This window comes from Parambassis ranga, chromosome 20 (genome assembly GCF_900634625.1).
Source record: "Parambassis ranga chromosome 20, fParRan2.1, whole genome shotgun sequence".
NCBI classification, from domain to species: domain Eukaryota; kingdom Metazoa; phylum Chordata; class Actinopteri; family Ambassidae; genus Parambassis; species Parambassis ranga.
The window spans coordinates 164,790-308,968 of NC_041040.1; the positions used below are offsets into that span (position 1 = coordinate 164,790).

Sequence of the window (144,179 nt, forward strand, 5' to 3'; positions counted from 1 at the left end):
AAACTGCTTTTTGAAAGGAAAAAAAAAACGAAGGAAAGAGCGACACTGGACAAAAAAAACGCATGATGCATGCAAACACGCGTCCTACCGTGGCCTGAATGGAATCTCTATATTACGAGCCGCCACCTAGTGGTTTGGAGGACCGCAAACAAGCCGGATTAAGCCGGATTGAGTGCGGATACGCCTGTGCCAGATTTAAAAATAGGTCTGAACATATCCAGATACAATCCTACTCTAGCTGGATTAACTTTCTCCAATGTGAACGGGGCCATCTCCAATCATAAACCTAACCCTAGTCTGACATATTGAAGCACTGAAAAGCCTGCCCATTCAAATCCCAATTAAACTTTTACAGAGCAATGTAACTTGCATTTGGCTGTTCCCACACAGTGATTTAGATAAGAAGATGATCTTGATAACAACGTAGCGTGACACAATACATGGATGATTCATGATTGTAAAAGGATCCATGGGTGGAATTTACCTTTGAGGCAGCAGAGCATCAATCACTCTAAAAAGAGAATATCAGATTTCAGTGTGCCTTTCATTTGAACAACTGTGTGGAAGTATTAGAAATAAAAACACCTATTAAATCTGGCACAGCACACCCCGAGAGACAGGCTGGGATTAACCTGCACACATGTCTGCAGGTTTGTTTGGTAGTCTTACTCCTACTTTGATGATCTTTCACCACCTTTGTCGCTCTTGCTGTTCTGCCATCAGTCCTCTTTCACATGTTGGGATGGTAACAAGTGAAAAAATAAAAAAATACAAATAAAAACATTATTGTCTTCAGCACAAGTCAGAGCTCTTGGTTCGAACCCTGCTGCCATTTTCTCTTTTGCATCCTCCATCTGTGGGAGTTTTGGGCAGCCGTTGCTACTCGACACAGGGCCATCTGTGAGGGGTGAGCCTTTAAAACGGCACAGAGCTCGCTTTCATACATTTCCCATCACAGTCAAGCAGAAAATTGGCAAAATCGTGTCAAAGGAGAGAAAGCTTCCCATATTCTGGTCTTGAACTGTGTGGTTAAAAAGAGGAGAGGCGGTGTTGAGAAGTCGCACACATGAGGCCTGAATCGCTGCATCGCTCTGGAACGCCAAAAACACAAAGACGCCCAAAGGGGATTTTGGTGGCATACGAAAGTCTCTGTCTCTCTCTTCTTTCTTCTTGAAAATAAGCATGGCTCTCGTGTAATGGCATCAGATCAGATGACTGTCAGTGAAGTAAACATCTCACTATCTCATCCACTTCTTCAATCTTTGTGTTATTTGGCCAAAACTCCATGAACTCTATCGTCAATCTACATATTCTCGTTTAGTGCATCCATGCGGCTTCAGTCTTACCTTACCTAATTTAATGATCCACATTTTTCACTGACGCTTTAATGATAATTTGTAAATGACAGATAATGGACTGGAACAAAGCTCAAAAGCTCTGCTGTCCTACATTAACACTTGTTTCTGTTTTCTGGTGAGGCACATAAGTCATAATTGACCCCGAGACATATATCCTCAACTCAAGACACACAATCCCACTACAATAAGTCATCTGTTGAATTTCCAAATTGAGGCAGATGACACAGATGCCAAAGTATGCACTCTGAAAGGGAAGTGATGTCACTGCTGCCTACTAAAACTGTATCTGTTCAAATCAAATTAGATCTACGGCGCCCTGGCACATTCAATTACCCGAAATACCCCCGCACCCGAAATACCACCAAAGACGCCGTGAGTTGACATCTAGGATAAATGGAGTGCGAACAAAGTTTCCTACACTGAGCGCAAAAGTCCGGCAAGTAGACTTCCTGAGTGGCAGACTGTTTTCCTCCTCGGTGTCTGGGTCTGACACAACTGCACACATGCCATGGATATAATGACATCACTTTTAAAAAAGCAAAATGAAAAGGAATTTCTATAAAATGACGCCATGCATATTTTCACATCTATTGCAGGCACTAGAATAGGACTAGCTGTGCTTCATCCTTCACAGCTGTGATGGTCTGCAAAGGCCGTGCTTTCCAAAAATCACAAACGTCAGTCGTCAAAGAAAGCAGCCCCTGAACTAAAAGAGGGCTATTAACTTCTGTGTATTTCTCCTGAGCATTAAAATCTAGACAAAGCTTAGTTTTGTCTTTTTGGTCCATTAAAAACTTCACAAATGAAAAAACGAGTCAATGACACATCAGACAGACAAGTCAAATGGCTCCCTCCATCATCTTTGTGGGTTATTGTATTGATCACTTGTTGTCATTGTGAGCCAACTCGACTCCACAGCTGTGATGCTGCGTGTCTTGGACAGGGTTAAGGTGTGAGGGCTTCACAGCCTTATTAGTTTGCCATCTAGGGGAAAGTTAATATTTCTCAAGTTGAAGCAAAGCTTATTTGTTTCCTGGACAGGCTGTAATGGATAACCCAGAGAGGCCAGCGTGCATGGCGCACACACACACACACACACACACAGTAGCACACAGATGAAAACAAAAACACACATCCACACACTCCCCGGGAGGCCTACAGTCAGAGAGAGAGTGACACACAAATCTATCCCCATTCCCTACATGACAGACTAGGCCTGCTGGTTGAGCAGCTGCCTGATCAATAGTCATCAGTGACCTTGTCCACTTAAACCACAACTGGAAGAAACAAATTCAGCAAACTGCAAATTTCTATTACCTTTAAACGTGTCATATACATGGCTATATTTAAACATGCCATTTCAGTATCATTCTTACATGCAGTGAAACACAAAAATGCATTCTGCTTGTGCATGTTTGCACATCAGGAGTATTGCTAAATATGCATTTTTTTTCTACAGCAAAACTAACAGGGTGTAAGCACAATAATCAATCGTTTGCCCGGATCACTGATCAATTGTCACATATGCCAATCAAAATCTAATTATTCATATTTTACAGTTATTGCAGGGACAGTCAGGCATGCATGTGTTCTACCGACTGTTCACTCAACCAGAGACTCCACATGATATACTTAAGACTGTTTAAGGTTTTCTATAAAGTGATGTCGCCATCACTGTAAAAAAAGTCTAATCTAAAATTTGGTTTCCTGTTTCTGGTTTAATCATTATACATCTCCCATGGTGTACTGCATAAATTGTTTCAAAATGCTGCTACAGTTCCTATTTGTTTAGAAATTCTGTTAAAAAAAATAAAATATGTAGTTCATCTATGAAAAGCATCAAACAAGGGCTGTGGGAGCTGCAGCAATGCACCACAACAACAAACAAACAAATGTTTGCTAATAAATAAAACATATTCAATCAAAGCATGAATGCTAATGAAAAGAGAACCTGCAATCACACGAGCTGAACGTGTCAGCTCTGGCACACAAAGTGTGTGTGTGTGTGTGTGAGAGAGAGAGGTGTTAATTGCTGTGCTAATTAGGTCCTGATTGCATTGCTCTTGTTTTGCACTTGCAGGTGATTAAAATTTCAACAGAGCACATTATTTGGCACTGTTAACAGGTGCCAAGCTCAGCACTCAACACTAACACACATTTCTGCACACATAACTACACTAATACATGTCCACACACACACACGGAAGCTCACATTACATGTTTAAAGGGTGATTATAAGGTCTACTGCTTTTTCCTATTTGATGCCATTTAAAATATCTATTTATTTACTTTGTATTAAAACAGACAATGTTATTATTATAAAAAGAGGATTTCATAAAATTTCTGCATTTTCTGTCTACAAACACACATCCCATTTTATAATCCCCATTACTGGAGGACATATCGTCTTCTATCAGCCTTTAGTGAAATTGCTTGTAGCCTTTATTGCTTTTTTCTTGCTGAGTTTCAATGGATCTGGAAGAGGACAGGATGCTTTCGATGCTGACTCTTTTGAACTTTATATTATAATTAAGAAGTCTCGGATAAATATGCATAAATAATATAACTATAAACCCTCTGACGTTGTATGCACTTCAGGGCCCTGATCAATAATGCAAAAAGGAAACATAAAAACAATCAAACATAATCATATTACTGAGCTACTGTTTAGGTAAATGTGGGTAACAGAAGATTGACAAGCCTACTTGGGACAACTCTAGTGATGTGTTCTGTTCCAGAACAGTTGGATGGCTGCCCCTATTGAGGCAGGAGTGTGTGTGTGTGTGTGTGTGTATGTGCATTGATGCAGGGCCTGGGAAAATCTGCATCTGTTACTTGGGTGGGGTTGCAGAGAGATCTGAGCTGTCAAAGTGACATGCTAGTGTCTCGGTGTCTTCCTTATCCATCCATCCATCCATCTATCTGCTTATACACATGCAGGCTGCGATGCAGAGCGACAGATAAATATGACTTCATAAATGACATTTGTTTGTTCTAAAGGACTTGGCCTAAAGCAGTAACTTTCATCATTGGTGACAGAAGAGTTACTCACAGGAGAAACCTACCAGGAGGCACAAATCCCCCAACTTCAGAGAGGCATTTTGTTTTAGTCATCATATATCAGAGTGTGCAACGTCCTCCATAAGTCAACCTCAGGAATTAAACAATGTCAAAGCAACTTTAACAGAAAATCTCTACGGCTTCTGATGCGGTGCGGTTATTGCTGTTATGAATATTGATTATGGCATAAACATTAGACAAACATTCCATTTCCAGACATTGCAGAACAGGAATGAGGACATAAAACTTATGGATACAAGGCACAGAGTATTAAATATAGAGTATTAATAGGCAGTCCTAATTATTTAAAGATGCCTTTTATGGAGAAATCAATGAAGTGCTTAAATTAAAGCAGATAATTTATATGTTAACAGAAGAAGAAATTTGCCTTTTGTCATTAATATTATTAAACTTAGCTTGATCCGTGGCTAACGAGCAATGCTAGCCTTAGCACCAACACTGGGCTAATGAAGAACACATGCCATAATCTGCTTAACTTCCTCATGAAGCCACATGACTGCATGTCCATAACACTGTCACCACCCTCACCACGAGCTTTCATAGGTGCAGGTTGACTGGCCATCCTACAAGTCTGTGTCTGTTCCATCATCCTTTCTCTCAACCACCCATACACACGCACACACACACCCTAAGGTCTTGACCAGCTGCTTTGTCTTCCACAGTCATGGACTGGGACACCTGTCATTCTCCCACAACTAAGGGGGGGAGGGAGAGAAAGAGAAAGAGAGAGAGAGAGGGACAGAGTGTGTGCCAACAAAGCACCCAACACAAGCTTAAATACGTTCATGCACAGTAACACACTTTTGATTGTATACATATGTGTGTTCGATCCACAATCCTCAAAAACATCATGTCCAGGTTCTAACAGGTCTAACATTTAAAGGGTGTGTTTATGTTATAACAAATATCAAAGAGGTGTGAGTGATACTGCAGCTGCTGACACTCTCAAAGCAACATGTGGGCAGATAGAGTAAAGTTGTGTTGTGTTGTGTGGAGCGTTTCTACCCCTGCATGGTCATTAAACGTGTGTGCATCACTTGGTTGGCTCAAAGAATCGCAGAAGCAAACGTGAAATGGCTGCCCTATTTTTGCCTCAGAAACTTTTAACTGCTGATAAAGATCAATGGCACTGCTGATGATATAAATTCTCAGCTACCAGTTTGTATTGATCTAGCAGTAATGCTTTTGGCTCTCAGGATGGCAGATGGAGCCAGCAGAGAACTTCAGAAAAAAAAATAGAAAGATTAATGTTGTTGGACTACTCATCTATAGTTTTGATACAGAATTCTTCAAGCCAAATATACATGGCTGCAGGAGATATGGGCTTCAGAGGTGTCTGATCCTTTCTAGAGACGGAAATGATAAAAATGAAAAAATGAAAAAAAACAAACTGCCCTATCTGGGACCAGCATGATTTACAGCCATAAATAGACAGCAGAAGAGTGCATACTAATTAATGTGCCATTTAAATATATGAGCAATTATTTGCATCACCTTTGTACTCGTACATGATAAATTCTGGTTTAAAATACTGTAGTGAAAACAAACTCGAAAAACACCATCCCGGCTGGGTAAAAGTAGAAAAAGAGGACGTACTGAGCCACTGAGCCCTTCCCTGCTGTTTCCTCCTTCTTCATCTAACCTCTAGCGGACATTTAGGCAAGGTTAGGGGGTCACGGTGTCGGACAGAGGATAGGGTGTTATAGCTTGAAGGAGTTTTGGCCCCACATGGCTCAATAAGGACGAGCACACAGAACAAGAAAGACTCGACCATTCTCCAAAAGTCCTTCTACAAACTCTGTAGTTCAAACAATGCATAAAACTGCAACAGTTCATCTCTCCCTCCACCCATGTGTCAATATTGGTGTACTTGCACCTTTAAATTAGCAAGTAATAGGAACCTATCACCACCTAGAATGGTGCACCATAGCTTTGTCTGATTATGATTTCTTGGCAGGACACGGGGCTTTTATCTGCAATCGGATAAGTAAATTGGCAGCAATTACCCAACCATTTACTCACAATGCAGGTGTAGAAACAGTAGAAGAGTGTCTGCACCTGGATATGCTCAAAAGTTGAGGATGTCAACTTCCCATCACACACACACACACACACACACCTGAAAACACACCTGAACAGGCAGCAGTGAGGTAATAACCCCCCATCTCCACTAAGGTTTGAGTTCTAAAACTCATCCCGTCATTATCCAGCATCTGATATTCGCTCTCTGTTATTTGATGTAACAGGTTGAGTTTCCCCTAATTGGGGCTGAATAATACCAATGCGATTTACGACAGCTTTCTTCCCTCTGTGTCGCCGCTGCTGCGGTGCAGATTCTGGTTTCATCCCGCCAGTGGTTTTTGAAGGTATCATTTCTCTCGACTGGAAAAGGCCCCTGTTGAGTTGTCAGGCTCATTGCTCAAGGTGCGCGCAGGGTTTCAGGAGGGCCCGTGCTGACACATTCATAAATATGACACCTTGTTTTGTCCTTCTGGCGTCTTTTTGGTTGGCGATGGCCTTTGAATTGGAAACAGGTAAGCTAATAGGGCTGCGTCTGATGCATGGGAACCGTGGGCTTTGGAAGAAGGCAGGGTGGCCCTCGGGCGACACATGACAGGCAGATAATGACTGTATAGCTGTCAAGTCAAGGATACCTGTCTGCCGGTAAATACAGATTTGCCTTTTTGACATCATTTTTCCACCTCCTGGAAGATCAACTGAATGCAGTTTTCAGACTAGCTATCAGACACTTTCACACACACACATAGACTCAAATGTACTTGCATAATTTCACACATATGCACCAGCATGTGCACATATAAACATGCTGCAAAAAACACATTCACACACTCAGGAATTCAAGCAGGAGCAAAGGCATCTTAAATGTATGTGCTTATAATTGTAATTTTCTGCAACGTTCCCACATAATGCTATATGTTTGGGAATGGAGCGAGTTAATATGATTCTATTGTAGTCAGGCATGAAAGATAAAGAGAATGTGTGTGTGTGTGTGTTTCGGCGGATATATATATACGTGTGTGTGTGTGTCCATGCATGAGTGTGTGTGACTAGCAGGCCGGCTGAGGCCTGTGTTTTGCGCATCGCCCCAGGGAATGCAGGTGAAAGCAATCTTGGTCCGTGAAAGCCGACGAGATGCGCCTTTCTGCACCCAGAGAGCTGGCGAGCTGATTTCTTTTTGATAGACTCAAGCCCTGACACCAGCCCCCACCTCCACCTCCACCTCCAACCAACACCCCCCCCCCACCATCACGGTCAACACTGGTCATTCACATCTCAGTCATTTATTTCTTAATTTGTTTCACCGTCTTATGGCCTTTCTACACTGTGCGATTTTTAGCGATCTTATAAGACCATTGCATGACACACTATGAAGATCCCCCGGTCACAGCTTCAAACTGTTTGTTGCATGGCTGAAACGATGAAACAGCCTAAATTTACCTCATTTGTTTACTATTCACTTACATGGCCTGCATGCATAATGATTAGCAACCTATCATGTTGGGTTTTAATCAAAAGGTATTTATAGCTTAATGTGTGTGCTGGGTTGGGAGCGTGCATTATTCTCATAATAGACCAATTCTAATTCTAAAACTAATTCTGTCTGCAGATCCACCGGCTCTAATACAAAACAAGGGTGAGTCCTGTGAGGCTATCAGGCTAGGCTTTCTCCGATGGGATTTAACACTCAATGAATCAATGCTGATCCATAAGCAGAGCTTTGTATAAATGGGTATTGTGCTAATCTAGCTGGGGATATCTGGATGTGTGGTCCTGGCATACGCTGTGCCACATTTAGGCCAATATTTTGCATAATATGTAGTGTAGACTGTGAGTGTTTATTACACTGTGCTGATATTCAATATAAGCTATAGAATACCGTGCTCCTCAGACACACACACACACTTACTTCCCCACGGCTAAAACATTGGCCCTTTTGACAGTTTATACAGCGGCATGGCCAGTGAGCAAGGCTAAATCTTTAAATTCCACATGTTTAATGGGCAAAACTGAAGCACTACCAGGTATTCTAAAAACTTCTAATTAACGCTTTAATACAGTTCATAGAGAAGAGAAAACACCTGGCACTCTGCTGGCCATAGCAGTCAGTCACTCATCTTGCTGGCCAGCCAGTCATTTGATATCAGCCTCTCTATAGCTGGCCCGCTAGCTAAAATGGAAATGTAGTGTTAGTGCCAGCAGTTGGAGACTGTTGGGGGACTTAGCCTTCACAGTGTTGAGATAAAGTAGCAGGTCTAAGCCTCGCCTGGTGAAATGACACCCCCCCCCACCCCCACCACCTTCCTTTTTCTGTACAATCGCCATAATATTGTGTTTCTATGCTGGGCCTGTAACCTTTGATTAAATTAGTCCAGTATTGCCTGGGTCCTTTTCTAAACTGTAGGCACTGGAGAGCTACTTAACGGACCCTGTCCCTTGGAGGGAAGAAACAGCTTGAGCTTACAAGTGTACGGCCACAGAAATATCAAACCCCTCTCACTCAATTCTCCCTTTCTAACCCTCCCTCTCTCCTTCCTCCCTCTTTCTCTCTCCATTTACACCCCTTTGCCCTCTCTCCTCTCCTCTCCTCTCCTGAAGTTGTTCTCTCCCCCTCTCTCTCTCTCTCTTTCTGTGTGTGTGTTTGTATGTGTGTGCGTCTGCAAGTCGATCCATCACAGTCTGCCACTCTCCAGGTGAACCACGCATTATAAGATCTCAAAGAAAGAGCAGTAAAATGACATTTTGTTGCCGTTATATATATTAAATCCGTGAACTATAGGTGTAACACACTGAATGACAGCATAAATGAACAGATCAGAGCTGCATTTTGTTCAAGGTAGTGGGATTAATGCAGGGACACGGCAAAAGAGTCATGGCATTGGTCAGCCGTCAATCAGATCTTGGCCTTGGTTAAATGAAATGGCAATTCTCAGCCACTCTCACTGTGTTATTTACCATATACTAGTAACACGTTTTTAATCCCCCTAGGGCCCTGATACTTTGTTCTGATGTATATGATTCCATAAATGATACTGTATTTGTTTCATTTAAATCTTAGTTTTTGGAGCAGATTCTCAGATTATACAATGTTGCTGAGATGTCTGCTCTTGAGCATATTTACTGTACATATATATGGTGAATGTGAAAAGAGAGGCTGCCAGCATATACAGTAACTAAAATCAAATGTAGAAGGAAAATTGCCCCCGAGGACAGTGGTTGTCATATTCCTGTAGATGCCACTCTGCACGTGTGAACACCTCCTTCAAGCAGATTAAAACTTCTTGTCTATGGTGACCAATCCCAAATGTAGACTAACATATGCCGGACTATGATTACAGGATGATTCATTTCTGTGAGCTTTAACTATCTGGCCATTTGGAAAATTATGGACGCTAAAAGCATTCAAAACACAGCTTTCTGAAATGAATACCTGTACGTGACGGTGCTATGTGGGCCTGTTGCAGCAACAAAAGCCTCCATGTGTCAACTTCTGAAATATGTTTTTACATTTATGTCGAAAACTATTTTTGAATACCCCAAAACCTCCGCCTTTAAAACATCCCTGTGGTTTTCTGTCTGTTTGTGAATGCTTCACAAGATTGTCAATCTCACCAATACCCTATTCATAAACTGTAAGCCAATACTGACACACAAATCAAATGTCCTGAATATGACTTGCACTTATTATCCCTTACATAACTGAGGTTTTACTTTTCTTTTTCTGACCAGCAATGAAAGCTTCCTCATCACTGTCGCTGTGGTTACCTTCCCAGGGTTATCTTGCTGATTATTCCTATCCGGAGGCCTAGTTGATACAGGAAGGAATCACTTGTCAAAAACTCTCCGTGCTGTGTGTGTGTGTGTGTGTGTGAGAAAAGGGTGTGTGGTGTGAACAAAAACTATATTTGTGCATCTCTGATTAGGTGTGTTTATATGTGTCTGTGATTAAAGATTGTGTGTGTGTGTGTGAAATCTAAAACTCAAACAGGATGTGCAAATAAATGACTTGTAGACAGTGTTATGTTGTCTCCAAGTGAAAATGAATCATCCTGTCAAACTGTGGTGCGATATGGCTAATAATAACACATGGCTCTGAGTGGTGAGAGGATTCACTCATTTAAAGCGTGAGAAAGAGGAAAAGACATACAGAGACGAGTCGCGAGTTCATCAGACAAAGAAACGGCAATGAGTGTATCTCAGAGAGCAGTGGATTCTTCACCATCTGAAAAGCGTGACATCTGCTCTTGCGAAATGATTGATAGCACAAATATCTTTGGATGACATATTGAAAGATAATAATTTTATTATTTGTTATTGAAACGATTGCCTTCAACCTTGTTTTTTTTTTTAAATTTATTTTATTTTTACTCAGGTAACTCTGAGCATTAAGGGGAAGGAAACCCTGACTCCACTGTCACTCAATGAGTGTTACGCAGGTGTGTGCATGTGTATGCCGTACACGCTGGGGACCTGATATAGTGAGATGGAGCACCACCCGCCTACAGATCCCTAATGGGGAAGTCTGTGCACCTGGGTCCACGCAAACACACGTATACACACACGCGCACACACACACTTCTCTCATGTCATATTTCATGTCAGTGGGCATTTCGCTGCAGACATGGGATACCACAACATGACAGGGTGGAGCAGGCTTTTTCAACAAGGTGACATCACAGCACATAAAGAGCTCGGCTCTGTGTGTGTGTGTTTGTGTCCGTGTGCATCTGTTTCCATGCCCACACTTTTCACACATGTCAACACACAAAAGCCACATGGGAGGCCATTGAGAGCCGCAGCAGCTGTGGAATATGTTATTCAAATGGTGTGTGACTGTTTATGTGTGTGTGTGTGTATCATGGCATTAATATGTGTGTGTGTGTGTTATCATCTCTGCTTGTAAGGATAAACGGCACTGATGTGTCTCTGCAGGGAGCTTATAGAGAATCACTTACCTCTCTGCATTTACTGTAGCATAGCAATGAGTGACTCAGTTCTTTTATGTACATATAAGACTGGACGGGAGACGTTACATGGATTTGCGTAGCTCTTTAGAACTATAACAGTGGCGGTCAGATAGCAAACACGGTATAAACATGAAAAGTAGGAAATGCCAGCTCACAGTTATGTCCCTGCTGGCTACCATACATGTTTACTTTTATCATGAAGATAACTGTTTCGTTATGGTGTAAATTCAACTGATACAGTCTACATTGTGTACCCATGGCAACCCAATTAGATGAGATGCAACTTTGAAACACTGCATCGTCTCTTATAACAGCTTTGAATGGAAATTGTGGTCAAAATTTGCACTGGAAAAAAGTAAGGTGACTTCTTTGGGTTGACCATCAGTGTTGCAAGCATTAGTTTGCACCAGCCTTTATTTGTTTCTTGCTGTGTATGCGGGATGTGTGTATGCATGCAGTTCCCACCCCTAAGAGTGTGTGTGTGTGTGTGTAGGGTTTTGGCTCTCTAGCCTGTGTCTAGCCTTTGCGGCACAGTCCAGGGCTCTGCGGCTGCCCCGGGGCCACCATTGTCCCCGGTCTCCACAGCCCAGTGGCCACAGATGTTCCCCGTTTGATACCGTGCTCCTCACACATACTCCCCACTCCCCTAGATGTGTGGGTGGCCAAGCGGGGCGCCCTGTTGCGTGCCACGTTCGCACACCATTGGCCGCCTGGTGCCTGCACGTGACACCGAAAAGAGAGGGGGGGGGCATCGCATCTACAGTTTTAATCCCGCCACCATGCATAATGGAACAGAAGTAGCCCCAAGTGGAGAAGAAAGCTTTACATGAAGAGGTGTTCATAAAAGGATCATGGGAAAACTGGGTGGAAGAGGATACAGAAAGAGGGCACACGGAGATGTTGTTGAAAGCACCTCGAGGAAAAGTGGATGACTTTGGAAGACATGTGTGATTCTGTGTTGCGTGTGTGTGTGTGCGTGCACATTGCATGTAATGCGTGAGTTGGGATTGATTGTGAGGCCATTCAGACCATCAGGAGATGCTAACAACATTTTCATGTGTGCTCTTTACTTCTAAATACAAACATAAACACATAAAATACATTCTTCACTCTCTGTCCTGTCATGGGTGCATGCACACATTGTTTTAAGAAAGATTTACAAAGCACTCCATACGTACTTACTCTACATAACTCTGGCCATACGTAGTGAACATCAAGGAATTTCAGTATACACATAATTTTACAACTTCAATGAACATATTAGCTTTCAGTGGCATGAAAATATAAGTAGCATATTGCATTACTTTCAACTCTCCTGCTGAAGAAAGGTGAGATAAGACATGCATTGTTAATTACACAGTCCCTCCTGAGGCACTTATGTTGTTTCACCTTATCTTTAGAGCAATCTTAACCAGCCTGCCTGCTCACAAACCGAAGGGTTTGGTTTAGAGTTTCAGTTTTCCAGTTAAACAACTGTTATACTCTGATGTCTCATTGCTGTTGTACCATGTTCTTTTAAAACAAAAAAAAACAAAAAAAAAAAACCTGCAGCTTCTTTGAAGAAGAACTTTGATGCAGGCACTGCAGAATGACAGGTGACAAGACAGTGATCTTGGCACGCAATAAGCCCATCACTGGTCATTTCTTTGAATGTGACAGACAAGAAACATGCTATGCAGGTTCAGTTATGTAACAGTATCCATTAACCCGTCACTTCAAAATTAAAATGCATACCAAAAAAGATGTGATAAATAGGGTGTAAAGTAGGTCAGTGTATGAGCAGCATAGCACACACCTACGCTGTACACCATGTAGAGTCAGTAGTTTATGAGGTTGATGGGTGATGAATGGTTGAGTCTTATATGACGTCCATGTCTAATTAGTGAAGTGAAGAAGAAGGTAAAGAGAATGACAATATGAGAAGGTGTTTGTGAGTATATCTGCAAGCGCACCAACACAGAAAGTACAAGTTCAATAGAGAAGGAAAGTGCCGCCATTTTCCTCTGCTCCAAGACACAGCCCAGTCTTAATCAAAATCCCACACAGGAAGAACACTTGAGTAGCTTAATCAAAGATCAGCCTGCTCGGTATTAATAATAGAGCAGAGTACTGAAATGGAGTTTTACTTATTCAAGACTGCACTTACTCGGCTCATATACCTTTAGAGTATATTAAGCTCTGGGTGCAGCAGCAAAGAAACTGAAGTTAATAAAGCAGCTTGGGACGTTACCTGTGTACATGTTCACATCTGCTATACCTTAACCTTTTCCAAAATGAACACAGGGGAAAAAACATAAACAAGACTACAAGTTTATGTTTTTTCCCCTGTGTTCATTTTGGAAATGTATCCGTTAAAATGCAACTCAAATTTCTATCTAGTTTCATGCTGAGCGCCTGTATATTGCTGCTGCAATACCAACATTTTACAGCTTGGGTTGAATAAAGCAGTTCTATTCTAATATAAAATACTGTGACTTCTTCAGTGACTTAAAGTGTAGCATGCAATATTGTGACATCACACTGTAACCACACTCTTTCTAATATGCTGCTGTGCCATCTAGGAAGAAATAGGGCAGCCATATTTAAACAATAATTGGTGGCTAAGCTCACCTCAACCAATCAGAGTGTGGTGAGTGGTTGCTCACATTATACTGTGTAACAGCATACAGAATAACTTAGAGCATGCAGGTAGTGCAAAAACATCTGGCTCAAAAAGAGCCCGTATAAAGAGATATTATTGTTTAAGGTAACTGCTGAGTGATTATTTTGTATTATATCCATATTTGCATATAGATCATAGATCAAAATCTCAATTGAGCTAATGCCAAGGGCAACATTTTATGATGCTGTCTATATTTTTCCCTAACAATGGCAAATTTTAGATAATTATATTCTTGTAGTGGGATTAAAACGCATCCTGTTTATTCTGGTTTAACCACTCTGCAGACACCTGGCCTGGCTTGGTCTCTTGGTAAAACAAAAAAAAAAAAAAGGCTTTCACAATGATTGACAGGGTTTGTCAGCCTTTTCTTTTGTATCTGTGGCGGCTAACAGCAGCTGTTTCTAGACACTTATACAATTAAATGTATAAGACATGTTGTCAGATTTATCTGTATATCTCACCCTAACACACCCTTATTCCACTTTTAACTCCTTACACCCTCCTCTCAACTGCTCCTGGAGAGAACAGAGGACACCTCGCAACATCACACCTGCCTTCCCCAAGGGCAACATGGCTTGGGAAAATATCTGAGGTTGGCTTGACTTTCTCTCCCCTCCACTCTCTCTCTCTTTTTTCCACAGCTTACTCCAGGAGAGGTGGTATGTGTTTTTGGAATGCAGCTCAGGAGGTCGACCCCATGTTGGAAACTACAGTGTTTTACACAATCTCACCACTAATTTTCCCAGCCAATAGTCTGACGCAAAGTACTGGATGTTGGAAATAACAGACTTGCCCTCCAAATTGTTGCTATTTTTAATAGGCTGACCTACATCCTGTCTGGGTCAAATAGAAACACTGTGTATATACTGTATAGCTCTTTCAAATGCGTTTTAAGATAATCTTTCAGACATGGCTTTAAGATATGCAGCAGTCTTATTTAAATCTGCATTTTCCTGAAGGTTATTTTCAATAAGTTGAGTTGTGAACATGAGGCTTTATCTCTTAAGGCCTATAATTCCGCTGAGACAAAAGGAAAAAACGGGGGAATTTAGAGGAAATCAAGTATCGTCTACAAAGCCATGTCTGGTCATGTCACTTCAGGACTCGGATCTCTCAACCAAAAAGACAAAACATGCAGGCGTTACATAGGATTATTGAAGGGAACCTGGGTAAACAATAGCCTATGCCAATACAGTGGGACAGAGATCCGTGCAGTTACAGCAACAATGGACATGTGTGGTGTGTAGATAGGCAGGCATCGGTTAATTAGCTCAGTGGGAACACCCTATTGTTTAGGGTTCGGGACAAGTGCACTTGAACGGCACCTCACTTGTAGATCGGCAGGCTGCAGACCGGGTTCGACGTGGCTGGGCTATTGTTGAGCTAAATGCTATTAACTTTTAAGCCGAGCGACACATAAAAGTGAAGCTGGTGTAAATTACAATTCCCCTGCACATAATCCACTTGCTGATGGAAGACATTACAGCGGCCTTGTGTCTTGACAACAGATTACGACGGCGGCTTTAACCCTACCCCGCTCGCAAACAGGAGAAAGCACAGGATTTCTGTTTTTATCCGCCCCATCCCTTCTTCATCTTCTCTCTCTCCCTCCCTCCCTCCCTCCCATAACTCCCTCCTTTTCTGTCCTCCCGTTCTCCCATTGATCTCACAGTGGTATTCAGTATGTGCCAATGGTTCATGCCTGCAGGGGGGCCACCAAATCCATTATCAGGTAGGACAACAGTTTCCACACTGTTTCACTCACACTGTATACTATACGGAGGGGAGGAAGGCAGGGAGAAAGGGAAGGGAGGAGAGATGGGGGAGGGCTGAGGCATGCAATAGCTTTTGAAACCAGATTATAAGCCAATGAAAATATAAATTAAACACCACAATCAACTGTTAAAAAAAGACGAGTATTTTCCACCATTCATTTATGCATTCTGCATAAAGCATGAAAACTCACAGGTATTTCTGTTCATACTCTTTCTATACCTGAGTCTCACCATATTTTCAACCTTTAGGCGATTACTGGTGTGTCAGCCTATATAGAGCAATATATTATGGAGACATGTCTGCACAAAAAGTGAAATAAGCTCAAAGGTGTGTAATTCATTTTGACACCTGTGCAATTCACCATGTTACCTGCATGGCTAGCAGCAGACACAGGATCAGATGGAGCATAAGCAAAGGGAATGTCACATGAGTGGCCCTTTTTTTTGAATTCCAATAGATATTTATAGCTAATGTTTACAGGGCGATTTGTTGTGTGAGGATGGAACATGTCAAAACACACAAGCAGTTATATTCTGTCCAGGTGTGTGGGTGTGTGTGTCTGGAAGACAAGCCACATCTCTGTTAATCTCAACTAACACCTCCTAACCCAGACAGGCCCAGGAAGCTGCATCATGATCTGATGCTGCTGTTTGGCTTGTTGAGACCAGACAGATACTGGAAACACGGAAACACCACTGGCAACTGGCAACATTTACTTGTTCTCTCACACACACACACACACTCACTCAGAGACACACTGTGGATGCACTAAGGGCCAATGTAGCTGTAGTGATGGCCAGTGTGCCAGTCTGAGCGTGAGTGTGTCTAATTCCCTACTAATGCTCGTCTACCCCCCAGGTCCACTGTCCTTGGCTGCCTGCCACTCTCTCAGTACTCACTGTGCGCCTTAAAAGCCTTTCAAGGAAAAGGGCAGGGGCATAAAAAGTGAGATAAAAAAGAAAAACAGACAGAAAGAGAAAGACACTGGTACACTCTTTAATTTTCCCCATAGATAAGGGATAAGGTATATTAACTCAGCAGTGGTTGATTGTGGAAAAGAAATATGGTGGCTGAATTGTTTCTGGAATTTAGAAAATGAAATATAGTCATGGTTATGGTGCAGTGAAGAGAATACAAGAAATCTATGAGAAGCAGGTGAATGACACACAGTGCAAGACCGGTTTCTTTGTTGGATGTAGATGATGCTATATCTGTTAAGCATGAGGTCTAACCTGAATTTTAGCCATCTCTGATTCCTGACCTTTGACCTCACCTCTACTTGCTCTCTCTCACGGCCTTCATCCAAACACTAACATACCACCTTCAGTTACTAAAGGATCTCGCAGTACTTCTCTCCACTCTGCACCTGTTTTGCACCTTTTGCCTCAAGTTGATGGGAGGTTTTATATTCATATATTAACACAAAGGTGTGTATACCACTCATTGGCTTCAGGGCCTGTGACTTAGTGACATTGTGCTGGAGGCTCTCCTTTATGAAACCTGACGCCGAGAGCGAAGCTTACAGATAATCGGGTTGGGTTGGCCGGGGGGACGTATTGTAAAGTTACAGCAAAGCAAACCAACCAGTCAGGCCTGTGCGGCTTGTTGTTGTTTTTAATGTGACTCCCGACTCTCCCTCCTCCGTGTCCACTCCTCTGTCCTGTATGTCCTGTACACCTGTACATTGACAGTACACAAACACACAATGCAGGACAATGTATTATTTTGGCTCTGTATACTGCTAACAAGGTGTGTCCAGGAGCACACGTATCAAAGTGTGTCATCTATGGCACCTAAGGCCTTTTTTGAATTCTCCACTCTCCTTCCTTTTCTCTGGCTTTGCTCTCTCGAGGAACCCAAAAATAAATATGCCCTCTGCACTACTTGCAACATATTGTCATCACATTCACCCCCAAGATATGCATTTCTAGCAAAGAACCACTGGCATTTTTTTAGGAGATGCCAAAACATAAATGCTGTGCTCCAGGTAATGGAATAAGACAGATATTTTTAGAGCAGAGAGATTCTCGGTGGATTTTCAACACTTGACTCATTCATTTTTTTTTGTTTCATCTTATTTGAATGTGTTTTATCTACTATTGAGATTCTAGATTGCCTGAAAACACAAAACATCTACTGACCACAGATGTTATGAGAGTGACAATATAACTGCAGTTTAAGGCTGACATATTATTATCTGAACTAAAACAACTCATACTCCAAGATTAACGTGTGTTGCATGTCACAGTCAAAATAGCTCATGTGATTATACCCGAAATAATAAGCCTAACAGGAGAATGACAAAGCAACAGTCACAGTTAAAGGTGTGGATACTGTCCATAACACAAAAGAAATTAAGGTGAATTTTGAAAAAGATATCAAAATCCATTCATAATTATTGCATCCCTGGGCATCAGTCATGTCTTGAAGATAAAGTACTAGAGTGGAACATTTAAAGGTTAATGACCATGGGTGTTCATGTGCATGCGCACTTGTGTATGTTTATATATATATGTGGATATGTGCAAATGTCTGCTCACATGTGCACACATCCGGGAAGACAGATGAGGATGACAGATGTGAGTGTATTCGTGCATGGGTGTGTGTGTGTGTGTGTGTGGGTAGTGGAAACGGATGGCAGGGTGGGGTGGAGGAGGAAAGGGGGGGGTATGTGCATGTGTGTGTGATAGAAAAATGTCGAATAGACATGGGAGCACAATGACGGCTCTTTGAGTTTCATCCGTCTCCCCATCACTGCCTTCATCCCCCCTCACCCCCCCACCCCCCACCCCACTTTCCTAAAGGCACAAACTCTGCCAGTTGTCACCTTAGAGTATTGCAGGCCTGCTGAAGCACTCCACTCCTCGGGAGGAGAATGTCAGCCCAGGCTCGGGGCAGTTTTGACAAACAGAGTATATATTGATACATGATAAAGTATGCTAGAAATCACCCGACTGCTGAGGGCTACTATAGTTTTAATATCATCATTTGAATTAACAAGCATTCTGTGGAGAAATAATGAGCTTTCATTATTCAGAACATCATCCTTACCCCGGCGGAGACTCGCAGGGCTATTAGTGCTTGAGAACTTAATGAAAAGAAGATAAAGAAGGTTTGAGATAAAAGTTTGAATGGCCACACTCGGTAACCAGAGTTAAAATTTAATGCGGCCCCAGTGGATGACAGATGAGCTTCTTATCTGGGGCCTGGGGAACGGGTAGACAGGGGATCCGCTGTTGAAGGTGCCATTCTGGGAGAAGGTGAAGAATGTATACCCCCCTCTCGCCTTTTTTTTTTTTTTTTTGACAGGCCCAGTGTGGCGTGCCAACCTGGTAGGACCCCCCACCCCACTTGCTCAGTGATACATTGCCAAACCATAGATAGCTGCATGTGTCACTATAAGAGTGCTTTTTAGATTTAGGACTTAAAACATTGTTGCTTTGGCAGAAAAAAGATATTCCATTAATTTAACTTGGATTTGATTGCAAAATATGTCTGACTATCATTGTGCCCAAAGTTAAATCTCCTTCATTTCCCCTCTATACACTACAGTATATTACATAATTAATGATTAGTTATCAACAAAAAAAGAAAATTAATGCCCACAGGAGTTGGTGGTTTAAGTGAAGACAGATCAGCAAAAGCTAGAAAAAAGTATCATATTACAAAAAAACCCCCTCATCTTTCTATTCCATCTATTCAATTTTTCACATCTACACACTCATACATGCAAGACAGCCTTAGGATAGATTCTCCTCATACAGTCAACCCTGTAGTGATGCCTCTCCTCCAAAAACCGCTGTAATAGTGTGCTTTGGCTCCAGTGTATTACATAACATTCACTGAGTTGTCAAGAGTTGAAAATATATATATTTTTAGCAGAGCTGAGAAGAGTGAGTAATTGTGAGGAAAATGTGGTATTGCCAGTATGACTTCTGTGTAGAGTATCATCTGTTGATAGGGAAAAACACAGGTACCACAGCACAATAACACAATACACACAGAGCAACACACACACACACAAAAAGGAAAAAAAAGACAGCAACAACCACTCATGGAGTCCCTCTGCTTGATGCTGTGTCTGTCCCAAGGGCCTTAAGGGAAGTATGTTTGCTTGCTGAACCATTGTGAAGTCTCCAACAGACATGTCTAGTTTGCTGCTGCGCTGGGCTGTGCTGTTCTCTGCTGGAGGAGATCTCTGTGAATGGGAGGGGAATGCATTGATTTGATGAATGAGTGCATATTTGTGGGAGTACTGGTGGCCAATGTGCAGTCTGGTGTGAGGAGTTATTTTTGTGGCTGGAACTTGACAACAAAGCCTTTAGCTCTAAGACAGCAAGACTCTGCTGCTACAGATGTTATTTTCTCACATTGTTCTTATGTTGAGGATTCATAGAGCGACTGCAGTGACATTTTTAGTATATGTTCTTTGTTATTATGCATGTTCATGCATTAACGATTAACATAGCGGCATCATCTGCATAGAAACAAACACGTTCTCACACATAATGGTAACAACTTTAAAAAAAAAAACAAATGTGAGTTTTTGGGCAAGTTAATAAAATCAGAGGCAAGATCACTTTATAAAGTTGCTCTTCTGTTGTCTGGTTAGATTTAGAAAAAGCTCATCATTTGGGTCACACAGACCCCTTTCGTCGCAAAAAACTGAAGCTTAAAGCAGAGACAGGCCTCGAACATGAAAAAGAAGGCAAAGCTGAATCCAGACAAAGATTTTACAGCATCTTCCCTTAAGCTCAGGTGACTGGACCTAAAGTATTTCAAGCTGTGTTAGCATTTACCAGCACGTTGCACCTCGTCCTATTCCCATACATGACGACGCATACATATGCTGCCAATGTGCTTTTCAGTTTATAAAACTCTTAAGTTGGCCAATATAATCTTTTTAAAATAACCAATTAATACTTCTACTAGGACAATAAAGTTTGACATCAAACCCAGGTGTTTTATGGTGAAAAGTAAATATCATTTGAATGCATTTTACTCTACGAGTTTTACTATTCATAGCTATAATGTGGTTCATACTTCAAAGAAACTGCTTAATTTTTTAAGCTCCCATAAAGGCGCCTTATCCATAATGGCAAGTCCATTTATAGTGGCTATATAACTTTAATTAAACAGACCCATGTGTTGGCTGGTACAACAACTTGACACGGAACAGCAACAATACGACCTGGTAAAAAAGACATGTGAAGGGGAAGAGGGAGGCTGGGACCTCTCCAGGGTTTCACAGGTTAGCTGGGATTCTGGGTCTCTCAAAAACAGCAGAGCAGAGAAAGTACTTAAAGGTTAATCACAGTCAAATTTGGAACCCAAACGTGTTTTTATGTGTTTTTCTGCTTCCCTAAACACCTGAGAGAAAAGATGAAAGTTTACAGGTCCATATGTAGATCGCATGGCACCAGACCTCCATGAAAGATTGTCAGTTTTTTGTGTTGTTCCCACAGCATTTAGTACAAAAAGTGTTCTGACAGCTGCATAACACAGCACACAACAGAGCCTCCTCCTGCTACAAAAACATCCAAGGAGGGGTTAAATGTGACACAAAACAACAGACTTGTTGTAAACTTTTTCTTTTTGCAATTTAAAGGAATTTATAAGGGGCACAATACTGCTACATTTACAGATTATCTCAGCCTTTTTAATTCAGTTCTATTGCATCATTTTATAGGATGAGGCAGGGATAGCTGGAGGGAAAGGCTGGGGGATGGAGACAAGCGTGGTCTAAGTCCCGTACAAGTATTCACATGCCCAGAAAGCAGGCAAGGCAAGCATCATAAAAAATGGCTCACTAATCATTTCAATACAGCACCGAGGCAGGCAGGAAAGGTGGCTTTATGCACACAAGCACACACACATGCACAGCAACAGGTGATATCCACGGAACCTGAAGGGACAACACGAGATGAAGGAAGCGAAACAGTCAGAAACAATAGGTTGGACAGTTTGTGTTATGATCCGCCAGAGAGGGAAAGCAGGGAGATGAAGTGATGTAACACATCAGAGACCGCGGAAGAAGAAGAAGAAGATGGTGTGTTTTTACAAGGTGAGTGCGCCTGAGACGCTGAGACACCTCATTTAGATAACTGGAGTAGTGAGCCACTGTCATCTCAAGGGGAATCTTGCTCCTAATTTCCCCTGGAATCACAAACAGCTGTTGTTTAAACTAGATCACATCACTGTCACATGGCTGCAGGGGCTCGGAGTATAGCACAGCTCTGCCGCTACTCCTGACTGTCACCACCCATTTTTAACGCTGATCCCTTACAGGTACTTTAATGTTCGTGCCGTCTCGTGAGACAGTAGGGGGGGTGGAAAACACTGTAAACGAGAAATCTGAGAATGAGAAAAATGTATTTCTTTAACAAGTGCTGACCTAAACCCAAAAGGGCACATAAGCCTGCGGTCCAAGTCCGGCTAATAAAGATGCAATCTGCTATGTTGTCTCTATCCTTCTCCTTTGTGACTCAGGATGTATGGCCCCCATCTCTCTCTCTCTCTCCCTCTCTCTCTCTCTCTCTCTACTTTCGTTCCCAGGATCCCATGCTCGTGCCATGTGTTGCTGCTGATCACAAACATATGGTTTAAATACTGCAGACAATGAGCAGACACAACAGCAAACACAGACAGGAAGATTACTTCCCCCATACTTTTAGCTTTCATAACTCTTTCATAACATGCGACCTAAAGTCACCTGAAACAACTTCTTTGCAAAAAACATAAAGGACAACACTGCTTCTACACACACACAACACACAGTACGTACAATACACACAATACCATTACCTACAATGAATAATTCAGAAAACCAACAAAGGCTCCCCCATGTTTATATTGGTTATACTGCATCTTAACCAAGAGCAATCAATGGTCTGACTTTAAATGACGACTCCAGATATCAGGCATTCTTACTCACCACTAAGGAATTTTATAAGAATTCCATTATACTAACATTGCCTTAGCTGAGGTTGGGTAATTGCAGTGAACACCTAAAACCACACAATTCACCCTCCTCTCTCTGCGCATGTTTAGACTGTTAAGCACCTTGAGCTACATTTGTGACCGTTTATATTTGGTCAGACAGATAAAAAGTATTTTTACTGACTTCAGTCATGTCTGGTTTCACAAATTAATTGATCAAAAGACTTTTTTATTAATGTACATTTTATAGTGTGTCATTACATATCATGATTTGTTATTTTGTTATCTATAAAAAAAAAGACACCGTCGCCTGGCTTTAAATCTGGTTTAAATCCATCCTCAGATATGAAAGTGGAAGGTTATTGTTCCTAAGATGATCACACTGTTCTGTTGACTTCAATCCACATTGAATACTCCCTGTAGAGATGTGTGTACCTCACCTCCGCCAAGAAACAGTAGCCATTCTAACAACTGCATCTTCTAAATCATATTTCACATAATTAGAGTGTACTCTAGCTAGCCTAGAGGCTTTACTGGAAGCATGGCTTGTATTTACACATCTGACAGTACAATAAAGTGTGTGTAAACGTGTGTGTGAGGGAGAGAGAGGGAGAGAGAGAGGGCAGAATGCAGGAGTGATCCTCTATAGACCACGCTTCAGGAGACAGACGTGAGTGTAAAGAAGCAGAAATGTAAATGAGAGCGTCCATCCATCCAAGGCCGCGCTCGGAGCTTTTGCACATGTGAACTTTAAATACCACCCACCCAGCTTCTGTCTGTCAGTGCCCGTCTTAAGAAAGGGCAGCGGACTGAACTTTTTTAGCCATTGATTATGTGATTATACTGGCTTTGTGTTTCCACAGCGCCATCGTGAACCATGCCTCGTGAGGAGCTATGTTCTTTTTTCAGGACTCTGTGTGGCTAAGTGTGCGTGGGAGTGTTGTCTCACGCGTGACTTCATGTTTGATTAACTACTATTCAAACCTCTACTGGTGCTAGCAATGCACTAGCTAGTAATTTTTAAAAACATATAAACCCATCGTTGACTTTCAGCTCCTGAAACTGAAAAACACTGCTGTTGTGTGCTTTGCTCGTCGTCCTTTTGTGTAGGATCTGCCTGCTGAGCTGATCACAAAGTAAGAGTCAAATCATCAGGTGAGTCAGAGGGAGCAGCATTCCTTCATCAACAGTTCCACTGGGAGCTTGAGAGTTACCACACAGTTTGAGCCACAGACATCACACACACACACACTCTCTGCAGGTGTGCCATAAATTAAGTGCATGAGTAACTGTCTAGAAGAAGGAAAGAAAAAAAGCAGTGCTAAGGAACATAAAATGCCAGCACACACTCATAAACAGATGTATGCAGGTCTCCCCCCCACACGCACACACACAATAACAGAAGTAAGCAGCAGTTGTATGTGTGTATGCATATGAGGCCAAATTTTACAACATGACTTTTTCTAAACAAACGATGACTGAACATAAAAGTGGTAAAAACCAACCACAATTAAAAAAAAAAAACTTTATAAACAATGAGCATGCAAATACAAAAAAATAAACAAATGTGTGAAAACCTGAATTTTGTGCATGCAAACACAGTCACCTGACCTTTAGTGTGATTTGCATATAAGGTGCATGTGCCTTCACGTTGCAGTGTTCTGGCTTTGTGAATGTCTGTCTACTCCAGTGACACAGTTATCATTTTAAAAAAAAATGGCTTCCTGGTTGCAGTCACTGCGGAATGTGGCAGAAGGCAGTGGCAACTTGACAATCCGGTTCTGGGTTGGTGTGTGACAAGCCAGACCAAAAGGTCAGAGACTTCAAAGCCTGGGAGCAGCTTCAAAACAGAGCTCCGCACCTCTTGACAGCTACATAATATTTGTATAAGCGTACACCTCAGTCTGAGTGAGCGTATGCATGTTTGTGACAAGAAAGTACTGAGGGGAAATGTAGTTTTATGTTGATAAGTCAACAGAGAATATAGTTGAATGTGTTACTGGAAGGGAGGTGGTTGAGAATGACTTGAGGACAAAACACTAACGTAAGAATGCTGTAGTATTAAACTATGTCCCTTCATTCTGTCAGTTTTTTGTTGCGGCCCTGGTTTCCACATTTAAATATATTTTGGAGAATAATTAAGAGCAGAGAACAGTAGGAGCTGACATTTGACATTTAGTGACCTGTTGCCAGTGCAACTTGATTGAATGACTCAAAGGAATAGCAAAGTGTGTGGGTTTGTAGATGTAAATACTCATAGCCGGAGCCAAGGAAGCAATTCTTTAGCCAGAAGTAATCGATACAGAGACATCAGCACCGACTCGCTTTGTCTCCAAACTCTGCAAAGTCACATTAAACTTGGGATCACACTTTATTTTTTGGAGGACTCTGAAAAATTAATTTGTAAGCCTGACACAAATAAACAGCTCATGCATAAATATGCCCGTAACTTTAAGACAAAAGGAGAACAGCTCTATCTTCATTGCAAGGAAGGGATTTCTCTCCTTATCAAAGCAACACAGGGCAAGATTAAAGAGTCAAAAATCCTCCCCACGTGTGTGTGTTTGCTCCTGCATGCCTGCCCCCGGATGTTCTCTCTCCTTCTCCTCCCTCCCTCCCTCTCGTTACTCTCCCTGTAGCATTAGGAGCTAGCTGCCAGGCTCTCCTCTTTAGCATCTATCCATCCCTCCATCCTCATCCCTGGAGGAGTCTGCATTAATCAGTCCTTTTTTTTTTTTTTTTTTCCGAAGGAGGTCCCGCTACAGTAGCTGCTGTGCTTCCACCCATTTTTACCATGCAGATGTGGCCTACAGTGAAGTAGCACGAATCCTTACACAGTGGAATTACATGACCAATCAATAACATTCAATAACAATAGCCCCATTGGTGTCCACTCTTGCACCACATGCACTGTACTGTAGTTTGTGTGTATACTCTGCATGAAGTGTGGAGAAACAACAAAATAGAAAGTTATTGACCTATTAACATGCGAGCAATGGCATTAATGTGATAATTTAAGAACTATAAATATTGCAGCAATGGAAAATAAGTTGATATAGGACATCCAACTGTTCTTACATCAGCTGCAACATCACATAAGAAAAGGCTCCTAATCATTTTTTAAATCATACAATTATGTTTTGAGTTTAAATCAGGACAAATAAGTTTGAACTCAAAATGTAAATAATAAAAATAAAACACAAAAATCCTCCTAATATTGCCCTCATTTGTAAATTTACAGTCTAGCCTGCTACTCTCTGCCACACTGGGTCCAAATCAAGCTGTCAGCAAGCGTGCCAACATGTCCAGAGGGCGTCACCACACATACTGTACTGAGCTACGAACAGACACCACTCCATGCAGTGGGTTTACAGTGGCTGCCAAAGGCCAGAGAGGAAAGTATAGCAGGGATGGGGATGTGCAGAGAACAAAATGTGGGACAGAAAGATGCAAAAAAAAAGGTGAGGAAAAGAGAAAAAGGAAACGTGAGAGGGAGAAAGAGAGAGGATGAAAGAGGAGGTGGAAGATGGCAGGAGGGCAGCATGCAGATTGCCCAGGACCTGACTGGCATATTCTTGGATGGCTAACAGACGGAGAAACAGAGAGAAGAGGGAGGGGTTGGGGAGCTGGGGAAAGTTTGGGCCCTTAGGATGTTCTGTCCCACTGCCAGCCCCAGAAGTGTGGCTGGGAGATAGCAGGCCCACGTGCAGTAGTGCACCATGCACACAAACATACATACACACATGCAGTGACACTGAGAATGAAGAGATGGGGCAATGTATGGATCAAGACAGAGAAATTATACTATAGAGTTACGGAATGTACTAGAAGAAAGAGAGAGAGAAAGCAGAGATGTTCGATGTTTTCTGAAATAAGTAAATGTAAAGAATATTTGCTTTAATTTGAGCTGTGGTACCTAAACATATTTTCACAGAGACCGACATGTAGCACATCTCTCAGTCACCTCAGCTCCCTTTTTCTGCTTTACTTTCTCCATCTGTATCCTCCACTCTCTCATTGGCAATGTAGAGTGAAGGAGCTCGAGGCCATGTGTGCAGGTTTGGGCCAATTATAGGGATTCTCATCAGTGCTGGGATGCCTTTTTGCTGCAGGCACAGAGCACACAGACCAGCCGAGGGTCCACAGGGGTCAAACCTGTACCCCTCACATCTCTACACAATGAGCATACCTGGGAGATTGGGAGATGCAGTATGCACTTCTGGTTTTGGTAGAACCGATATATATATAGATATAAATGTATGCTCCTTGGGCTTGAAAAATATTTTAAAACACATCTCATATTGTGTACCGATTCAACCAATGACAAAGACTGTGTAAACAAATGAAGTGGCCGATAGCATCTATGCAGCTTATTTATACTGAGACCTATCAGTGGCCCTGCATGTACATCATCATTTTAAACAAAACATTGTGGCTTGCAGGGATCTGTTGACATTGTGAAATTCAAATTAAAGATACAAAACACACACACACCTGCTGACAAACAACATGACAACACACGGTGTCAAAGCTGACAAAAAGCAAACTAAACCAAACTAAAGTAATCATGCAATTTCCCGAATAACCTGTGATACATAAATAAATAAATAAATGTATGTGCACACACACGTCTTTGCAGGTTTTTCTCGGCAAAATATAAATTACCCATAATGCACTGCAAAGCGAGCGCAATGCCACACAACTTAGAACACACTGTGTAGAGGTGATGACATAAAGTAGCCAAACATCTGACGTCCCTGAAGGCACCATGCCAGTTACAGGTATGACCGAGCTGCCTGCTGTTATGATCAAATCATATAATGATAAAAACATATTAACTAGTCATGAGTGCATGATTAACTCCTCAGTACAGTGCAGTGTGGCTAAAGAACATGCACTTTCACATTCATATCTACCAAGCATGCTCATGCTGGGTGTTCACTTCCACAATTTACCTGCAGGTAAACAGGGGGTTACACCCCTCGGTGCAGGATCTACAACAACAGCAATACTTCAAGTATACACTTTATTCAGTCGTAATTGCCAGCTTGGAGGGAAATTTGGGCTGGTAAAAGTGGATTAAGCATGACTGAATCTTCTTAAATGGGTAGAAAATCAAAGCGCACTGAATGTTTGCCCCATACACATTGGCTTCAGGATGAAAGGCTTGGCCGAGGTTCGTGAACTAGCTCCGACACCAGGAAGGTTGTTTTTTTTTTTTTTTTTTTTTTTGTCAAATTATCTGCTTTTATACTGCTAGAACTTTGCACAGTGCTGGTCTGTGCGTTTGCTGCTGCAACAGAATCTCAAACATGGCCTGGAACTGTGTGTCTTGGAGAGGGAACCAAACTTGTGGCCTGTTTGGCGTGGCTTGCAGTTGCACAGCCCTTAAAGTGGATTGTGCTGGTGCACAGGATTAGCAGAAAGCAGAAGCAGGCAGAGTGTGTATGTGTATGTGTGTGTATATATATATGAAAAGTATGTATGTGTGTGTGTGTGTCTGTGTTTTGGCGCTGGAGGCTAGTATGTGGTGAGGAGGAAAGATTCGCACCTCCATGCATGCTGCTGAAAACCTGCTAACCGTTGCATTTACAACTCAGTATGGTGAGGTAAACACATTTTTAGTGAAACGGCCCCCTCCTCTCAGGGAGGAAAAGAAGCAAAAACATATCCAAAATAGCAATGCTACAGAAGAGGGATTCTCTTTGCCCCTAAAACAAACATTCTGGATTGCCAAATGATGCTTGTCATCCAAATGCAAACATTCCCCAATACCATCATACGGACTTAAGCCTGTTGACTGAATGGAAAGCAAATCATGTGAGGTCACCATCCATCCACAAACTAGCGTTGACATAGAAATGTACCCACTGAGATCATGCTAATCCTTTAAAAACTAAACTAAGTGCTCTTGATTTTATTAAAAACCATAATATAAATAACCATGAGATTTTCTTTCTCTCCTAAAACAAGAAAAAAAGGAAACGTTAGACCCAGATTTTTTTTTTTTTTTTTTAATCCTACAATGCATTTGGGGTTGCAAGTTAAAGAGGAGGAAGCTTTAAATCCTTGTCAAAAAGAAAGACATTAGACCTGAGCAAGATATTCATTTAAGAAACCTGGTGCGAAGGCAGGTACGTCGGTGGTCCATTAATTACAATAATCACATCGTAGGTGTTAGAATAATTCATTAACTCAGATTTAGTTAAGGCTTCATTTAATCAGTCCTTGTTGGTCAGGAGAATAGGAGACAGGAGAGAGGGAGGTGGGAGAGAGAGAGAGAGAGAGAGAGAGAAAGGAAGTGAGGGGAAGCTCGAGAGAGAGAGAGAGAGAGAGAGAGAGAGAGAAAGATACAGGGTGCCTATTAAACCACAAGGCCTGGATTGTCAATTTGTGTTTGAGCGTTCCACTGGGGGAACTGTTCCATCCTTTTTAAGAGATATATCATTTTATAAAAGACCAAAGGGAGGGAAATGGAGACAAAACTGGGGGGGGGGGGTGTAAGGGTGGTGGTGATACAAGGGAGGGATGGAAGGAGGGAGTTATGGAGGAGGTGTGGTTGGTTAGGGAATCAGTTTTGCCTACTATATTTAACTGACCCATAAATCTGTTTTTAAATTCCCCTCCATTTAAAAAAGCCCAAGCGAACAGGAGAGGAGAAGGCAAGGCAAGGGAAGAAGGGAGGGTTTTTCTTTTTCGTACCGGCTGTTAAGTACCACAATCCATGCATAGCCAGTGCTACATTTATCCTAACAATGTAATTGGTCCAGCTCCCTTGGCTGGTGGCTCAGTTACTGGCCCTCCCTCAGGCCCCCCCAGTGTGTCTGTGCATGTGTGTGTATGCGTGTATGCATGTACAACCGAGGCCCTCCCTTCAGCCCTCAAATGAAGAGAAATCCCTGGCTTCTATTGAGACAGATACTCACTGGGGGGGGGGGGCATGGTGGCTAGGCTAACCCGGCTAATGCTAACATAAACTATACACACCTGCTTACAACCTCACTGAGGGCGATAAGATTAAGTGTGTGTGTGTGTGTACTAGGATTGTGGATTGCACCATAGGCAACAGATGAAAAGCAAAGGCGTGTACAAACACAAGTGCATATGCACATACACACAAATACTCAAACAACCCAGCACCCCCCACCCCCCACCAGCCTCCCATCTCTTTTTTGTCTTTCTCTTTGACACATGCATGTACAGTACACACACATTCGCATCATGCACATGCGCGCGCAAGCACACACACACACCGTACTGAACCTCGGTGCAATTACGAGGAGGAGGACAAAAGCTTCACAGACAGAAGCAACATAAGGGCTGGCTCACAGTTTCACCTGCAGCTAAATATCTGAAGCAGAGGGGAGTAAGAGAGATGAGGGAGGTGTGGGAGAGGAGGGAGGAAAGGGGGGAGAGAGAGAGAGATAGATGGATAGATGGGGGGTATAAAGGGGAAAGGGGTACAAGAGGGGAAGAGCAGGTGGTTAATCGCAACTATTGAACAGGAAATGTTCCTGTTTTGCGGATCATTTTCTCATCATTGCTTTAACTTGCTGAGGAGGAAACATTTCTAACATAGTACAGACAACTGTGAAGTGGAAACACTGCAGATTATACGATGAGCGAAAGAATGAAAAGGGGGAATAATGAGAAGCTGATGAAGGCGACTTGGGGGCAGCAGAGAGAGAGAGAGACAATCAGGGATAAATATGAGAGAGGGTGAGGTAAAACAGGGAGGTGAGAGCGTGGAAGGGGGGGGGGGGGTTGAGGGATGAGGGGAGAGGGAGCTACATAATGAAATGCTGGGCTAATTTGGAGCCAGAGGGCCTGAGCTTCCAGAACATCTGAAGCACCTTTATTCTGCACATACTCTCTCACACACACACACACACACACACACACAAAATACCACAACTCCTACATGCAACTGTTCAAATATACACATTGAGAATATTACACACTGGACCTGAACCTGTTTTGCAATCTAGCTTCATATAGAAATGCCAATACACTGTCAGTGTGTATGAGTATGCTCAGGCTGGGGACTGATGAAGTCAAAACATTTGGCTGATTCCATCGTATGTGTGTGTGTGAAAGGATTACAATGGCGTTATTAGAAGGAAGCATGCTAACACTAGGATTTGACTCATTTACATACAGTATCTGCGGCTGCACAGCTATGTGATAGCAGTTTCCATGCGACCTGTACATCATGCAGATTTAGGAAGTATAGGGACATAACACAATACCTATTCAAAACACTACTTGTGAATGGCTCATTGTCAGATGATTTGTCTAACGGAGATGGCCCCAAGCTTTGTCAAAATTTCCACAGAAAAACTGAGGGGGGGGATTTAAATACGATATGATCTAATTTTCCATATAAACAGATTTAAGAGATACCCTTATATTATAAAGAACTATTTGTTTTACTTCACTTCTACCATGTGTGCAAAACACTGTGCTGCAAATATGGAAGGATCCACTCCTTGAGTAAAGATGTGAGGTATACAGTGTTGGGAAGAATACTTTTAAAAAGTATCAGATTACATGCCCTAAAACATAATTTGTAATGTATTCCATTACGTTACTCAGTCTGAGTAACGTATTCTAAATAATAATAATAAAAAAAACCTAATGATGTCAGAATAATATATTTTTAAACAATGCAACCAAAAGTCATTTTACACACAGTTTGAATACGTACATCAAACAGACTCATGTATAAAACCAGCTGACTGCAAGCGACACTTAAATGATAATCAGCCTCAGTTTTGGACGGAGTTAGCTAGCAGCTAGCAGCTAACTAGTTCACTTATTCAAGTGACGCTAACAGTGTACCGGCATCATGACTGAGGAGCATTAAGCATGCAGCGCTCCAGACTCAGACTCTGATCCCCATCAGTCCGGCTGCTCTGTCCTCTCTGTCCCCTGCAGCTGCAGCTTTCTGTCCAGTTTGCTGACCAAAAACTTTAGCTTTGATCAAAGATGTTGTATTGACAGTAAGAGCTCTCACTTCAATGACTATTTACCGTCATACACGCGTACATGACCACACAATGAGACAAGCGATCAGGAGTCAGACATCTGCTGTGAACAAGATCTTTGTTGTAAGAAGAATAAGATTTTTTTTTCCTGACTTGTTTCATCCAGCAAAGTGAACAAACACGTGAAAGTACCATCGTGGAATCCACTGATTTTAATAATGTAACTGTATTCTGATTACCATCTCTTTAAAGTGTAACTGTAACAGAATACAGTTACTCATATTTTGTATTCTATATATATAGTTATGGCCCAAAGACATTGTAACTTATATATTCAACATTAATTTCCTTTCGGAGCAACAACACTGCTGTATATACTATCAACACAAATATCACAACATGAGACTATGTCAAAGGGAAATTCCCAGCACATATGTGTATTATTTACGTTTGTTTCTCTTTTGTTGCCTTTTGACCGCTGACACTGGGGTCCAGCGGCCATTTTCTCTGAATTAAAAAATCTGGCAGTTTATAGGGTTCACAGATATAATGTATAATTTTTTCCCGCATGTTAGTACACTTTCTATGATATTTTCCAGTCTAAACAAAAGAAAGGAGCAGCCTCCAGGGAAACTGAAGCTAGTTCTAAAATTCATGAATGATCTGGTGAGACTGGTTGCAAACCTACCTGTCTTTCTAAACATCACCTACCTTTAAGCTTCCTTCATGCAGCACTTCCTCTCACATGTTTGGATTGGAGTGCACCACTGGAATCAACTAGGGATGTCCCGATCAGGTTTTTTTGCCCTCGAGTCCGAGTCATTTGATTTTGAGTATCTGCCGATACCGAGTCCCGATCCGATACTTTCTATAAAGGCACTCATTGCGGCCAAACCCGTGTGTGTGTGTGTGTGTAGGCCTGTCACGATAACAGATTTTGCTGGGCGATTAATTGCCAAGAGAAATTATTGCGATAAGCGATAATATTGTCAAATCAATGTTCAACTCACATAATGATAATGACATATAATGCAAGTACACCCTTTCAAAGATCAATAAACTTTATTTTCTAAAGAACATTTAACATTGGAAAGGCCCCCAATTATCAACACTATTATTATTATTGTTATTATTAATGATATTAATATTGTTGTAACTTGATACCTCTGGCACAAGAATTTCCTTCGGGATTAATAAAGTTTTATCTTATCTTATCTTATCTTATTATTATTACTATTATGAGTAGTGGTAGGCCTATTACCACAGCTTATCTGAGCATAGTCAATGGAGTTAAGTCAAACCAACTAGCACGTCATGAGCAACAGAGCCAAACAACACGCACTCTACCTGCTGCTGGGAGTGGGCTCACCTGTGCGCACATGTGTTTGTGTGCGCACGCGTTTGCGTGTGTGTATGCGCATCAGTGAATTTTAAAAACGCCACCATGTAGACAGAAACACATAAAATAGCAGAGATGGCACAAGAGGACTGGGCAAGAGAACTAGACTAGGTGGCGCTGCCGCGAGTGCCGCCAGTAAGAAGGCAGAGAACTTCACTCGTACAACGCGGACTCTCTCTGATGGCACGTTGTATTCATAAGCATGTTTAGTCTTGTGGTGAATTGTGTCGAAGTGTTGAACCGGTGTTGTGCAGCTTCAACCAGCGTCCAAGCCCTGCAGCGCTGTGACGCAGCGTGGCGACGCAGACAGCGAGCTGACCGTGGTCTGCTCAGAACATCCCGTAAACGTCACGCAATGAGTTAAAAAAATAAGAACTACCTGTTGATTTGATACATTTTAAGACAGAAGCCGCGGGCCATATTAAATCTGACGGCCAGACTTTGCACACTTTATACGCTACGACGCACCGAATGACGCCTTTTGTCATCCAGCCTATTTGGGAGCGAGAGAGAGAGAGAGAGAGAGAAAGAGAGGAAAACAAACAAGCGTGCAAATGTAATTTATCGCGGCCGAAAAACTTATCGAGCCCATTTAAAGTTATCGTGCAATTAATTGATTTATTGTTTATCGCGACAGGCCTGTGTGTGTGTGTGCCGCCACACTGGGAGATTTCACACACGCAGCACATCGAGGTCTCGAACCAGGACCTGTCGCACCAAAAGCAGCTGTCACACCCCTGCACTACAAGACACAGAGCCACCCTGCACAGAAAGCGTTAACTTTGACAGCCCTAATAAGTATATATTTGAGTCCTGATCGGGAGGTAATGTCCGATTCCGATCGAGTCTGATCCCTAGAATCAACCACACAGAACTTCAAAACTCTTCTTCAGGAAACCTGTGGGTGACATCACACAGTTTATTTACAGTGTGAAACATTACATTCATACTTTCTGTTTTACACAAGTCAATATGTGTGTGGATTATTTTGCAACTATGTCTCAGGTAAGAGCTCTCATTCACACTCCAGTGAAGCTGCCACTGTTCAACATGTTGTCCTCCATATGAAGCAATGAGCAAAACACTGACTGGCTGAAACATTGTACAAGGACTCCTTTCCTCACAGTAAAGGCCTAAAACACAGCTGGATTAGAGCCTCACTGGTTTACAACCAATAAGGTTTCCCCATCTGCAAACAATGCCCAACTATATTTTGTGGCCCTCCTCCATTTGGTTAACCTCAAGCCTTTATGGTTACCTAGGGGTGGCTCGGGGTGATGGCATTTGACTTAAGACTACAGCCAGAGTGAAATGCTGACTAATCTTTAACATCTGGCAAGCTTTATGAGCAAGAGAGAGAGAGAAGAGAACGAGAAAATGATGCCAGGTTGGCAGGTGGAGGGCCGAGGAGCAGTCAACATTAAATTTATATAACCACACACACACAGGCGCACAAGGAGTGACTAAGCCTCCCATTGCCAGGGTGTGGTGGCTACCGATGCCAGGCAGCTTGTCCCAGAGTGATAACCAACACGCATTCATTCCCTCGTCTCCAATACCACATGCAAGCACACCAACAGACAGTTTTCATTGGACACAGCCTCTGTTGCATTCACACAAACACACACGTGTACCTCTGCCAACACACACACACACATTTGTGAGGCGTCATATAGTGAGAGCATGGCCCAGCCCATTTTTCAATCATCACCCAGGCCTTCACTCCCAAGGCACTGTGAGCCCCAGACCTGGGAGCTGTCAGCAACTCAAACACTCTAATAAATAATGTCTAGGCTTAGGTGTGAGCATGTGTGTGTGTGTGTGTGGTTGCTGCTCAGAGGAGGCCTTCAGCATAGGCCTGTTCAGTTGGAATCCCATTCAGTTCACCTCTGCAACAGGCTCATAGACGAATGAACAAAAAATATGATGAAATATTATCCAAACAAAAGGCTAATTGTTGCTAATGGACAAGAAATTACAAAAAAGCAGATTATGCACATGAATGGTATGTAAATGGTGACAAATTTAAAAATCAATTCATCACAAAATAATACAGTAAATGAATGTACCACGTGATGAGATGGAACACATTTTACATAATCCATCCAAAGTCTTATAAAGGTAGAACACAATTAAAGGTAGGGTAGGAGATTTCATTCTGATGCACTTTTTAAAATTAGTGTAACCTCTGTTTACAGTCCGATAGCAACCGATTAGTTCCACAGTTTTGCATTAAAATGAAGAATATGAATCATCTGTGGAAGCTATAAAACATAAAAACATCATCCAATCCTCCGGGTGGACCCTGCACGGACTATTGGCTGGTTGTCACTCTCTTCCTGCTCTGCGTGCACCAGAGAGGCACGTGCATGATGGCCGAAGTCACAGGCCACAGCTCGTCGTCATGTAATGCGCGTCCATGTGATTGGGAGGCGTGGCTTCGGGGTGAGCTCCGAGAGAAAGGGGCGTGTGTTTACGTTCAAGATCTGGCTGACTCTCACTGAGTTTTCAAAATCTCCTACCCTACCTTTAAGTCTGTGTATATTGTCCTGTGTTTAAAGATGGAGTCCACACACACACACACACAGCACAATCATGCACATGCACCACAGCAGAAACCTTCTGCCTTCCCCACACACTGAATTACTCTGATAATCACCAGAAAAATGAAACCGCTATGACACGCAACACAACATAAGAGGCAAAAAAACACATTCAACACACATGAACACAGAGTTTACTCCGTGTTCTAAGCTGCACCGCGTAGCAATCACACGTTCGGTGTGCACCAGGGTGAGAGGAACAGCAGTAAATTGGATTTCCCAAGGATGATGGTGTGATGAAAGATTGTGTGTTTTTCTCATCTACCACCAGTGCTGTTAGAGCAAGGCATGATTAAATAAAACCTTGCCCAAGTTTCAATAAATGCATTATAACAATTGCATTTCCTTGACAAAGATTTAGGGACTGGTGTGATGCGATTGGATTACTGGGGAACATTGAGCTTTTTTAATGCTGTTTTTGCCCTGCCTTAAGTTGAACGTACACCTTTAACTCGAGCAAGTTTAAGGGATTTCTCTCATCTCAACATGTGGTTAGGGACGCTGATGAAGATGATGGAGGTGGCTTTTGCTCATTTGTCTCTTTTCCAGAGTCGTATGCAGTGGGGAGAGTATATGGTCAAATCACAGGTGGATATGCCGTCATTTGCTTTCAGTGATAAGCCTGGTGGCTGAAGGGGTTTGTGGAAGAGGCGACGATCAAACTCATTTATTGATTTTGTATTGATAAAGTATGCAGTGTGTCTATCTAACCTCTCTATAGCAGACCCAAAAGCTCAAAATGAGTCTGATATCCTGATGACTAACACATAAAAGGTGACACTTTGTGTGTGTGTGTGTTTCTCATCATGCACCCTAGGAAAATTGCACAAATGCTGATTTTTGATATAAGGTCATCTGTCACTCTTTTCATTGCATGTCTGGAGACAAACACACTCACTCAGGTTCACTATGACCAACTGCTACACATCTGTGTTTCTGGCAGGTGGGGACAAGCCGGTTAATAACACCGCACCCACACACACACACACACACACCCACTGGTACATACAGTTCATGTGACTCTGTCCTGATGCTATAATCTGTCAATAACACGTCATAACGAGTTCATGATTGATTCTTCTGTAAAACTTTCCATATAATAAAATGCTGATAATACAAAGTAAATAAATAAAACAGTTTTCAACCTCTGTACATTATTTTAATAGATGACCAGCCACTAAATGACAACAGCTCAGTGCATCATAGCAAAATCGAGCAAAACAGTGGGACCCTGAAGAGTCCACACTCTTAGAAAACACAAAGAAATTCTACTTTTGAGGACTCAACATGATTATTTACTCCTCAGGGACATCTAAAGGACTTTAAACTACTGTCACGAAATTCTCAAACACCACCTTCTAAACTGACAGCAGCAACTGGACCAAGCACCTCGGAAAGCAGCCCAATATGTAGCTGTTATGTAACACACGATAAAGAATAATTACCAAGCACTTGTTGCTACAGCACATTTTATAGTAATTCTAATTTCGAAGAAGAGCAATCAAAGAGCAGATTAGAAGGCTAAAAGATGCTCTTTTCTGCTACACCATCCCCAGGGATTATCTTTCAATATTAATGTAAAAAATATGCCTGGTGCAGTCAATAATCTGTTTTAAAAATGGCAGTTTTCAGTCATAAAGTGCAACAATAAGTAGCTTTTATTATGATTATTTCAACAGGCAAATATGTGACATTATGGAATGTCATAAAAAAGTGACATTGAGTAATGACAAAAACATGCAACAATATGCAAGTGTGACAAAGGCTGCTATGTCAAATCATACCCAACTAAAGTGACACGCAGGATTCTCAATGCAAAATAAAAATAGAAAGCCGAAGAGTATTATAATGAGAAGAAATTGTTTTATTAATGTTTTTCCCCCTTTTCTTTTTTCTCACTCCGTTGGAGGCATCCTGCATTCTGCTCAGCATAGCTCACAGTTCCTTCCCTGCTTGCACTCTCTCCTTGGAGGGAAAGTCAAAAGGTTTTTCATTTATCTCAGACTGAAGACGAAGCACAAAACACGACTCCCCCGAGAGACCCACGAGGAAACTGCGAACACCTTGCCCCAAATATCTGATCTTGGAGGAGCAGAAAATAGCATGCACGCATTTGTTTGCCGGGACGAAGATTTCCCTCATTCCCCAGACGCTGTGTTGTCATTGAACATTTTGCCGCTGTGTGTTAGGCATATAAAAATACATTTCGATTTTTATTGGGGAAAGAAAACACATCCCAAGAACAAAAGATAATTGTATTGATTTGCTGAGCATGTGGAGCACTTCAAAGACTGTCTGTTGGTTTGAGCGCCGAGATTGTGTATTAGGCGTGCATGCATCTGTGTGTATTTGCATTGTGCGTGTGTGTGTTGTTGTATTGACTAGATTTTCACCAATGCTGGGTTTCAGATATGAAATGGATCATTGGGTTGTTAAACTTGAGTTTGAGAAGAAGCTTTAAGGAATAAAAAAATACGATGAAAGATAAAGAGAGAGGCAGACAAAAAAAAAGTTCTTAACTCCTCCAGTTAGTGCCTTCTGACTTTCAGCTGTACCTGCCAAGTAACTGCACAAACTGTACAGATCAATGTGACAAAAAGCTCGTGTAGGACATGACGTTTGGTGCATTTAGAGTCAATTCATCTTTTTTTTTTTTTTTTTTTAAATTCAGCTGCAGCTCTGTTCTGTTCAAGTGCACAGTGGGGGTTTCAATGACAATACATACTGAGTTGCATTCGGTCTTTTAATGTGAAATAAAATGGCATTTCATGGTCGCTTTCACTGCAGCATTTCATGGCTGCATCTCTACAACATTTATTCACTGTTATTCAATGAGACAAACTGGTAATGTCAGTTATGGCTGATGGCTCAAAGACATCCTCATCTATAGGAAACTCCCTCCCTCACTTACATACATTTGTGCTGCAAGCTATGCTGAATCTGATTTGCATATGGATAACTACCGGGCTGGAACAGCCTGAAAGGACATTTGTTTCTGTGTGTGCACTCTCATTCTCTCTGACACATTTTTTTTTTGTATAAACTGGAGCAGAAACATAGTGAGTTAGTTTCAGGTAAAGTTGATACAATGCAACAAGTGATTTTTCCAACAAATATCACAGCAGCTGTTGTCCCTGACACAAAGAACAGAACCACTCATGTTCTTTGGGAGGGGACCTTCAGGGAGGCCAGGCTTTGGGAGGGGGGCAGACTTTTAACCCTTTCACATTGAGGTTAACCTGCAAAGGGGAAAGCACACCTTCGAAGGCAGCCCAGTGGAAGAGATTCATCTAAGTACATTGATTACAATCCTGCTGCATTAGAACCCAGACAGACTCTCACCTATACACAAACAAAAAAAAGTCTTCCTCTTTCCTCTACAGACACACACACAAAGTTTCAGTGCGGTTATCAGCATTGGTCTCTTGGCTACAGGGCTTGTGGGATACCCCTGATTCTTGGCAGTCATTTCTAAGCAAGAAAAACAGGCTTTGGGTTTATGTGTGTGTGTGTGTGTGTGAGCGCCTCTGCTTCTGACTCATTCTGCGTGCGAGTGTGTGTTTTGTTTTTATGTGTGTGTGTGTGTGTGTGTCTGTGTGTGCCTGCACATCAGGCATGTGCATTTCATATGGGCTTTTGGTGATCAACTCGTGTTTACATGCATATTTGCATATGAGTGTAGATTGTAGGAGGCAGAAATGTATCTATAATTAGAAGATAGAGGGAAAAAAAACATAAATGTCAAATATGTAAGGAAAAGGAAGAACCTCTTCTGACAAGTGAATCAACCCTCTCCTGACTTTTTACACATGCAACAAAAGGATTTCAAAATGTTCTCATGCACTCACGCATTTTTGTCACTACTTAATTTTTAATCTAAGTGAAAATAAATTTCAGATTTATATGAAAATGTACGTATAAGTGACAGAATGAAAAAAAAAATCTAAATTTTAAAAGTGTTCATTCCTTTCATTTTATTTGTATTAATCGCCTCAGGGGCAAGGAGACCGTTAACATTTCATGCTGTGTTGCTGCAACACTGTCTTCACATTGTGCTGCAAGTTTTCATATTTGAATTATTCAAATTCTTCTTTCAATCTTTCAATATTAGTAGCTTTTCAGTATATTTAAGTGGAATCTTGGAATAATAAAAAAAGTGTTAGAACTGCACGCTCGAATGTGTGTCACACCAATCCAGTTTAACATGATTATGTTATTTGTGAGTTAGCAACACACACACACACACACACACACTCTACAGAAAGATATCCATTTACACCTTACTTACATGTTTTCCTAAGAACTCACACATGCACTTCTAACTGCTGCTTTTACTGCCTCCTGTCTGGGCTTTAAGGTCACCTCAGACTTTTAATTACCTCCATCCGTCCATCCGTCCGTCCCTGCTTCTCTCCATCCATTTATTCATTCTTCCTTTCTAAACCTTCTGGGTGTTTCTGTGGTTAACTTATTAATTGATCCAATCGCTGTAAGACGTTTGAAGGGTCTCTGGCATTAGTACAGGTCTATAAGCCACTGTTGGATTTACACAGGAACTCAAATAAGGACTACATTCTCAGAGTTATAAAATAGACGCCTCGCCTGTGACACATTTATAGCTTTGTATTGGTATTTAAGTCATCATCATAAATAATATGGTTAGAGTAGAGAAAGAATGCAGTGAAATATGGGCGAGTTGTCATCACAGGCCTGGGCAGGCTAACAATCTGAGGATCCTGACTCTGATTCTTTCATTTCTGTATGGGACCAAATTCTTGTTTTTTTTTAAAAAAAAAGCAAGGTCCTTTGTTGAATGCAGCTTTTACTTTTTCATCTTCTTCACACTAACATTTAGCTTCTGAGGAAACCAGATGAGTGACCTTAGGTTGCTTATCTGGTGAAACTATCATTCATATGTATGATGATAATGAGGCAGGCTGGTAAAGGTGTAGATGGTGAGGCAACTGTCCTGGTAGCCAATCAGCTTACAGTGCTGAGGGGTTAAAAAAAGGAGAGGAGCCTTTCCATGAGCTTGTGAGGAGATCTACAGCTACCTGCTGTCTTCAGCTTTTGCAAAACAAGAGAATAAAGCATGCACTGTGGACTAAGCAGCATGTCACCAATGGCAGATTTGAAGCTCTGTGGTGTGGCTCTAAACATCACTGTCTGTACCTCAGATAACTGGTAATACATTGATGAGCAGAGAGGTGGAGTGGGTTTGGGTTCTGTGGAACTGCCCCTACTGTTGTCATGACTAAGAGAATTTGAGTCAAAATTCCTGCACGGATAGCACGACATTAACTCTTTACATGGATGCATGTGTAGATCTATATTAGCACTGTTACAACATAAACTATCTATTGTATTTTCTGTGTAAACTTTGGTGTCAGAATGATAATAAAACAGCCATGTACTGCCGCCTCCCTCCCCTTTAATAGACCAGGTTAGTCTGAAAATCTCCTTGACTCAAGTTGTTTAATGACCATAGCTAATGCCGCTGTGCTCTCCCCTCTCTTTGTCTTGTCCATGTAGCCAGCCTAATCACTGCTGACAGTCAGCTTTGCTCTTTTATTAGCTCTGTGTCGCTTGCAATCAGTGACAGTGAAGTCAGGCAGCAGGAAGGGCTTGTGTGAACTCAACACCCACTCTGGCCCAACGTTCAGACTTGCACGTGCGCGCACACACACACACAAAGAAACTTGTCCCTAGTCCAGTCAGCAAACAAACATCTCACATGTACACATCAAAATGTACAGTGTGTGCACATTTCATCTGATGCATGCCTGTAAAATCATAAATGCATGCACAGACGTGCATGTAGGCACATGAACAATTTTTTTTTTCCATACACACGCTTTCAAAATAATAAAACAGCCCTGACTGACCAGGCACTGGCCTCTCTGTATGTAGGTCAGGCCCATGCAAAGCTGTATTGATTTTTTTGGCTGTGTGTCTGTGCCCCCATGTTCAAAAGGCTGACTGCTAATACGACAGCTAGCAAGCATCTAAACACACACACACAAATGAGAGGTTCCACAGTTTGCTAGCTTCTTCTTGTCAGCGCCCCACGTACTGACAGACAATGGACGTGTTTGATAAAGAGGAGGGCTGACATTCGACCGGGCAATTTGTGAGCGACAGGGCGGGAGAAAGAGAGAGAGAGAGATGGGGCGGCGAGGGGATGGGAGTGGGGGGGTGGGTAAGGAATTTGCTTCACTCTCTTTAAAGAATGTAGCGTCACCCATATGTCCGTCTGCCCTGGTGCATACTCGATGGAGTGGAAGAGCAGGGATGTGAGAGTGCTCTCTCTTTTTCTTTCTCTCTCCATTTCCAGTCTATTTTGCAGGACTGACAAGCCTTTCTCCCCACTCTGGTGCAGAGCAAAAGCTTAATGCTGTTTTGTCTATTGCATTAAACCATGCAGTGGCCATTTAGGCCACTATGTAGGCCACAGCAGAGACAGAGATGGCTTTAAAACTTGTGCCATCCACAGTTGAGTTCACAGCACTGCACAGCTTAGTCACAGTGAAATATTTGCACCATTGTAAAAGCTCAAAATGTCACTCATCCTGAATAGCCAGCGTCTCTTCTCTCCCATTTATGCACCTTTAAAGGAGTCCTTATTAAATCCCCTTAAGTGCAGGTTTACACCTCATATTTACCACAGCTGACCTTTTGACCCTAGCCACTGGCTAACATCTAATGTTGAAAATTGGCTAATTTGTGAAATGGCAGAATTTGGGGGTAAAGACCACTTAGAGCTAATGGCCGGCTCATCTGAATATAAGCACCGTGCTTAGAGGAGGGCACACGCAGGGCAGCAGTACTACCAGTGTTGGTGAGGTATTTGCAAGAATTACCCATCTCAAAGAAGCCAGATATTTCTCCCTCGCACATCAATCTGAATAGCTAAGACTTTCACTGCTTCCATTATCTCGCCATTCGTTATCCTTGTACGCTGTAGGCTTTTTCTCAATTACAGCCATTTATGGTTTCTGGAGTAATTACATCAAACTTGAGTCAGTTACCTGTAAGGTGTGTTCTACTGTAAATTAATTTGGAAGTTTCTGTCTTACTTCCTTTTCATTTGGTAGTAATGGGCTGTACTTGTTCTTATGCCAGACAACCAGAGGGCTGAATGAATTCTGAAGCAAGAAACTGACCTCATGAGTAAAGGCAGGATTCCAAGAGTTCAGAGCAATTTCCATTAAAGCTGGGAGACAGAACATGATAAGTGACAAATGATGCCATCCAACCATATTGTGTCAGGGCGGTAAATGAATAAAAAAAAAATGTCAGACTTTATCAGCGCTCTGTCATGTACAAGAAAATTCCACACATCATTATCATATTCTATTACTCACATTTTTAAATAACACAGGTGCACAGAGGCCAAAAATTAAAATAAAGTCACACAGACTTCACTATCTCAGCTGCTTCTTGTCACCCCAGACCAATCATGATAAGGCTGCTCTTACAAGACACTTCCCGGTTTCCACCTGTAGCCTGAACTAGGGCTGGGTAATTAACCGAAAATATATCGAAACCAACATTTATGCCCAGTAACTGTTGCATGCGGCTGTTTGTGCCGGCACAATAACCGATGATCAAGGACAAAGTGTCAATTAAAGGTAGGGTAGGAGATTTTGAAAACTCAGTGAGAGTCAGCCAGATTTTGAAAATAAACACACGCCCCTTTCTCTCGGAGCTCACCCCGAAGCCACGCCTCCCAACCAGTCTGTGACTTCGGCCATCATGCACATACCTCTCTGGTGCGCACAGAACAGGAAGCGAGTGACAACCAGCCAATACTCCGCGCAGGGTCCACCCGGAGGATTGGCTGATGTTTTTAGTGTTTTAAAGCTTCCACAGATGATTCATATTCTTCCTTTTTAATGCGAAACTGCCAAACTATTCGGTTGCTGTCGGATTGTAAAGAGAAGTTACACTAATTTATCAATTTACAATATCGCCTAGCCCTAGCCTGAACTGTCCTGACCAATCACAACGGTCCATGTGGCGAGCCAAAGAGGTGGAATGTTCCTTCATATCCTGTCAACACATAACTCAAACACAGGCAGTAGTTTTAAACTGTTAGACAAGTGTAATTTGTGCTGTCATTTGCACCATCATGAAGACAGGGGAGCTAGTTTATTGTCCTATGGAATGAATCAGTGACTGGTCAGACACTTTACTGATGGTTTTCTACTGTATGATACATGTGTGAAGCACCTAATCATCTCTAATCTAAAGTGGGCAAAACTTCTGCACGATGCCGTTTCCAAGAAACTTACAGAAAAAAAGTTCAAACTTCCTTGAAAGTGGTGAAAATAGTATATTTTCTATGAATTACAGACGAAATGTGCTTGATTACAGCAATACCTGAGAAAACTAATTTATTCCTAGCTGCCTCTCTACTCACTGTAAATTGTGTATTGGATGTTTCGCTATCTCTGTTACCTTCAGCATATTTAGCCAGCCCTTCATTTGCACTCGTCGTTTAGGCTAACAGCTTATTCAGCCTGTTTATGGATGGCCCCTCAGAGCTAAATTAATAGAAGAGGCTTTGGGGACCACAGAGGAAAGTCATAAGCAAGACTGTAATGCTCATTTGCAACGTAGAGGCTAATTACCAATTTGCCACTCTCCAATCTTGTTTCATAATACGTTCACGACTCAACTTCTTTTGTGTTTTGGTGCCTGCGAGCGATGTATGACTTTTATACAACAGAGGATGCTTTGCTTCTGTCTTCTGTATAACTTCATGTGCTGGAGATATTGAGCTCTTAGATTTTGCCCCACACAGGCCTGGAATCTAGCACTCGTGTTCGTGTGCGGAATGGGGCCACGATTGCCTTCAGCTTTCACAGTGTTCTCTTTTTTTGTCTCATGGAAGAAAAAAGAGAGAGAGAGAGAGAGAGAAGACAAAAACAAAGCATCTAAAGGAAATAGGCCAATCACTCATAACTCTAAGATATTCAGTGATTAAGCTGGAAAAGGAGTTTCCCATTTTTTTGAATGCAAAAATTCTACTTAGGTTAGCAGTTTTAGAAGCCAAACATTAGATCAAATCCTGTTTCATACACAGTGTGGACATACAAAAAGTAATCAGGGATTATTAGTTAAGTATTCCTTGTCTGTTTTTATGCAGAAATATTAACTGTCAAAGCAGCACGAGTGCTCTGAGACAGTTACATAACCTGTTTTTCTACAGTGCAGCTCTAATATGCCAGACTGAATCCAGCTCCACATGCAGGGTGTATATGTACTTATTTACTGCACAGTGCAAACTTAATGATAGTCCCTTGGTTCTTAGCAGAAAGGGATGTCAGATCTCTGAGCTGAAATGTGGTCTAACACGCAAGCAATTAAAGAATTATCAAGGCTGAGCTGCACTGACAACATGCATCAGCTGCATTCACATCCACTTCTGCCTTTTGTATGCTTTTCAGCTCTAGTTAAACAACTTTTGCACAGTAATCTCACAGTAAACCAACAAAGTCTGTGGATTACCAGGCTTTAGAGACGGCATTCTTAAAAAAAAACAACAACAACAACTATGAGATGAGGGTGTGAGCGTTCACAGCCTGTACTTCTAAGCGATCAGATTATGTGTCATGATTTCTGTGAAGGTAGATTATGAAACATTGTCAACATCCCAGAAGGATTTACTGAAAATGCCAACACACAATCCCTTCCACAACCCAAATGAATGAGCTGCTAATCAGCAACAACAACCACCACACCATCACACACGGCTAAATGATAGCCTCCACCCTCCACGTGACGCAGCACAGTTCAGTTCACAGTCTGAGCCTTTTCTCAGTCCCTGCAAGCAACGGAACATTCTGGTCGTAATGTTTTAAGAAGCATTTCAAGTGTTTTTCTTTTGCAAACAGAGTTAGCCTGACACTAGCATTGCAGAGGCCTGGACGACCATGCAGGCATGACACTAGCAATGCAGGCCTGCACGACCATGCAGGCCTACACTTACAAATAAAACATGTTTTAAGCTTATAAAACACATTTTGCCATACATACATGTACTTCAACATGTCTGTAATAACATACATCAACTTACTTCAGTTAGGTGACAGTGCTTGTGTGCAGGTGGAAAATGGAGAACAGGCCCATGTGCTCCTGTTCCCTCCATTTCCTGGTTTGAATGACAGGAAGTGATATGCAGAGGAACAGGACGTGGGGTACTTTTATCAATTTTCAAACTAACTTTAAAAGAAAAAAAACACATAAATTATACCAACAGAAAAAAATGTGCCGATGTTATAAAGAGAAATATTGTTTTTATAACTGGTCTCCTGAATTGTGTGTAATTTTACACTCACATTTTATTTCACAGTTTAAGATGCAGTAGTATCTTTCCACAGGGGGTGCAAATCTAAAAAAACATAGAAAAGAAGAGAAAAGTGTCAATTAAAACAGTGGAACAGACTGTGGTGCTGTGGTCAGTCATGTGTACGGTGGTGGGTGCCATCCTCAGTGGAAAGATGTGTTCTGAAACATGGAGAAAAATACAGTTTTACCGCTCAACGTTTACATCTAGATGTGTCCTTGCCTCGCTTCTGCGTTAATATGTCAGTGTGCACACGCACACAGTAGTAAACCGAGTGTTGAATCATTAACTGTAGGAAATAGATCATTAAAAGTTCAAAAGAGATCTAGGTTAAACTCACAGAGTGAACATTATACCCTTTAAAAAACTTAAAAGGCAGGAGGTAGAGGACACATCGTCTATGAATAGGCCAATGAGACTGCTACTGCCTCACGGGTCAGTGTTGCATGTCCACTGAGCGCTGAGTGCAGTTGGTCATTGGGCATTTACATTTCAAACTATTTGATATTTAGACAGATGTGTGGGTGAGTGAGTAACCTCAGAGACTGTGGCTGAAGTATTTCAAGGGTTTAAACTGGGCACATGTTTTCTGGTGTGTTATAAACAAAGCGTATAAACTTCCTGTACATAATGTAGTTTAGCAGATTTTTATAATTAAGCAAACAAAATCGCTTTGTATTAGTAACTTGTTACAGTTTATTCCTTCAAATACACAAAGCTAAAATGATACAATGAGAGAATTCTTTATGTAAATAAAAGATATGAAACATAGAGCTCCTTGTCAAGTCAAAGACACTTCACAGAGCTGGTAACTAATTGAATTAAAAGTTGTAATGCCAGATAAATAATACACATTGCTCACCCTCATAAAGAAAATTGGAAAATGAACATTTCTTTATTTTATTACAGAATATATACTTTGATGAAATTAACAAGCATTGAGCATTCCCGATATTGCAGCCCAGTCATAGATGTGTCAGCAAAGTGCAGTATCTCAAACTCATCTGCTCAGTGTTGTAACTTAACGTCTCATATCATATCCTATACATGCCCGTGGCCCTTTGAGCTACTGACACACTGCCGCCTGTGGCCTCTTGATCTTTAGCAGGGATCACAGGACCTTGGCTGTGACGTGACATCTCTAAAAGAATGGCAAAGAAAAAAAAAGAAAATATATTTATAGCACAAAGTTTCATTAGACAATTGTCTAATTTCCCCCGAGCGTTTTATGTGTGAACTTCCAGTCAGCGTGCTCATCAAAGGGTCAGATTCACTGCCCGTCAAGAGGCGCATAATAAATCTTTGTCAGACGGAGTCAGTTGCATGCGAGATGCTCCTTGTTGGTCAGCAAGATGTTTCTCAAACACTTCCCCCTTTGCTCTCAATTTCTCTGAGATCATGCCTTAATGATGACCTTAGGCTCACATTTAATCACAATTTGAATTGCCCTTTTAGGAATTATTCCACTCCTTTGCACAATTTTAACTGTAGAAGCATGAGATGGATTCCTGTGATTAACCCCCTCATAGACACAATCTTCTGGGGGCCATGTCAAGTTTTCTCATTTGAAGGAAATAATGTTGAAGTATTGCCTTCTACTTATACTCATGCTGTATCATGCAAAGCAAGTTTACTTCTACAGCAAGTTTGTCAGAAGCAAAGTCGAGGTTTTGCATTCAGTACAAGCCATTTAAAAAAAAAAAAAAGTCACTCACTCCCACTCTCATGAGGCCGAATGAACTCTGTGGTCAAAGAGAAACCAAAGTAAATCCAGAGAGAGCAAGGCTTGACAAGAAGTTTTCCAAGAGAATTTCACCTTAAATTTCAGTATCAGAGAAAAATATACACTCCATAACCGTCGTGTCCAGCTTTATTTGAGGTACATGTTCAGGAAGCAGAAAAAAAATTTTTACTTTTAATTTACATTCTGGAGCATTATATTCTGACAAAGTTGTTCACATGGCTAATTAAAATAAATGCTTCACCAATATTACTGTCCACATGCAGCAAGGGCAAGGGCAGCCTGTTTATATCCAAATCTTTGAAAATGTTTTTTTCTTGTCTCTCTTCTGCACAGAAATATAATGCTTCAGCTGACTATAAAGGTATTTTTATTATCTATGTGCACTATGCAGTGTAGTGTCACTTGTTATATTAACAAGTGACACTACGTCTTAAACTGCTGTTTAAAAAAATCCAAAGTCCAAAAAAGTCATACATTTTCACTAGAAAATACAATATCTGAAAAACATTTTAACACATTATCTGCTGCTTAAGGCCCATATTAAAGTCACAATCAAAACAACAGTGAAATATGAGGGTTTCCGTAAAGCTGAACGATGTCTAAATACCGACAGCTTGTACAACCGTGGTGCAGTTTATGCACCTTTGCTGATAAATATGTTTTGCATGATGTGCAAAAGACGATTTAACCTTTACCCTTCTTAAATTTGATTTAAGAACACAGTAGTAAACTGAGTGTTGAATCATTAACTGTAGGAAATAGATCATTAAAAGTTCAAAAGAGATCTAGGTTAAACTCACAGAGTGAACATTATACTCTTTAAAATAAACTTAAAAGGCAGGAGGCAGGGGACACATAGTCTATGAATAGACTGTGTATAATGGGCATAATTGCCAATTTTTTCATGTGCAGATGATAATTTGACCTTTTTAAATTTGAACATGAAGTATGATATTTTTTTGTGATGTAAGATTTTTTGCATTCAGACCTATGAAATAGGCTTTTAGTGCAGCAGAGCCACATTCATGTTTGAGTAATCTACATGTGAATAATAAAGTAGCCTTCAAGGTTTATGTAGTTTCCCTTCAGAAGCGGCATTATTAATGGCCTCATCTTTCTTAGCGCCTTAAATACAGGATGAAATATTTTGACACGTCCTTAGCGGAGAGAGAAACAGAGAGAGCGAGGCAGACCAAATAAACATTTGTTTTAATTAATCATTCTATTGTGAATTAGAGGGGAGCTTTTATCCACTAGCCGGCCTCTCTCTCTCTGAGGCTCTGACATCACCTTGAGTCAGAAAGACCGCAACTGCTCCTGTAAGTCACATCTGTGTCTATTTAGAGAAAAAAATCTTTACAGAGATAAATTATTTTTGAGCAATGAAGGATGAATCTCTTGTGTTTTCTTTGACCTCGCGAGCAAACTACAAAAAGTGGAGCAATCGATTGCTACCCTCTGAAGATACCACAATATTGTATTTTGGAATGAACAGTGAGTGAAAAAAAAAAAAAAAAGAAGTCAAGCCAGATGAACAGCTGTATTGAGATAAACCGTCCCCCCATATGCTGAGGGAAAACAATCTCTGCACATTATGGAGACAGAAGATGAAAAAAAATACGTTTAATCAACTAACATTGATATTACTTCTGGCAATTAGGAGCATGCTGGTAATGATATGAGTTTTCAGCTGTAAATAATTATGCTGCCTGCAGGCCATGCTTTAATTCTCGGCTGTATCTATAAACAATAATCAAACCAACAGCAGCAGGCTAAAAGTTGGAGATTTGTGGTTTGCAGAGCAGCGGCTGAGGAGCAGCTTATTGGAGCCCCGTGGTGATGCCAGTAGTCAGGGTCACCTTCAGGTGCTCTCTCATCTGTACACAAGTGTGCTGATCCACAGCTATTGATCACACACACACACATGCACAACATATGCAGGTGCATACAAAACACACATATACAGCTCTATATGAGCTCACACATAAAAAGGTTATGCATAAACATGGGGTTACATTGCATTCTCTGGACACACATGTAATGTATTCAGACTTTCTGCCCATTCAATGCACAGAGATGAGTAAGAGCCTCTGACAATGTAATGATAAACCATGGCTAATTCTTGGAGACAATGTATAGAAAATGTGCTCCAACTATGTACTGTGATGTGAGCTGTGTTGGGGAATGTGTTATCTTTACATTTACCTTGACCTTAACCCCCAAATTTCCTATATGTCCTATAGTACAGGGTCAGTGGAGGGCCTCGGCCTATCCCAGCTGTCAATGGATGGACAGTTTGACAGTCTATCACAGGGACAAACACCCACTCAGTCAATTTAAGTCCCCAATTAACATGCACAGAGAGAGAGGCCCGAGCCAGATTTGTATCTTGAACCTTCTTCATGCGAGGCCCCCGCTGTTGTCCCCGACATGTTCTGAAGGATCGGCCTTGCTGCTTTCTTCACTACTGCAGAACTGAAGGTGCATTTTCCAGCCAGACTTCAAAACTTCAAAATGCAGCCTCTGATTTGACACCCCAGCAGAATCGACTAATTGTTCACTTCACTTGCTGCCACAATCTATATACTTCAATGGAACAAAAGAGGCAAAAAAAAACTTATAATGCAAGAATGAGACTTGACAGCTAACTTTTATTCACTGTCAAACAGTAAGCGGCAACCTGCTGATGTGTAAGGACTAAGATGAAGTGCATAATTAAAGAAACATATGAAAGCCAGCACTGGGCCTGAGATTAATTAGTTGCGTGTCGATACCCTCATCAATATCCGATTAAGTAATGACACATGGCCCAATGAGGGCTATTGATCTTCTCCAAGTATGCTACGTTAATAGGTTGAAGCCGACACTCAATTGGAAAGCTGACGAAGAACTGTGTGAGAGGAGCATGCCAGACGTGGGGGCCCTAAACACTGCAGCAAAGTCGGAAATGTCCCCTCAGTCACACTCAGACAAATCACATCACGTGATGTGGCCTCATGGGATTCCAGTGATTGCTGTGACCACAACTCAACTTATTCAGCTCCACTAGAATTCCCATCCTTTTAGTGATAATTAAAAATGACCCCAAAGGATCCCCCCCTCCCCAAAAAGAAAAAAAAAAGACTCAATCTAGATTAATGGTGGTGGAATGGCCAACATCATAAGTTAGCCCCTTTATGATAATGATTGTAATGATAATAATGAACACTTGGATGAAGGATGAACAATCCCCTGTCCTGGAGTTGAATCCCTATACAGGTTAATTAGGTAAGATAACATCATTAGCCACTCTCATGCCTGCACGGAGAATTAATTGGATAAGATGGAGATTTAGGTCTATATTTAATCGCATAAACGATCAACGACGGCTTAGCCAGAAAATGGGAGGTCCAAATCAGTGGGCATCTTATTTAGATTCCATTTAACCAGCTTAATGAGCAAAAAAAATATATATATGGTTTGTAACATATAGGTGATGCGAGGACCCCCCTTTGCATGCGCTGTATATTGATTGAAATGTGATGTAATCATTGTGCCTTGTTAACTTCTGATTGTTTCCATCTATGTAATAAGGGCAATGAACAGAAAGTGTTGACAGCAGCTATCATAAAAAAATGTGGATATAACTAAGCACTGGTTGCACAGTTGTAAAACAAATGAGGGATATTCATTACTGATACATATGAGCAATCTCTCTTCCTCAGTTGAAAAGGCCACCAGTGGCCCAGTAGCTTTGCAAGTCATAAATAAAGCACGGACTCACTGTTTGTTCTTGGGGAAGCATTAGCTGTAGCTCATGATCTGTTCCAAGGGGACGTTGGTGTTAATATACCACATGCCAAACATGAATGGGCCATTTTTTTTACCTATTCTTCCAGCAGCTGTAAAGCTTGTTTGGTTGTCTTTTGCTGTGAAATATGTTTGTCTGCAGTTGCCTCTAAATAATGCATGGAGGGGAACTTTTGTGTGAATTGTCATATGCTACATAATGGTGAGACTTAACTTAACTAAGCACAGGTGGAGTTGATTGTAATCCTCTCATGGAGATGACAGAGTAGGCCGTTTTAATATCTTCTGATCTGGCGTGACAATAAGTGAACGTCCTTTTGAAGAAGCGCTGTGCCACACTCCCACATTAATAATGCAACAGTGTTGAATCGTTTCAAAAAACACAAACAGTAAGGCCATCTGCTAGATGAAACTTTATCTTGGCAACATAGCTGTTAATGTTTTTTGAAGAAAATTTTCCACAAACTGTGGCAGACAGGCCTGAAACAAGATAAAACAGTCTTTTTTTTATCTAACAGACCTTAATGATGTATTTTATACATGTGTGATTCAGACATTTGCACATTTGGCCAGTGAAAGTGAACAGGAGGAGGGTGGGGGGGTCACCTGACACCATGTGTTCATGTGTGTTGTGAGGCACTGCGTCACTATCACCTTGACGACCGAGGTGTAGCTGACCATGAAGGGGGAGAATTCGGGCTTCACAAGGTAACACACCTCTTAATCCTATGATTATTAACATACAGTATACATGTATACAATATTATGTGCGTGTTAGTTGCAGTAGATTTGTTGTATCACATGTCATGCAAAACAAAAGCTTGAAATGAACCTGAGCAACGACAATTTCATCCAACTTTAACACCCCTAAAATTCTCGTGATAGACTTCACTAAACTCTACTCCACTGCTGTTCACCTTACTGCTTACTCTAAGTGCACTTTAAAGCACAAACAGTACATTTAGAGTAAACATGCATGCAAAATGTCTCCATTGCCCAGCCAAACAGAAAGACTCTGCCCTTTTTCTACCGTTGTTGTCAGCTGTGTGAACTCTGTGTCTTGAGGGGAGACTGCCTGTTGTCAAACAATAAGAAAAAAGGGGCCTCTGTCCACAAGCAAATAAAATATTCTTCTGTGCACGATGCCCGGTCCCCATGTGACTATTGAATTACACCCCTGATCCGTGCTTGTGGAACAGAAAAAGAATGTCAAGCGAAGATTTCAGGTCGCACTATGCCATAGAAAAAGGGGAAGTGGCCTGCGACACAGATCCCACTGTCATTCTGGATTAAAGGCTGATTGAGCTTAGCTGACTAGATGACAGAGGAGATGGTCATTCTCAGGGCCACAACACAGAGGTCAATGTCAAATAGTAGTATGTCATGTTAGATAGGGGTGCACAGGTCCGGTTTAGACTTCCTTATTCGTTAAAGTTCTTGTTTTATTTATCCACAGTGTACAAGGTTTAAAACTGAAAAGGTTTGCATTTTAGGAACACACATTAGAAGAAGTCACAAGGAGACATCTTTATTAGTTGAACTATTTTCGGCTCCAAAATTCAGGAAATCGACAGCTATGACCACATCTGCTTATTCCAGGCATGTTGCTGTGATTGATTCTAATCTTAATTCCAGAAAGTACATTGTGCTCTGTAGGGGTTTGTTGTAATATATTTGCATATGGCTTTTGACAGAAAGCATGAACCTCAAGCTACAAAAAAAAAGTGACTCAGTCATTTATGTGGTTAACAATAGTGTTGGCAATTCCATTTGGATTGGATAGGGAGTCAGTATTTGGCAGGAGGTGTGCAGTTTTAACAACTAATGGACTTATTTTTCTCACAACATCACAGTTTTACAGGCTGTGTAAAACATTCACACACAAACACACACACATCGCTTTTAGTAACCTCAAAAAATAGTTCAGCAAATTAAAAACAGGAATGTTAGGGCGTCTTTAATTCAATAAAATACACATGTAAAGGAAATGCTACAAAGCACCTCTTTATCTAAAAGTATTATCCTTCTTCTGGTGATAAGCACCATTGGACACACATAGACACAGCTGGAAATGTAGCAAAAGAGTTTTACTCTGACACAGTTGTTTACACAATCAAGTTTTTTTTTTTTTTTGCGGGCCGTGATAAGGTGCATGGATATCCTGTGGTCTTTTGCCTAGTTAATGTGTACGGACCGCACACTGGCTCTGCTTTCACTGAGTTATTACATGGAGTGTAATTTGAAACAATTACAAAAACATTGGCCCACTTGTTACAACACTCATTTTCCCCTCACATATACAAACCACAGATTCAATAGCTTTACATGTTTTTCAATCACACCCAGTGGAGCAGTGTTCAGTGTGAAAAAGTATAGCATTTCATCCTAGCTCGCATGGTATGGGATAATCTTTCACATTTTGCCTGGGGTTTGTTTTGCTATTTCAGCAGAAACTTGTGCAAGCCATGTGAATTACCATAGGAAAAAAAAAGAGGATAAAAATACCAAACGATATTGTATCAGATGTAAATGAATAAACAATTTGAATAATCAGGGCAAATAATTTGTTATCTGTGATAATAAGTGCTGTTTATTGCCCTGTATTCTCTGAGATGCATTGGAGAGATAAGAGTTTTTTAAACACACAAGCAGGAGAGAGATAGTGTAACACCTCTCGCAGTGGAGGATTTGGTTGATTTGAAGTTCTAATGATGTCAACAAACCTTGAATTAAACGGCAAATTAAACGTTTTCGATTGAAGCAATGACTTGTGTGTGATCCAGATGTTTGGGAGCTTGCATTTATTGTATTTGTTTTGACCACATTCCCCAGGCCTCGCCATTGTTCAGGGATCAGGGGTCAGCCTGTGATGATCTTTTGCAGTTTGTAGAGATGGACACCTTTGGCAGTGTGAGTACAGTTTCACTTCTGGGCCTCATAACAGCATAGCTGAGGACAGGGAGGTCAGGCCTCGTACCTCCAACTCTCTCTCTGTCTGTCTCTCTCTGTCTCTCTCTCTCTCTCTCTGAAGGTGCTGGTGCAGTCTGACCATTGACATTTAGCATTCCGCTGCACTGCCTCTGGGTTCTCAATGGGGGATTGAGGGGTGCAGAGGCCAGCGCCTGGTTCTCAAGGGTAAAAACAAAAAGGCTCTTGAAAATCCCAAGGAGTTCCCATGATCCTAGAAAAGACCTTGATCCGACCTGTGTTAGATTTCCATTCCACGGATTAAGGACACACAAAAGTACATATTTAGCAGATTTATTTTGTCTCTTGCCCTAGATTTCGGACATTGAATTGCAATGTTTCACTGTTTCACAACGTCTTTTTTTTTTTTTTTTTTGCATGGTGATTTGGCAATAATAAGAATTTGCAGATGCTTGGCAGTTTATGTTTTCATAGCCATTCAACATTCATGGCCTTCACTGACATTTCTAAGCCAGTACCAAAAGCTTGCAGTGACATTTTATGGTGGAAAGTTTTCAAAGTCATTTTTCAAGGTTTTTTTCCCAGTAACATACATAATCTGTTAGCATCAAAGGAGCACACATGCATAAATAATTGACTAATTCACTTAAAGGGGGCCAGAGTAGATTAATTAAGCTTGAATACTAATTATGTTTTCTGTCTACACCAACTGACGCGGTTGTTGTTTAGAAGAAACTGTTTGGTGGGTCACATATAAAGCTGCTCTATAAATTACGATGGCTTCACATTTTAAGGGTAGAATTGGCTTTGTGTGCCTTTGAAACTAAATGCTAACCTTATCTTTAGTCATTTAAATGAAGATGCTTTGTAGATGTTTTCATTATTCTTATGACATTTTATTGACTGAGTCATTTTTTATTATGTTTATAGATAAAAAGAAACTTGAAACTTTCATGTTTTTATTGATTCATCTTTCTCATGCCTTTGCATCATTTTTTGTCATGTCCCATTATAGTGTAGTATATTCATATTCATATTTTAACAGGATGATTTTACCCACTTGTCAGTATCATTCCTTCCCAGAATAAGCAGGAAACAGACACAAACAAGGATTTATTGAGAGCAAATCAGAGTGCAGGAGGGAGATGCAACATATGCAGGGATCTCTGCGGAAACCTCTTAAATCTCATGTCACTTTCAGAAACACCCTTGTTCCTGACTCTTATGGCTTGTGCGCAGGGTGCTTGTCTGGAAATGGTAGCTTCAAGTCGCTGGGTAAAGACGAGGCTTTGCTGTCTCCTCTCCCCTGGCAAGCAGCAGCGCACACACGGACAGAGGAAGACAGCTCAAAGCTGGGGCCTTGTTTACAGCTGTGTGGGGAAGAAAACAGGCAGACGTAAATGAGGGTTGACGGTTTCATGAAGCACAATTGGTTGATGGCAGATTCAATGTGACTGGGCTGAACTGGGCGATGATCCGTACAGTATGCAAAATTCACTTTCTAGCTGGTCTGTGCCCACCAGCCCCTAGCAGCAAGCGGTCTTCCCCAAGCCCTTCTAGCTATGCCTTTGAATGCAACAAGAACTGAACAAGGCATTGTTGTGCTCAATTCCTTTTGACAACAATCACATTTAAAAAAGAAAGAAAGGGGGGAAAAGTCAGGATTTCTTTTTTTTGTCACCAGTTCTAAGTGATTTTTTTTGCCATGTTGACTGCAGAGTAAGCATTTTGTGTGTGAAATGAGGAAGAGTGGGTGGATTTAAGTGAACATGTGTAGATGCCTTCAGATGACAAAGGAGTGAAATTGAGGACTATTGCATTGTACTGCTATGTGTGCAGCATGTTGTGTGCTAAAATGTTGTAATCGACCCAAAGGTCTTGGCTCTAGATTTTGGTGCAACAGCATACATATTTATGTGCAACCTTATGGGCAAATTACAAGACAATTTAGCCAACGTAGGGCAAGTTTACCCTGTTGCTGTCACAGCTCTTGAGTATTTTTAGCCTTCTGAACATCCCGTTACTTTCCATGACACTCAGGATTAAATTGCTGTTATCATTTTAGAAGTGCAGCATCTGCATGTTCTGTCCAGTTATGGCACATTAAACAACAGTCCTTGTATGGATTGAGGATGCTGTCAGGGTCTCGTTGAGCGAGATGAGAACCATGCTCTTTCTTTTTTCTCTCCTCTTGACAGTGAGGCTGCGTGGATTAGATTTTTAGTGACAATGACCCAAAGCGTTGAGCCTGGGGTCTATGTACTGTGCTCCCTCTTTCTATTGTGTGTTTGCTATTTTCTTTACTGGCAAAAACACAGTTAGAGTAATCAGAGGACTTATTGACATTTGCTGGACATGGAGCTATGACTGTATACTATGCATAATAACAAAACATGGACACTTTTAGAATGAGTCCAATGCTAAGAGGAGAATATGTTATGATATAAACTGCACAAAAATAACAAAACTGCATAAAACTTGAAGAAAAATATACACTCTGAGGTCTACACTGTGTGTATTAGTCAGATATAGGATAGATTTTGAGGAAGATGATGACATTGTGCAGAAATTAGGATAGATTCTCAAAGTACAGATTCTCAAAGTATAATATTATATAAATGCCTGCAAACGTCATGCAGCACCTGCATGGCCATGTGTTTTTATTTGTATCTACACCTGTATGTTGCAGTCTTGCAGAAAACTGTATAAAATGTTTAAAAATAAAATGAGAAATAACAGGGAGGTAATCGCCACCAATGCCAAAATCTGTCTCTCATCTACATACTATGTACAGAGAAGTCAGAGAAAATGATTGGTACCCATGCAGTCGAACAGAAAATGGTTTTTAAATAAGTCACAATTAGATAAGCATTAATCTCAGTGGTATAAATGAATGTCTTGCTGTAGGGCTTGTTGAATGTAAAAACAGATTTACAAAAAAACTCCTCTTACCAGATTGGTCTGGAAGTAGTCCTCTGCTATTTTAATTGCTCTGTCATTTAGAGTCGAAATAAGCTTGGTGCCCCCCTCCCTCTCCCATTCTGCCCCCTTGATTTTGCCTTTGAAATTAAATATTGTATACAAATACATGCTGTTCATGGGCATGAGCACAGTTCATCACTGAAAATCTGCATAAAATGATGCTTGAAAGACTCCATACGCTTTGAGCAACGGAGCTCTTTTATATGGTGCATCCGTATGTAAACATATCAATAACAAAAACAACTACTTATGCCTTTTTTTACTTCAGCTTTCTTATTGTTCGGCTTGTCCGCAGAAATGAGAGAAATGTGGGAGTGCAGCGTTTGTTCCACATACTCTTGATTTCAAAGAAAACCAGACTCTTGCATCCCTTCTTCATTTTTTCTTTCATGTCAGTGAAGACCACCTACAACACTGGGCAAAATACTGTTGACTTAGCATCTCTATATAATATATATATATATATATATATATATATATATATATATATATATATATATATATATATATATATATATATATATATATAATATAATGTAGAGTATGTATACTTATAGCTTTTTAAATGTGCTACTTTGCAGTTTAGAATAAATAAATCCTGTAGCTTTAGAAAAATCCCTGAACCTGGCACAGTGTTATTTAAATACTGTTCATCTCTCTCCTTCGAGACATTTTGGGTTGAGTTCATGTGAATGGAAGTAATGAGAAGTGTGCCTGTATACTCATTTGCACACCGAGTCTGTGCACTCTCATGCAGCTTGTGTTAAAAAAAAAAATGCATAATTTTCCAGGATGTTGTTGCCTATTCATTTTAGAAACAAGGAGGAAGTATTTTAATGTGACCTTCATTACACATTCATGTCAACTTTTCTTATCTATTTATGATTAAATTCTTTTCCACTCCTGTTGTTCAATTAGTGCTTGACCCCTTTAGCGGCGATGTAAATTAAATGACATTTCAGTGTCGTCCCATATTTAAAATACTGCGTTAGTTGCGGATCATAAATGATGATCTTCATTCTGCAGCTAATTTATTCATTTAACAATTTCCCTCCAGAAGTTACAGCAGAAGGCTCTGCAGCAACCTAAGCAGAAGAAATCCAAGTCGGCTGAATTTCTGATGGGTGAGTCCTGCTTGATGAGTTATTGCTCATAATTTGTGTAAGGATTAATTAACTAATTACAGACAAATGGCTTTGGGCTAAATTTTGCTCTTGCTTGTCAGGGCGCAATTTGTAATTATTTTAATCATTTCTTCTTCTTCTCTTTTTTTTCTCCTCCTCCTGCAAGATTCTGATTTAATTTTAACCTAATTGTGTTTTAGTATCATTTGAGGAGGATGCGCTTGAATATTTTGAAGCACACAAATTGTCAATGGGATTTTTTGTTGTTGTTGTTGTTAATATATATGTTTTGTATTTGACCCTTATTGTTGTAACAGCCCTTCATGTTTATTTATTTTTAATTCATGTTTCTCTTTTTTATTTTTGTCAGGGAGAGAAGAGCGAGCTACTGTGGTGGGCATAGAAAACCCAGCCTTTGATGGAGGAGGAAGCTCTGAGCCTTCCATTCCTCCCATTTGGCTGGGGAGAGAAATTCGAGGTGACAGGCCAGATAGCACCCTTGCAGCTCACCAAAAAAAAATGGAGCTGCAAGCCCCTGCCAAAGAAAGAGGTGAAGCTTCATTCTTCATTAGCCTCAAATTTGTTGACAGTAGATGTGTTCCTGATCTAACCTTTCTCTCACTCCCTCTTTCTTTCCTCTCTTCCTCTCTCTTTCCATTTGGGGGGCCCCCCTGGTCCCTGCATTCCAAAGCGAGCTTGTCCTAACAAGCAACCCTCGTATAACTTCTTCCTCTTTGCCTTGAAAAACGCTACAGTATAGTGGGTGTTCTATCTCTATCTAGAAGTACCCTCGACACAATCAGCCTTGACTCCCACTCTCGGCTACATGCCTTGTGGTGGGCTGGAGTCATAGGAGAGTGCATTTACATACGCTACTACGCTACCAAGCCGATCCGCTGTCTGTGTGGTGTACTCACAACGCCCCCGAAACACGGCTTAAGGCCAATCAGGCATACGAATATGCCCCCTTATAATTCAGTATGTCAGGGAGAACTCTTGAGGAATGGGATGGTAAATTAGGATGCGTTCAAGGTTGTGAGCGTGCCAGTTTTCTCAGGGATGAGTCACATGTTAGATTTTTGATTTAATGTGGTTTATTTAGCTTTTCCTGTGCATGGCTAATAATTATTATCAATATTATCATGACTTTTTTAAACGCACAAGAGGTAAAAATCACACAAATAATGTTAAATCCAACAATCATCTGTCTTGTCTTTCATGTCACATATCATTCAGTAGGGCAGATTGTAGATTCCTCTGCAGTCACTTTACTTTGGAAAGACATTTAAAACGTGACTTTGCTGCAGTACAATGCAACGACTGACTTTTACTGTACTCAAGTGCAGTTATGAGTGCTCGTTTTTCCATGTTTTTTTTTATAATTGTTCACATTTTACAGACACTTTCTATTCCACAAAACATATTTAAAACTTTATGTATTAGTTATTTTGCAGATTTAGCTTATTAAATAGACTCTACTAATATGTTATATAAAATTTATTTATTGTCCAAGGTGCTACATTGAAGAGATCACTCATTATTTTCAGTATCCAAGTTCCAAGTATACATTTTGATGCAGACTTTATTCAAGTAATAAGATAAATAATTAAGTAAAATACTTTTTCCACTACTGAAACCGTGCAGGTCACCAACATATATGTCAACATATGGACATTGAATTTAAAGAGAATGCATGATTGCAGTTATTTTTTTTTACTATAAGGATAAAAATATGTAATAAATGTAAGCATATTGCTTTAAAGTGCATCATTATGTTGTTTATGATTAAGCTTTAGAAATCCATTTTATGCAACATATGGCTGTTGTTTTGCTCATTTTATGCAACTGCTCTACACCTTATGTTGTGTCCTAATAAATAAAAACATAAAATAAAAATCTGTACAACAATAAAATCTATTGGTGTGCCGATGGGCTAAGGTAATATATTATAAGGCTAATATCTTATAATGTTGCTGAAATCCAGCATGGTTTACATAAAAGTGCACTGATTACAGGACTGACATGTAGCACTGTGTACATCTCTTCAGCTGTGATCAGTTCACTGACTTCATTGGAAAATCCAAAAGCAGGTTTTTCCATGTTTGTGACACTTTAGCCTTTCCTAGAATCTTTTATCATGTCTCAGTCTCTGTTCTGAGAGAACATATCTCTGGCTGGCGAGCAGCTCTAGTTACTGATACTGTGCATGTAAGAACAGATAATTGAAATTTTCATTAGAGAGATGAATTGGAGGGCAGCCAGACTATTTAGGTAAATCACAGCTATGATTCAAAAGGCGATTCACCAAGCTAGCACCATTATGCAAATTTGTATTTGAAAAAAGGGTTTCATAACCTCAGAGCTATTTGTGGAGAAATTGTTCAAACTCTCTGTTAACAATGTGGAGGGATTTAACATGTGAATTTCACAGTCAGTTTATGGTGCCATCGAAGAGTCATGCGGCTGCTCCTCGTTTAATAAGTATTTCAGTCTGACTGTTTAAATCCGAGCATTGCGCGGGGTGTGAAAACCTCATGCAGATTTTTCATACGGACACGAAGGGATCCCAGTGAACTTTTTTTTTTTTTGGGTGTAGTGGCCTAGTGAGCCAGTGGTGTTCCTATGCAAACACACTTACTCACATTTTTATGCACCTAAGCGCTGATTCCCTCAGACGTCTATAAAGGCAGTCCTTGTGTGGAATATATAACATGATTTAATGCACCGTGCATTTTTTTTGCCCCACAACCTGAGAAATACAAGTAAAGCAATTTAGATTGGAGTGAAATATTCAAGGCTGTAATGAGAATGATTTGGGGTTAAGAAAGCTGCTTGGTGGGGTGTACCCTTAATAGAAAGAGCCCCGGAGCCATTCGATTCCCATAAACTCTGCGGAGCAGACTTGATACCCATAGGTCAGTGATTGCTAATAAGAAGTCAATGAGACATGGGCTCAGGTTATTTTCCTTTGGATCTGCTCCTCCAAACCTGCCTGGTCCTCTAGGCCGCTGACCTCAGAGTATTTAGAAGGTATTGTCTTTGAAATTCCAGGTACTTTTGGGCTTGTAGACTTTCTCATTAGTTCCTTTTGAACACGGCAAACATATGGCAGTCGTATTTAAGAGATTGCCTGCCGTGACCTTTTGCGGCATGCTAATTAGGCCCCAGAGCACCGCAGGCCGTGGAGAGGTGCACTGAGAAGCCCAGCAGTCTCCTTCCCAGTTCTCTCTCTCTCTCTCTCTGCCTCTGAACTCCTGTCTCATCTTGGCTCTGCCTTATCTGGTAGCAGCCGCTGCCACTGCCCTTCGACAGTGTGGGTTTCAAAATTAACATTTTGCTTCATGTGCTTCTAATAACCACTAACCCGAACCTGTACATTTCCCTTCTTCCCTTCCCCAGCCAACCTAACCTCCCCCCCACCAACTCCCAACCCCTCATTCTCTCATTCATTCTCCTCTCGCACTTTCCACAGGAAATGAACGTGCCCAAAATTACTTTGACCCGTCGTCGGCAGAGCAGACAGACCCAAGGCATAGCAGGACGGCTGGGGTCAGCGCTGAAGATGAGCTGGAATTAAGTATGCTATTCTCTGTCATAATGGTTCTCCTCGGTTCATTAAAGAGGGGTGAGAGAGATCACTGGTAGCAGGCTGCCGTTTGTGATGGCAGGACAATCTATGTAAATACACCAAAGCGATGGCATCACTAGATTGGCTACCCAACTCGTTGTCATTGATGAAGGTCACGTATCATTGGTCAGTTTTCATTCCACCGTGGCGTTTTCTCTCCCTTGTCAAATGACACACGCAGAGCCACATCAATAGTTTGCGGCCCCCCTTCTCAAGGTAGGCCTATTAAAAGCGAGCTCCTGGGAGCCAAGTAATATGCATGTTATAATGAAACCTGGCTATTAATGGAGAAGCCATTTCACCTGTATCTTTTGGATATCACTGCCGTGTAATATCAAAGGATTCACCAAATCAAATCTCATCACATGATGACAGGCCAGCTAACAGGCACGTTAATGCTCCTATTTCATTACTTCCCTACATACACTTGATTTTCACCCTTTTCCAGCCACGGCTAATATCTCTGGTCTGCGTGTTCGGATGTGGTTTAGATTGGCTCGTCTGATAAGTAGAAAGTAATTTTGTAGCACTGTATTCATTTTATAATTGTTTTTGCTTCACAGCAGTATGGAGCACTGATGAAAACAGACTATATGAAAGAATGGCTGCCATGCTGGAGGAGGATGACACCTTTATAGACATACCTGGTATGTATCCCTGCATTACTGGAGTTCTAATAATCAAAAAATAGCAGACTTTTGAAACTTTTGCATTACACTAAATATATTTTTCAATGACATCTTATCATTATGTGATTTTATTTCCCTCTACACTGCAATAAATAGTGTGATTTCTCACACTAGACACATCTAGATGGACAAATAGCACTAAATGTAATATTTTAGTAGAGATATAGTAGCACTGATTCTCCAGTCTCTGGTTTTAATTAGCAACTTAACAAAAAAACATTTTAAAACTCACTAAAGTTATCAAAGTTCTCACTAAACACTACAGTCTCAATCCTCAGATATAATAAACAGAGACAAAAATAAGATGCAACTTCTTTTCTCACTGAAAGCAGCAATTTAACATGGAACAAAGAATAAACTAGAACTGGTACCCCACCAGTAGTCAGTGCTTTCCAAGCACAGCCATTGTCTCACAGTAGGCGTGCCTTTTCTCATTAGCTCAGTTTCATTTAAATATGTAGCCGTCCAAGGGAAACACTCAGATGGTTTAAGCTTAGCATTGTTCCAAGTGAAGACAGTCGTTCCAGATCCTGTTGACACGACGCACATCTTTCTTGTAATTCCAGCGCACAAGTGATGGGCTTAGGCCCGCTTCAGCACGGTAGAATTTATCTGGCTGGTATTATTTTGTCATTGTTCTGGATTTAGCTGTACCACCGAGATTAGCAGCCCCTTCCATTGTCTTGGAATGTTCATGAAATCCCACAGAGAAAGTAAAGAGGATCTTGGATTAACAGTTGCTCCATGCAAAAGGCTGAGAGACAGAAAAAAAATGGAGAAAGAGAGAGAAAGAGAGAAAGAGAGGGAGCTTGTACTTCTGTGCTGGAGTCCAACTGTAGTGACTTAGCTACAATAGACTTCAAGACAATCACCTTATGCAGTTGTATGGATGCCTCCCACCGGTGTAGGCTGCACGTCTTCTTTGCAGCTGCAGTACCGGCTGGGTGTACATCAGTTCTGATCCTGACACTCTGTGACTGCTTCTCGGGGCTTTTGTTTTTGCTTTTACAGCCAGCCACAAAGCACCATACACATTTCACAAGAAAGAGCATGTATTAATGAAATGGACAGTGGCCAGTGTTGTAGATATTTCTTCTAAGAAAAAAATTATTCCTGCAGAAATCCAGTCTGTCTGTCTGTCTGTGTAAGATCTTCACTTCCTCCTTTTTATCTCGATAAATTCCTTTTGCTTCAGCTTGCAGATGAAAAACCACAAAACTGGCATTCAATTCATTCTGGTTTTCTGTAAGGCGTTAAGCATTGATATCAGCTTCCCAGTGAAAGGCATTAGGCAGTGATAACAGCTTTGGCTGTTGCACATGTTGGACTGCACACGTTGAATGCGCACAACATTCTCAAAGAATGGCCCGTGCTTTCTACCAACGAGGATGCCTGGCAAAACTGAAAAGACACACAACAACAAGCTGCTGTGGATGACGCTTCTTTGCATTCGGGGACAGATTCTAAGCTACCAACCTGAAACTACTTCACATGTTGCAAAACTTCTTTCAGCGTACGGTTGTGTTCACTTCTGCAATACCAGTTCACCATTCACTCTGCATGTTTATGTCATTAACAAAAGTCTTAGATGAGATGTTTTCAGTTAAAAATAAACCCGCAGACTTCACTTGAATAAACAACGGCGGTCCTTCCTAATGTCATCCTTCTTTGAACTGCAGCGCTGTCTTAGTGTCTTCCATAATGTCAGTATGAACATAAACATCTCCATGAGTGTGTGTCTGTTCCTGGATGTGCTAAGTATACCCATCCATCAGTATGTGGATACATGTGCCAATGTTTATGAGTGCAGATTCAGTTGTGTGTGTGTCGTGTGCAAGTGTGTGTGTGTGTGAGTATTCATGCCCACTGATGCGTATCTCTCCAGGTACGCTGCTAGCCTCCAGGGATGAGGAGGTGTTGAAGGTGAAGGCGGGTGATCTGGTGCTTCAGCGGCGACTGCTGCTCCACAGTGGTGGCGATGCCTCGGGCTCCGGGCCCTCCCAGGCCCACACCATTGCCAAAACCCAGGCTGGGCTGGGAGGAGAGGATGGACTGGAAGCAGGGCGGACAGTAATGGGCAGAGAAAGCACTGTAAAAAGTAATGTTGTACTTTCATTTGTTTTGATGTATGATGTGTAGCAGCAGTTTGTTCTAATACACCATGTTAGTTTAAAACAGTAAAGAGTAGAAAATATATTTTTTTGTGCATAAATAATGTATAATAGAGGTTAAAGCAACAAAATAATAATTTGAGGATGTTTTGCATTTTTTAAATTCTCAACAATTTTTAATTTATTTTAACATATTTGTGGTGAAATGACCACAGTCATACACATAACACGGCATGATCCATAATGCTGTAGCGCTATGGTAAATGTTAACTATTTGTTAGCTGTTAAATACATTAGCGGTATGTTATTTCTTGCAGTGAAGACAGCTGAGGAGGTGATCCCCCACTACGCCCAGCAGCTGAGGGAGCGCGTGCGGCCTGACATGATCACGCTTGGCAGCCTTTCACTGCAGCAGGTCAGGGCTACAAAGAGGAATATCTGTGTCATCATCCCATATTCACCAGCACATCAGCCATGTCCATTATGCTGTGTATCAGTCGCTTGGCTAATGGACACAGAGTGTGCGCATGTACATTTAGCTGTTTCTGTCTGTTCACATGCATGTTTGTATGTCAGCTTCTTCTACCTTTATTCAAATGATTTTATATAATGTATGTAAATATGCATTCGAGGTGTTTCAGAGGTCAGATTAGTCACTCATCCGCAACTAAAATTATCTAGATCAATAGCTACAATTCCATATCCTAGGCGACATACTGTATAATAGGCACACACAATTAATTTATTTATGGGGGTGGCTCTGTTCTGTCTTTCATCTCTGTTGTGTATTATTATGCATATCTTGTTTCTGATAGAAGCTGAATTTCATTGCTTCTCTGCATGTTCTTTCAGAAATAAATAGAGCATGACTACATGTTATTTAACTATAGGGAGAAGGGATTTTGTGGACTAGATCTGAAGCTTTTTTTTTTTTTTTTCAAAACAAGTGTTTGTATTCCATCAGTCAGAAGAAGAGAAATGGGAGTGGATACAAGGACCATTGTGCCGGCAAATCAGGATAGAAAGAAACACAAACATTAGCTCAAATGTAAGCAGAACTTCTATCCACTTTATTTTTAGTTCTAATCTCACTTGAAAAGAGAGTAGGAGTATCTAATTACGTGAATAGAAAGTAAATGTAATTGCAAAAAAAAAATGGTTCAACAATGTCTCACTGTCTATTGGAAGTCACAGCAACAGTTGACTCATCTTCCCTTTACTGGATAATCAGTGGCGTCTGCTGTGTACTGTATCAGTATTGGGATCGGTGTTATCTTATTCTACCATAATATGTATGCACTCTCCTACTGTTTCCACACCCACCCTCCCATTGAAAGCACATTATCCACCAGAGATTTCACATCTATTTTAAAAATAATAGCGTTTTTCTTCTTTCTCTATTCTGCTGCACAAAGCCTCTACAGGGCGAGACGCTGTCACTTAGCAGTGTCAATGTGTCTGAATGGAGGAGTGTGAATGTGCTGACTGAATGTAAAAAAACCGGCAGAAATACTCATCAAACGCTACATGTCTTTAGGGTCTGGCTCAGTATCGATTGCCTGCAGATTGCATTACAGTTGCTCCTTGTGCTTAATTCTGCCATTATGGTGCACTGCACTGTTTCATAAAAGCTGCATCCAAAGAAATTGTGCATGTGTGTATATTTACACATATTTTTAGCAAGTGCCTCAGAAGGGACCCCTGAAGAGGAGCGAGTGGGCAAACAGAAAGAAAAGACTAATGGCCTTCTTCACTGGTGATGATAAGGTAAAGGCCTGAGTGCTGTATTTATACTGTATGCTGCTTTCTAGTTGCCGTAACTTACCTTCAGGCAATAACATGGGGACTAAATGCTGCTTATAGACCATTTCATGTGACAAATTCTTAATGCTTAAGCACTTAGCTTCAAAAATCTGTCACTAATATTTTGCAGAAATTAATGTTTTACATTATTATTTGGAATGTTTGAATTAAAATGTCAATTAGCTGATAATTTTAATGGCTAACACGTTAAGTGTGTTTGTTAACATATCCACTTTAATATTTCAAAGGAGCCCATTTCACAAAGAGACCATGATGAGGCTGTAATACCACAGCCCAGGGTGAACACGCTGCTCCAGCCGTAAGTCCAGCCCATTTTCATATTTCTCTCTCTCTCTGTATGTAAAATTGATGTCACATGACTGTAATCATTAATTGTGTGAAAAGCATTTGTATGCCCACTGACGGTCAGGCAGCCATGTAATTTATATGTCCTCTGCATGGCTTCTCCTGTCGGCAGGCATTGCATTGTGGGTAGTATGGCTCCGGGGCACAGGAATCTGTCCATGTCATTGGGCTTGGAGGTGCATCAATTCTTAGTCTATATCCACTTTAGTCGGAGATCACACATCACATCTTGGAGCGGGAGGCCCCCCACAGGCAATCAGCTTAACATGTTTAAGTTTTTAGTAATTATGGACTACCATGCCAGGCTGACATGATAAAATCAAGAACCTACTGCACACATCAGTGTCTTGTCTTGCATTGGGTTGCATTATGGGTGGGTGGTAGTCGGACACCAGCCCTGTCAGATGAATGTGGTTTGGAGTTTAGCGAGATGACCTCCTCTCGACAGCCTTGAACCCTGTAAATTCCTTCTGATATCAATGGTGGGTGGCTATTAGACATGGGAGACTTTCTATGCATCACCTAGGGCTACATCTGCCTGAAATTGAATGAGAAATTATTTCTCTTTTTCTCTCCCTACGCCTCTGAAAGAAAGAAAAAAAAAAGAAAAAGAGAGACGGAGACGTGGAGCTGACTTGTGGTTTTTGTAACAAATGTGTAATTCATTTGTTTTCACTGTTTCTGATTTAATGGAGGTTGAGTAATTGCATTAGGAAACACATTGTGCCTTGTTGTGAACTGATGAAAGCACATGTAATACTTTTGATAAGCAAACAGAGAGGAAGGAGTGAGGGAGAGAAAGGAAAGAAAGATCCAGTGTCTGCCTTTGATGCAGAGCATTTATTTGCTGAATTATCCTTCCTTTTACAAGCATCTTATCCCCAGTCACAGGCAGGCCAGGGCCCCTGTGATATTGCTTTATTTTGAGGAATTAAGAGAGGTGGCGAGGAGACAGAGCGAAGCAAACGCTTATTACATTACCACTGATAAGATTGAAAGGCAGGGAGAGACAGAGAGAGAGAGAGAGAGAGAGCGAGAAGAAAGACAGCGCGAGAGCGAGAGAGAGAGAGAGAGACCCAGTGGAAAGTGTTGTGGTGTTATTAGATTGAGCTGCTGTTGGCTACGGAGTGGAACAACTGAGGGTCCAAAATGCAGGTGGCTGTTAACAGGGTTAGCCTTCTGTGTATGTGTGTGTCATACACATGTGTGTCTGTGTTTGTGCACGTAGCAGCAGCAGCAGCAGCAACGCTGAAAGCCCGTCACTCAGAGCGCTGGGGGAAGGCCAAGAAGAAGCGATGGCCAAATACAGCCAGATGACAGAACTCCCAGAATCCTCCTCTGCAGCATCACGGCCCCTGTGGCAGGTAAGATCTGTTAGCTGCTGTGTGACTGTGGACTGTAGCACACAGAGAGCATGCACGGTAAACAGGAAGTGACATACCCCTTAATCTGTGAAAGGGTGGTGTCACAGGAGATATTGATCCCGAGGTGTTTACAAATCACAAAAAACAGTCAAATGATGTAATTATGTGAAATCCTGTAATGAATGGGAAAATGATATCCCTTATTTATTTCAGATCCACTCCTACTGTACATGCCTACACAGAGGAACACGAGGGCACTATAGAAGCCTGGGTACAAGGCTTCCCTATGGAATGTGCTAACTATCCACTCACATTATTCTTTTCAGAGAATAAAAAAAACTGAATTTGTATGGATGGTGGGAATATAAGTAGGAGGAAAAAGGGGACTTGAGATGAAAAAAAAATGGGGGAAGAAAGAGACTGGAAAGAAAAAAAAAAGTAGGAAAGAGAGAAGGGGCTGCAGCTTTAGCGGTAGCATCACCAGCTGTGGGAGGAGTGTGCTGTTGTGTTGCATGTGGGGATGAGGCTGCCATGCCACCGTGCTGGCTTAAAGATGTAATGAATCTTCAGTCGGGGGCTTTCCTTCCAGGGTGACAACTGGCTTTGAGGAAGGTTGTAAATGCAGGGGAGATTGTGGTATAATTCCTCAGACTGGCGTTTGTGCCCCCCAGTCACCATTCGATTATCTCCCAAATTGCTGTGTTTCACTGAGATAAAGATTTTTTATGGCTTGCTGACTTGAAACAACTAGCACAGGCAGAATAGGGGGCAAAGCGGGGAGAGGGAATGAGAGAAAGAGAGAAAGCAATGGCCAAACCTGCCACGCATAGTAATTTCCTTTGGTAAATGACAAAATCTTTGTTTATATGACATTTCCCTAAAATTACTGCAGCGAGATGAATCTGAAATATAAAATGTCACATTTGGCATGCAAAACTATGAAAATATATTTCTGTGCAAAATTCATGGAGGCATTTAATTTAGAACGTGTTTAATAACTAAGGCAGCCTGCATCAGTAATCCTGCCCGGAGGTCCCAAAAAGATTGTCATATTTATTCTCTCCTTTCTTCACCCCCCTCCTTCATTCCGAAGCCAAAAAATTTTAAGGGTAAATGTTCATTGTTAATTAAGATTTACTAATTAAAATGAAAATAATTAACGAGAAAGCTTAATCTCTGAATATTAGCCCATACTTAGAAAGAAAGGAAGTTTTTGTATGTGGCATTTCCTGTCTCTATTAAGAGTGCATTTTGTGTGATCAGTCAATGTGTGGAAAGCCCTGAAAAGATATTTCTGCGAAAGGGACGGCCGCTTGCCAGCAAAAAACCACGGAGGATCCCTCACTGGAGCCTTTGATCTCATCTGTAGGAGTGCTGTAATGTTATGGCACTTTAGGCACAACTCAGGCTCGGGGCAAACAAACCACCTCTGATATGGAAAATTGGCTCACTTCACCTTTTACCTTTGCCTTGCTGCCTTGACTGTCTCTTATGGAGCCAGTGCACGCATGTGGGCCAGATAATGACGATACCTCTTAAAGACATACATAGTGCAAATTGGACACCGGTGTGATGCTATTATTTTCTGTTTCTTTGCCGCTGTATTCTCCTTTCTCCTCCTCCTCTTCCTTTCTCGTCTGCATGCATACATCTCATTCCAGTGTGGGGGTTTTGGAGGGGGCCTCCTCCCAAAATGTGAGATGTGTGGGCTAAACCGCTTTGCCACCAATTATACTAATTTCACTACTGCCTAAATTGTTTTGGTTGTTTTGGTATGCAAAGATGCTCACAGTGGGGAGATTGAGGGGCATTACTGCAGGGCTCAGCACACACCTCCCCTCCTCGCAGCCTGGCAGAGTAAAAGGGGCATTGCTGGGTGAATGGATGGATGTGTGTGTGTGTGTGTGTGTGAAATCTTTCCAAAGCTTATAGGGACAGTCACAGGTGCAGTGCAGACAGCACTGTACTGTAAGACAAACAATGAAATACAGCGCACATATGTGTTACTGAGTGCACACAGTAGCCCCACAGTGCTACCACATCATTGATTGGAACTGAGGGCTTTAATTGCTAGACACTCAGCATATGCCCTCGGGAACTGGTTAACATGCTGTACATTTGAGCACATAAAATAAATAGAAATTAGAAGATGCAACTTAGATAACCATTAATGTCTCCACTTGCAACAGCATCTGATAGCACCGATAAAGACTATGATCACTACGCCACATCTTTGGCCACTGCCATCCATCTGACACCTGTTTGCTGCTAAAGTGTGGAGCAGCTAAAACACTGGCCAAAGTTTAGAGGTAACGAAGATCAAGCGGCTCTGTTCAAACCACACTGACTGTTCATTCAGTGGTGTTCAGCAGATGCCATCGGGGACAAACAGCTGAATATGTCTTCACATTGTTCTCTGATTATGCTTCATACAAACTGTCTCGTCTATTACTCATCTTAAGCCCTTAAACAAGGCACATGTCACCAAAGCAAACAAGCACATAAACAACAAGTGGGCTGATGTAGCCTGGAGGTTAGTGGGATAATCTCACTACCAGAAGGCTGGCATTTTGAAACCTCCATCTGAAACTAAGTTTGATAACAGGGAATGCTGATATGACCATGAGCAAGGCCTAAAGGCCTTAACCCCTGAACGGATGGATGCTTCCACAGAGATTCCGTCGAATATACAGTGTTACAATCAGGTGTCCAATCTACAATAAATATACAATCATGACACAATGAATAAGATGTTTGATTTTTTTTTTTAAATTAATTTAGTATGGAAAGTTATTATTTTTTTAAATTAATTTAGTATGGAGCCTTTTTGGTATGTATAAGGCTTGATTCTGCACACTGAACCAACTGCCATCTTGAGTTCACTCAACAGATGTCCTGTAAAGTTTAAGTGTGGCCCGGCTGGACCGCTCAAGGAAAGTCAGAGACTTGTCCCAAAGGGACTCTAGCATTTCCTTGTTTGTTTGCTTCAGGTCATTATCCTGCTGAAAGGAGAACCATAGCACTGGTCTCTGGTTGCGTGCACTCTGGAGCAGGTCTTCCTTAAAGACCCCTTTGTATTTATCTTTAATCAGATTGTGTTAAGAGGTCAGTCCACCTGTACAGAATGTGTTCCTGTGATATTCAAGTAGAAAATATGATGCAAAAGTCTAAAACTGAAACATTATACAGGCAGGTAAAATAGTTTAAGTAAAAACTGTCTCTTGGTTTTCTTGTCCTACTGGGGCATGAATGGAACAACCTCAACAGCAATGATGTATAGTGGGAGTGATAAGTAACTAAGTAAACTTTATTTATTACATAAATAAACTTTATTTACATATCCATTACAGTAGTGTTTACAAAGGTCTTTACATAAGACACACTGTTGTTTGTCTTAGACGCTGAATGAATATTGACATGTCTGCTGTAAATGTAAATGTTTTAGTAGTAAACTGTAACATCCAGCTAACTGACATAGCAGGATCAGCAAACAACTGCATGTTGGCTATATTTATTTGCAAACCTGAACTTTATAAGAGATGTTAAACTGTAGCATAATTTTTGAGTGGCAGAAAAGTAGCATTCACACAAAACGTATGCCATACATTCTGTGTTTTTTTTATAGGGGGAGCAGAGGAAGCCCCCCCAGCCTGTGGAGGTGTGTGTGCGTTGCCTAAGATCCACCAGAGACAAGCTTCCTAAGGGTCTGTATACCGTCAGTGTGGGCCTTCACAGCCGCCTCGGAGGTCCAGCTCTGGCCTGCTTTGGCAGGAAAAAGCAGCAAACTTGGACTGTATCAACCGAGCCGACTGAACACAGAGGCCGTTTCTACGACACCGACCTGCACATTAATCAGCACCTTTTCATGGTACCGTTCATTTTGGCTTGTTTAAGCGATGGCATGCAAGAAAAGCAACTGACACAATTATTAATGGAAGGATGAAAGTTATTAAAAGAAAATATGAATATTTTGTTTTCAAACATATGATATGTAAATCAAGACAATAATAATAATTTCCCATATTAATACCTGCTTCTCTATAAAAAGAATGTGTAAAAAAGATGTTGCAAAAATTACACAACTGTCCATTTTAAGTGTTTTTCTTTGGCTTTCAGATTTTCATTAGCTGCAGTGACGGTGAGGCAGTTTGCATGCAGGAAGGGTTATGAGAAGTTATATTACTGTACAAGGCAGCATATGAAGATACGCCACACACACACACAGCCTCTAGGTTTTCCTCTGGGGGGGTCTCCATATGAATAAAACAACAACTTCTCAAACATGACATTTAATACATGCATGTAAATCAAAGCCAAGATCAATTATTCATTTATATAAGGAAGTAATGTTTTATTGGAATGAAAGTACAAATGCTGTGAAACATTTAGCTTCTCCTCCATATTTCTTTCTGCATCTATGATGCAGCCTGAGCTGCCGTCAAGGACGGAGGATGAAAGGAAAAATAGAAAAGTTATGCAGAAATGACTAGAATATAATATTTTTGAAGAGTTCTATAAATAAAAGAAATCTTAACCACCATTCCCATTGCATAATAGAAGACTAAATATGTTTTCACATTTGGTTCTTTTGATGAACCAACACACACACACACACACACACACATACACCAGATTACCGGTACATTAGATAAAATCTATGCACATTTCACAACCACTCTCTTAAACCTTTTGATATGAAGGGAGGCATTTTCTATAGACGCTCCACTAATCTGAAAAACCCACATACTTATTCTGGATGGTCGATATTGACCAGTGGATTAGAACACTTTGGTTTGTGCGCAGCACAAAAGATTCACAAGCAAAAACCTTAAAACAGCAGCCACCTAAATTCAGTGTCCCTCTGATCCCATCCAGTCAGAAAGGGTTTCTTCTGATGGCAACTCTAAAGGCCTAGCTGGAGCATTTAGCACATGTGGACACTGTCAATGCACTGGTGGGCGTATTCACTGAACCAGAGCACCATGATGATATTGTCTCCAGCTCCCATCAAGCATAAAGGATGGGGTAAAAGCTGGCTTCAACTGAATACAGACCTGAGATCTGATTCAGAGGTAAAAAAAAAGAAGAAAGGTTTAAGTACAGCATGCTAAATGCTTCATGTCACTCTGCCTTCCCTCCTCTCCTCCACAAACCCTCAGCTTTATAGACAAACCAGTTGTTGTTGTCCTCATTGATTGTGGTGGAAACGCTGATCAGATTTGTCTGAGACTACCAGGATTGGCTTGGATGTTTTCTCTCTCTCACTCCCTCCTCTTGCCCACACTATAGCGTGAGATTTCAGGAGTGCTTGCACTGCCTTCTAAGAGGAAATGAGGAATTAGTGATGGTAGAAGGAAGCCAGGAGCTTATTTTCCTTTCCTTTCCTCCCTCTCTATCTCTCTCTCCCACTTTTTTTTTGCATTCACCCTTTGCTTTGTGTATCTGGGTTTAGATTTAGACAAAAAAAGAGGGCAGTTCAGTTGGAGAAGTCTTGGATATGCAGAGGGGGAATTCTTGAAAGAGTGCTGCACAGTCTTACATCAAATGAGGTACATTCTAATGTACTGTAGGAGCTATGGAGAGTCATGTGGTCCTGTCTTGTCCCTACATTAAAGGGATAGTGTGGTGCTTTGGACAGGGTCACTACAAAACTATATTGAGCTACTTAAAATGAGAATATTATCATAGCTGTACATTTCTTTGTGATGTAGAACTGACACAAAGCCATAGACAAACACCACTGCACAAAACATGGCTGCTGCTGATCTGCAGTTGTGTAACTTTGTGTATTGTCACACAATGACACAAACTATCCAGCTGACACTGAAAGCAGTGGTATTCCTCCTCTAAAGTGAAGTGCCTTCATGCTGACCACCATTTACTGCAGGTTACACGCTGACTTTCGATAAGCACCTCATGCTACCCCACTTCAAAGAAACCAAACTATCCCTTTAATCTTTTGTCCTATGTTTTGGTCATTGAGGAAAGACTGTAAGTCACTTAACTCTGAGCTGTGTATGTTGCACAACGGTGGTCATTATTTTGTTTCCTCAACCCTGTTTTTGATTAAACCGGATATTTGTAATGGTTAAAGGAGGCTCCTCCGGTGTCAGATGATGTCAGAAAAAACATCCAGCCTCACACACGGATGCCTGCATACACACAGACATGTCTGCAGGAAGGCCCTTCACACATACACACAATACATACATATATATGTAATATTAGTTAATATATTATTAGTTTTACAGTACAGTATGTCTATCTGTAATATTATGCCATAAATTTATGTCCTGCACCAGACACTACTACCCATCATGCACAGGTGCATACCATAAGCAGATTTGCAGGGGGTGAAGTGGATACACATGATTTATGTGTTAAAACAAGTCCTATGCGTTTTCCATTACGACTTAATAAAGGGATAAAGTATTTCCATGCAATGATGGATGAAGTCGCACGCACCTCACTGTCGGTTCATTTTTTAAGCAAACCCACCGTTCTCTGGGTAAATAAGAATGCATGTGTTTTCCATAGACTGCTAACCGCTAACACTTTTTTTGCTTCATGCAAGACACCCTTAATATTATCAGTTTGACTGATAGTGGCCTCACCGAATTCAGCAACTGTCAGCTCGTACACTACAACGGCAATCTCCAGCTCTCCTCCACATTATGTTTGATGCTGGCAGACTTTATCACACCAAACATCTCCTTTTAGGCAATTTGCTGAGTTGGACGGGTGAGAATGGCAGTTAAGAAGGTTCGAAAAAGAAACGGAAATAAGTTACAGGAGGATTTAAGTCTAGGATGTAGATTAAATGGCTCCCTGAGGGCTCCAGTCCTATTTGTTACCCTCTGTGTGTCTGTTTGTCATTGGCTTCCTGGCTGTGAGCAAGTCTATGCGCGTTTACTAAGGTACAGTGTATTCTGTATCGTTGTGTGCGCATGTTTAGTGTATACGCCTGCAGGCATGTGTGCTCACCTAAACTGTGACTTTGTGTATCTTTATACTTTTTGCAGATCTTACCTGCCGCCTGTGAGATCGTCCCATCCACGGTTCTAGTCTTCCAGCTGATCGCGCTACCGGGGGACAGCTGCCACGTCCGCTCTGTGCTGGCCTGGGGGGCGTTTCCTGTTTGTGGGTCGAGCCTCGGTCTGGTCCAGGGCAGGTGCGTTTATTGCATATCCAAGCTAACCGTTGCTCCTCAAGGTCACTAAAGCATTATGATTCCCTGCATAAAGAGACATTAAAAGCCCTTGTTAGGTCAGAGGAACTTCACCCATAAAGCATTTGGTTGTACCTATGACTACATCCAGTTATATGTCATCGACTCCAGGTTCAAAACTCCACTGCTCAGGGGGGAGCCGAGCACACAACTGGACCAGTTTAAAAAAATTGAAGCCCTCATCTCCTCTGATCTAGACCACTGGCTGTGCAACTTGTATTTTCAGGTGTGTGTTTGCGTCTGTTATTAAGAAACATGCGTGTGCATGTTTCTTTTGAAGATTCCTACGTCCGGTTTAATAAATTAAAAATTCATAATTGTGTGCAGGTATGTGCACAATCAACCCTTATGCTTGTGCGAGTGTGTGCATCTTTCCCCCTTCACTCTGATGCTCTCCTGTTCTTTAGGAGGCAGAGTGGTGGATCTGAAGAGAAGGGGGGGTCTGATTTTTGGATTTTGTATGATAAAAAGCTTTTTTTTTACAAAGGAATTGGAAATTGGCCCCAGAGAGCAAACAAGAACCACATCTTTACCCAGCAATTCCGGATGCATTCGAGCTGATGCATTGATTAGATTAGTAAACATCTTAATTGAATTAAAAGCCAGAACAAAGCTCTCTGTCTTGGGTTTGCTTCTTTATTTGTCCTTTGACTGTGACATGTTGTTCGTATTACTGCATTAACATTACTGTTGACTGCAGTTGACTCCTGAGGGATGTTTTTGTGCATCTTTGCGTATTTGTAACACAATGGGATGTGCAATATTCTTGTCACATTAATTGAATTAATTGAATCATTTTATGGCACACTAAGACAAATCCTAATAGTTAGCTATGTCAGCAGTTTGATCACTAACACCTGCAATGTAATCACACACACATGTTGTTTTCTGACAAACAGTGGTGATGCAATGGAAGAATATGAACATAACTACTAATGACATTAACATGAAGGGATTATGTGGACACACACAGACAACCTGCTTCACTCTGATTTGTTTTTCTTTCAGGTAAAGAGGCTTCCGTCTGGAACATCTGGGAGGCCGGAGCCATGCATCACTGTATCAATACCCTCATCCAACCCCTCTGTAATACCCCAATCTGAGGTCCATCACGATCAACTCCAGAGCCAACTGCCACTCCATCCCCAGTCCCAACTCTGTCTTCCAACCGTTCAAGCTGAGTCCCAACAGCAGCCACACACAGACCCCAGCTGCAGAGCAGCAGAGCCCACTGTGGTACATTCTCACCGGGGGTCTCCTCTCAACCTGTCAGCTGATTCTGCTTGTTCCTCCTCATCTCTGCCAGGTAGGGGTCCAATGTTAAAACCCCCAACTATGCCACAGTGGGGAGAAAATGTCACCGTAATGTTTCCCGCATTGGGAAAAGAAGAATGGCAGGCCTCGCTTTATGGCACAACTCTCCACTGAGGTGAATGTGCTTGAGGGTAGGGTTGGGTGGAGACAGTGGAGTGGGCCAAGCTTGACAGAGAGAAGTTACATTAAACAGAGGGTATTGTCTCAGAAAACCCAACAGATACACTGTAGCATCAGTGCAAATATTTAGGCAGTTACAACACTGGTAGACACTGACAGACTTTTAACACATGCAGTAAATATGACGACGTTTCTAAGAAGTACAGAAGTCCTTTTTTCCCAGTATGGGTTTGGCTATGTTGACATGTGGGCTCAATCACTGTTGTATGAGGGAGCTGGCTGGAGAAAGTCTATTTAATGTCTGCTGTGACCAGGTGATGTCCAGGAAATTTCAGTGCTGCAGTGCATGTGCTAATTTGCCTTAAATCCAGAGAAGTATAAATTTAAGAAGAGGTTTTCTTTATCTTCCCGCATGCTTCTGTGATTTTTCTCTTTCTCATGCAATCCAAATTTGTGTAGGTCAGTTTGGTTGCAGTCTTGCATCCCTAGGTAAGAATATGTTGTGCTTCTGTGTTGTTGTGCTGTGATGGTCAGATGCTTCTTTGCTTTCAGTGCAGGCTTGGATACGATTAATTATGTTATATATGATATATATATCTCGGGGGGGTATTAGCATGTCAGTACAGACGAACTGTTCCAGTGTTGTTTGCCCTGCTTATCTGGTGGTCCATGCAAGGTCACACCACAACTCTGACCCCATCTACAGGAGGCTAATGACTTTGTTAATAGTAATAAGGATCCACTTCCTTATTTTAAAAATATCTTGTTTCCCACCTAAGTCATGCAACATCCTAGGCCGTTGCCAGAAATCAAATACAGGCTCATTTGGTATTGATCTACTACAAAGACAACCGGCTAGCTTCTTTGTTATTAATACAGCGCCTTTTTTCCTTTCCTTTCTTTTTTTTTGCACGCACAGCTCATCTTTATTTAACAGTCCTCAAAAGTTTCTGGGGTGCTCTGCTTTAAACATCACACAGGCTTTTTAATTACAAATGAGTTGTGACAGGTCTGCTGGGTAGCACCCTGGCCCATTTTAAACGTGATGCCGGCTGACAGCTTGGCAGTGTTCTCCCAGCACTGAAACATGTGGAAGAAATTGGTCTTTTACATTTCACAGCTTGTCGCTTCCTCCGCTGGCTGACCTGTGACCCCCCACAGAGATCCTAACGCCCACAAGGGAAGTGTCCCCAACGAACTGACTGCCTTTCCAGAGAGAGAGAGAGAGAGAAAGGGAGGGTGAGAAACACTCACTATAGGAGATTTATGTTCTGCCACACAAGGCAAATTGTACCAGGTTTCTTCACCACACAGGGCTGCAAGCTCTGGCTCGCACACAAGCATGGATGTCAACACGTACACGTTCTCACGGCCAGGTGAAGAGGTTGCTTGGGAAGTGAACCCGATCCGCAAGTGAAATAACGGATCAAAAGGTGTCCCGCACAACACCTCATCCACGCCGTTCCCTAAGCCGACCTGACGTTTCTGCCTCATTTGCATACAGATCCGTTCATGTTGCATTACCTCTGGAGTGAATTATGGCATTCAGATGGGGCGATACGTCAAGGTTGAAGGGAATGATTGGACGGACAACTTTAACTTAGCCAAAAATGGAAATCCAATTCAGAGAGGAAAAGAAGAACGAATTATTCCCCCCTCCTCTCCACCACCACCTTTTTGTCTGAATGTTCTCAGACATTTCCTTCCTATTTCATGCCTTCTTGTTTCTGACGCATGCTGATGTGTGGAGATCACTCTCTGTGTGCATGTAACGGCTGGATTTTCCTCATTACCCATTTGTCTCTGAGTCGGGACAAATATACGGAGACCTCTTGTCATTGTGATAACAGAGCAGAGCGTGACAGTGAGACTGGAAGTTTGCATTCCTGAGGCCTTAACTTAATTAATCCCTATAGAAAAATCACAGTGCTTGTGAGGTACAGAACAAAACCTGACATCCCAATCCAAGAGAATGGCTCTGACAAGTTTGGATCAAAAAAAAATCAGATGATTACTGTATGGGTGTTCACTTTTTTGTGTGTTTCAGATTCACTTGCCATTGGATGATAATAATCTGATTCACGTCAGTTGACTTGTCCAAGCATAATGGAGTGTATTTGGCTTTCTAATGCACTGATTAGCTAGAGGCTTACTGGGTTAAGTGACCTTTCACATTAACTGAATGATCCAGTTACGTTGGGTTTGTTTGAACCCAAATGACTGATTAGATTAGCATCTCATTTCACGACCGCCTTTAGTGGATCACTATGACCGTGCAGATGAGTATTCGTAACTGTATCACTGCATCCCCTTATTTCATTTTACTTTTAATTTCCGTCTTACATCGCAACATCCACCCCCTTGGGCGAGAGGGTGATTTTCAAGGATTCCTCATTTAATGACGCTGGAGCACTGACTTTCACTCCGGATACTCGCCACTCTTGAACCCTTCAGAGTCTCAAACCACAATGTTACATCACACTTTAAGTTTCGACCTTTGATGCCTATGTGCAGAGATACACATGTGGAGGGCAAATGCGCCCAAAGGTGTAAGACGCTCACCTCCAAAGTGCAGAGAAGTCCAGTCTATGGTTGAGCTAACATGATAAAGATTTGACGCTGAAGACTGACTTCAGCAGCATGCAAATATATATACATATAAGTATGCACCAAGTGTCTGTTATTGTCATTACAATGCAGTGGATTGCAACAAAATAGACTGCAAATCCTTACAGTATCACAGCAACCTTAACACAAGATCCTGACATGGACTCAGGGGTAATCCGTGAGTCGCTAACCTTCGATTCCTCTGTAACTTTGGACTAGTCATCAGGCAATTAGGGGCCTAGGTGAGCAAGAACCACCATCTCAGTCTGGTTCCATCTCACCGGTAACACGGCGATGGGGTCTCAACAGTGTTACAGCCCTCAGGCTTTTCTCTTTACTCAGCCAGTTTCTGTGCGTAAGCAAGGGAGAAAAAAAAAGGTGTGTTGAGATGTGCGTTTGTGAGGTACAGTCTTATATTTCTACCCTGGCAAATGTTTGCGCATATATGCAAGTGTCCACATATTAATATCTTTCTTTTGTGTGTGTGGGTGCATCAGTGCTCTGTGTGTGTGCTGGTCTTAACACTGCTCAGAGCACAAAAGTGAAGGGGGGGGATAACAAGGAGTTTGTTGTTGGCCTTGGGTGCCCGGAGAGGCTGGAGTTGTGGCAGCTCCAGCACTCGGAGTTCACGGACGTAGCCTTTAGCTGTCAAAGCTGTCGATGCTGCCTCCGCACTGATTCTGGTTCCATAGCGTCTGAGCACAAGCAAGTGGAGCCTAGTGTAATGATGTGTGTGTGTATGTTTATGTGTTTGGTTGTATGGTCTAAAAGCATTCTAACTCATAATGGTCCAAGCCTGTGAGACTATATGAAGTCCAATTTTTCCCTTTCCATTGTTTAATGCTATTTTTTTATATTTTAGTCCTATTACTATGTTAAGATATTATCACTATGTACACATTACACTGTCTGATCTCAGTGCTGACACATTATTGTGTTCACTGTTATGTAATATAATGAAAATATAGAATTTACATTATTTTATTTTGAGAACAGAACAAATATAACTGTAGGCAGTCCAAATGTTTACCAGCAAAGTGGTGGTAATTAAAAACTACATCTGTGTGAAATCTGCATGTAAAAATAGCGGTGAGCAGAAAGACAATTTAGCTGTCAGAGAGATTTCTGATGTCTGGCCTATATTTAAGTTATTATTACTGATATATTTAATCCTGCAGCGAGACAGAAATGATATCATTGCTGACTTTTCCATATGTATTATATAGATGTGATTGGTTTCACAGGGGTAAAAAAAAAGTTTCACCTAGTGAAATTCTTACATGTATCAAGCTAAGGTTTACTTAATTACAACCTCCAGGCAAAGCAGGAACCCTTTTTTAAATTCTGTGAATGTTAATATGCTAAATAATGCAGATCTTCGACTCTTCAAGCATGAGACACACATCTGGTGGCTTACCATTTAAATTGCAGCGAAAAAAAAAACGAGACAGAAAAAAAATGGAGGATAAAAAAAAACACTTTACAAAGAGAAGAATGGGGAAAATGTATCAAAACCAAATGTCATTTCTTTTGTTTTTTATTTATTTTTCATTATTTCTAATTGCATACATTAGAGAGGAGAGGCCGCTAACACTGTGACAGGTGGGGGCTCCATCAGTTAACACTCCTTTTCTTTTTCCAGTATAACATCACCTCCTTTGTTGCTTTCATAAGTCTCTAGATAGCAGGAAAAAAAATCTTCACTACCTGCCTCAGAGTAGAAAAACAAGACAAAAGAGCAGCGTGTGTTGTAGTGTGTGTACATATGCAGAGTATTTTATTTGATTACTTGCTACACTAAAAACATCTTTTTCTCAAACTGTCATCTTATTATTATTATTACAAACCTGGATTTTTTTAGCATTTTTGGAGCTAAATGTAAATAAAATAATGTCATTTTATTATTATTTAGAAGTGGGTTTTAAAAGTGTTTACTTATTTTTGTGATAATTAGCCTATAACTCTACTGTTGTGATTGTCAGATGTGGTTTGCATAAGACAACAAGCTCTTTTTCACACCACGCTGCACATCACCTCTGTGTTTTGGGATGCAGGAAAGAATTTCTCCTCAGGAGCCATTTCTGGAAACACTGGAGAGAAGAGTGATCCGTGCAGGGAGAAAGCAGAGGGAGGGATCCACTACAAGGTAACACTGTGATTTAAGGGGAAGCGTTCCCACCCTTAAAATGAGTACCCTCTCTGCTTTTCCACCCCTCTCTCTCTCTCTCTCTCTCTCTCTCTCTCTGCACCCCTTTCACACACCTCCCCGGCTTATTATCTGAGATTTGTCAAAATACATTTCACACTAACAGGTATTTTTCAGCCTTCAAAGCCAGTTTTGATCTGCTTGACAAGCCAAAGCAGCTCAAATTCTGTGAAATCAGCAATGCCAGCCAGGCCTCTCTTTTTTTTCCTCTCTCTCTCTCTCTCTCTCTCTCTCTCCAAACCGTTCTGAACACGCCTCTTCCTGTGCTACAGAAGACTTAAGCTAAATTAATCAAAGCCTGCATGTTACCTGCCATACTTTGAAGTGATAATTGCAAAATTACTCTGTGTGCTGACCTGGCATTGCTGCCGTCTGGTCCGCCCCTGCTATTGTGCCTCCGCTACGGCCTTTTGTTGTTGTGATGTTATTGTTGAGGGAGTTAGAAGCCTATGAACAACATCAAGCCTCCCTGTCTCACACACACACACTCATCTCCCATCCTCCTCCTCCTCCTCCTCCTTCCCTTCATCTCTACAAGTCTTTATTCTTCTTAACCTCCTTCTGCTGATGTACAAGAGGCTCTTCAGACCACCATTAATCAGAGATGACCTGTTAAATAAATGAGTTTGTTGATATGAGGTTTTATTTCTCTGCAGCCTCTGTAGACCATGTTTTTTTTTTCTTCCCCACTTTTGCCCTATCTTTAAAACCTTGCTAACTCTGTCAAATGTCGTGGTGTGGAACCCAGTTGTCTAATGATTAAGTGGAGTGATCTCCAACCTGCCCCAGCCTGGGAGCACTAGGGATCAGATTTCAGCCCTTCAACCTGCAGTGCAGGCCTAATTAAAATGAATTTTCTCCAGGCGACCACTTTGCCCACAGGGCAGGAATCCAGCTATATACGGAATCCACTCTTAAGGTATTGCATTAAATTTATTGTGGGGAGACACCGGAGAACATTGTGGTTCATATATCTCCTGCATTTTTTTTTCTCCCCCTCTCTCTGCTTTCTTTCTCCACCTTTTTATTGTGATCATCACTCTGGAATCCAAGCTTGCTTTGGCAAAGATTGCCCTATGAAAACGGATGGAGCTTTTATGGGCCTCTGCCCATTTACTACTTCCTGGGCCTAGTTTATCTCAGAGGGTGAGAGAGAGAGAGAGAGAGAGATGGAGGAGAGGAAAAGATGAAAAAAAAAATGAAGCGGAGAGAGGTAGACTGAGAAAAAGGAGGGAGAAGAAAGAGGGAGGTTGCTTATTCCAACTGTGGATCTCATTAACATACATCAGTGTGTATTTCACAACTTCAAGCAGAAAGGCACTAAGCCCACCCAAGGGCAACACAGGCAGGGCTGACAGGGCCAGGGAAAGCAAGCCGTTAACATGTTGGCGGCTTAACAAATAATATCTGCTCCCAAGTACCTTAGTGAAAAATTTAAAACCCCACTTCCTAACTCCATTTGACTGTGTTTATGACGATGACAGTAAACGACTTGTGAGGAAAAAAACAGTGCCAGCTGCTCAAATATCACATATTTAACACCACCGTCACTGTACGCATGTTTCCCAAATGAACTCAACTTGAAGGATGGCATGCCGTATGCGATTTTGCTGTCATTCTTGTCTCGTGTCAATTGAGGCAAGGGTGAGATATAGGAGAGGCTCCAAAGTGCCACACACACACACACACACACACACACACTGTCACCGCGTGCATCCCCCAAGATAAATTCAGAGGCCTGTTTCCTGCTTTGATTACAAATGACATCCGCATGTGTTCTCCCCGATTTCTGCTCCTCACAGAAGAAGCCAATCAAGAAGACAAATAGCTGTGGCCCCAGCATGAGCGGCAGAAGCGCACCGCCTCGGCAGGCAGACAAACAGAAGATGCAGCCTTCAATGGAGAACCTCTCTGCGGAGGAGATGGAGGAGTATACATTCTCCCTACAGTAAGTCTCACCACTCATTATCCTGCCTCAGTCTTACAAAACTCAAATGTGAAGGGGGTGGTGGTGATGTGTGTGTGTGTGTGACAAGTGGTTTCGCTGGCTCTCAGACAGTGAGACAACAGAATGTGTAGGAAACACCTCCTGTACAGATACAATCGTCACCTGTGTTTCAAGGGAAATCCTAACTACATGGAGTTAGTGTAGCTGTAATCACATAAATATCTTCATTGCACACACTAGGTTCTTTTTTTAGAGCCTCATCTGTCCTGCAGAAGAAATCACACAGTGAGAACTTTACAAGGACGCACAAATCTCCATTTTTTTTTGCATTTGATTCCATTACCATTCAATTCAATGTAAAAATTCTAAGTTAGAACCGGTTTATAACAACAGAGTATTTTTGTTGTCTCCTGTAAAAATGAGTTTTCCTCTTCATCGTGGCTCACAGCACTTCATTTTAAATGAGAAAACAAGAATGTATGAATATAAACAAAGCACTGAAACACTGAATTTCAAACACCTCGGCCCAAATTTGTTAAAAGCAACAAGGTGCCGTATACTGTACGCATCAAAATAGGCTAAAAGCAAAATTGCTTATTTCAACAAAAAAAAAAAGAAAAAGTCACAGTTATTTGTTTTTATTTGAATGTCAACTAAATTAAGGGGTGGAGATTATACCATGAGCCACTGCTACACAGAGAGGCAGTGAGAGAGAGAGAGTCTATGTGCAAGAGAGACATAAAGCAAGTTCTCCCCGGAGATTTAAAAGTACCCATGTTTCCTCATTTCTGTGAGTTCGTAATTTATAGCTGCTGGTCACATATTAAACAAGATCAGAGACTACTCCCTGACATCTTCTGAACATACTGGGGGAATTCAAATGATTACCAGCGTATCCTGCCAACAAATGACGACACAGGGACTATCTTGAGGGAGAGCGAACACAAAAAAAAGGAACACAGAGCCCAGGCAGACTGCACACAAAGGGGCACAATTAAATGGTTTTCACGATTATTCATAGTGCTGCTTTTTACCTCTGAGCAGTCGCCGGGTTCTGTGAGATGAGACACTTCTGTCAGTTATAGGTACGGATGGTATTGAGTTGGAGCCTCGGCTGTTCCCTGATGCCCTGTGAAGGTGCTGCTGCTATTGATTTCATCTTTACAAGCACACACATTACAGTATCTCTGAGCTAAAGGCTGCTTTTTTTTGCCCTCACCTAATCAGACTATTAGAAAGACGCAGTGCAGCTAAAGACACGCTAGTCTCAAAGTCATATACCCTCACCCATCTCTCCTACTGTGTTGTTTGACTTATTCAGGGCTTCTCTGCATTACCTGGGGATGACAGGCAAAAGAAAAGGTTTACAGTTATTTGTTATATTATTATTATTTTAATTGCCGTAATGATGTCATCTCCATCTCTTCTGGCATTTTAAAAGCTCAGTTTGTATCTCTGTGTTTATATAAACTTGTGCATGTGTGTCTCATAAGTGCTTACAGTACACACACACACACACACACACACACACGTCTGTATATTCATGTATTCTAAGTGGGAAGAGGATTCATACTGCACTGATTGAGGGATATTACTGCCATCTATTGAGCCACAAGAGACTGAGCTCATTGAGATTTTTACACGGCATCCTGACACTAATGTGCAAATCAAGATGCTCATGCATTATTTAGCAAAAACACTTAGACAACAGCGAGATTAAGTTCAGATAGTGTGAGAAAAAAAAACCACAGTGCTTTCATTTATATGTCACAAGTAAAATAAATGTAATGATATGATAATATTATACAGGCCTTTAACACCATACACTGTTCACCATGACTGAATGCACACTGCAGGGTGTTTTTGCAGGTATGACTTTTTAAAGTAAATAACTTTATTGCAAGTTTGGAATTAGAACGGGGAAGGCACCTACATTTATGAATGATCAGTTTATTCCATGTGAAATGTGTTCAGAAGTACATCGTCCTTATGCTACATGATTATAATATATATTGTTTATTTCTAGCATGGTACAATAAATAAAAACAATGAAAAATTCTAAAAAAAATATGACATTTCGTGTATTTTAAGCATTGATAATTTAAAGTCAATTCCTGCCAAATGACAAAGAATTAAAAAGACTCAGGAATGTTCCTTTTTTTTGGTGCTGATATCTGTTGGAACATGCATGAAAGACTTTCGCCGACCTCTAAGCTTATTTGATGTCTACAAGTGTAATTGTAACCCCCCCCCCCCTCCACAGAATATTACTGAGTAAAATCAAAGCACCTGATTCAATATGGCTGTCGTAATTCCATTGAGCCAATTTAATGCTTTTCAATGAAGATAAACATACTTGGACTGAATTATTGTTTCACTCAAAGCACTCGTTGGCAGTACTTCACACAGCGTGCACTCACAACAGGGATGAGTTACTGATGGTAGATCACATGTGTAACTATCCTCATCTCATGGCACTTATAATATAACTTATAATAACATGAAACAGTTATCCACTGTCCCTCTTACTAAATATCCACGATCACAGCCAATTAGCCATAGCATTGTGTCTCACCAATGTCAACCATTTTTTTTTTCTACTTTCATTTTGAGGAGAGAAACCTGTTTTAATCAAAGTCATTCTCACATAGCAATTAGATCTAATTAGTCCAATTATGAAGATTCTAATTACATTGAAATATACCCCCTAAATCTCATATCAATTATACTATATGTGTCTTGTCCTGATCAGGAGACACGAAGAGACAGAGTGAAGACAAAGCTAAAGAAGAGCATCCTCATCCTCTGGAGGACATGTGACTCTTATCTGTCCCCAAAGCTTTTATTGTAAAAGACTGTATAGCCATTTGGGGATAAATGTCTCTTAACCTTTCATATTCTGAACTATTGTGTGACGGATTATGATGCTATGATTAGTTACATCCTTGTTTTCCGTCTCAATTAGATCAGCGATGAATCACAGTAAATACAATTTGGGGTTACAGCTGTTGTTCAGTGCCGATCCAGGCCGCAGAAGTAATTGTGCCACAGGAAATAACCTGTGTAAACTTTTGGTAGCACAGCCACTCATGTTGCCAAGATAAAAACGCAACAAACGGGCGCAAACCTGCACAGTGTGTTGCTGTAGTGGTGCAGTATGACACTGTAGGTGCACCGGCAAACACATTCACACACACACGTGCACAGTCTGTTCTTGCTGTGGAGTCAGAGGGAACACACTGACCTAATTTCCCCCAGTTAGCTCGCCTCGTTGGGGACCAACGTTCCTCTCCTCCCGTTTCCCCCAACCGAGCCTATCAGAGCACTCCCTCAGTGTGAGTCTCTGTGTCTCTATCATTCTGTGCCCTCCATCTGTTTGAGTCTGTACCCATGCTCAAGTATGAGATTATCAGTAAAGTGTACACTTCAGTGCTGCTCGTCTTGTCCTGTTTATGGTCTACTAATTACGCAGGATCACGTGCATGAAACATTGATAATGTGCACCCTGCAGAGGCGCCTCTGCTAACAAAAAAAAATAATAATAATATGGAGAGAAAAAGGGATCAGTCTGCAGTTACATACAGAGAAAGAGAGAAAACCACCTGAAATAACAACTAGTTCCAGACTGTCAATCCTCTGCACACTGCAGCTCCGAATCACAGCTCAGTGCAAGGGTCAATCAATTCTGATGTAATGCTGGTAGTAGAGGTGGGTGGAGATGCTGGTCACCCCTTGACTCTCCTGTGCTTTCCGGGGCTCTTTCCTGTGCTGAGGGCGGAAGGCGTGTGTGTGTCTGCGTGTGTGTTCAAGTGCGTGCGTGCATGTGTGAAAGCGAGGCCCTTGGCTACCTCGGCCTGGGCGCACATGTTAGTTTTTTTTTTTTTTTTTTTTGTGGCCAGACGTGCCCTGGGTCACTTTGGATCTCACAGACATACACACACACAGTTACAAAATCAACGTTCAGCTTCCTTTATGGAAATCATAGCTGTCAGCTCCCTGACAGGCTAACACTGAAATATGATTGGTTAATCTGCAGTGATGTGGGTGTCATTGACTGCTGACTGTGGTCCCATTGGTGGTCTGGGTCAAATGAATATGTTTCCTACTGACATGTAAAAAAAGAGGGGGAGGTGTCAGATAGGGAAAAGTGACAGGGACTATATGTAGGAGCATATGAGTGATTGTGTGTGATTTGTGCATGAGAAACTGTGTGTGTGTGTGTGAGAGAGAGAAAAAGCCAGAGGTGACACTTCACTCACGCTCTTCTTCTTTTTTTTTCATCTGTAATCACTTGTTCCCCATGTCTGCTATAAACATCTAAAAGAAGAAGGCAAAAGTCAACAAATAACTCCCCAAGAGTTCAAACTTGGATTTTTAAATGCTGCTATATATTAGCTAATGCACCGCAGCACAAACATGCACTAATGCACCACCCTGTGCAAATAAATATGAACTTTTTAGGAAAACATCCCTGACAGACAGCTCTGATAATACAACTGACAGGTTCGGGATGTCGATCTAATCACATATTTGATGCACGATGTGGAGCGGTCGAGTTGTGTATATACGAGCATGATGTCATCAGCAACCATTTTAGCGATTGTCAGTTTAAAGGCAGAGCGTGCCTGATTGGTAATAGCCCTGACACCACAGACAAACATTCAGCTTTGTAGTAGTCTTTGTGTGGAGACACACATATGGATATGGCTTTTTTTATAAAAACACACACAGCTGGCCTGCTAACCCACTGACCATATAAGGTGTTTTTCCAAGCTTTCCAGAAATATCATCTCCATATTTACATCAAGGTTTGATTAGAACTTTGAGACTTTTCAGCAGCTGCAGCTTCAGCAGCACTAATTTAAATTAGTGACAATGTGTATGACCTTGTGGGATGTTACACTGTGACAAATTTAAAAAAAATACCATATATGACATCATATAGATATTACTTACACTGGATAATATGGTGTAAATAGTGCAGTTCTTCCCAAAATGTGATATTGTGTGTGATTCTGCAAAGATGTGAAGTCGTAACGTCACAGAATTTGTATTTCAGATCGTCCTCTCCTGCTTTCTTATTGTCTCTGTCCATCACTCACCTAATTGATCCCTGCACACACACACATACAACACACAGTTAGTCTTTCTAGCTCATAATTATTTCCTTTCTCTCTCTCTCACCCTCTCTCTCTCTCCCCCTTCCTCCTGTTAATTCCATCTTTATCTCACTTTCTCTGCCTCTAATTTTCTCCATCTTTCTCTCTCCATCCTGTCTCTATCTCTCTGGTGACAATGTCCTGCAGTTATGAGGCAAGGTCAGAGAAGTGAAATCCATTTAAATACTGATGCAACTCTCTGGAGGCCCATACTCAGCCTCCGTAGCACCCCTCCCTGTACGCCTCACCCAAATTGATGAATGGATAGATCTCTGTAGAACATTCATTATTTGTCCTGCATTAATCATGGAGTATATTACACATCTACTGGCACTGTGTTTTCTGTATCCCCCCCCCCCCCCAAAAAAAAAAAAAAAGTTTATAGCGAGAACAACAACCTGTTCTTCATTGCTGTGTTTGTGTGATGGTAGATGTAGTAGCTGTGCGAGTGCATGATGGGAAGTCCAAAATTGTGTTTGTTGATCCCAGGTGCATCTGCATTTGAAATGTTTCCACCCTGGTTTATGGCGCACCAAGGGACCTGCCATTTCCATGTTTTAATTCCCTCTCGTGCTAAGTCAGGGGCTCCATAAAAACGCCACATGTTGCTCAGCAATGAAACAGCTACCTCACATATGCACCTAAACTATTCCAAGGTGTGCAAAGGAGGCCAAAGCACGTTTGTGCAGAAGGGGGGATTGTTTGGACATCAGTCATCATTTCAATCATTTCATTCTCACCTACTTATGTGTGAGAACCCCCTTTGTGTTGGAAAATGAGGATCAGTCAGTCATTGATCCCATGATCAGTTCTAAATGATTATAACTTAGTGATGCGTTGTAACATAATAAAATTAATTAGGTTCAATTTTTGTTGTTGTTGTTTTTTAACTACACCCCAAATACCTGCCACTATGCTCCCATTTTGTCAATGAAACTCATTTATGTGTATTCTTTGCCAGTTATGTAAAAATTAAGTGTGCACATAAAGCCCTGAAACTGTAAGGTAATTGTACTGGGAACAAATACAATTTAAAAAACAAAAAAAAAAGGAGGAGAGGGAGTACGAGGTAGCAAAAACTTAAATCTGTGTTTTTTGTGTGTTTTTTTTCAGTATAAATAAAACTTCTCACAAGATGATATAAAATGACTCAATTATATCAGAGCCTTGCGGGCTTAAAATGCCGCTGCGTTCAAGTCGTTGTTTCGTGCACACTCTTTCAAGGTGCTCTGGGAAATGATACCAGCTTAGCAACCAATGATTATCATTTAATACACCTTGTGGGAGTGGGTTTGTTTGTGATTTCCACTTTGTTAGTTTTCACTGCTTCCTGCTTGGGATAGGGCCCACCTGTGCAAGGCTTATATATGTCAGTAAGTACGAGTTAAAACAAGAACACATGCACATTTGTGTCTCTGGAACTTGCGTGGAAACACATACACAAAAGCCCTTGTTATAACTGCATGTGTTTATTGTTGCTGTGTCCTATACATTGTGTGTTTGCTACTAGTCATTGGCACATCCTGTCTTCTCTGATGACACGATCTGCTGATGCAAACCAAGGGTTACACCCATTCACTCAATAGTTAATTCCCAACATTCCCTTTAAAGTGCAATGGTTACTAAACAGCTGAATTGTTCAGTACAAACGCTGTAGCGCCCGACTCCCACTGTAAGACTGGAATGGCGAGTTGAATACAGTAGAACCACTGTAACGTGTTTACAAGATGCAATCTAAGTTGCTCACTACAGAGCTTTTCTTACCACATCCAAAGCCTTAATATTAGCTGATTGTGTAAGCCACAAAGGACAGATACTCAGATACTCCCCCATTCAAATGAATGCATTATCTGCCATCTTCAAAAAATGAAATGTAAACAAAGACACAGTATCTTCACTCCTATCTCTCAACACCTAAGATAATCACACTTCCATAAACACTCATCTGCATCTGGGCCACTAAGAAAACAATCACATTATCTGTCAATCTTTTAAGTCTGTTTTCACACCGTATTTTTTTTTCTTTCTCTATTTACCCAACAGCAAAATTATTTTTCGACTATATGTGGGAAAAGATGTGTGGTTTTAGAGCATTTGTAAACAATGCCGATGGCCTAAATATAAAAAAAAAGAAAAAAAAAAGAAAGTGACAGAAAATATCTTAATCCTCAAAATAAAGGGATAAGTCCAATACTTTAAGTGGTCTGACACTGGAGGGTTTAAACCATCAGGGCTATGCAAAGGGAATCTGTGGGTTACCTTCAATCTCCACAGCCCTGGAGCCTTCTCACCATAAATGTGCTATTTAAAATGTAACACCCCACTGTACCCCCCCCCCCCCCCCCCCCCCCCCACCCTTCCATCTCCCATTACCCATGCCATCTTAGAGGTTTAATACTTGTCTGTACTTGCTTTTCACTTTGTGCTATTTTTAAAAAAGCGCAGCTCCCATTTGTTGTCAGGCCGTGCAACATTTAGGGACACAGCCTGGGAAAACCGGTCCAGAAGATGATTCTTACTCCAGTAGCTGACAGATACACGCTAGTTAAATCTGATTTACAGGCCTTGGCACACTCTGCAAAAGGTTTAGAGAGGATGAGGAGTCCCTATGTGCTTTTGATGACATGGGAATAAACACCAAACACATCAAAACTAAGATAATGAGGGAACAGCTTCTGGCCCAGATTTCACAGAAGCATATAAACTACAATTAAACATACAGTATTATGTGCCAAAGCATGCCTGTTGAAATGGTTAGTTTCATCACTGGGCCGCTATGCCACATGCTATCAGTCGTTCAGGGGACAAGCTGTGATATTGGAATGAAACATCCTTCTTTCCTGCAAGATAAAAACCCCACACCTCCGCCCCCTGCCTTTCCTTATTTTTTTCCGTATTATACTTTTGTAATTGGAGGTGCCATAATGAAATCAATTCAGTGGAGATAGCAGATTTCACTTCACGTTACCAGTTTCCTTTGGAAGAGGCCGCCACATGCAGACGTCTAAAAATATTCCTCTTTCATGCATCATCAATATCTTCATTATATAAAAGATGGACGTCAGGTTCTATTTGCTGTTTTCGTTCAATGCCAGTTGACAGGGTAGCATCTTGCCTGTGTCTGTGACACACAGCTTTTTTTGTCTACTCTGTAATTCCACTTTTGCAGACATGCGGAAAGCAGTTTAATGTCACACAGTAGAACAAGTCGTGATAAAGCTTGGAACAGGATAGAAGAGCCTTTGTCAGGATTATAATACGGGATTATAATAGCGAAACAGGGACATGTTTGCTTGTACATTATCTTCTTCCTGTTTGGATCATACCTTAAAATCATGTATATTTTAAGCTTAGCTGCTCTAAATTTAAAGGGCCGGTGAATTAGTTGCAACTAGTGGTGAGGCTGTGAATTGCAATTAACTCAACTACTAAGAAAAACAAGGGTCTAAAAAAGTACACGTAGTGTGCCTATCCTGTATATTATCTTTTATAATCTCAACCCAAGAGCTGCATGAGAACTGATTTTTTTATGATACATGTTTATCCTCTCTGCTTGCATTTATTTCAGCCAAGCTATGAATATTTATCAGCCCAATCTGTTGACTGAGCATATTCTGAATGGGTCTCGAGTTTTCCCACATGTACTGTACATTACACTGCTGCTGCTGCTGCTGCTCTTGTGAGCGTGCACCAAGGAACTGGATTCAACTTCAAATAGTTTACCACTTGAGAAAGTATTAAACTCCTCACATGAGGATGTCTTTTGTTTTGAACACAGCTGTGTGAGGTTCACATTTCAGCATCAGTACAAGAGGGGAATAAAATTGCACTGCTTCATTTTGATATAAGTCTAGCCTAATTATTTGGTGATGAGGGTGGGGGAGCAATACAATTGATTCTGTTTTTCGTCTTTAGGCAATGAACCATTTTCCCTAGATACACACTACAAAGTGAATTCCAACTGTGCTGTGGGACACAGTGGTGAGACACAGGGATGTCCACAGGCGTACGCCTTAAGTCACATTATGTGATGCTAAGCATAGCTGTACTGTAAACACCTACTTTTAGCCTTGTTCTAATTACTATAAGCCAGACAATAGGGGTCATCTTTATCTGCATGTGTTGACAATATAAAATGGCATGTTGCAGTTGTGTATATATACATATGGTGAGTGTTGTCATAGTATTACAAGCCCATTCTAACACAGATATACTTTCCTTTCCTTTCCTTTCCTTTCCTTTCACGACTCCATCTGTGCCCTCTGTATGAAAGGGAATCGTTGAGCAGGCCTGACAAAGGGCGGCACAGAGGAGGCAGAGGTGCTGAGGGAAGCTGAGCACCGCTGGAAGGGATTCCTATCAGTTTGTGTGTGTGTGTGTGTGTGTGAGAGAGAGAGACAGAGTGAACACTTGTGTACATGTGTGAATGTGTGTCAGCTCGAATTTCCCTACCTTTCATGTTTACTTCATGCATTTGATATTGAAAAAAAAACATATATGAAATACTGTATATTATAATTAAGTACTGTCATTCCAATTATTGTAATGTACTTAGTGTGGAAATGTACTTGTTCATGTTTAAATCATCTTTACAGATGCTGGCACTCATGACTAAATAAAAAAAAGGGAATAAATTAAAAAAGAACTTATAATATGTAATGTGTCACATAAAATAAGTTTTGTCTAAATAACAATACAAAGAAATCGATCCTCTTCTATCTTAAAACAGATCAGCACCGATTGGACCTACTTCCTGTCTTCCCTGCCTGTCCGACCGAGCCCGCCTGGCCCTATGCATGCTGCCGTCCGAGCTGGGCCTGCCGTTGCCCCGGCAACAACAACAACTGCATAGTAGCTGGCGTGGTTCCGTTCAGCAGCTCGGCCTCATTATGCTGCTGCTGGCTTTGATGTGGTTTGTGAGGCTCTACCTGCATTACTGCAGCCAGTGGCTCTACCTCCAGGCCATAGCAGTTCCTGTCAACAAGTGAGTTTGCTTCCTTTGATATTGCCCTGCACGCACACACACACACACACAAACACACACACAAACACGTATGGAAGAGGAACGCATGGATGCAGACAATTTGTGAGCTTACACATTGTTGCATTAACAAAACAGAAGACACACACATACTGTACATCCTGTAGATTTTCATAGTGTTTAGGCTAATTACGCACATAGGACAACAGACAGAATCACACCATTGTGGGATAGGATGTGGAGGAGAATAATGAGCAGGAGAGAGAAAGAGGATGTGCAGTGTTTTTGTGTGTTGGCAAACACGCAGGCTGGATACACCCAGATCATCTGTTTGGAATCCCCCCATTAACATTTTAACAAGACTCTCTCAATATTAACAAACCATTGCTGGGGGAGTTTGCTCACCACACAGATTTAAGTCCCAAAAGGCTACATTATTTGGAAGGAATTTATTGTTATTATTTGGTGCACAGCATTGATAATAAACAGCAATAAGATACCACAGAACTGTTAAATCACATTGCAATAGCATATGGTGCTGATTTAATTCATCACAATAAAAAGGGCTGGCTGCAAACATGCATACAAGCAGGTTTTTATTACGATAACATGTGGGTGCAAACATCGTGTGTTAAATCATGGAAAGTGATAGAGGAAGGCGGAGGAAGGAAAAAAAATATGGCTGAATTTGAAAAAAAAAATAATGGAATGGGGGCGGATAGGAGGTGAAAAAAAGCAAAAATGTGAAAACAGAGGGGGTCAACGTTGGATGACAACTTCCACATGTCCAAATCTGCTGCTCTCCCTCCGAGCATTTCTCTCTCCATGCAATGGCCGGAGCTGGTGGTGCCCATTGAGAGAGAGAGAGAGAGAGAGAGTGAGTGACAGTCAGAGTGGTTAGTGTGGTGACAGGCATCCCTCCCTTCTCCCTTCTATCTTCTTTTTTCCTTTCTCTCTTGTCTATCTTTCCTTCCTGCCTCATAATCCAGCCCTGGACATTATTAGCAGCTGCCCACAGTCTCTAGTGTTGCTTCAGTTGCCTCACAGAAGTAGGACAACGACTGTTAAATATGTTCAAAATGTTCCACATAAGTAATTCTTAGAACTGAAACTGAAGTACTGCTCAATATCTAAGTGTGCGTTTTACCAGTGTAGGATCTTTTCTGTGGTCGTCAATGGTTAACAGCATTTGCTACTGTTCATGTTAATAATTTAAGATTCAATAGGTTCCTATATCCTAATCCTCGCAATCCATCAGGACAATAGAAGCCTTTAAAGGTATCAAAAAATAACAAAGTCCTCTGTTTGTTGGTCATCCAGTCATCTCTGCGCTCTAAAAAGACTTTCTGAGGTTTATGTCTGCTAGCAGATTTGCTTCAGATAAAACACCAATGGACCTCCACTGTCAGATTAATGGACAGGATCTGAGAGATGTTCAACTCTTGGAGCAAATCAGATGGAAATTAATGAGAAAAAACTGGACCTCTCCTCTCCCACCACTGGCTCTACCTCCTCCTGACTGATGGGAAGATTAAGAAACTCATGAGGCTTGCTGTAAATGGGGAGTCTATAGCTTTCAACAGGGGCTTTGGAAAAGCTCTGTCATGTACAAGCACAGGTGTTACTGCTCTTACTTAAAGTGTTTGTTAACTTTAAAACATTTTGATGTCTTAATCTGAGCTTAAAAACAGTGTTCTTTAGAACATGTATCAGCAGTAAGCAGTACAATAAACAACCGCCAATTATAATTGTCATCAAACTAATTAAATATGATTTAATCAACCACAGATTTTTAACAGTGTGTGAATTGCTGGAACCAGCTGCCCTGCAGCTGCAAAGCATCACAAACACAAATATGGCACACACATATTGACACGTTCCTCTCTCACCAGATTCCAGTTTCACGCACACACGGTGGACCTCGTGTACCAGAGTTCTTTGCTCCACACCCGGGAGGAGCTGGCGATGGTAGTGGTAGGTCCCCTGACCTTGAACGCAATAACGTTCCTGCTGGTTCTGATCAGATGGGGCTGTCAACAGATATTTGGCTCACTCCCTTCCTTCACGTCAAAGTTTATCATGGCTCAGGGAGTGTGGACAGTCCTCGACCCCCTGGCAGTCTTTGCAGTGGACGCCGTCCTCGGGGTAAGTCACTTAAAAATAACTTGGACACTTGTGCACTTTAAATAGGAGTTCACTTTATCTTGGCAAAGTGACTTTAGATTACAAAAAAAAGACTGGGAGGGTGGTGAGAAAATGTGCAAGGTTAGATGTCTTTTTTTGGCGCTGGGTTGGATTTTGTCAGTTAAAGGAAGACTGAAATATCTTTGTGCTGTTACCTTAATCATTTGACAAGAAGTAGAAACCAAATTTTAAAAAAAGTACAAAATTATTCCAAACCTTTATTGTATTTGTGATTTTTTTTTAAACTTGTCTCTCTAGCGTCTCGCCTACAGCCCCGACTCACCGGTGGGGGATGCAGCCAAGCTCTACTGGCACTTTTATCAAGTTGACCAATCAGGCGCAGCTGGGTTGATCATCACTCTTCTTATATATGCAGTACTTTTTCTGCTTTCCATCACCATCCTCTCCATTTACCTGCTCAGGTGAGACACACAGAAAAAAGTAGTTCCTTTAACACCTGACATTATGCTTGTTTACAATTCGAAATAATAACAAATAGGTTAAATGATTTATGCAGAGACCAGGTATATGAGTGTGTATACATTGAATTTCTATGAACCTTTTTTTTGACACGACATCTGTGTGGCTAATTTGATAGTAATAAATAGATTCTCCCTACAATTTAAAGGAACAGACCAACATTTTATGAAAATTGGGTGATAACTGTCTCCCCTAGAGTTTGATGAGCCCATTTTTGTGCTATGCATGTGTATGTGTACATACACATACCATTGACTATGCTAAGCTAAGCTGCTAGTGGTGCTGCCAAACCAAGACAATGCATGCATTGACACAAAAATCCCACTTATCTAACTCTAGGGGAGATGGTGAATAATGTGGCATGTTCCTTTAAGGTATGCAGCAAGCACATTTGGCAGTGCACAGTGCATGCTAGTGCAAGAGCATCTCAGTCCTGTTTTTGTCACATTGCTCTTTAACCTCTGACATTGAGTTTTGACCTTCATGGCTGAAACACATCACAACTTTAACATTGAAGGCAGTGAAGGATCCTTTAGGTACTTTTGAATGGACACACACTGTCCCTGCAGGCTATGAAGAGGAGGACCTTCTCTGAATCAGCTTACTATTCTCAACCACCAGTTGTCCGTGTTCAACCCCACCTCAGCCACCATTTCCTTCCCTCCATCCTCCATCCACAAAAAGCACAAAAAACAACAGGAAATAAAATGTTGACCTAATCCATTTTGATTTTATAGTCGCATGGAATTACTTATGCATCAAAGTCACACATCTACACACACGCACACTAAGCTGTTAAACACAACAGCAAAAGATACACACATGCGCCACAGAGTCGCCTTCTCTGTACACACCATAGGCTGGAAATTGGAAAAAGCATTTGTAATTCAAAAGTTAGATGTGTTTTGATATGGCGTGAACATGTAACCCCCTTACATTATGCGATTAGGCTTTAGGTTTTGCATGGTTGGGATCACTGCAGGTTTCATACATATTGAAATGGACTGCATATACGTGGTGACGAACAGACATACTCTATTTCAATGCACTGCGTGTTCTGCGTCTTGCAGATTGAGGTCAGCCATGCTGAAGCATTTACTTGCTAGCTTTGCATTGTGATTTAGCATTTCACTTCCCGTCCTCTGTTGTGCTTCCTGATTAGTGTAAATGAACAGACAAAATAAAAACATCTTCATGTATACAAAAGAGGATATACTAAGTTCCTAAGTAAGGCACAAGGGATTGGGAGTCCCTGCTTAGCCACAGATTCCTACTTAAAGGATGACTGTTGCACACAAAAAAAATAGAAGGACATAATTTCTGTAGTGTGGAACTAACAAAGTAGAAGGGCAGGTGATAAATTACTCAATAATGTAACACAATGTTCATCCAAGGTGTGTCCCTCCACCCTCATATAAGACCAAATTCCATTAACAGCTCAAAATGTAAGAAAACCCTTATTGAATTAATCAGTTTGAGATTGGCGGCCGAGGAGAGGGTGCCATCTAATTTCAGTAAGCGGGACGCTTATCGGGATCCAGCTAAATGGACAATATTAAAACAGCAGCCGGGAATAATGACTTCTGCCACTCAGCCGCCACACGGGTTTGTATTGAATGTAGGCCACGAGGCTGAAGCAAGGCTGATAATTTTATGGGTTACAGTTTCCTATTGGCTGCAAGAAAAGGGGCTCTGACACAGACCGTGACCTATTTCTAAAAAAAATGCCTCGGGCTATATGTATAGATAGAATGGACTGTTATCCCCTTTTTAATTACATTTTAGGCAGCCTTTATTCACTCCCTGCAAAAAAAAAATACATGTTACACCTTTATTCTCTTTGAAACTTCATAAACACAAGAAACAGTGATGTCACATTGATAGTGGTGCAGTTACATGCTCACAATTACATGGTCTGAGAGACGAAAAATAGCTGCTGTCCACAGTTATGTCGAGGCTCTGTATGGAGGGGTGTTCAGGACACAATGTCCATGTGTATGTCTCCTGTTTTGTACATTTATAAGGTGGAATCTGTGTTGACAGGCTAATGTGTACTATACTAGTGATTAATGCCTAAAACAAAGGAATGCTAAACATTTTCCTGTAATACGCAAACACTATGTTATATACAACATAAAAGAATCACATACTTAAATTCATGGCTAAAGGAAATTAGCCAGTTCTGAAGCGCAAAGATCCAAAGACGGCGAATTCCTCCAAGAGCGAGACTGCATAAATGAATGAGAAGCACAATTCAAGTGTAGGATGAAAATGAATGCATGCTATTCCTGTGTCTTAGGTCAAGATTCTACAAACATCTCTCTCCCAAGAGCGATGGGGAATGATGCTGAGTTCAAAGCTTTGTACCAGCTTCGTGTATAAATCCTTGTCTCCTTGATGTTGGTTTTATTTGAGAGTTGATTACCCTCTGACAGGCTAGAATCTCTATGGAAGGGCACAAGGTCTGCCGGTTTTGATGGTCAGCCAAGACATTTGTTTACAGACATGGTGTTTCTTTTTAGGGGTTGGCTGCATGCACTCTTGTGTGGCACAAGAAAAATAACACTTTGGTGATGTGTGCGCTCATCTGGAGGTATGAATCAATATGCCTTCCGCTGTGCACAACACATTTGCTTGTGACTCAAGCCGGGCTCTCCAGACACATCTGCAACAAGCACGTCTGTTGCATCTGCCATCTTTGAAGCTCAGCATTAACACTGAAGAACATCCCAGGATCTGACTCCCACACGTTCACAGATGTACAACCACACAGACACCCAGCCAAACACAGACACGGCTACAGTCAGCTTGTGTTAACAAAGTACTTCCCACTCACAGGCCAATTTGTTTGATTCCTTTTGCTATTTCTATTGATCCACTTTTATAGAGCATCATACTGCAAATATGTTCGGCGTAATCAATAAAAGTTATACATGTTTTTTCCAGAAAATCAGTATCATTGTGATTTGACCTCTTTCATGAAAAAGAAAGAGGAAACAGTTATGCATAGTTATCATCATTGACACAAGGGAATGATTTGGCCTGTCACATTTAGGGATGCACTGAAATGAAAATTTGTGGCCGTTGCCGAAGCTGAATAAAAAATTAAAAGCTTGGTTGAATACCGACTTAGGTCAATGTCCTACACAACACTAAACGGTTGATCTAATGCCATGTACTCCATCATCTTCTTTGTGATTCTGTTTGCTTTGGCACTGTCCTTTGCAAACTTTTTCTTCTTTTCAAAGACGTTGGCCACGTATTTCCACACCACCGGCATGTTAACTGGCGTCGGTGACAGCGTCACTGTACATTGTGTGATTGCGTCACACGACACCATTCGGCCTTGCTTGTAACTCAATAAACTGAAGGCCAAATGTGGCATTTTTTCATATATTCGGCCGAATATTCAGTGCATCCCTACACATTTTAAAATGTGACCTTTATGGGGTTGAAATTTAGCATGATGTATCCTCCTAACCTAATCTGCTCATCATGTCTCTTCCAGGTTCCACAATAATGGTCGCATGCTGGATGTATTTCAGCGACTCACAGCCAGGGAAGGAGTGTACTTCCTGCCTCAAGATCTTGAGATGTCCAATCAAGAACTGAACTACCTCGTCAAGAAGGCGGAACAATGGAGAGGCTTCAATGGGGAGAGGCGGAAGGTAACGCATGCCGTCTCCCTTCCTACATGTGTCATCTAGCCAAGAAGCCATTGGTCACTTTAAAGGAGATATTACCTCTGAGAGGATGTATAGGATGGGCTCATTTATATCATTACATTTTCTTTAGTTACATTTGAGAAAGCTGAGAATTCATCTCAGAGGTCTTTAGCTTCATTCTAATTAGTACAAGATAATTACCAAAACAGAAACCGGGCTAGCAGGCTGCCTGATTACCGGTAGTCTGTGAAAACCAATTTCCGAAGATATTTCATTGAGGAGAGACTGCTCAATCAACACATATTGGGATGAATATGAATGTCATAGTGGGCATTCTCTCAGTGTCGACGTCTGTGTGGCAGTTCAAATAAATGCATATTTCCATGAAATTATCATCACGGACAGAGGCTGTCTGAGGTTTGACAGCCCAGCATAGGTCGATGGCAATGACACAGGGAAGGGCAGTGTATTAGCACAGAGCCTACACCCGATGTAAAATCTTTGCATAGTGATTGAAAATGTGACTTGTTGAGATAAGGGAAATAGAATGCAGCGATCAAACTGCTGCCCTCTTTAATTTATTCTGTAGGATTTGTTAGTGGCACACATCGCTTGCTGCTCTCCATGTCCATTAACTCCCATACTCCCAAAACATCAAGATGGACAGGCTCTTAGGAAATTAAGCATTTTTTTTTGGTCTTGAATGGAGGGACTCAACACCAATCTTAAGTGATTGCAAAGTGTTGTACTGGTGTTATCATAAAATCTGTTTTTGCACTTTTTCTCACACAAATATCACGCGCATTTTAAGGGTAAGGCAGGCAGCTGTAAGGGACCCCAAAACCCTGGTTGCTCACGGATAAATGTAAAACTTTTTTTTTCTCATTAGGTCTGCTTTTAGGGATTTATTGTATTACTATCAGCCTCAAAGCCAAATCCAAACAATCGTATTTAGACCTATTTTTTTTAACTTTTGTACTAATAAAGCAATGTTATCAATCCTCATTAAGTTAGACATTGAGTGAGTTTAATATGACATAAATTCATTTTCTTCAGGTTTGCTCATGCTTTAGTAACTGAGGTGATCATTTAATAGTTGGATAGGCTGACCTGCAGTGAGGTCAAACAGGTATTTGAAACATGGAGTCAGGTGAAACCTGGTCCGGCTCCTTCCAGCAACCTAAAGGCTAAAGTATTGGTCTGTAGCTAGTGGATGCATAGAGAGTGGCACATGTTGTTAGTACTATCAGCCTCAAGTTACGTATAATTGACAGAGAATGTTGTAATACTTCTTGAAAAATGGAGAAAATAATAAATATTGCTGCTTTCAAGGAGCAGCTGTAGAATGTACCGACAGGATACAGAAATTTCATGCTGTAATCTAAAAGTTCCTTTTTCTTTAACACCTTGTAAGCCTTAATGAACTGCAACCCTGGCTCTGATAGGTGACTAGACTACTGCTAATGGGATTGTGATGGACCTGTTTATTGGAAGAAAATTGAACCTCACAATGTTTGGAAGACTTTAAAAGCAATGACATCCCCAAAGTTTGTGATTAAGCAAAGGCTTCATTTAGCAGCTGATGGCCCCTTGCTGCAGTGCAGCGCTAAATCATCCATGCATTACCGCATATCTCCCTCCACAGCAACAATTACAGCATACTTCATATTGTACCTAATTTGGTGTTATTAAACTGATAAAATGCTAACACGTTAACATATTCTCTGGCTTGATGAAAATTTAGGGTTATTGCATTTTAACATTTTTACATTATTCAAGCAGACCATTTTTCATCAAAATAAGATGGGCCTTGCCATTATTTCATAATTATTGTAACAATTTCTCCTATGAAAAGGGTCACTTTCCTAACTCAGCAAAGACATATCCCTATTAGACTAATTTGCCTACATGCAAATTTTTGTCATTTTTCCCTCATTAACTATTTATCATAGACAGGGGAAAAAAAAATATATTCATGAAGGCGAGGAAAGGAGCAGCCCGACAGAGCTGAAACTAATATTTTGCAACTCTAATGATTTTTTGCATCCTTAATTAGATAGAATAAGGTTGATATGATTAGGTCAGGATGTAGTGTTTTTCATTAAAAATACATTTCAGAAACTGTATTCCAAATGTGCCCTTGCAATTAAATAATGAATCCAACGCATTCCTTATTATGGACCCAATTAATATCAGAGGCAAGGGCGTAATTTTAATAACAGTGGGCTACAAGGCCTTCATTAGCTGAGTGAGAGAAAGGAGGGATGAGGAGAAGGAAAACAAGGTGCGCACAGGAACAGCAGCATGAGCTAGTTTAAAAAAGTTACTGAACACAACACTCACAAAGGGAAGAGAGAGTGACACAAAACTGCAGATACCTCTAGTGTGTTTTAGCCTAATTCGACACCTGGCTTGCTGCCACACAGGGCATCTTTAGTTTTTTTACAACCTCTACTTTAGCATTCTGCAGAGGCATTTCAGCTGCAATATGTACATTAGACGCCTGAGACCGGAGTCTATACTGTGCTTAAGCAGGCATCCTTTTGTAAGTGCCTGATTTTCTTTAATATCCTGCACACAAGCTGCAATTAACCACATTAACATGCATCATCTATAGGTTTTTGTATGTTTGTCTGACTGCACCCACGTTGCCAAGGTTATCTATGAAGCAGTCTCCATGCACATTTCAACCTGTCAGTCACTTTGACCTGGCAACTCACAGATAAATTAGCCATTTAAGTGGAGGAAAACAGGTCAACTAAAAAACGTAAACATATTTGCAAATGTATGCTGTGTTTCCATTCCCATCAGTTTATAGTATATAAACCTTTTACAAAGCCGGCTCGGTAAGAAAATGGGCCAACATGTGACCTCACAACAGCACAAGCAGGTCATGGAGGCACAGAAGAGCACACCCCGCACAATGACCTTCCACTTCAATTTTGCATTTGTCCATATTTAGACAAATATTAGAAGTCAAATGTTGGCAGCTATGATGACATTCCATGCATTGCATGGCACCACAATAACAACAAGGGAGGTAACAAACATCAACGGGGCAAAAGATGGTTACAGTAGTGTGGGATTTCATAAAAAGATAATGGCTATGAGAAATTATAGTCACATCAGCATCATCTTAACATGTTATGCTTGGCATGAACACACACACACACACACATGCAACAAGCAGGTACAAACCTAATGCAAAGCAACAGTAATCAATTAGGTTTAAACTAGTTTCCTGGATGTGCTGTGCTGTAACTTCAGCTAAACCGCTCTGATGCTGTGTCTCCCTCCAGCACTGAAACAATAAAAAAAAGAATCCACATTCAATAACCAACCTGCAAATGGCCCATTATTATCAAACTTGTAATTTTCACAAGGCGGTCATAAAACATAATCTAATTTTTACTTTCTCACCAATTAACTTTATATTATAGATTCCTCCTTGCCATATGATGATTTGAGTTGCTTCGAGGTTTTAAATATTACTCTGGGGTTAAGATGTCAGCAGTGCAGCTTACTGACTAAGCAATGGGGTTGAATAAGCTTGGGACCTGCCTACATGTGTGCTTTTTTTTTAATTTGAAGGAAAAAGACTGAGTTTCTGTCAGAGACCATTAGCCTCAAGTGTTGTGGATAACAGCTGAGCGAGGGAGGCATTAGCTCACCTAGCAATTATGACATTTTTTCATAATTGAAATTCTTTAAGAATTACCTCACCCCCTTTTTTTGTTTCTTGCTGCTAATTACATACATCACAGCTTTGTAATGGTTAGTGTTCCACCCACAACAGGAAGTAAATTAAATCTATAATTAGTCAATGTTCTTGTATTTTCCCTGCCCTGAAAGACAAATGACACATTGTATTTGTACATAGTTTGAGGGCGATGTCCCCCTCTATTTTTTAGTGTGGAAAACCTAAAGATTTACATGGTAAACTACAACCATCACTGCAGGTTAGTCAGCTACAGGCAAACTGAAATAAATAACCGAAAATCTTCACTTTCCCTGTGCTTTTACTGCTATAATGCTCTGAGCTAGAGTGTAGGCTAGCATGCTCCACATCATAGTAGCAGTTCAGTAATGAGCCCCATTAATTATGTAAAGGCAGTGATGCAGATGGACCTAATTAATTGTCTCCCGTCACCCCCTTGATTACTGTACCTGGAAGGGAGGTGTTAATTTCTGTAATACTTAAGCAGGTACGCAAACTGTTTTGTCGGAGCCACCACTATGACAATGACAGAGTAGAGCACCAGCTTACCCGCTGCAAAGCTCTTTTGCTTGTTAATTCACCAAAAGTTTCCCAGTGGTGGTGGTGGTGACATTGTGATAATTGAAGGAGAGAGGGAGAGATTAAAAGAAGTGGGGGAGAAAGGAGGGAGAGAGGAGCAAAGGGGAGGGAGGGGGTGTTGCATGATGGTGGTGGCCCTGGAGATGTTTTCTCAACCTGATTGCATCAACATTTGCGTACCTTTGCGCCGTTTGTCTCTGTATGTCTAGGTAATGGCTTACCAGCGGGTGAGTTTGGGAACACCCAAGGTGCTTTGCAACAGCAGCATGGTTGGTGGAGAGTAAACCTGTTGAGAGTCAGGCAGCACAGATTGGAGTGTAATCATGACCCAAGTCTGGGAGGCTGGCTGTTAATCATAGGAGATGTGTTCTCCATTTTAATCTGTTGTTGGTGCCACCTGACCAGAATCACTGTCATTTCTGGTCCTTTAATCTTCAATTACTTTGTAAAATGCAGCTATTTGAGATAGAGAAAATGTACGATAAGTCAATACAGTAAAGGGTGAGCCACCTGAGACGCAAGTCTATACTCAAGCAAAAGAAAGAAGAAGTGTCAGGGAGGAAGGTGGACAGAGGAAGCAGCGGGCTGTGACAGGATACACAGGAACCGCTGTCACACAACAATAGAACCTTCAGCCGCTGAATAGGAACCCATAACAGCAACACAGGAACACCAGGAGAGGAGAGGAAGAGCTGAGTGCCTCCGCGGCACAGGAGGGGTTGTATGGAGTCAGAGGGCAACTATTGGTCTATGATGTGTGTGTGTGTGCGTGCATGACCATGGGGTAAACAGAGTCCAACCTCCCCACGCCCCCCCCCCCCCCCACCACAGAGCAGCAGCAGCAGCAGCATGAACCTGTTCATGTACACACAGTGTGTCTGTGCATGTGTGTGTGTGTGCATGTGCATGCAAACCTTTCTGCTTGCCTGCATGTGCATGTCACATTAGAGTGGCTTCTTCAATTACAATGGATGTTTTTTTTTTTTTTTTTAAGTGGACAGTGCTGAGGGCCCCAATGGCCCGGGGGGCGATAGCAAGGCAGGCAGGCATGGACAGGAGCGACACAGCAGCCAGCACAGCATCCACAGTCAGAGCATTAGAGAGCTCAATATGAGATATGACTGCAAAGGCTCCATGCCTACGTTCCTGAAAAGGTCATGGACTTTGCTGGGCAGTAATGTGTGAAAGTGGTGCACAGTGGTTAAAACTGAAGCGGGGGTGGGAGGGAACAGATAAAGATCAAATGTGTTCACCTACTTTCCACTTCACACCTGAGATTGATATAGACAAAACATCTACATGCAAACTGATTCTCACATTTAAAGCAATGCTGGGATTAAAACAGTTTTATCTCAGAGGAAATGCCAGGAAAGCAACATTTCTTAAGTAACAGTCAAAATACGAGCTCTTCTCAGTTCTTTAACGATCTGTCATGTGATCATAAACACAGACAGAAACCTCAAACTACCTCTGTTTTTGTTTGAATTTCCCAAATGGATCCCTGGCCCCACAGTTCCAGCAGTAGATAAAGAGAGAAAGCAGAGAGTGTTCCAGTATGAACTCATCGGTGTGAACACTTTAATTACAGGGAGTGTCAGCCCCATTGCTTAATGTGTCCCTTACAATTAATCCAGGGAGAGGATGTCATTATCTACCAATGTCTGGGCCTGGGCAGGCTGGTCTGTCAAAGTGAGGGAATAAGAGAAACAAGGAAGTGCTTTGGTTAGCAAGCCTACTCTATTTTCAACCTATGTGTCACACAAAAAGGATCTAGCTAAGACGCTTGGATATTGTTTTGAATATTTTGGACACTTGACTCCATCAGTGAGGAAGAGCTTTTTTTCTATAATTTCTTCATAATATGATGCTTTCGCCCATCAGCTGTCAAAACATGTGCAGCTGGAAGAAGTTAAATTGACACCAGGTTTTCACCACTTCTAGGCTTCCTTCATCCCCTCCTCCTCTTCTTCTTCTTCTTCCATCAAGCCTAAAGAGTGCTTGCCATTCAGTAATGTGAAACAGAAGCTGACAAATTGGACTGTTAAAGAGTGAGGAAAGATTCTACCAAGAGCTCTCCAAACATGGACTGAAATCCTACCAGTTCCTGAGGTTCAGAGCCGGGGTTGCTTTAACCAAACATTTTAGTGCCACAGTGAGATGTCATTACAGGAGAAAAGAGCTTAACTGTGTCAGCTAAAAAATGTTACAGGGTGAAGAAATGCAGACAGTACAGGGTCAGTATGTAACATACACATGCAGACACATGCATATATATATATATATATATATATATATATATATATATATATATATATATATATATATATATATATATATATATATATAAAACGTCTGACTCCATGGAGGTTTTAAAGCTTGAACTTGACAGACCTAATTCTTTGTGACTGTCTGTCGTTAGTCACTTCTGTCCCCTTCACTCCCTTCCTTTCCTTTAAAGAGTTTGACCTTGGCCGCTTCCTGTGGCCTGGAGGGGATGAAGAAGTCCTGGTGATTGTGACAGGTGTCGCGTCTTAACAGCCCCACATGACATCCTGAGGAGAGATAGACATTTGGAGGTTTTTTTTTTTTCATAAGGGTTTTTACTCATAACCTTTAAGAGAGAGCATGCTGTGTGTGTTGGTGTGTGCGTGTGTGTGTGTGTGCACACACACTATATCCATGTGTGAAGTCTTACCACTGATTACCAGCTCTCATTTTTTGGTTATTGGCTTGGATACTTATCACCTCCAGCCTCCAAGGCTTGATTAGGTAGAAGCTACTCTAAAGTCAAATTCTGGATATCAAAGGCAATACTGAACTTTGGCATCTGTCTGCCGCATCTTAATATGAAGCCCGGTCTCAATTTTGAGAATTGAACATCTGGAAATAAGTGTTGCATGCACTTAAAATCCCAACCATAAAAGGTTCAGGTTCATGATGATTTAGCTAGTTATTCAAAGTATCAGTGGTCAGTGGTCATGCTAAGAGATGCTTATATTACAATATGCTAATGTTTTAGCCTTACTGGCTTATGTGTGCTGTGTGGTCACATATTTGCAGGCAAATTCTTATTTAACTTAAAGTATTCATGCAATACTAGATTAAAGTGACTAGATTAAAATGTGATTATAAGTCCTTTGTGAATGGAGAATATTTGAAGCTTTGACTTATTGTCCTTTGTTAATTAAAGCTGCAAGTAAACTTCAATATGCTCCAGAAGAAACCTGGAAAAAGTGATCTCCTTAGGGTGCGGGGTGAGTCAGACATGGTGTGGAAGAAAAACGATGGGTTGCTATCTGAGTTGTTTACTGTAGGTAGGGAGTAGGCTTTCTGCAAAGGAGATTAGTAACAGTGAATTATGCATATCTTATTTTCGGGATTATCTCAGGCACTCAGAGATACTATCTCACTGTATAATCGCTTTTAAAGTCGTTCGGTTTATTTTGACTCTAAATTCAGTCAGTTTTGCTTGTTTATCTTTTCTCGAAGTCCAATTCGGTTTGTGTTACTTAGGGATGGAGTTTGTGTGTTATTGCACTTTTAACTATGATCATTCAAGTTGAAAATTTTATAGACAGTGATCTTTGCTTTATGGTCGCAGCAATGTGAGGAGGGTGGGTGGAAGCTTCTGTAACACACTAGCCATTTTGTCACTGTGTGTGTGCGCGCATATATGTGTGTCCCTCCATGCAAATATGAATGGGTTGCCTGTCTTGTCCAGTGGTGCGTTTAACCAGACACAGACCTTTGCTTCAGCCAAATCAGGCCCAACGCAGACAGTGTGCATCCATGCCATTTTCAAGCTGCTCCAATTATATCTGCCGACCGTCCACATATTGGCCAAATTTACAATAATAGCATATCTATTTCCATTCTAATGGCTGACATTGCTTGGCTTATCCAAGCATGTATGTCGATGGTCTTTTATGCTTTGTGGTTTTTGGTCTGTTCCCAGCCATGTGCAATGTGCTGTACCGTGTCTTGGCCGTGTGCATGTGTTGCATGAACCCGATGCGTGGCCATTAAACAGTGGTATGCAGCAGTGCATAAAACAAGTTGGACTTTTTTTCTGTAACAAGCAGAATTAGAATTTGAAAATATATCAGAAAGAAAAATTAGAACATTAAATCCTTAAAGTTAATTCTTACTCTGAGTGGTCACCATCTTGGATACATGGCAGAGGAGGAATGTAAGTATGCAGGTAACACAAATGAATACTAATGCTAGAGAATAGTTATAGTTATAGTTATAGTTATAGTTATATATAATTTAGTATTCTGTATTCTAGCAACTTCCAGAGACACTATGTATGTGTAATGTATGTGCATGGATGAGTGTTTGCATTTGTACAGTTTGACCCTGATGAACAGTCTTTGTGAATGTGTACCACAGTACATATGCATTGCATGATGTTCTGTGTCTATAAGTCCATGTTGGCGTGTGTGTTTGTATGCCTACATGCTGTCTGTATCTGTGGCATGAAACCAGTGTTCAGCAACCAGGCCTTGAACCTGGGCCAGCTCTGTCAGAAATGATGGTGGAGGAGTGGAAGGATTGACCCTCTATAGCTCAGAGAGCCTCAGTGCACAGTACACCCCCTCCACACACACACACACACTTCTACTCCCCCACTCCTCCCCATTGCCCCACAACCCTCCACTCCCACCCTCCCCCCACTCCCTGCTGCATAGCCCCCAAGCGCCCGCAGGCGTTGGAGATGCACGCATGCGTTGCCTCACTGTGTGGGGCTTTGTCTGTTTGTGAGCACGGGTGTATGTGTGTGTTAGTATGTAGATGAGTGTTACTGTTTCTGTGTGTGCATGTGGACAAAAGAAGCATCCACATCTACCTCCTCTCTCACTTGGCAATAATCACTGATGCTCCTTTCAGCTTTGTTTTGAAACGTACAGACAAATCTGTGTACGTGAAATCAGTCGTAGTGGTCTAAGGCTCAGTGGTGTCCATGCATTGGTTGATGAAGGTATTATAGAATAGGTAATCCATTGCTATGATAATTCTAAACAGTTCTTGGTGAATCATGCCAATTCTGTAGCTGCACAGCAGTTCTTGGTATCATGACTCAGATTTGGTTCATAAAATTCTCGTACACAAATTTGGCCAAAAATGATGTGACTTGGCTCCAAATACATCACTTTAAATTAGCTTTGTGCTCAAAATAGTCCTTTTTACAACCTCATGCCTTTGATACAGACTGGTATGCTACGTGCCGAGCATATACAATCAAATTCAAGCACCATCCACCTGCAGATTAACCGTGTCCAGCCCCAGCCATGGTTCAGACCCCTAAATCCAGCTTGTCCAGGTATCAGCCTTAGCACCTTAGTTCTTACTTCTCCCTATAGCTGTAAATCTCTTCTCAGCCAAACTCTATGTCCAGCTCCAGTTCTACCCCTTTCTCTAGGTGCCATGGCAGCCACAGCCACATCCTAAATACCAGCGCCCCAGTACTACCACCATCCAAAATCCAAACCCATATCCCCCAACTCCATGGAGCTTCAATCTCTTCCCATAGTCTCAGTCCCAACTACAGCCACAGCCGGGGCTTCCATGTGCGACTGACACATAAATAACCAAGCCTGTCCGCCACCCAGGCAAATTCAAATGCACCTGTCAAAGTGATGAAGCACCCGCCCGCAGGGAAGCATTGTTTACATTTTCACTCCACTCTTTGCAAAAGTGAGATTCTAATTATTTTCCCACTGTAAATTAAAGCCAAGTGGGACAGAACTACAAACCAAAAGGTTCATGGTGGTGGTGGAGAAATCCCCAGCCCTCCCACAGTACGTACGAATTGGTGAGAGGTGGGAAATAGCTGAAGAAAAACGAGTGGGTGGCAGACAGAGGGAAGGTCAGCTGCTTTTGTCTTTAAGAGGGGAGAAAGCACGAAAAAAAAAGGGGGGGGGGGTGTTCATACTGGCTGTATAGCCAAGACTGTTGTGCTCATTACAGACAGGGTCTAGAGAACGCCAACCAACTGGAATACATTATGCCCTCACATTTCATACATAATAATGTGCCAAAAATGTGCTGCAATATTTTTCATACCAATGGACACAGGCAGAGACAGAGAGATAGAGAAAAGTGAGGTGGAGAGACGGAGCAGGGAAATGTTTAATTAGTCCATGGGAACATGCAAATGGGAGGTAAAATTAGGAACAGAGGAGGGGAGATCCAGGGGAAGAGAGAGTGCATGAATGGTAATGATGGCTATCTAGTTTGGATCAATCATTAAGGGGGGATCATCAGGGGGACTGACAAGCCTGTTTGTGCCCATGCCTTAGGCTCCTGTGCTGGACAGTAGCCAGCCTGGCTCAGCCTGCTGCTCACGGAGACTTCTCCTTCTCTCCTCCCTTCACTCACACACACACACACACACACTGGCACACACTTCTCATACTACTATTAAGATGTGTGGCATGCAGTGTGTGCAAACATACATGTAGGTGGGCAAACAAACCCGAGACTGTATAGTCCGCACATTTCCAAATAATTAACTCACTCTGGGGCTTGTGTTTATTAATCCGTGATGCATCCACCCTGATGGCAGTGACTCAAACGAGGAGATTTATTTAACTGTGTTTGATTTCTAATTTGTTCTTGAGGCCTGTAGAAAAGTTAACTGCGGGGTTATGAGGTCAAGTTCGGGAACTGTTTTGGTTGTCAGCTTACAGAGTCAGATTGAGCCATGGAGGAAACGGACTCCAGACACTCTGTTTATATCTGGCGTGTCACAAAATGGTGAAAAGCGTCACACACTGACAAATGTGACAGCCAATGACATGTGAGAGGAAATAACACTGTACCTTTCCCAGGCTAGACCAGTCACATTACTAGACCAGTGTGTCACCCAGTGGAAAATTACTATTTAATTCCTTGCCCTCTTTTTTAGCTGTTAGTTGCAAGTTCAAGGCGTAATTTAGGTTTAAATATGGGTCACTCTTTATATATAACACAAAGAACATCCTTTTTAGAACGTCGTACATTTATCCTTTTATCTCTGTGGCAGTGTTGCCCGATTTTTGGCTTCAAAGTGACAAAAGTAATAAGTGGCAGGATTTCCAGATTCATTGCTTGACAGACTTTCTATTTGCACACACTTGAATAAAATTGACAGGTCAGACAAATTTTATTACAAGTCACAGTGGATTTTTTTTTAAAAAAGAAAACCTTTCCACAGGCGCCTGCATTTAAAGACTGATTGCTTTTATTCGGCATTCATATGCGATATGGTATGATTCGGTAGGTGTGAAATCGCATCTTCTCCCAGAAAGACAGACAGACTATATTTGTGAACTGCATGGAGCCATGTCTGCAGCTGTGCCATCCCCACTTCCTGTGCCCCTCCTGTCCCTCCCTCCCGTTCCCAGTGTGCATTTGCGGTAATGTCTACAAATCCTGAAATTTATGTCCCTGCTGGAAAACATGGTTTGCTGTTTATAGTCCTCCGCTAAAAGAAATCAGGCCCGTCTCTCCTGATACAAGTCAAGGGACTGATGCAGACTCTATCAGATTTCTAAATACAGACCCCAACGATAAATCCTGGCTTGATTGGGTTTGAATTGGGTTAGCTCACTTGAATGCTATCTGCTTAACCCACAGCTGGCCTGTCTGCTCCATGCAGGCATTGAACCTAAATCAGTCACTTAGTGCTATCAAATGGAACAATGGTGGAGTGGAGAGAGCACTCAAGCTAGGGCTAGAAGCCAGGCTAGCACCATAACGCAACACAACAGACCAGAACAGAGTAGTGTAGAGCAGACAGGCCCCTCTAATGCTCTTTCCTTTTTTGTGTCTCGGCAATGATGCTTCCTGAGAGCCATGGTGCATTGCATGAAATGGCATCACCCAAACCGAACACACAAACACCTTTTCAAGCTTTTGTCTAGTCTTGTCAAGTGGATTTCACGTGCTAATTAGCGTAGGATGGTGGCATGGCTAACATCAAAAAAATCTATTTTCATGCAAGCCAAAATACATACACATGCACACCACACAGGAGAATTTAAGCAGGTGTGTTTAACCAAAGTGACTTGGAGTACAGAAGCTCAATCCACCGTGTTTCTATCACCACTGTACAGCTTGGTTTATAAAATCCTGGAGTGGAGCCACAATTGGGTCATAGGCACACTTCCTGTGGCCAGCAGAGGAAGAGAGGATGTTTTCTTACTTTTTTTTCCCCCTCCTCAACATTCGTGACTTTCAATGTTTGTGATTTCTTACTTCATCATAACCAAGCTACGGGCCGCAAAAAAATCTACGATTTCTACACACTCTAAGTTGTGTTTCCTCAAAAAAGAAAAAAAAGGCAAATCACCACACACATGCTATCCAAACAGACTGATTGCTGCCTTGCAGAGGTGGTGATTACTTAAGAAATTCAGGTAATCAGTTTCCCCCAGTGTGGGCTATAAGGCAAAGCTGGAGGCAAGGAGCAGTTGAGGCGCTTTCACTAATGAGCATCTGAATTAGAGTTGAAGAGATGCATCCCAGTACATGCACATCCCCAACACACACACACCTTTTTTTAGGTGTTATTTCTAATCTTTTACACTTTGACAATAAGGTTCTTTTTGCTCACTAGGCTGTCTGCAGTTTATGCTATGTCTCTAATTACATGTGGGGGTAATGGCTCCCACTGTTTTCTCAGCGAAGTGCCTAGAGTTGTGTTTGGCTAACCGTTAACAAAGTGTGGGGTGACATCGATATACAGCCAAATTAAACCTCTCCTTCAGCTTGACCCTGCCACTCATGGCCCGGCTGAATGAGTTTGCCTTTTTCCTTTTTCTGTATTTTTAGAGGAATCATAATTACGCAGCCAATTAGGGGGTCACCTTGAAAAACTTCCTCCTCGTTGTGACTCTCTCTGTGAGTGTGTGTGAAGTTTTCACTGCTGAGTCTTTAGCTCTGAGTTAAAGTTTAAATTATGACCCTGTTTAGCACTTTAGGTCTACTTTGTGCGCTGTGCTTTTACACAATCAATGACAACTTAAAACGTATATGCAAAATCTGTATAAATGTGTTTCATTGTGCTGGTGTGTAAAAATATATAACAATAATTCAACCTTTATTTGAAATGGATATAAAGAGGGAGTGTGTACTCATCTGTCTTTGTGTTAATGCATAAGATCTATGCTCATTACGAGCCTTTACCGGCAGACACTCTCAGTGAGCGAGAGCTTCCATGATCTTCACACATGGATGACTTCGAGTTACATGACCTATATAACATGTTACACGCCCTGCTTGCTCCCCTTCTTTCACCCTAATAGGGAAGGGCAGCATATTACAGGTGTGTAAGCCCCAGACACATGCACACATTCACACAGAGAGAGAGAGAGAGTCATAAACACGCCTGCCACCCTGATGATTCAGTAATCACAAACACAACCTGTCTCTTTACCTGCCACAGATCAGACCTGTAGCCCTCATGCACCATTAGCCTGCTGTGTGGCTGCAGTCACAGCAGACATATACAGTCACAGTATTAATGTCAGTGCAGAAAACACAAGTACTAAATGCAACACTGTTCAGTATGCTGCTTTTTCTGTGTTTTATTAGGTGGCTGTCTATGATTATATCTGGACAACAGAGGACCCCTTGTCAAACTCTGCAGCCTTGAGTGATGCACCGCACAGAGAAGGTGCACCTTTACCAGAAGGTGAAACCAGCACCCACGTGTCAATCTATACACTGTACCTGAACGGGCTGAAACAAAGATACAGGCACTTCCTACGACAACCGGATGGAGCCATCATTGAGGTGGGTTATCAATGCCATGTGTAGACGTATACGTATTCATAGGGTTCCCTCAGCTGTTTTTGGAGACACCTTTTCACTGTTAGAGCCTTGAAATGAGGATGTAGGAAGTCAGATTCTGTCCTAAAATACATTGTCTTCAGGTAAAGTGAGGGAGTGACAGAGGACAGGTAGAGGTGGTTGATTATTCTCCACTTTTGCCATTTTTCTTCCTCTCACTGAAAGGGATGGGGACCAAAATGCATACAGAAACTTTTTTTCACTGATCAAAATGCTTCCATTCTGCAACCCTTACTGTGATTATTGAAGAGATACAAGTCAGAATAATACCCCGTTCACACTGGGGGAAAAAATGTGGCTTAAGCAGGATTCGGCCGCATTCTGATCAATGACCGGCCTGAACGGACTCTGTATATTACGAGGTGCCACCTAGTGGTTTGGAGGACAGCAAACATGCTGGATGAAGCCGGATTGAGTGCGGACACAAGTGTGTGCTAGCCAGATTTGAAAATAGGTCTGAACGCATCCAGCTTAAAGGCTGTCTGGGCTCAATCCTACTCTAGCTGGAATGACTTTCTCCAGTGTGAACGGGGCCTAAGTCATCCACAGATTGTTGTCTAATTAAAAGTATTTCTTTGTGACAACTGCAGGAATGTATTCCTTTCCTCAATCATTCTGTCAGTCCCGGAGCAACCTGGACCATCTCAACGAAATTAATATTTTGAAGTTTGAATGAGGAATGAGAGCATTACACGCACTAACAATTAGCTCTGAGGCTCTGTTGCGTTCTAATGGTTCTCAATCACACTTTGACTGATGGCGCGCCCATGTGAGTAAACACACCACATGGTATATCTATTACTGGTGTCACACTGTCTTTGTGTGTAGCCTCTAGACCTGTGCATAGCAGATGAGGCATCATCTCATGTTCATAGACACACAGAGCACATACACACACACACAAATGTAACAAAAAGTTAAAATCTCCAACACACACTTTTCATAAACACACCAACACAGATGCTGACACACATGTATTACACTAATAACATTGACACACACACTGTAAGCTCGCTGTGAGAGACACAATCCATCCCTGACATTTCTGCTGTGAAAATGCATCCTTGCTATTCTTTAAACTGTGAGGAAGGTTTCATAGAAGCCACCTTAAGTGAAAGACAGGTGTCACTGTCCTTGGAAAACACACACACACACACACACACACACACACACCCACACACACACACACACACACTCCACTGTTGCTCTCTTTTCTCATACACACACTGTGTTCCCTTGGGTGTTGCTGTCTGTTCTTCGCAACTTCACAGGCATCGACCTCCAGCAGCAGAAGGTGCCGATGGCATCCTCTTTCACCCGCTGGTAGCAGGGAGCGATAACACCCATGTTCAGCGACTGAGCTGGTATACCACGCCATTTCCCCTTCACCTCGCAGCACAGTACCCCACTTTACATATTCAAAACTAATCCTCCCCTGAATATATTGACTGATTTTATGTATAGAGCAAGATCTAGGAATCACCAAAGGGCATCCCGTGCACTTGGAAGAACACTTGAGCTGATTTTATTAGCTCTTTATATAAATCTGGAAGTGATACATACACACTGCAGCAGGGTGCTGTGTACAAACTGGCCTTCAAATGTAAGGTGACAGCTCCTTGGAGACAAGAATAGCCAAAGAGGTACTTGTATGGAAATTAAATTGATAAAAAAAAATACAATATAAAATATATCATGGAAGATCCGGTGACCAGAGTAATACATTCCTTTACTTAAATATATATTATTTTAAAGTCATTTTCTGTTGAGGCTTTATTCACTTAACCAAATAATAGCACATTTTACGGTGATGCACTTACACTGCTGGGATATAGCATGAATTTTTTAGCAAATAAGAAATAGACTGCACGACAGAACAGTATGTGCAGTATATTACTTTAAATCTCTGTACTGTGGAGGACTCAAATAGGTGGATCATGAGGGTGAAAATGTAATTAGACAGTGTACTAACGTGACTCCATTGCCGGGTAGTTAAAAGGATAATCCTGCTACTTAAAAAGTCTGTTTCCATTTACTGAGGAAATATTGACGGATGGCTCATTTCCTTTAAAGAGTTCTGTTTTTGCAGGCAGTGTCCTGGACGCCAAAGCCCCAGAGGACTTCTTCCCCGCCCTTAGACTAACATGACCACAGCTCCGGGGGCCAGCAGCTTTGCATAATATGCACACATTTCCACCCAAAATTTGTCTAAATTAACAACTTAAAAAGTAAATCCTGGAAGAAATGCCCTGAGCTATAGACACTAGGCACTGTTTGGAAGGTGTATCCTGTTTGACTTAAAAAGTAAGAGTCATGAGAAACTACACTTCTGCTGTTTATTCAGCCATTATTGAACTATCTTTGTTGACTGAAACTTTATCTTTGTGTCTCAGCGATGGGAGAAAAGTTGTGTGGATGTGTTGTTGTAAAAACATATAATGAAGTCTTTATTGACTATTGAATTGTGTTTAAAGAAAGTTAATATTAATGATCCATCCTATGCTGTCATTCCGTCTGTTGCCCAAGGCGGCTAAGTCTGTAACATTGACCATGTTGAAGGAATCTTCTCGCTGAATCACAACAATACAAAAAGTTAGAGCTACATTCCCATCAGTGTGCTCCAATAAAACACATTAAAGGTAAAGTGAGGTGTTGCTTTTTCAAACACCCATTACCTATAAACAGATGTTCCACAGCTGCCAAACCACAAAATGCACTGCTGACAACAACGGTTAGGGCCCAAAATTATGCAGGGAAATGCATCTATATAACCTAGGACCTTCAGAGAAGGACTCATAACCACTCTGTCTGTAGAAACAAGATGGCTGATGAAGAAATTAATGCAGGCAAAGTCATTATCTTCCCTCCTAAAACCACAGTGGGTTTATGTCCCCCTGTGTCGTATTTTCTCCGGGGCTAGCATTTAAGTGTCGATGGACTTATAAAAAGATAGGACAAGCCAACTGTGCTGCTTTTGTCTCCTTCCCTCCATATGGGAGGCAGCAGCATATGCAAGAACTGGCTCAGCTTCTGTAAAACTTCCATTAAAGATGCACAACTAAGGCTCTGCCAGCTTGAATATTACCTCTCTGTGCAAATTATTTATGGCTTGGAAAAAACGCTGATGATGAGCATCTCCTGCGACTTGTATAAATAAAAACACTTTTCTCTGCAATTTCAGCTGCGCGTTTCTCCTCAATTTTTTTTCCCCTTAACTGTTAGAAATAAAAGGTGTGCACTTTCTTTTCTCATGGCGAGGTTTTAACTTTTAATTATCTTATGTTCACGAGGAATTTCCTGGTGTTACGATGCTTATAACTTACACATATGATAATAACAGTGAATCTAAAGAGCAGTAAAAAGCTAGAACCAGTTTCCATCTTGATACAACATCAAATCTCTCATTATCAAGGACCTTTCTCCCTCTCCATGACTCAGCCTACTGTCTATCTACGCATGACAATGACTCCTCACCGGACTAATATTGACCTAATTTAGCATGCAGAGAATATGAAGAAGTTAACCTTTAGAGGAAAAAAAAAAAACACCTTGCAGCAACATTAATTGACAAACCGCATCAATTCTCCCTCCTGCCCCTCTTTTGTAATTACTCTGCCGCATGTTTGATTGCCGCTGCGGAGCTGAGGACCTACGCTTCATTTGCCGTGAGGTCATCGGCAGCCCTCAGAAATATGAATTTGATTTTTACAGGAAGTGATTGTGCGCTGAATGCTGTGTGTGTGTGAGTTGTCTTTTCTAACACACACACACACGAAGAGAGAGAGAGAGAGATGGGGGAATGTCCTTGGCTACGTACTATATGTTGCATGAGGAGATTAATGCCTCCCTGGCAGCCATATCTGCTTAGCAGGAGGACTTCTCCAAAGTACACCGCATGTAATTATCTGGCAAGTTTATACTAGTTTTAGATAAAGAAGCACTCCTGGAACATTTTTCTTTTTTTTTGCTGCTCTAGCTGTGTAATGAGCCACCTTTCATTTTTTTAAAAAGACTTTTGCTTTTAATATAGTTTTAATTTTTACTTATTGTATTGTTGTATTAAAATATAGTTAGTTTCTTCTAATAAATGTATAGTTTATCGTTCCATAATGGCTTATACCTGTGACATTTCCTATCACTGTACATAAGTAGGCCAGCTCGGAGTTGTGAGAGCTGTTTCCCCTCTGGGACGAGAGGTAGTGTGTCATATAAAGTCTCCATTTCTGCTTCTCCTCCAACTTCACTCTAAGCACCAGGACAGAGGAGAAGAGACTATGCATGACAACACTACTCGCAGGCCTGGAGGAAAATAGCAGCTCTCCTGCCAATCTCAGTCACTGTCATCCAAGTTCAACCTGTACTTTATGATGCTTGATACATATGGCCCTGGGGACTCCTGAAACAGTTTGGTGTATCATCCTTGCACTGCTCATTTTATTTATTTATTTATTTATTTATTTATTTTACCTTTCTGTTCATGTTGCCCAGCTGATTAAAGCATGCGTTCTTTTTTTTTTTTTTTTCTGAAGGTGGTTGGTGACTTGGACGGAGTGGACAGTGCCACCAGGATGATGGCCTGTCCCGGTCAGAGCTCGGCCAATCAGAGAGAGGGAAAGGGAGGCACAAGCGCTTCGCTGCAGCTACGGAAACGGAAGAGACTGTTTGGACGTGAGTCACTCAAACAAGCTTTTATCATAATCACATGCTCAGCAGTCCCAGTCGCCTCATGTTACACACACACACACACACACGCGTGTGACTGTCTTACAGATGCTAGCCAAACCGCTTTTTATTTACACAGTTTCATCAGGTGTTTTGTTTCCCTCAGGGTCCCATCGTGTGGAGCCGGTAGGAGGAAGCGGGTGTGGTTCCAGTTTTGCACTGCAAGATCTAAATGAATGATTTTAAAGTGGAGACACATATATTTGGGCATTAAACTGATGTCACATGTATAAATCTCTACAATATGCTGTAGAAGTTACCACAATTTACAAATTTTGAAGAAAACACAACAACATGTTCTAAATATTGATAAATAAAAAAAGCAAAAGGTTGACCAAGCATTAAAAATCGCACTGTCCTTGAAATCCTGTATGCAGCTAATCACAGAGAGTATATGTGAGCTGATGACCTAATAAACACTTCAGCAACACTTCTAATGAATGCAGGTTGTTAAGTGTCCTGCACTGCTTCAACACAATGAAATATGAAGATTCTTTAAAGGCACTAATCAGAAGACGAGTGATAAAATATCAATATTGGCCTCACATTAAGCAGGATAATATTCAGGCCAGCTTGATTTGTATTGAATATGTGTCTGCTAGCCGGTGCTTAGTGTAATGAAGTGGCTCACAAATCAGGCTGTAATGGCCGCCTACTTACACATATTGCTTAATTAAAGGTTGTGAGCTTATTAGCATGTGTCTCTGGCACAGGGTGTAGTGAGATGGGGATCAGGACTGATGTCGTGGAAGGCTTGGTTTTAAAGGTTTTATAGATAGCTAACCTATCATACTAAAGCCATAGCCCCTTCTAAAAATCGGATCTTAATAACCTGTCATTTTCATTGATGATGATTCTCCTTTATGGGCAGCCATTACAGATCAAGTTCTGGGTCTCACTGAATGGCAATAGCGGCCATTCGTGCTCGTCATTACCAGGAATACACCTTACTTTGGCCTTGAAGTTAGCTCCTCACCTCCATGCTTAAACCATAACAGTTGTGGCCCCGGGGCATGCAGTGCACAGTGCACACACACACACAGAATGCAGTCTCCCTCACATGCACTCACACACAGGCCTCTCCTGCATTAAGCCCCCATTAAAGAACAGAAAAGAGAAACTAGCCATTTTTATCCGTCCATCTGTGATGCATAATGAAGATGTCTGCATAATTTTACAAGGAAATCAATGAGTGTTTATGGCTAATGTTGCTAAAGTGCTCAATACATAATGACATTTTGTTTATTTTGAGGGATTCTCAGCTTCAGTCTTCTGCCTTTGACACTAGCCAGAACCTATGAAGCTAATGCGCTCCAATTAGAGATCACTCCATTAACAGTGACAGTGCTACACCCCCCAATTCAATCAGCCCCCCTAATGAACATTAAGCAGAGACTGTGCCTTTCAGAGATGACAGGAAGCGCCTCTCTTTCTCCATTTGTCCTACCTTACCGTGTGTGTCATTCAACTTCTTACTCCTTACTTTTAGCTTACACTGTTTTCCTCTATGTGCAACATGATGTTTAGTCTGAGCAGCGGCATGGCGTACCATTTGTTTTGATTTATTATTCTTTTGTATAAATCTATCAAATTTAATGAATAGCTCTTGTATCCCATCCTGCTTTCTCGCTCCTGTGATGTTTTTCTGAGAGCATCATCACCTTTTTTTTCCTATTCATACCCATCAAAAACAACACCCCGTGTGTAGTATTTTTAAACTGCGGGGCAAAGGGTGCAGATACAAAGGGGGCAAAGGTATTCCAATGGTTCAAATATTTGATTGTTAATGACAAACACCATTTCACCACAATTTAAATTTCAAATTGATCCCTGGGAGCAATTATTTCTGAGGGAGGAAAAACACGCCGCTAGGTCTCCGCGCCACACATTTGCTGATTTAAGTTAAAAGAAAACCTTTTTGCAGTGCTATCATAAGGGAGCTGCAACTTTTTTTGAAGTAAGTGCCTGCATCTGCTTAGAGCCAACCCAACCTGGGGATGTTGCTGGAGAGAGTGGAAAGAAGGAGAGGGGGGGGGGGGGAAATAAAACATAAAAAGAAAAAATAACACTTTGTCTAATTCTATATTTATGTAGCCCTCAGCTTGAGGTATTCACATAAAACAGTTTGTATTCAGAAGTGCTGTGGTGATCGTTATGCTGCACGTTGAGATCGGCAACTCTCCGGGCAGGGTTGGCGGGTGCGGCTCAGCCTGATTCATTTGAATTAAAGTTGCTCAACTAAAAAAAAAAAAGGCTTCAAATTCACACTTTTGCAACAGTTTTTATTCTTTTCAAACCTTTTCTGTAATAATGCACTAAAGCACTTCTTTTGATGAAGAATATTGTACAGTTTCTGTCTTTGTATACATGTCTGTATGTTCATTTGATGTTGAAATATAATAATTTATGCAGGAAACTGAAGTGCTTGGTGTTCTGAAGCAGTTTTGCTCCAGAAAAGGAGGACACAGGAGTAATTTAACATTTTTTAAATAAATCTACAAATGTTACCTTATGTTATGTTACTATTACTACTTATGGACTGACGATATATATAGATATCCATTATAATATAATCACTGTCTCATCTTGCTTGCATGTTTGTTCCTCTCTCTCTCTCCTTCATCCTCTCTGTCCTGTCTCCCTCTTCTTCTCCTCCTCCAGCCGGCCGACTGGCAGCAGGAAGGTTCCTCCTTAAGTTGACGGGTCCTGCTCAAGGTTTCTTCCTCTTAAAGGGAGTTTTTCCTTGCCACAGTGCTCTTAAAGGGGTTCAGGCTCTGGGTCTCACGCTCTGGGTTTCTGTGAAGCGCTTTGAGACAATTTCTGATTGTAAAATGCGCTGTATAAATAAAACTGAGTTGAGTTGAGTTGTAGTAAACACAATGCAATACTTCAATTTAGTGTTGTAAGAGAAAGTTCTCAAAGGGCAGCCGTTCTACTCGTCTACCCATCCTCTGCTGTGTAGCATGAATTTCAGTTGGCCTTGTGGAACCTGCATCACCAGTATTGGTGGTGGCGTTTATGTCAGAACAATAGTATGCAAAACAGATATACATTCTAGACCTCTGTCAGGTTTTTTTATGCCTGAGCTGTATTCTTCTTCGCTGAACCCGAACATGATTTCCTGGTGCTTAAGCCGTGGAAAAACACACACGGTTGGGGTGTGCGACGATGTCGACATCGTGCCATATTTCAGTGGCATCTGGATAGATCATGCGCCTCTCTACACACATATTTATTTATTTTTTTCCCCCCTCTTCCAGAGTGCAGTGTCGAGGAGGCAGATGTCCTGCTCACAGGAAAAATAATTTGTGGTGAAAAAAAAAAAGCGTGAAGGGAGGTGAAGGGAAAAATATATGAATATGCAAATCTTGTCACAGTGTGGAACCTTGTAATGAGTGGGAAATGTTGTCGCCATCTTTCATTATGCAGAGGTCATTGCTTAATGCCAGGCAGCTGGGCCCAGCTTCTTCTCTCTGATCCCCCCCCACCTCCACCACCACCCTCACTCCTTCCACCTCAAACACACACATACACACAAGCTCTCCTGTCATCTCACAGGAGCCTGAACCAAACCACAGCCTGGCATTATCATTTAAAGTTGTATTTTTCAAGACACAATGCCATTATCCTATCAATCTCTGCATATTAAAGGTCGGGTAGGAGATTTCATTCTGATGCACTTTTTGTTAAATTAGTGTAACTTCTCTTTACAATCCGATGGCAACCGATTAGCTCGGCAGTTTGACATTAAAACGAAGAATATGAATCATCTGTGGAAGCTATAAAACTCTAAAAACATCAGCCAATCCTCCGGGTGGACCCTGTGCGGAGTATTGACTGGTTGTCACTCTCTTCCTGCTCTGTGCACCAGAGAGGTACGTGCATGATGGCCGAAGTCACAGACCGCAGCTCGTCTTCAGGTGATGCGCGTCCATGTGATTGGGAGGCGTGGCTTCGGGGTGAGCTCAGAGAGAAAGGGGCGTGTGTTTACTTTGGAAAATTGGACCAATTTAAGAGTTTACAAAAATGGAAGCAGAAGATTTAGCAAGCACTTTGTAATTAGAGACTAAGCCTCTAACTTTATTTGTTTAAAAATACATTTTCAGGCACACTAGTTAAGCGAAAATGCAAAGAGGCTTGAGATGTTTGATGGATCCCTGGAATGGTCTGGATTTGGCCCCAGCTCGTAGTTGTTGTCGTTACTTGCCTTGCTTTTGATCAACCCTCTCATGTTTTGCAGATTGCTGAGACAGCTCGCTGCTGTTCTGTCTCCTCTCACAACAGCTTTCCTGAAATTTCCGCTGGCATCTGCCCGACATTGAGCTATGGGGCTAATCATTAGGTAAACCCGTCTCCCTCTCTCTCATGCACTCTTCAAATAATCCTGGGTTTGAATGCTAAAAATGTAATGAACTTCACGGTTCATTGTGTCTGACATTGCTTAATTAATGGGTGCATTTAAAGTACATAGGGCCCCGGTAATTGATTTATATGCATGATTTGCACATACAGCTGTTGGTTCCTGTAGGAGACTCATCACTCAAAAAGTGGCTGTGCTGATGATAGGCTGCGGAAGGTAGTATCAGGATTTTCTGTTGTCCAAGCCAGCCTTGGGAAAATAAGACCAACTCATATGTTAACATATTTTACTAGGATGTGAGGAACTATTACAAATTTTGACTTGGGCACTTTAATACATTTTTTTTCTTTGACCTGATACTTACAAAGACAGCTTTAGCCTGGAAATATTTAATTCTTATATTAATTCGAAAACCTTTCCCCCTCTCTAACGTAATTGGACAAAATTACAAAATACATGTGAGAGACTTTCTTTTCATTATGTCTGACAGTAGGTTAGACCCAATTTGGTTTTTGGCCAGACAGACAGAGCACCACCAACGAAACACCAGCTTTGAGGCAGCTCTCTCATTATATATTCCTCATCTCTTTTCCGTTTAGGTGAACATCACATTTTAAATATAATAGGTGCTTCACTCTGGACTGTAACACATTCCTCCAAATATAAATTCAGCTGTAGTGAATGGTCATTATCAGACACAGGGGTCCAGTTTGACACACATAATAATGCAGGTGGCTTGGGCTCTCTCTGGGTCTATTTAGGAGAACGTGCTATAATATATGAAAGAAGAAAATGAGTGGGACGGCGGTGCGGTGCTTACTACTGTCACCTCACAGTAAGAAGCACTGCCTTTCTGTGATGAGTCTGCATGTGCTTGATGTGGCTGTAGTTGTGTGTGTGAGGTTGACTTGTTGTTTGTTTCTTCAGTTTGCCATGTGATTGATGGACTAGCTACTTGTTCAGGCATTGCATATTATTATCTAGGGCAAATAAAAAAAAAGATCTGTACCGAGAGAAAACACGTGTCCTTAGAAATATATTATATGTATATATATATATATATATATATATATATATATATATATATATATATGTATATATGTATATATGTATATATATATATATATATACATATATATATATATTATATATTATATTATATTATATATATATGCAATTTCCCCATTGTGGGACTAATAAAGGTTTCTTAATATCACAATTCACTACAATTACACAGTGAACATAATTAGTGTTGAAGGCTTTGTTTTTTCTTGCTGCTGAAATCTCACCTTTGCAATGCTAGCATTTAGCCTTCATTGACTCTGGCCTTTATGCTTAGTCCAGGCATACACAGCGTAGTTATAATTATTGTTTTCTGTGGAGATCTGGAGGTCGCTGGCCCCTAACCATTATTTGGTTTTGGACAGACCCTCTGTGGAGCTCAGATCAATCTCTCACCTAGAGAACATTCAAGCATATTTCTATCACCATCGTATTGATTTTTCCATGAGCAGGCTCTTGTTCTGTGTGTGTGTGTGCGTATGTTTCATGCACAGCAGCCTTCAGCTTGCACACACACACTCTGTACATGAGCTAACAAACAAACAGACACAGGTGCACACACACACACACACACACACTGTGCTTGTTCATTTATTCATTTCTGCAGACACCCGTTGGCATTTTTTTGTGTATAAAATGCATGCATCGGCATATTTAGTGACTTCAGATCTAAACACACGCATATACACTGTGATGCACACTCCTTGTTAAAGCAGACACCAAGTGAACCATGCCCTCTCAGGGGCCAGGTGTCTCACTTTCTTTATTACACACACTAATCAATACAGACTGGCCTGGCGCTGAGGCCTGCCATCTTTCCATCTTTCCTCTGTGGCCTGCTCTCTCCTTCCTCACCTCCAACACTTCCCCCACTGTCCATCATTCATCTGCCTTCCCTCCTCTGCCTTTATACACTCCCGAATCCCATCAATTCTGCCATCCATCCATTTTTCCATCCATCCATCATCTCCTACCTCTTCATCTTATACTCCAACCATCCCTCCATACAGAGGCCTGTCTTGGTCCTTTGTATCCCTCTGAATCAGAGAGAAAAGAGTGTAAAAAAGAGTGAATATAGGTGTGTGTGTGTGTGAGAGAGAGAGAGAGAGGTGTAGGGTAGGGTGGCGTGGCAGCGTTACTGTCATCTATAACATAGTCAGACAGGGGAGGGTGATTTGGATTTAAATAATGTATTAGTTTTTCAGAGCTACCATCCACAATGCCTCACAACACTATGAAACATAATAACTTAAAGGTGTGTGTGTGTGATTTTGTGTGTGGAGGTGAAAAAAAAACCATGAGAGGCAAAGGATATGAAATTGCATGTCTTTTAGATGCAAATTGAGTTGCGTGTAAAATGCTTTGATGCAGACTGATCGGGTCAAATTGTATTCCTGCTGTTGTTTAGCAATAAAAAAAAGAGTCTTTTATTGTCCAAGTGTGTTACAAACACGCAGAGAGGCTGCAGAGTGGAATTGGGGCTCTGGGCTTTGGCACCGGTGCTTTGAGAAAAAAAAAAAAAAGGAGGTGGCTGAGCAGAGCAAGAGTTGGGGGGGGGGGGGGGGGGGATAAAAGATTGTGCAGGAATTTGTCAAAAGCCAATAATCATTCTGGTGCAGGAGAGGAGTACTATATCAGAGTGGCGGATCAATATCACATTACTTTGAGTATGGGAGTATATACAAGACTCATCAAATTGATTATTTTTGATGCTACAATGGCAGTTTCATTTGCCGGGGCCCTTGACAACAACTACTGTTCAATTACTGTGGCTGTGTGTGTGAATTGGGGCAAAAAAAAAGAAATACAGCAAGACAAATGGATATTTATTTGACTAAAATAAAGCCTTGCCCTGAATGGAGATGAGGAATGGTATGTCACAGTCAAGCTCTGGTTAAAAGATGACTTGTTTCATCTGACATTGAAATTTCATGAATATATTTTCCAAGGGCCAAGAAAAACAGAATTCATCATGAAGTTTGTGTACAGGGCCATAATGTCACAGCAAAGATTAGTCAATTTCTTAATGTATTGTGGCATTGTTAAGCATGTGCCTTGCCTGACTTGGATACAGAGTGTGATGGGTGTATAGGCAGGGGCGGTGGGGGTGGTTTGGGCTTCATTTATACATTTAGAGTGAGAATACCAGCTGTGTGACATAACTTGAATCTAAATCTTATAAAACATGACATTTCTACACACTATATATCTATATTCAGCCCAATCTCACACCATACACATAAAAAGCACAAAACACTACATCTTGCAATATGACTTTTTGCATTATTCTTTTTCTACTGACATGCATATACCAGCAGGTCCCAGGGCCAACAAGACTGTCTGCATCAGGAGGTCGGAGGATCCCAATAAACACAAGATTCAAGCAGACTTGCTTTCTTCCACTGTTATTCTATCAGTTGATTAACTTTAGGCAACATAAATACCTGGTTAGGTTTAGGAAAAAAGGTCATAGTTTGAATTAAAAGACACACTAACATCCATCAAAAGATCTATGTCCTATGTCGCCAACAAGTGTGGTTTGATAAAAGTGTTTTCTGAGCCTGTAATGTGAGATTATTGCAGTGCATATTTTTTGTAAGACTTTCTATATTAAGCAGAAAACCATTTTACAAAATCATTTAACTCCGTTTTAACCAAAGTCCAACAGTTAAAGTTCAGATTGGACTAATTTATCCCTAAAAAGTCCAACTGTTGCTAAAGAAGTGGCCAATGAAGTCCTCCTAATGACTCTAAGTCTTCAATATGGGGCCATCAGGAGAGACAAGGCGCAGCGGCTCCTTGGATGATTAAAAAGTAATTTCCTTAAATGTCCTCCCAGGATTTGTGGGCTTTTTTTTTGTAAGAAAACATTAAATTGCTCCAATCAAGCATAAATGTCTCCTGCTTGTGGTGTAATTTGTACTGCTGTTCGCGTGGTGGGCGCTTATTTGTCATCCTTTTCCTTTGGCGCTTTTCCCAACCGCCTTGATCAACAATTAATGGTTGAAATTGCTTCCCTGTTACTTATGGCTGTGGAGACAGATGCGGCAAAGAAAAAAAAAAAAGGAGAAAAGAAAATAAACAACAGAGCAATTTATTCAACTTTATTCATAAAGCAGATTCACTTCTGCTTGTTTTTTTTTTATTTTTCAATTAGTTTGTGTTCGGTTAAAACATGGATACAGTATCACAACAGCTGTCCTCTCCTTTCCTGTCCACACTATTCTGCTCATATACCTCTGCTCTTCAGTCTCTCTCTCTCTCTCTCTCCCACTCTGTTCTTTTACACAATGACCTTTAGTGCTCTTTTCTTCATTGCGGGGACAGGCCGGGGCCTGCCATCTGATAGAATCAATATTCTATTATGATAGTGCGTGGAGCGTGTGGGGCTTTACAACTCTGCTGTAATAGTCTCTCTATTTCATCCCGTGGCAGCCATGGCCTGAGGGATCATCCAGGCTTCTCCAGGCTCTATGCTCCCAGCATCGCCCCATTTCCATTAACGTCGCAGGCCTCTGCCTACCAGGGGACAATCTGTGTGACCGATGGATGGGGTTGAGAAAGAGTCCAACCCGGGTGCAATGTGTGTCAATAGACTGTGTAATAGCCAGGCATGGGTGAAATGTTAGTTAAATGGCTTTCCAGATTTAAAAGAAACAAAAAGGGATATTTGTGCTATTTTATCTTGCTGCTTGCTTACTATTAAATCACCCTGGAGGTGAAATCACACTAAATCAATATATTTGAAAACATTATATGACTGATATCTTTGCAATGACTTTACATGACTTTCTTTCTAGACAGGCAGACATCCAGGAAGTGCCATGCCCCTGTGTTCCATACTCCAACATGTAAAACAGTTGTTGATTAGGGCAGTCCTGAGTTACATTGCACTCAGGGAGGGAGTGCTAAAGTGAAATGTTAGGCTATTAGAGATCACGACACCAGGCAGGCCGCCATAAAATATTCATGCCATTCGCAGCTGCCTTCTCGAATAATTAACTAATGTGAGTCTTTTACTCACAAAAACGCAGTTATGATTTTAAAAATCCTTGCGTTCAAATGTCATTTTTGGGTGTGGAGTTTTGATGTGAGATTTTTAATCTCGTGTGATAAACATTATGAGGTTAACAGGGCGTTCAGTGCCGTCCTGAGAGACTTCCATCAAACCTACGTTAGGATCCATTTTGCTCCTGAAATGTCAGGATTCATTGTAAAAATGCATTAGAGATTCTCTCTGTGTGAAATTTGCATAATATTTGTGAAGTCAAAGAAGTCAAGAGCATCTTTAAAAGTCATGGTCGGTGCAGAAGTACAGTCCGTAAGAACAACTATGGGTTTCCGTCCCATTTACTTTTGATGTATGCCTTTCTTTCCTGGGGAGGAGTTACCCTGACAACATAACATGTTCCTCATTCCCTCAAACTCCACCCATACCTCGCCATTTGATTGAGAGTTGGGTGACTGGAGGTGCCTGATGAGGCCCCAGCTCGTCTCATATTCATCATGATGTAACCGTGAGCAACCCGGATCTAAATTACCTTCGTCTGGCATCATTCCAGCACATGCTATAAATGAGGTAATCGTCCTTGACTATAAAATTTGCATTTTCAAGACTTAATTGCTATCATTACATTTTTTGCGTAATTCTATTAATTTAACAGAATGGGGGATCAGAGGCTTTTTTATGGTTATAATTTGCAGTAAAACAATGCATTCTCAAGGTAAAAAAAAAAAAAGTGGAAAAGGGATGAACAGAGAGCATCAGGACCACTCTGGCCTCTCATCATGAATTCCCATTATCCCTTTGCATTTAGAAAGCAGATTTAAAAAAAGCCAACAAATACTTACAAAAAACTTCCACTAACATGCTGTCAGACACAAAGACGTGTGTTTGTGGAGGCCAGCACACACAAAAAAAAGCTCTCTCTGGTTGAAAAACAGGAAATGCATCAATTATATTCCATCATCACATTGTGTGGGCTAACTGAAGCTTGTGTCGGGCTGGGCTCTATTTTTGCCACGCTTTTTTAACATGGCCTGCCTCCTTTGTGTGCATATATGTACATGATGTCAGCTGCGCTCAGTAGTGCCGTCCTCGAATAGTATGGTGGAGAGCACGGCGGATGACACGGAACAACGGAGCCATCAACTCCCATTTATGCTTCCTGCAGTGACCTTGCCACAGACGTCTATGAGGTTCAGAAGTGCGCCAAGCTAAGTGCCAGCAACATTCTGCAACCCGCTGCACTTCCTCGCACTCTGCTGACCTTAAAAGTGTGGCCTCAATTTGGGGGAAGGCTAAAAAACAAATACCAGCATTCTGCTGCTCCCTCTTTCTCTTATGCATCTGTGTCGCAATGCTCTGTTCTTATCAGGCTGTAATGGATGTAGATTTATTGCAGATTCTGCAAATCAAGAAGCCATTTTCCAGACTTGTTTCCATGTTTCATTAATTAGCAGATTAAGGCACGAAGCAGCAACTCTGACAGGAGACCTACAAGACTCGACATCACAAAGCTACTTTAAAGTTAATATAAGCTAAATCAAATCATTTACATTGTCTGGATTAAATTATATTATGACTACAACTATTATTATTATCATTATTCTACAGGCTTATACCAAATGTGCGCATGTGGCACAACTTTAGTGATCAATAAACAACAGGCTGACACAATGAATACATTTCATGTATGTTACTTCTTAAAATGCACCAGTAGCCTTTAAAACAAACAAACAAACAAACAAAAAAACTCCCTGAAGGCATCTCATGGCTCTCTAGCCTCAATGTGCAACCATTTGACAAGACTGCAGCCAAAAAATAAGCAGTGGGCTGAGGATGAATGGAACTTTTTTAGAGCTTTACCTCTAATGTGTCTTCCAAAACCAGCTAGCTTTTAATCCAGGTGCACAGCATCATTCTATGTGGCAAGTCATCTAAGCATTTATTTGATCGTCTCTTCCAAGATTCACAGTGCAATGCAAGTGTTTATTAAAATTAAAATTTAAAGTGTCTGAATTAAGTGTTTTGAAGACTGAATCGATATTTCTTAAAATTGAAGTTTCCTAAAGCAGTGGGACCTGGTGCTCCTTTACTCCATGTCTCCCCCTCAGTTTTCTCTATATCTCCTCTCTACCCCTCATACTGACTTTTGCTGACACTGACCAGGTGGCGTCGTCACTGTGGGTTTCCATGGAGCCTTCAAACAGGAAGCAGGTAAGGCCTGACACGCCAGTGCTGATGCTTAACGTAGCGGTGAAGAAACACTGAGCTTTGTTTTTGACCGTGTCAAGCAACATCAGCTCAAGCTCTGGTGTGAGCCGCAGAAGGCTGCTTCCTTCTCTGGGTCTCTGTATCAGCATCTGGAGTGTGAGTGTGTGCGTTGTGTCTTCATTGGAGACGTAATTGGGAGAAGCTGTCAGGTGTGCGTGCGCTGGTATTCATCAGAGCACTTCTGACAGGGGCACTTTAGTGCATGCGGGTATATGTAAGAGAGGAGGGTTGACTCACCTCTGGACAATTCTACAAGGCTGACTTACTGCACAGATAAAGGCCAAACGCTCATATGAAGAACTATAGTAAACCCAAAGCTGAAGCAAGAGTATGCATCTTTTTTTCAATAGTTTTAAGTCATTTGAAAATATTCCTTTAGTGAAGACGTATTTTTTAATACATATGTTGGGGAGGGATGATATTTTTTCTCACAATATGAGCAATTGTTTCGTCTTGTGTATTTAGATCACATAAAGGGACACACAATTTGTTATTTAAGCCACTAATGGAAATCTCCCTTTAACTCCTAAATTTACAACAAAGTGTACAATGCGATCTGCACTGTAGAAGACTATGAAGATTCTCATGCCACAGGCTCTTATAATAATAAAATCTGATGGTAGGACCAGGACATAGTCTGATGGTGTAGTTAGTTTAAAGATGATCGCGCCAAATCATTTGACTCTAGGAAGTACTTTGTGTGTCCAATAGTGACAGAGTGACAGATAGCTAACACAAGCACTATGCAAAAAAACACACCACTCATATATCCTCTGCTATTGTTCTGGTGAGCAAATATCTTGTATCAGCTCATCTTATAAGCCCCTACAAGGGGGCTAGGCTATGCAAGCAGTGTACCCTCTCGGTTTTTCTATGACAAAGCTAATGGATGCATCACTTTTAATTCATACTTGACCAAAAAGGTAAAATTGAAATGTCAAGAAACTAGCTTAAGCTTGAACCTTTGGTCAAATTGCCTACCTTGCTAAGTATGTCTAACTAAACAAACAACTAAGGAGGGAGCAGTCCATTTACAACATGCAGAATGTTTATACAATTAATTCATGTGGTCTCATCAGTCTTGTGGTCTTCTACCCAGATGACCATGCCTGGTACACCTCTAAAGGTAGGCACCTATGCAGGGTTCATCCAAACCAGACCCCCAAAACACCTCAATGAAGGGATTATATCTCCCAGCTGGTCTTGGAGTGGCTGTGAATTCAATGGGGACAGGGAGGTTTGTTGTACTGTGACTCTGTTTAGAAAATGAAGAGGTAGATGAAAAGATGGACAGCCAACATCATGTGACTCCTGAGTTTATTTAGCTCGCAGAATTATGGAAAATTACTAGTTTTAGAATACGCCACTCATTTGTCTCAGTAGAAAGTGTTACTAAACACTTTCAAGGGTGTGTATTTCGAAATCTATAGTGAAATATATGCTTAGCATAGGATTGTTAGCATAGCTACAAGGGGGGATTAGTGAATACCACATTTGTTTGAGTTTGGATTTCAAAATCTCAGTCGAGTGTTGAGAGGTAAGTCCTCATGACCAATGATATCCATCAGCACAGTAAGCTGACTCCATCAAAGGTTTTTTTTTTCTGTAAACACTTCTGCAACGATACAACGTGCAAACGTATTAGTCACATCTTGTCTGCAGCCTATTCACACTGTTGACTTAAGATTAATTTTCCGGACACAAGACAATACAGAACAAATAGAGAGATCTTGAGAAACAGCTGAACGTGAGCCAAGAAAAAAAGGAAAAGTTGTAATGCAATCCTTCTCCCATGCAATTTTATTAGTTTTGTCAAGGTTGCTCCTGGGCAAAGCATCTATTTAACTGTGAGGCTATAGTAGGTGAAAAGAAAGAGTAAACATGCTCCAACTTTTCAAAGCTTAAAAAGACATTTGTTGCTTTTGTGAGGTTTGTTAATGTCAAAATCAAGAGCTCATTGGCCTTGGTGAAAGCCTGGCTCTTTGCATACTGAAACAAAGGGGCATTTCGTTGATAAAGCACCGTACTTGACATTCATCTGTTGTGCAAATTAACATTTAATAGCCATACACATTTGAATATGTTCTTTCTGTGAACACAGTGAGAAACCCACAACGTCAACTACATACACAAGCAGAGGAGGACGAGAGGATGGCCGCGAGCGCTTTTGCCCACCACAAGCAACATTAATTGTTTCGCAAAAAAGCTAACTGCGGTGCCCATTTTTCAACATTGTTTCTTGTTTCCGCTCCTCCTGTAAACAAGTCTTGCCTCACAATTTGTTCATCATAACTCGACTCTGGCTGGCAGAAAGAAACATTTTTCCTTTTTTTTGTGCCCCGGAGTAATGACCTTGGAAAAAAAATAAAAATAAAAGGACCAGTGGGAGGATGATGAAGGCAGACGATGGTTGTGCATTTGTCAGATTTCTGAATTAAAGAGATGCTTGTTGAGTTATTGCTGCACAGATGACCAGCAGAGACTGCCAACATGTGTCTCTGTTATATACAAGAGTGCAGCCAAGCCGCTGAAAACCGTCTGAACACTGAGGGACACACAAACACGCGACTTATTAAAATGTCAACATACATGCACACATCCGTGTACACACACTTTCTACCCTTTTTATTTGGCAGTGTCTCCCTCCGTGCTTCAGCTTGCAACAGCGTGACACCATCTGTCTAGCGGGTGCTGTTTGTTTGGTGCTGCCTGACTTCAGCTTGAGAGGAATCCACTCTAGCACTCCTCAGGTGGTACGCACAGTGTTTTTAGAAGAGTTGTCATGAAGCGTGCAAATGGGGCAACAAGCCAAGGTGATATTATCAAGAGTCTTTGCTTTAGTTTACAAGAAGAAAGAAAAGACCAGACCCTGAGTGTTGTACCTGTGTGTTTCCCCAGAGTTGATAGCACTCTTCCTCAGAGGTGGCAGATGTGACAGCAGAGTCAGAACACTATTTAGCACCTGAAGGTCAGGTAGCATTAGAGTCAGTAATGCCTTCCTTGTGGTCAGGATCAGGTGCTCTCCTTGGGGAACAGCGATGTGGAAACCCTGATACCAGCCATGACCCTGTGTTTATATGTGTGTGTGTGTGTGTGTACGGACACCACAGAGGGGGCATCTCCTTCTGATTGAGACTGATGCGTGCCGATTGGTTGCCAGGCCGTGCTCAGCGGCGGCTCAGCAATGTCAGGTGAAATTAGCAGCTGTCAATGAAAGACCCTCAGACCTGGGGGATTCATTAGGGACAACCTCCCCCATCTCAACACGCAGACAGCCCTTCACACTTACGCCCTTACATAGTACACACACATACACACACACAGGGAAGATACACTCCATTCCCATCTGATCCAAATAATGACTCCCAGCAAAAAGTCTCACCAAGTCCAAAGGAGTGTATATTCATGTGTGTGTGTGTGTGTGTTTATGGGTGCATGTTTGTCCTGACCTGCTCTGTCTTTCCCTGTGTGGATGTTGTAAAGCTTCAGGGCCATTTCAGCAAACAACCACAACAACTACAAAATATCATTCACAAGTATCTTCTCATACAATCCAAAAACTTGCTGTCACAGTAAAATAACACTTGTGTGGAACATTGATTATCAGGGCAATCAGGAGGTATGTGCTAATGTGCTACTGATCTATTAGATTTTGTGATTGATATGCCAAGAATTTATTTTTAAGTTGATTGATTTTGTGGTAAAAAGATTCCTACTGACTTGCTAACAGATAGAATCAATAGACAGTTTGCATAGCTTTGAAAAAAGACAGCAAACACCCATTTAGCACCTTCAAAGCTACTTTCACACTGGACCAAAGACCCACTATTGTCTAGCTGTTGTTGTCAGATCCATCAGGAATTATATGCTACTGAATGAACAATCCTGACTGCGACCTCTAACTTCCAAGGCCAGACGAATACAATAGCTTACAAACTACTAGTGAGTAGGGTGTGTTTTCATTTCTTGCTGGTAGTGGCATGTTTCCTCACCGAGCCAAGTGCAGCCTGGTAGTCTGGTCAGGGATGGCATATTACCACATTATTGGTATTACAGCAGAGCCTTCTGTCTCCAGCTGGACACAACGCTGGTGCTACCTGTGAGTTTGGCATCATCCCAGATTTGCTCTGGCAGTTGAGAAGCTGCTTTCAACTGGCCAGACTGGCTCAGTCATTCCTACCCACCCCTCCATAACTTCCATCAGCTCCTGTGTACGTCCTGAATTTTCTTTTCAGTCATCAACAAAGTGCAGTCAACACCTTTCTCTGTCTTTCTTTGAACTCATCAAAGCCTTACAATTTCTTGTAAGAACATGAGGAGTCACTTTTGTTGTTTGCTGCCAAACCTTTTTTAAGGAACACTATTATAAATGTACTGTTGGAAAAATGTCAGAGTCATGCATTCAGATGTGCCTAAACTCAATAGGATGAAAGTAAGCGTGCATGTTGAAGCACATATATATATAAAGTGCATCAGAAGAATGATTTGATACAGGCTTTTATGCCCATGTGTACATCGACATGCCTGATCAAAGCTGATGACTTTGAACTAGGGTCCATTTGCCCTCATGAGAACTCTCTTAATCCAGTGCTTCCCAGTTTAGGAGCATATAGCTGCAACACAGAAGCTCCGCTCATTAGAATTAGAGACATTAGTTACGACCAAAGGAACTCTATTTCACGCACATCTCTCCCACTGACTAAATGAAGCTTTGCAAATCCTCCACAGCTTTTAATAGCTGCCGCTAATATTACAGGTCACAAATGATTGCACCCTCCGACGACTCAGATTTGGCTGATCAAACACAGGCCGAGATTATCAGTGTTATTTACGCTTGTGGATCACTCTGGCATAAACATGCACTTATGGAAATGCAATCCCTCTACGGTAATACACTTTGTAATGATTTATGCTAGAGCGATTCAAGGAAAATGTGGCAACATTAGCAGCATCAACCCACATTCCAAATTAGTTTTTTATATATATACACCCTTCATTTTTCCTTCTTTTCCTCTGTCTGCAGCTGAGAAATTGCACTTTTATAAATGTGTACATCCACATATATCACATCGTCATAAAGGCCCACTTTGTGTTTCGGGAAACACACAACTTGTTCTGCGCTATAGCACAATGGTTCCACCTTTACAAATCAATTATAAAGTCTGGAGTAAATAATACGATGCATGTCTAATTACCCAACAATCCAGAAGCTTTTTGGGGGCCTTGCCAAGAAGAAATGAAGCTAACACGTATTACCACTCAAACACACACGTACACACCCTAAAACACACAACTCAAACAAACAAGGAGTCACAGGTACTCAATGTATCGACCAATTAAAATAAGGGATTACTATGTTGACTGCATGTGTGCCTCTGTGTGTCTATGTGTGTGTGTGTGTGGGCACCGTTGCCACGCACACAGGCAGGCAGGCAGGCAGGCAGGCCTCACATTGCCCACAGCTACTCAGTAAGGATTCCCGATAAGGAGAATTAGTCAAAACTTGGGAGCTGCCAGTCAGCGCCAATTAAACTTTAATCTTGGGCTGAAACAGGCACAAATAAATTAAACCCTTGTGAGCGGCAATGTGCGCTCTCCTGATAATAGGGGATTGAAGTCGTCTCGGAGCGAGGCTGCATGTTCCCCAGCTCAGCCATGGCAGGCGGTGGTGCAGAGGGAACAAGGGGGTAAGGCTGGTGACAGAGTGAACTGAAAAGAACTCTGGAAGGTGACGGGAACAGACACTGGTACACACGAACCGACAGGAACACGGTAATTACAAGAAGCAGTGATGCTGGACAGCAAAAAAAAAAAAAAAAAAAAGAATTACAACATTTAGTTTTTATTTTCTTGCTTTAGTGTCAACGGTAGAAAAACAGTTTGAAGTGTTTGCATCCAAAGACAAAAAAACAACTTTGTGTTTATTCTGTAAAGACAATTTCTTCTAAAACTTAAACCTACATTGCAGATCTATATACATATCAGTAAAGATCCTCACACTGTGGTTTTTCCATGCGGTCCCTGCTTAAATATATCTTGCTTATTAGAAATGCCACCAGGCATGCAATTGACCTCTGTAGGTCCAACACTTTTTTTTACCCTATAAAACTATGCATAAAGCCAGTGCATTTACTGTAAATGTCTTTGGACAATCTTGGACTGGAATCATATTGGGCTCACACAGTGTGTGTTGGAATTTGATAACAAAACCATGCATGACACTCCCAGTACCCAGTACCTAGTGGAAATGATATATTCAATCACGCTCAGGCATGGAAAACAGAGGGGAAAAGTATCAGCCAATATAATAATAATAATAATAATAATAATAATAATAATAATAATAATAATAATAATAATAAAGAAAGATCTACCCTTCATATCAGCCAGGGGAAACACGTTTAATGTTGCAATATTCAAAAGTATGGTTGTCGCCATGCACACTGTGTAGAGGGGGATATTTCATTAATATTTTTTAATGAATTAGCACCCTTATCTCTGTTTCCTGTGCCCGACCTGTGCTAGCCTGGTGTTTAATTTCAAAGTAATTTTCTTGCTATATGAGCGTGCCGTTTATGTATTAATGTCATGGGCCTCGTCAGCCAATGCCATGATTTATTTCCGAGTAGTGGTCACATACATCCTAATATCTTTAAAAAAATAAGCCCCAGAGAAATGCTGTAATGAGAAAACAATAACATTAACAATATTAGCAACAATAATGAAAATAATTGCTGGTGAAGCAACAATGGTAATCACACATAGAGAGAAATACCTCTCTGTTTGACCGAATCGTACACAATTATCATGCATGTGTATATAATATAATTAATTCTATGTCTGAGCCTCTGAGCCTGAGGCGATCAGCATAGAATCAGTTTTGTATGTATAATAGATCAGAGCGCAGTTCATGAATAAAACAAACGTGGGGACTATGCAGCAGTGACTGTGAATGTTTGTCTTTGGACAGCAGAATCAAAGTGAACATGTAATATTGTGATAATCCACACTTGATGAATTCAAGGGGGCTGACTTGCCTTAGCTAAGTTCAGCTAATTTCCAGACATGGCTTGCCTCCATAATTGAGTTTCCAATAACATTATGATTATTCCAGCCCACATGATAATTGAATTCAAGGTATTTTTTTTCTTAACACTGCAATATTGTAGATGTGTGATTATTATGCATTTGCATGTAGATTTCAGTGCCTTCCTGAAACTCATCACTTTTCTTCTAACTGGATTTCCTATATTGTAGCATACATTTGCCTCATAACAAATGACGGGGTCCCCTCTCCTTATATGAGCACAGAGTCAATTATTCCAAAAAGTTCATTTTTATATCAATTTTACCCCCATAATGATATCACAAAGAAGATCCTCCTCCCTAAAAAGTCAACTCCAAAAGTCTACTCAGCGCCGACGTGTTTGTCATTCTCGTTATAACGTGAAACGTGAATATTTTTACTGTTGAACTCATCAAATTCACATCACTGCCAACACTCCCGCGCTTCCAGTTTGATCCTGCTTAAGAAATGCTATCAAACTTAAGACGCCACGGCCCGAATGCTCATCTGTTGCATAATGTAGGTTGTATAGGCAAGAGTGGCGCGGGTGTGAATGTAATTTTCATCAGGCTGATAGGGTCCCCACAGATTCAGCCCATGTGCATAAGGGGCACAAAGCAGAGCAGCTGAATATGGGAATACTGCAGTATTCTTTTCAGAGGCACAATGGACCAAATCCCCTCGTCTTCTGCAGCTCTAGGTGAACTAGTTGGAATCTTCTGTACCCCTGCATAAAATAAATTTTTGACGCTGCAGTTAAACCATTCATACGTGCATTGCTGCATAAACTGAACAGGCCCCCGCACAAGTTCCAAAAAGTGGGAAATTATTTACCATTCTTACCCTCCGTCTTAGTCTGCCTCTGGAAAGCAACGGAGTTTTGAGCTGATCAGCATAAGTGTATAGCAAGGAGCTGGGGATTCTTTTTCCACTATTAGTGTTAGGTCCGACTTGTGCTAGCTGTCACATCGAGGGGGGGGGGGGACTGGGCAACTAGTTGATGCTTTAAGCTAGTGGGCACACATGAATGCTTCTGAATGGAAGCTCTATCCATTCTCATCATTCGGAGTAGCCACGGGGCCCGTACAGTGAGGATGGCACCAGCCAAGACATTATGCCAGAGTTTAGCTGTTGTTTTGCATAAATGTTGAATCATGCCAGCGTCCTTTTAGTGTGTAACAACAGCCTGCATTGATATTGATTTAATGCTCACTAATATTAAAACTGCCCTGAGGGATCAATGTTGTTGAACATGATTTAATATAGCCTACTAGTACAGATATGAATACAGCCACATAACACAGAAAATCGATTATTTGGCATCAAATCATACAGGATTTATTTCAAAATGATGCCTACAAATGAATTAAGATTGATTATTTGACTCGTGATTATCGGTGATGTTAAAATGATGTTTTCCTTTTGCTTTTGGGATGAATTATCTCATTTTGGGAAGTGCACCGACTCCCCTGGTGATGGGGAAGAACGAGCAAAGGAAAGGCAGAAATAAGGAGCAAAGAAAGGTTGCAACAACTTTTAACAAAACATGACATGCGAATGAGCGCTGAGTCCTCATTTACATATGCTGACATTTTGCAGAGAATATTTCAACGTTAGGCTGAGCTGTAATGAACTCCTGCCAGGGAGCAGTCAAGGAATAATGTTTCCATAAAGGTAACCTGTCCACATCTCCTCCAGGAGAAAGATGTGGAGGAGGAAAAGAGACATTTTTTTCCCCTCTCTCTCTCTCTCTCTTCTTCCATGTTGGGTGTTTGGCAACAAAGGGGTATTTTTCTTTCAGTGTGCTTCATCCATCTTAGGCGATACTGATTTAGTGTATTTTTCCTACCCTTTTTACAGGCTAATTGCACACAACGGCGGTGAATTTGTTAGTGGTGACACCTTGCCTACCCATTGGGAATGCATCTCATTACCGGACGCAATGTCCAGGAACATCAGATATTATTAGCTGTCATTAATCTGCCATATATGGTGAAGGGGGAGAAATGGGGGGGGGGGGGGGAGAAGGGCAACAAAGGACACAAAAAGACAAATATGATGGCTGGTGAAGGCTGTGTGGTAAGGTCAAAGTTCACAAAGGTTAGCACGCCAAGAGCCCAGGTGGGCCAGACAGAGGAGGTTTATGAAGGATGGCAGTTAGATGGCAGCAGACTGAGCAGACTGAGGATGGAAAGGATGGTGATGCAACTTAATATTTAGCTAATGAAGTGCGGTCAACTACAATCACGTTTCAGCACAGCAGCTGATCAGTTTTCACAAATTCTTGCATTGAAATAAATATAAAAAGGTGTTTCTGATTTATGTGATTATATGGTTTCCATGGAAAAACACAAATAAATGAATTACACCACACTTATTAGCACTTAACTACAATGCCAACAACAAAACACAACAAAAACTATAAAAAAATCAATATATTTTGTTTAAATATTTATACCAGTAATCATTGTATGTATCGCCTCCTGTTTAAAAGTTAAATGTGTTTCGTTGAAGGGGCCGTGGTCTTGCTTTGATTAAAGTCCCTCAGCCTGCACAGTGACTGTGAAGCTTTTTGTAAACAGATCAACTATTGGGTCTGTTGTTGTCACGTCGCAAACTGTGTTTTTGTTCTCAAATCCCATTTGACTCAAATGAATATGACAACCTTAAACTAGATTTTCAGAAGAAATTCAATCTCTTTCAATGCGGCCCGATTGTTGCCCAAAAGAGTGCGCTTTTTTTTTTCCACACATATGTTTGATTTGATACAGCATCTTTGGCTGTTTTTCCTGCACAGCCACGCCTGAAGACTGCTACATGCATACTAGATAGGATTACACCTTCTAAGCAGATTTCGTTGTGGAAGGGTTAACACAGATCCCCCTGCTTTGCTAACAAACAGGACACCATCTGAAGACACAGGAACTAACTGGGCTCTCATTAAGAGATTTTTTTCTAACTGCAGAGTTTGGGGGGGGGGGGGGGTTCTATCCTGCCTTTCTTTCCTTTTTCTTGTTTTTGTAGAAGAAGCACGTTGCGGCCTCCTGCCGCGTTGCCTGGCTCTTTGAGTGAGATGGAGTATATGGCCTAATGACTAAAAGTTCCTCTATAAAAAGTATACAGCGCAGCTCCCTGCAAATTGAGTTTCCTCTTTGTGCCAATTGAGGGTGGTTTATGTAGGCTGCGGGGAGTTCCTTTGAACTCTCATTCCAAAAAAACTCCAGATTCCTGGGTCAATCCACCCCTCCACCCCCCTGCTCCTTTCCTATTTCTCTCCCACCAGTGGTTCAGATAGAGGAAGAGGAGGCTGCCATTTCAGACGCCCAAATTCATGCCATATTGTGCAGACCGGCTCTCTGGACGATGATGGGAGTGAGAAAAGAAAACACATCTCAAAATGAGGTTAAGGTGGCGCGAAGCAGGTGTTTCTCTTCTCCTTTATTGGTAATAAATGAGTTTGTAAATTGAATTTTATTGGATTAAACTGTCTTATGGTATTTACGTTAGAGCAGGGCAGCATAAAGTTATAAGACATTGTAATACTGACTTTGTTTAACATGGCGTCTCTATTAGGATTCCTTAGTGTCTTTACAAAAGCCCTAAAACTTTCCAGTTTATACAGAGGAAAGCTTCTAAAGATTACACTTGAGGGATATGAAGGGAGAAAATGATATCAAAAATCTAAACAATTTTGGCTTCTTAATGTATTTCATTTTGATAGACATCACATTTCCACAGGAATAAAACTAAATACCCCCCTATGTCAAACTTTTTACTTATAACTGACGTTTTTAAGGAAAAAAAAAAAGACCCTGCATGCAAATAAGAATTTGCCAAGAGGTACTTGCTGTCTGTCTTTTGTCCTCAGCTATCTTTATTGCCAAAAGCGAATGTTGGCGGCATCCCATATGAAAGCAAAGGGGGCCTGGATGCCCAGGACTCAGCCAAGTGGCAGCAATTGTTTTCCATGTTGGGGGCATGAAAGCTGGGCTCGTTTTTACACTAATCAAAACCCCCCAAAAAGGTCTCAGTGTAAATCCTGAGACCTCTTCCTCTTCTTCTTGTGCTTCTTCTTCTTTTCTCCCCCACCCCACCATTTTCACAATTATGCACACACATTGCCATAAATCTAATGCGCTTTCATGATCTGTGGGAGCGGAGTACATAAAACGTGTTTGCCGGATTTGCATACAAACATACTTATTCTAAATCCCCCTCAGAAGTTGTAAATGATTGTCTTTTCCTGAAATACATCTCAGCAAATTGTATTTGGGCATGTTTATGAATCCTATTATGGCATGGGTTTTATCATATTTTGTGGACAGTGATGGCTTCTCGCATAGCTGTTAAGAAGAGGGAGTGAGGGGCCTTGGGCGATAGACTTTGTCATTTGTTTCAGATGGGTGCTGGATTCCCCTTCATTGCTCCATGACAGGTTCACGGTACCAAGATGGATCTCTGCTAAGTCCCTGCAAGATGAGTAATTCAGTAACTACTGTCTACTGGGTGAAAGAGGCTTCATTCAGTGTTCATTTTTTAGGTCTTTGATTCATTTCTGAATGCAATATTCTGATCGCCAAAAAAAAAAAAAACAGCAGCTGGATCTGGCTTTGATTGTGGCCTTTTCAGTTCTCCATGTTTTTTACACCCTGTAAACACAGTGACATAATCGAGTGGAATGTTGCATAATAAGGCCACAATAGAGTAGTATTTATCAAGAGCTGGAAAGCTGCTGGGCAGGAAAGAAGAGGAAGACTTTGTTAGCTGTGCCTGAGAGGCCTGAGCTGCCAAAGAGATTATAATATCTTTGCCTCCCTGTAGCACACCAGCAGCCAGGGTAAAGGACTGATGGCATGTACTCTCTGTGAGTAAGTGACAGGCCGGGTGGTGATAGTGTCACCTACATTATATTTTTTCTTGTCTATAGGTGGTGTAGTTGAATATTTCCCAGATGATATCTGTTTTCCTTTGCCTGGTATAGGACCAGCCAGAGCCGTGGACTCTTGTCAGAATCAGCCATTAATTGGTGGGACAAGCTGCTGAGTGGGAAGGTCATAAACATTTCAAGAGTTATAAAACTTTCATTAAGTTCTCACGATATCGCGCCAGTGAATGACCCTCTTGCTCTCTCCCTCTCTTTTTTTTTTTGTCTGGGTAGTGTTGAAGAGGGGAATGATTGCGAACAAGCGGCTTCTTTGTGGCGGAGGGAGCCTTTTTCAAACTCTCTCGGCCTCTTGACTCGTCCTAAGCCAGAGATCAGAGCTTGGAAAGTGGCAAAACAAAGGGCCGATTTAATGAGATTGTAAAACAGGCTGAGGAAAAGGAGGGGGTTACCAAATAGCCAGACTGCCAGCTCTGGTCCATTTCAAAAGGTCTTTTCAGGATCTCCTCTAAGCTGTCTCAATATGAGCAAGAAAAAGGAAAAAAAAAATCAAAGGGCTCCGAATGCTTCAACAGATTTTGACATGAAGAAGATGTGGATATTTGTCTGCTGTTTTCCACAGAAAGGAGTTGCATTCCTGAAAGAAAAGGCGCTCTGCAGTGCATTTTTTTCCCTTCTGATGAGATTAAAATACTTTTGATTTTAATCATAACACTAATGAACTAAATTGAAGTGATTGAACATACAGAGGTCGTTAAAAAAAAACAAAAAAAACATTAACTTCAAGCCTCAGATAAATAAAAAAAAATAAATAAAATAGATGAAAAAAATACTAAAGACTCTGGTGTGTGATCTAAAATAAATAAATAAATAAATAGACCTACCAATTATGATAGTCATAAGGCGGGACTTCTTCTTGTTTACACACACACCCTATAAATAGCACTGGCACACATCACAAAGGAAACAACATTCCCATTCATGTCTCTGGCTTCTGAGTTGCTCTTTCTAAGTAACGCCAGCATCGCGTTTTATCGCAATACATCTGTCACGTATCTTCTCCCCCCCCAAAAAAAATCTCTGTGGAATTAGACCATTTAACCCCTCCTCAGTT

At 41.3% G+C, this 144,179-nt stretch overlaps 1 protein-coding gene across 1 annotated transcript; it reads left to right on the top strand.

Annotated features, from left to right (window-relative positions):
• Window positions 1–52,353: 52,353 nt before the first annotated feature.
• Window positions 52,354–119,598, top strand: ofcc1 (orofacial cleft 1 candidate 1). The gene is made up of 24 exons (XM_028433384.1): window positions 52,354–52,383; window positions 54,508–54,585; window positions 58,643–58,713; window positions 59,084–59,259; window positions 62,182–62,286; window positions 62,901–62,984; window positions 64,912–65,124; window positions 65,455–65,552; window positions 66,818–66,904; window positions 67,189–67,259; window positions 68,550–68,670; window positions 72,296–72,538; window positions 75,693–75,841; window positions 76,010–76,124; window positions 76,907–77,204; window positions 81,994–82,085; window positions 83,948–84,093; window positions 93,982–94,236; window positions 96,126–96,378; window positions 96,676–96,839; window positions 100,406–100,565; window positions 114,439–114,639; window positions 119,226–119,364; window positions 119,525–119,598. The coding sequence occupies exons 2-24, from the start codon at window positions 54,568–54,570 to the stop codon at window positions 119,596–119,598; spliced, it is 3,333 nt and encodes a 1,110-aa protein (XP_028289185.1). The 5' UTR covers window positions 52,354–52,383; window positions 54,508–54,567.
• The last annotated feature ends 24,581 nt before the right edge of the window (window positions 119,599–144,179 follow it).

What these genes read in the sequence shown, in the direction of transcription:
- ofcc1 (XM_028433384.1), top strand. An exon ending in GCAGCCTTTCACTGCAGCAG is followed by an intron (nt 65,553 to 66,817) that starts GTCAGGGCTACA and finishes ACATATTTTTAG; the next exon opens with CAAGTGCCTCAGAAGGGACC. An exon ending in TTCCTCCTCATCTCTGCCAG is followed by an intron (nt 77,205 to 81,993) that starts GTAGGGGTCCAA and finishes TTTGGGATGCAG; the next exon opens with GAAAGAATTTCTCCTCAGGA.